Here is a 144,179-nt window from a genome sequence, read left to right as displayed (position 1 = left end):
TGCATGTACCATACTTTTATACGATTGGCAACATAGCAGGTCTGTTCACACCCACATCACCGCGAACATGTGAATAATGTTACAACAGCTCCCTTGTCACTAGGCAATAGGAATTTTTCAGCTTCATTGTAATCTTATGGGACCACTGTCAAATACGCGGTCTGCTGTTGACCGAAATGGGGTTCCTCAGCGCCTGAGTCTAAGCCTGTCCCCTGGCTCCTGTCAGGGGGGCACTCCTAACCACCTAACCACTCCCAGTTGGCTGCTGCCGATAGGAATTGATTTCTGCTCAAATAAACGCTTAAAATCGCCTCAGTTTATCTTTTGAAAAGGTTCGGGCCAGTGTTTGGCCATCAGTAAACGTTTGCTGCTTTGAGGCCTTGTGACGGCCCCGAGGTCCTGCCCCTGGTATACACTCCTCGCATGACTCCTTCTCCTTGAGTGCAGGCAGAACCTCTGCACATGGGGCACACGACTCCCCTGAGGAGGTTACTCCTTGGTTGGCTCTGAGTTCATCGAAAGGGAAATAATTCAGTGGGCCTGACTGAATCACATGGGTCCTTTACATCGAGGTGTAGAAATTAGAAGCAGAGAAAGTCGAGTAATATGAAGCAAGACGGCCTGTGGAGGGGGCCCACGTGGCAAGGAACTGCAGGCCGCCTCTAGGAGCTCAGAGCTGACCTTGCGGACACCCAGCAAGGACACAGGGGCCTCAGTCCCACAACCACAAGGAATTCTGCCGACAAACACACAAACGCAGGCAAGGACCCTGAGCTCCAAAAAGAAATGCAGCCTGGACAACATCTTTTTTCAATTTTGTGAAACCCTCAGCAAAAGACCTGGGCCTGGACCCTCAGCAAGCTCACCTGGGCCTGGACTTCTAATCCACAGAAACTAGAGAGAGAATAAATGATTGTTGTTTTGAGCTACACATTTTGTGGTCATTTGTTATGAACAATAGGAAATTCATACAGTCTTCAAAAAAAAAAAGGGTTAACGTTTTATTCTTATATCACCAACCAAGTGTTAGTGGAAACAACTGACCCACAGGGTCAACCGTACCACAGCCCATGTGTAAGCAACACCTAAAGCCTCTGTTGCAGCAGCAAAACTTATCAACAAATACACTGAACAAACCAACAGGGTGTGAGACTCCGGGCGAGTCCCTTCAGCTTGGTTTCCCTTCTACAGAGTTAGGGGGTTGACCCCACTGGTAACCAGGCCGCCCTGTTTACTGAGACTCCGAGTTCTCTCAGCGTCCCAAACAGTGAGTGTGGGAGGAGTACAGCTGGCTTTGCCATGGAGACCACCTCACAGCTGAGCAAACTGGACTGAATACTTCAGTTCCCCTTTAACAGACACGCTTTGGGTGTTCCTGGGAGGGTAGACAGGGATTCATCTAAGGCAAGCCTCCAAACATTTAGTGGGTTTGGCTCAAAAATATCTTATTTATAGATACCTTTATCTTTAGAAGTTTAAGTTACTGGAAATACATGTAATTAATCTTTGATTCATCCTTAAAGAATAAAGAGGGGCTTCACCGGAGGGTTCTGGAAAGCTACCGACATGCCCCAGGACACTCTGGGGAGCTAGCCGACCCCCAGCAGAGGCGGGCCTCGTCCTACGTTCTTGGGTCTCAGTGAGGCCACGAGCCTTCTCGGGAGGAGGTTGAAATGAAGGTGCCCTATCTCCGCTGGTCTCTCCCAGGTTCTGACTGGGATGGTGCTGGGATAGGCCCCCGGAACTGGCATTTTTAGCAAACACTTGTAATGGTTCTGAAAGCAGAAGTTCCGTGGGCTGAACCATGTCGAGTTCGAGGCTTGAAGGGAGTAGCTCAAGGAGTAAGTTGGAGATAACTTGGAGTATCAGGAAGCAGAATCCAACAGCTGTGGCTGAGTAAAGAAATTCCAATGAAGAGATTTTCATGGGCACTAACAACAGTGGGAAGCCAGCACTACCGCCACCGGCAGGAACAAGGAGCTGGGCTAGGATACTTCTGTCACTAAATCTCACTGGGTGACGGGCTGGGGAGGATGCCCCAGCAGAGGCTGCCCTCAAGGAGGGGTGCGGCAAATGCGTGAGACTCTGCAAGGAAGTAGGGAGGGTATCTTCCAAAGTGGAACTGAACTGGAAACCAGCCAGCAAGGATCCTCAGTACATTCCCGCAAGGGCTTCAGAGGCACTGAACTGGGCAGAGAAGGGCAGTAAGTGCGTGGGGGTGGCAGGACTAGCGATGACAAATAATCAGCACATTTTAAATCTCAAAGTCAAAATCATCAACACGAAGAACTGCTGGGCAATTCAAAGAGTGAGCAGACCAAATGGGAAGCAGTGCTTGCTACCAAGAGAATCAGTTATACTGGACGTCTCACACCAGGAGTCTGGGACTCAGGATGGGGATTCGGTGGAAGAAAGAGCGTGTGAGGAGGAGAACAGACGGTAAGGCAAAGCCTCCAGGGCTTGTGCACCTGACAGACCAGTCTGTTGAAATCAGCAGTGAAAACAATGAGAATTATACCTGAATGTACCGTGACAGTCTTCCAAAGACACGCAGACATAGTCGTGTCTCAGCTCTCGGGAACACCCATCCAATGTCATTCTTTGCTGACAGTACTGCCAAAGCTCACTGCTGCCCTCTGGGTAAAGCACACCGATGGCGTAGCACTCAGAGCACACAGCACAAGCTGCCTTGTCATCATGATTGATGACGGATCATCTACTTTCCTCACTAGACTATGACCACAACTCAAAGAATAACCAATCCAAAATACTTTTTTGTGTAATTGGGCTAATTTCAGCTCACAGTACATCTACTTTTCTCACTAGATTATGACCACAACTCAAAGAATAACCAATCCAAAATACTTTTTTATGTAACTGGGCGATTTCAGCTCATAGTACAGCTTAGCTAAACAGAGAAAAGGGAATATTTCTTTTTAACCAAACTGGCTCCTTTCCCAAGTCCCGACCCATTTGGTAAGTGGGAGAAAAGCTAAATGTCCATCTGAATTAAAACTCCAGTGATTTAAACAGTCCCTTAGGCTACCTTAAGTCATCATTGAATAAAGCTGCTCAGTGGCTCGCTTAGCCCGGCCTTCAACCTAGTTTCAATGGTGAAGTCGAGGGGCGGTTTTCCCTGAGCCTGCAGGTAAAGGTGCCCTTAGCTCAAAACAATCTGCATACCACAGATGCACATCTTGGGGTGGCTGGCTGTGATCTTACACTCCACCTAGACCTTTCCTGTCTACTTCTGTCCTTCCACCCTCTTAAGTGCCCAGCTGACCACATGTTAGCATGGCCCTCTGTAGGGTAACCTGCTCCCCACGATTCAAATGAGCACGCTGGGCAGCCCCTTTCCCTGAATGACCCCTTCACTTTATCAACCATATGTACAGTCAATCCTCATTGTTTACAGGTTTCAAATTTGTGAATTGACCTACCAGCTAAGATGTATTTTAACCCCCAAATCAATACTCCCACACACTCATGGTCATTCATACACATGTGCAGAGAGACAAAAAAAAAATCTAGTTTCCTGTTGTCCATGTTCCCAGCTGAGGTCAAATAAGGTGACAGACACTCTGCCTTGTTGTTGCCAATGCAAACTGCAAACAAATGTTCATGTCATGGTCTATTTAGTGCCAATTTCTCACGTTTTTGTGTTTTGTGTTGGTGATTTTTCTATTTAAAATGGTCCCCAAATATAGTACTGAGCTGCTGTGTGGTGTTACTTAGAGCAAGAAAGCTGTGAAGGACTTAATGGAAAAAACAGATATGATGGTGTGGACTGAATGCTTGTGTTCTCCAAAATCCATGTGTTGAAGCCCTAACCTCCTGTGCAGCCATGTTTGGAGCTGGGGCATCTAGGAAGGTAGTCAAGGTCAAATGAGGTCTTAAGGGTGGCGTCCTGATTAATTGCTCTTGTAGTAGCAATGGTCCTGTGTGTGCTAATTCAGTGTTGGTGACAATTTTACAGAACAGAACTACAGTGACTAAAGAGAATTGGCTGGATATAGTCTCATTCTAGGTCAAAAGCCAGCAAGGGGCAAAGGGGACTCTCATCTGGCTATCGGCTTTCCACACCTCCTTCCTCCTTTTCTTCTTCTTCCCGCCTCTCAGGGATCAGAAAGAGACAATCTCTCTTCCCCACCACACACACAGGCATTCACTAACCCACTTCCTGTTCTTGAAGTCCCTTATGTAAAACTGGGATCTAGTTAGACTGGCAGGCTCATCGCTAAGCTAAAAGGTAAAGACGTGGGAACAATCTTTTTTCAAGGTATTAGGCAAGCTTACGAAGCTGCAAAATCTCACATGGAATGTGATTATTATCACTGAAAAGTGATTATTATCTTCTCTTCCTTTGAATTCCTTCTCTAACAATCTCCCGAATCTCTTCCTTACCCTTGCTTTCCCCACCTCTTGATATTTCAGGCCAATCAGGAAAAACAAAAAAAAACACAACAAAATAAACCCTGATGTACTAGCAAGCCCCAAAGAGCAAAGTTCATTAATCATTTGTAACAAGTCATCCTCATTTTTCCTGACAGCCTCGTAGTGCAGAGCTCTTGACCTTGACTGTGACAGGCATCCAGAAAGGTCCTGCATTTGAGTCAGAAGATGTCAAGTAAGAACCACCCTGAGGTTGCCACACCTTCAAACTGCAGGCATTGATTTGTATATTTTCCCCTTCCTTCTTCCTTCTTCCATTGTCACAGCGTAGTGATCTTACAGCCAAATATCGCTTTTCAGGATAAAGTCCCCCAAATATACAATCACCTAGGCAACAGCTTTTCTATGTTCTTCTCAAACAATGCCCCTTCCATGAGCTACCAACTCACACAAAAAAAACAACAGACGATTTTCAGGTTTTCATCAATATCTTCACATCCTTTCACGATGTAGGTGGCACCTCAGGGAGTGCTCCAGCCAACTTGACATGAGATGGCACCGTGAGTTAAATTAAGAAACCAGCCCACCAGGCCCTGCCAGTGTGGCTCATTGGTTGGGCATCATCTTGCAAAGCGAAAGGTTGCTGGTCAGGGCACAGGCCTGGGTTGCGGGTTGAGTCCCCAGTCAGAGTGCCTGTGAGAGGCAACAAATTAATGTTTTTCACCTGCATCAATATTCTCTCCTCTCTTTCTCCCTCCCTTCCCTTCTCTCTAAAAATAAATAAATAAATAAAAATTTTTTTAAAGAAATCAGCCCACCAGACCAGCACAGCCATAGGGAGTAACCCCATTGAGTGACTATTGTTAAGGGAAAGTGGTCACAATAGTTGAACAAAAAGGAGTGTCAGCTAAAAAATCACCAATGGACACAGAAAAGAAGGAGACTCACAGCAGCATGTATCCAGCAAGGGACTGTGTCGGCGACAGTGCATTTGTCTAGCAAGTCTATGTGTAATATGGAGATGGCATAGCAGGCTATCAGAACCCAATGCCACTGTGCTCTGATTACCTTTGTTGTCACCTGTACTCACCAAGCAGTTTGGTGGTACTGTGAGTTATCTGAAAAAAAAAAAGGGGTGACTTACTCAGGCTACCATGAAGGTGAAATTTAAATGAACATTCTAGTCTTATACATTATCTTTCAGGTTTTATTTGAGTGAGTCAGCATCTCAAGGCTAGCCAACCCTGTGACACTTATATGAGATCATATCTGTACCTTCAAGATGATGAACCAGATATGGGGAAGTGAGCTCTCCAAGTAAATGTAGATTTGAGGGGTCTGTCTGGGGGCCAGACAGTCTTTATATCCCTCTCTAAAGCTTTTTCTCCCTACCTAAGCCTGTTGGGGCTAACCAGTTCTTGAATAATGCATGATATTCCCTTTGCCCGATAATTGTGCTGCTACTTGCTGCAATGCACTTGGAAATACCCTGGGGCCTTGTTATCCCACACTACCCAGCACTTCTGCTTCTGGTGAGACAAAGCTCTCAAGAGTACTTTTGTAAAACATAGAGTAATTTCATTAGAAATTACCAATACTTTTACAATTTCAGGCAAAAATTTATGGGGAGTTTGGCTGTAAGAAAAACTTCAACCCCACTCTCCCCCCCACCTAGTTTCCTAGCTAGGTTACAACGGGGAGTACAGGCTCGCTAACAGTGTGGGATTTCTCTTTCAAGTTTTGTCACATTATCTTGTATCCAACAGAGATGGCCTGGCTCAAAGGAGTGGGTTAAAGATGTTTCACTTTGCAAGTTGGCAGAAGCTACCATTTCTACCCTCAGGTTAAACCAATAAATGAATTTGAAACATATCTGTGATCTTGGTCGACCACCTCGGCCATTTTCTAACAACTTCTCGTTCTTCCTGCGCAGGTCCCAGAGCCTGCCTGAATGCTTTGTCCTGGTGTCGTGCGGACCCTCGTTTGGAAAGCAGCCCGTTCTCACTCCTCAAGAACAACAGTGCACGGTAGCGGCAAATGTTAACCACGCTTATCTTGAGTAGGATTTGGTTCAGAATATGATTCTGACCCCATGACAAGCCATCATCCTGTGAGGTTCTTCATTTGTTCTATGACTCAAGTCAGCCTTATTCTTGATAAAGTGGCTCTGGTTGAGACATTCAGCCATTATTCCCAGAGAGTTTAGCTGGCCTGTTTCTTGTCTGACACTAGATGTCAGGACCCCATTGCTTAGATTTCCTTTTATGGTCTAGATGAAAATCCAGTGTCGTGACAGTTATGAAGATCATTGGCAAAGGCTTAATTTTATCTGTTTATCACTGGCTATAAGCTCTTACATCTGTATAAACAAAAAAGTACCATTTTCAAGAATATTATATGACAGATCCTAAGTAGAAAACTTAACATGGTCTTGAACCATTGTATTCATGAATGTTTGATGTATTCAAACACATATTTATGTGGGCCAGCATTAGCTTCTGGTTTATTAAGAAGTTTTACCTTATCAATCTTTTAATTAGTTAAATGAGGAATTGGTACATGGAACGACTTCCTTTTGTTTTAGACTGTTTCTTTGTTCTTTTGTTCTTGCTGCCAGTATCCTTTTCTCAAATCATGAGAAGGTCCAAGAAATCTGCCAGTTATCAGTGCTCCCAAAGGCAAAGGTAAGAGTGGGGTCCCCTTCCTCTCTCCACCCGCGCTTCACTCCCATCATGTACCCCAGCACCGAATCAGAGCGCACTGTCAGGGCAATGACAGGGGACTGTTGTTTGCAGGTAGTGGTGATATTGATGTGTATTTTATTTTTAGGAAAAATTGTAACATCATTGGGAGAAAAAATGGCTGACAACCCCATTATGTTAAATTGTAAATTGTTGCCACCTGCAGTACCATTAATGTTTAATCGGATAGTTTCCCAGGGCAAGGAAAAATTATACTTCTGTAAAATACCTAATGTACTATGCAAAGAGGAGAAATCTTTTCTGCCTTATGAAGTATATTTACTTATTCTTATTTTACTTAGGTATGAAAGTTATTTCTGTAACCTTGGTGAGAATTTATGTTAGGAGAGATGGTGCCTATTTAATCAGATCATAAAACAATATTAATCTTTTCATTTTAAATCTAGGGTTCATTATTATTATCAGATGCTTCCTAAAGATTAAGTGAATCTATGCATGATTTATTGAAAAATAAAACTTTATAAAGGCAACACAAAAATTTTTTAGAAGCTATAAATATTTTCAAAACACACATGATTTTCATCTAATATGTGTTTCTGACACATGAAACAACTTACATGTTTTCCAACCGGAAGACTTAGCTGACACAATAAGTGACCAAAGAATATAAGATATTTTCTTTGGTCGGGACAGATTAAAAAATAAGTATTTCTGACATTCGGTTCAGTTCAGGACTTGATTAACAATGTCTCTTGGCCAGAATGTCTGCGAGCAAAATACATTCTGCTGCAACCAAAGAAAACAAACTTAGCTTTTAAACTGTTAGTGTGTAGGCCATTTGTCTTTCTCTCTGTACCCAGTCTCAAGAAGCCCGTGTAGGAGGGAGCTGGAAATGATTACAATGGACTTGGTTCAACTGGTGAAGTCAGAGACTCAGGAGTCAAGCTCAGAAACCCAGTAAAAGGCTGAAGACTGGCATCAAGCAGAAGCCTCTTTGTCCGGATCTCTGTGTCGCTGTCTGGCCGTGTGATGCTGCTCGCCCTGGACCAGCCTCAGGCGGGCAGAGCACTCACTGTCTTCCCTGTGTCACAGTGGTGCCTCATGTTTGGTTGGGAAACTATTCTTGAATGTTAGTATTAGGTATGATCGATTTGAATGATAAACTTTTTTTGGATCAAAGGATTAAATGCATTTTATCTTAGTCTAGTATTTAATCTCTATGTAAGTGGCAGCTTATGAAAACAAAACGTCCTGTGACTTCTGCCAAACTCAATGGTTTGTAACATTCAGGAAGAAGCAGCCCAGTTGAGAGTACCACGCACAACCACTTCAAAGCAGTGGCCTGTGAAGAAGGCGTTTCAGGAGGAGAGGAGGTCAGCAGCTTCAGAGCAGCAGAGAGCATGAACCGACTTCCAGTTCTGCAGAGCCCAGGCCGGGCCACTACCTCCGGGAGGGACACTGTGGGTCAGTCCGCCTGGCCCACTCCTTGGCACAGGTTTGCTGAGCAAGAGGATTAGGTCCAAGAGAAATGACCAACGAAATGCAATGAAGCCTGTTATCCTTTGCTCTGGGGCCAAGGCTCAAAGACAGCAGGGTGGTCTTTTAAAGGAGGAAACTGTCTGGACACCATCTGGGACAGCTTTCAGGTCCCACCCCTCGCTCTTGTGGCTTCTGGCTGCTCGGGCAGCCCCACATCCTCTCAGGTGGCAGGCTGCGGAGGAACTGCCAGAGACGCTAACTGGTTTAGACTGGATCTGAATTCCCCCAGGAAGTACTGTGTGGTGTGTGTGTGTGTGTGTGTGCGCACGCGTGTGTTTTAGGGGAGGGGTGGGGGGCAGGCCACTACCCCTCGTCAATATGCTTGAAGGACCTAGTTCCTGGAAAAAACCCGGAGGAAGTAAGCGGCTCATTGTTTGGGAACTAGGGGAGAAAAACACTCACGTTGCAGTAACATATTCGCTGTAAATTATGTATGGACAGCAAGTGTGTTTTCTTCAGCTTTGTGTTTGTCAAGGCACTTAACACAGAGGAGAGCATGGAAGGCACAGTTTCCCTTACCGTTGACTGAATTTCTGTGTTGTGAATGTGCATGCAGTGAAAATTCTGCCTGCTGCGGGGGAAAGCATTCAAAAAAGTAAGTGAAAGCAAAGCGAAGAGGGGGTGCCTCCTTGGTGGGAGGCAGGAAAATGAAGCATCCACCTTCTACCACTGCTGCTACCACCGTCACCACACACACAGGTGTGAGCACAAACGTACACCATGATAAAAGCGCCCAGTTTCCCTACCCTGCCATCAGTATGAACCTAAAAGTTACATGAACATATCCTACAAACTCACAGTTTAGTATTCCTCATGTTTGCTATGTATTTCATTTGCAATAAAATGCACACATGATAAACTTCAGTTTTGACAAATATAGACACCCAAGGAACTACCATAGCAAGACATGGAGCATTCTTATTGCCCTAAAAAGTTTAGTTCACATGCTCTTTTACAGTCCATCTCCCCACCTCACTCCAGGCACCCGGCAACCACTGATCTCCTTTGAGACAATGTAGATCAGACTGGCTCATCCTAGATTTTCATAGAAGTAGAATTACACAGTATGCACCTTCTTGTGTCTGGATTCTTTTGCACATCATGGTGCTTTCAAAAATATTAAGATCTGCCCTGGCTGGCGTAGCTCAGTGGATTGAGCGCAGGCTGCGAACCAGGCATCACAGGTTCGATTCCCAGCCAGGGCACATGCCTAGGTTGCAGGCCATGGCCTAATAATGATCCAGGAAACAGAAAGGTGAAGGTTGTATATAAAGGGAGATTGCCTTAATCAAGTATAAAAATTGGAATAAAAATTAGAAATACAATAAAATCGAATTACTCTGTTCATACTCCCCCCGCCAAAAAATATTAAGATCCATGTTGCTACATAAATTAGTAGCTCATTTCTTTTTATTGTAAAGTGATATTCCATTGAATGGATACACCATCATTTATTTATTCATTTATTTCTTGATGGACATTTGTGTTGCTTTCAGTTTAGGGATATTATGAACAAAGCTTATATGAGTTTTGGTGTACCAGTTTTTGTATACACTGTACACATACATTGCTGGGTCATTTGATACTGATTTTGTTGTTGTTTATGTACTTCTATTGCATTCATATCTGCTCTTTATGATTTAATTCCTTCTAATTGTTTTCGATTCAATTTGTTCTTTTTGTATCTCTTAACTTGAAAATTTAGATAATTAAACTTGTGAATATTCTCATCTCTTCATAGCTTTATTGAGATATTATTTACATATAACATTGTAAATTTATATGATGATTAGATGCATGTATATATTGCAAGAATCTCATTTTCTAATGTAAGTATATAAAATTTTCCTTAAGGACCACTTTGAGTTCACTGCACGGATTTTGTTGAATGGACATTCCTTGCTTTACATGGGAGTGAGGGACCATAAAAATGACCATGCAAACTAAAATCATGCAAAGCACTCTTCATAATCAATGGAGAAATTACAAGTCTACTGTGACCTTTAAAACTTTTTGTCATACATTAAAAATTCTGTCTGTTTTCAGTGCATAGGAAAATGAAAAACAGTAAAAATATTAATTTAGTGTATTGTAATTTAAAACACTAGAAACATTAAAGTGTTAATGAAATGCTGAGAATTAAAGTGCTTTATTTCTTTGTAAAAAAAAAGAACCTTAGGAAATTGAGACAGAGTTACAGTTTGGGAAAATGCAGAATCTGCAGGTGTGGATGGTGGCAGTGATTGCACCACAATGGGTGTGTTCTTAATGCTACTGCACTGTGCACTTACGAATGTTACCGTGGTACATTGTACATTATGTGTGTGTTACCACACTGCAAAAATCAATTAGGAGTAGCTTGAACTCTGCTTGTTGCCTCCTCATTGTATATTTATGAGACAAAGCGAGCAGTGTGCTCACTTTGAATTGTTATACTCAGAACTTTCTAAGTTTGCTGGTTCCAACATTTTATCCTTTTCACTTCCAGTGGTATAAAATACCTAAGCATTCCCTTCATGTAAAGTTTTTGCCAATGTCACTCACTTCCTCTGGGACATTTTTTTCCCTTTTTGTTACAAGCACTTTCCTTGTTTATGTCACCATCACTCCTAGGTTCCTCTGATTGCAAATTTAAAGTCTTTCAAAAAAAAATGGCAGTTTTAACATTTCCACATTATCTATTTCTTCTGTAATTCCATTTGCCTTTTGATTCAAATTGCACTTCCAACAGGATAACTTTTCATTCGTTTGACGTACTTTTATCCTTGTTGGCCAGGTGTTTCTTTGGGACGCTCTTTTTTGTAAAATGTCCTGTGGCTTATCAGTGGGAGAGAAGAAGGAAACAGCTTTATTATATGTGTGTAAACTGGATAATAGACACACCAAGACTAATCACAGATGGATTTTGTAAGTGACATTACTGTTCACTGATCATGATGCTTATCTGTTATTTACATTGTGATTCATGGACAGATGAGCTAACAATGAAGTTTGTACATAGAATTACTTATGGTTACTGTACCATGGCAACAGAAATGTGGTAACTGAAATTTAAACCGTGTTGGTGGGGCCCAGTGTTATTTATGGAAACTGAAATCTGTGCACATTAGAGCCTGTGTGAAGCAAGGATTGATCGTCTGTGCTGTGTTTTCTTTCTTTGTAATTTCTTTGACCCATGAGTTATTAAGAAATGTGACCCATGAGTTCATCAAAAGTGTGTTCAATTTCCAAATATTTGGAAATTATTCCAGATACCGTTTTATTATTGCTTTTTATTTTAATTCCATTTTGAGCAGAGGATACATTCTGTATGATTTAAGTCCTTTCAAATGTATTGAGATTTGCTTTACAGTTTATTAGCTAATGTTCCATATGCACTTGGAAAGAATGTGTATCCTGCTGTTATTGAGTGTAGCATGTTATTATAGTTAGCTGATAGCATTGATAAGGACTTGAGATCTTCACGGATTTTCTTCTGACTTTTTCTATGAAGTCCTGAGAGAGAAGTATTGAAATCTCCCGCTATAATTATGGATTTGAATACTTATTCTCTCAATCTATTGGTTTTGCTTAACATATTTCAAAGGTCTATGAATAAGAGTATGTATTTTTAGGATTGTTATGTCTTCATAATGAAACGACCCTATTATTATTACAAAATGACCTTCTTAACCCCTGTTAATATTCCTTTTCCTTAAGTCTATTTGTCTGACATTATAGTTATTCTAGCATTCTTGTGACATAGTATATTTTTTTCTTTCCTTTAATCTATCCTTGACTTTAAATGTAAAGATATTGCCTAGAGCAGCACATGGTGAGTGGGTCTTCCTTTTCATCCAGGCTGGCAATCTCTGCCTATTAACTGGAATGTACAGAAACATACATTGTGAAAGCAAAATATAAAATGGAAATCATTTATATGTAGTGTAATTATTGAAACACTCATTGTATCTTTATTTTGTTTAAATATGTAAGCATATTTAGAATCCGCAGGTGCTCATTCTGTCACCTGTGATGGCTCTCTTTCTATTGACTGATTTTCCACCTGGTTATAGGTTTTGTTGCTTTAGTTTTCATAACTAGTAATTTTTTGCTGAATGGCACATGTTATAAATGCTATACTACTGGGTATACTACTGGGTGAAAGATTTTGTTGTCTTTCAGTAAAGAATGTTGACTCTTATTTAACAGGCAATTAAGTTGCTTGCCGTCAACTTGATTTTAGAGACTTATTTTTAAGCTTTGTTAGGAAGAGTCCAAAACAGAGTTAGGAGTCCAAAACTTTGTTAGGAAGAGTCTCTACTCTAGAGCCAATTTATCCTTGCTACTAAGACAGGACCCTGCCGTGGTCTCTACTGAAAGCACGAGGTTACCACAGTGAAGCCCCTTCATTCCAGCTGGCAGGAGCTCAGATTTTTACCAGGAAAATTACTCAGGAAATTACTCAGCTTATAGTATCAGGCAGTTTTCCTAATGACGATGCAGCCACCATGCACAGGTTAGTTAGTATTCAGACAAGGGGTGTTAGTATGCAGGTCTAAGAGAACTCTTGGCACTCTGGTTTAACTTCTTTCTTTCTGGAATTCTGCCCTGCATGTGACAGATGCCTCAGTTTCCCTAATCTCCTATATCTGTCTCCTCTATTCAGGGAGGCCCCGGAGCTCTGCCTCAGCTCCCCAGACCTGTGGTTTGGGAACTGCCTCCACTCAGACACCTGGAGTGAGCAGAGGGCCGCCTTGTTTCCCTTCTCTCAGCAGCAGCTGATATGGATGGGAGAAAGCTCCAGCTTCTTCACACAGTGTGGCATCTGAAGCAGATTTATTTGTCTTTCCCCAGTATTGCAGGCTTGTCCTCAGTAGCCTTTATCCATGAGGACCTGGCCCCGGGAGGAAGGCGACATACACAGCTGGAATAAAAAGGCCGTTTGCTCAGTTCTGAGTGCAGATGTTTTCCTTCATTAGAGGATAACGTTTGCGGAAATGAGGCTTACGGGAGGCAGAATTTTCTGAGAAGTATCACGGCTTGTTTTCTACCTATCAAGAAACTAAACTTAGCTAACCACAGAGTAGGTCACAGATCTGGGAAGAATAAGGGACATAAGGAAGTTCCCTCATCACAAGGGGACAAAAGCCCCGAGGAGGCAGAGTAGGAGTTGGTAAGGAAGAGGCCAGAAAAGAAAGGAGAATCCTCTGGCTTCTACATTGTGATCAGAACCTGGGTGTAGGGGAGCGAGGGTAGGGAATTACAGACAATTATGAGGAAACATGAGAATTTTCTAGAACTCTGTTTTCTAGGGATAGCTGGAGGGATTGCAAGTCTTTCAGAGAAGCAGGTGTTGGGCCTGGTGCTCTACCTGCATGGCTGGGGGGCTGAGAGAGGGGCTGAGGCGAATGGGCCCCACACCGGCCTCACTAAGCCCTGCACACACTTACGTGAAACCAGAGCTCAGTACCCAGGTCCCAGGGTAGGGGAGTGTGAGACCAGCTGCTGGAGTCTGATGATGCCTAGGAGATCAGACCCTGAAACCTGCGTAGATCATAGCGGCAGAGTTCACTGGGAGAGAGGTCTGTACCTGGAGAAGGTGCGGGTGAGTCGGCAGCGAGTGGGTTACTGGAGTGTCCCCTTCCTTAACACAGGACAACACAGGATCCCTCTCCTGCAAATTTAGAAAAGAGCAAATAAAGGAGGAGGTTAGAAAGAATCTCTAAGTAACAGTTATTTTTTTTCCTAAAAGTATAATGTTTGAGCTGGACAATGACTGAGATAAACTATGTGAATATGGATGAAAAAAATATGGACTTGGCTAGATGCTGTAGAGAAGGAAAGACTTTTCCTTTACACTCTTAGGTTCTGGGGCTGAGCCTGAGAACCAACAACAGAAAACAGGCCAACAGAAGAAAAGCATGCACAGTTTACTTGATGTTAACATATTTTACATGGCACGGAAGACTTCATAAAATATAAATAAAGACCCAAAGAGACAATTAGGCCCAAAAGCTTGCATTCCATTTTAAGAAAGAACAATAGATTGTAGAGATGTGATGATTCAAAAGAAAAAGCAACTTGGCCTTCTGGGAGTGGTAAATGGTGGACTGGAGCTAGGACGTACATGAGGGAAACGAACGGATACAAAGGGTTATCTCCATAAGGTCTGTTTGTGCAGACTCCCCTTTGCGTTGACTCCCCATCTCCGCTCATGGAAATGTTCTCCTCCCCCTGGTACAGCAAGGTTACCTTTCCTGTGAGAAATGTATGCGTTTCTTTAATAGACAAAAAGGGGTGGGGGAAGTTCAGAGAGTCCCTTCTGCATCTGGTGTTTCTCAGTTGCCTTCAGCCCAAAGTCGTCAATATGCCACAGCGGGATGCCTTGGGGTGGCATATTCTGGTCTCGGCGGTACATTGAAGGGCACCGCACCAGGTGTCTGCTCCAGGCAGAGAGTGTGGTTTACAGCAACGCTGAGTCAGTTCTAGAAATAAAGTAACGTGTTCTCCACACATATCTGACTCATAGCTGTTTAATTTTTACCTATGAAGTTAAAACTAAAAATATTCTGTATGACGTAGTGCCTCTCACCACCTGTACCTTATTCTTCAGTGTCACAAAACGGCTTCGTATCTGTCACCGAGATCACTGCTCCCTGATTATGTCCTGTGTGTCTGTCTGCTGACCCCTGCAGAAGGGAGCTCTTCAAAGGCTGAAAACAAATCTCATTCATCCTTGCATTCCCGGAATGTAGCACAATGCCTGGCAGGTAGTAGCTGCTCAATAGATGTTCAACAAATCTAGGAATTACAAACATCCCAACACTCACAGCTAAACCACAGGTGGGAAAAGGCAAGAGATTAGTATGGGATTGAAAAGGCCTCAGTGCCTTTCCCTGGAAACCTGCTCAAGAGCCTCAGGTTTTCCCAGCTCGGACTCTGCCTTGAGTTACATTGCAGAGTCCTCTCTACTGATGATTCCATTGTTCAGTGTCAGCACCTGTCACTCATGAATCAGCTGAGTGGGGATGGAGAGCAGGGATCCAGAGGAAGGAAATAGGGGACAAGGGGAGTCCATGAGTCCCTGGAGGGAAGGCAGTTCCCCTGGAGCAGCTGGGGTGATGCTTCTTACAGAGATTTAAGTTAGTAGAAGGAAAGCGAGGCTGCTGGTGAGAGTGGGAAGCAGGGATGGCTTCGTGGATGTGTGACCAAGGCATCCACACAGGGACCCCCCAGACTTTAAAGGGGCCTGCGCTTTGTCTAATGCTCTGCTCTTACCACCTTGAAAGTCTTAACAATTTTTGAACAAAGGACCTGGCATTTTTATTTAGCACTTGGCTCCCCCAAATTATGTACTTGGTCCTAGTTGGGAGGTACCAAAAGGAGGAAGGAAATGGCACAGAGAGAGAATATGAGACACAAGAGGAGTTGTTTCCCCCTCCGTGGTTTTGCATAATAAGGCCCGAGGTCAAGGTGTAAGCCAGCAGGACTGCCAGGAGGAGGGAAGCAGCAGACGGACCTGAGTGGTCTCGAAATACTGTTTCACGTGTCTCCTCAGAGGTGGCCTCTGAGACATCAGGATGCAGAACCTTTGGGAATCTTTCAGCTGCCTCCTTTCCCACTGAGTTTGCAGCCTCCCTTTTCTGCTATGGCCCTTCAGCAACGTCATCTGGGTTGTGTCACTGATGGCTCAGGCTTCCTTCCTTTGAAGCTGATAACCAAGAGTTGGATGTCCTTTGCTGACGTCATGCCACTGCCCTTGGTAATACTCCAGGAGGTAGCCAAGCACAGGGATCACCCCAGCTGTGCTGCAGGCAGCAAAACAATGAGAGATGCTGGGGAAATCATACAATAAATTAATCATCGAGTTAGACATCTTCCTTTTTAATTTCTTTGGTAACAATCAGTGGTTAGATCCTGCTAGGAAATCGTTGCAATCATTAATATGATGTCTGAGAACCTGTAAAGTACCTTTCTGGTTGATACACGATGGTTAGGAGTGTCCCCCAACCCCTTTTGCATGATTTGAAACAAAAGATGGCAATCTGCTTTATCGAATGCATTTCCTCAGTGAATTCATCATTAACATTGTCATCTTCCTTTCCAGATAAGAGTGCTTCGCATACAACTAGTCAAACATTTATGTCTTTTCATATGTATGTTTTTTTCTTCAGTACAAACGGGAATGAGAACTGATTGAACTTTTTGTTCTTCATCTGTAACTGGAGTTAAGATTGAAAAATGACAAGCATTGCATGAAGGAAAGTCCCCTCTGTCAGTTTTATGAACATCTTTATAATCATTTAATATATTTGGCTCTGCACTAGACTTAGAGCAAATCCAAAGATAATTCTTACCCTCAGGGCAGTAATGCTATATCTAGAGCACGTGGGAGAACACACACAGATACCTCCTCCGTGCCGAAGTGGGGCTGTCCATTGCAGACGGAGCACACCCGCGAGGGGTGTTAACACGAATCTATTCTGCCACAAACATAGTCATTAAAGATCAGACAGGCTTTTCATTTGAATTTGAAGGAGTAGGACACAGACTTCGGTTTTGCTAATCCTCAAATTAAATAGCAGGACTTTCCCAGAGTAATGTAAGTAGGACAACACAGCGCTGGAGAAGGCCCAAGGGAGCTCCTAGTCATTGTGTACGTGCTGTTTTGTGCTGTGCTCTTTGCAAACACCTCTCATTTAGTCTCTACTAGACACTTCGCATCATTAGCACTGGATAAATATTTGTTTAACGATAGAGGATATGAATATTTTTTATTGTTGTTCTATTACAGTTGTCCCCATTATCTCCTGTTGCTCTTCCCGGCCCCACCCATCCCCATCCCCATCCCCCATCCCTCGCTTCCACAGTCAAGCCCCACCCTGTTGTGTCCCAAACAAAAATTTTGCTTGAGCTCTTTTAGTCCTATGGAATCATAAAGTAAATGTCACCAGAATGTAGGACACCTTCGATCACCCTTCTCCCATGGCCATCTCCCCTACTCCTCACACCTAGGGTGTCTTTCCTTAGAATTCAGGGGTGTCAAACTCATTTTCACCAGGGCCACATCAGCCTCAAGGTTTCCTTTAAAGGGCTGAACATAACTTTAGGACCGTATAAATGTAACTACTACTTAACAGTTAAGCAAGAGGTCAGTGCTGCCGCCAGGTAGAAACAAGGAGCTGGGCTGGATAAAACAAGGTAGAGGGCTGGGTTCAGTCTGCAGGCCTCGTGTTTGCCACCTGTGCCTTAGATGGACAGGGAGAAGGAGGCAGCTCCAGGCGCCGATCTCCTAACTGGTTCTTCGTTATTCCATGGGGTAAACAACCGGAAACATCATGCTTAGGGGCTATTTTATTTGTCCTCACCCACCCCAGCAGGACGGTCTTTTAGCCTTGGCCAAAAAGTAAAACAAAGCTTACCGCGTCCTGGAATAGCCTATTCAAATCTAGTAGCAATAACTTCCAGACAGTTATTCCGTGTGTTGAGTTAGATATCTGTCTCTTTTTAATTCCTATGCACTCGCTTTGAACTTCTGGAGAGCAGTCTATCTTTATATTTCCGGCCCTCTGCACCAGCCTGACAAAGAACAATGGTTGTGGAACAGTGGGAAGCTGGAAAGGGTCCAGGTTATGAACAAACTGGGAATGCGCCCCGATGAATTCGAGTTTGATAATGTAAGGGACCCCAGTTATAAATCACAAATTAGATCAGTGATTTTCAACAGCCACAAGAATTTTTAAAAGATGCAATGCCTGACACCATTTAGTCAGGGGCACTGACCTATTTTCCCTTAGACTGCCAAATTAAAAAACGATAACAGCCAACACAACAATTGCTATCTAGTGTAAATGAATCAAAATTATACCTATATTTTGTCAGATCAGCCCAAACTATATTTTTTGGTGTGCCACAGAAGTTTAATAATCAGTTTATGTGTGCTATGAGATAAAAAAAAAACAAGTTGAAAATTGCTGAATTAGAAAAATCCAGTAGGCAACAAGGAGTTGAGATGTGATAAAATCTAAGAAATAGATGAAGTCATTTGTGACAAGTGTATAGTGAAAGAAAAAAAAATGAGATACTTATAGTCCAAAGCAATCATTTAATTAGGTTACAAATAAGTTAATGGGATTATAACTTAATAATATTCACTATAGTAAAATAAAGGATACTATCCTGCTAGTAAACCTATCAAAAAAAAACTGAAATGTAAAATTTGCATGAATGCCTGATGTAGAAGTAAAATAAGAACATGAGGAGAGGAGAGTACATGTTACCAGCCTTTGGCCTGAACCTGAGACCTAACTGCATGGTGGACCTTAGAAAGTTATGAGGTGGTGAGAGTTATATCCTTATATTCTGCAGATAGTAAGAATTTGCCTGAAGACAGCACTAATAAATTGAGATTTCTTTGACTCTTACAGTTTTCTACTTCTCTGAGACATTATGCTACTACCCTGATCAGGAGACAAAACTCTTTGGAAAAGAATCATTTGCTAGGATTTAGGAAGCTTCTACTAATTTGCAATAAGCCTCGCCCAGTGCCTGGCCTGCTATGCACAACTGGAAGACTGGATGTGTGGACAGATAGATGGACAGAATAGTATCACACACAAGAGGCTTTTAAGATTGCTAGATAATGAAAGAATGGCTCTATTTATCATTTCCTATCACCCAGATGGACCTCTGGGCTGACCTGCAAGATCTTAGTAGGAATCCCAAGGACAGGGGCTCCAAAGAAAATCCAAAGGACAATCCTCTAGGGTGATGCAAGCCTGTGGAGCACGGCTTTGTGTCTCCTCATACCAGTGAGGTTGGCTCTCAAGTTGGAGACAAGTGTTTTTCTCACTTTGTCAAAGTTCAGACCCTGGCAGCACGAGCTTAAAGCATTCTTCACAGGAACACTTCAGGTTCTGAGAGTCTTTGGCTCAGTTATCACCCGTAGTTCTACAGAGCATTCACTGATGAGGGGTCAGTCAGATGGATGTCAGTGGCAGTTGGTGGTACTTTCCCTGGAAGGTGACTTCAAACAGAATTGCAAATGTACACATAACTTCTAACATGTATAAAGAATATGTAACTTTAATTGCTGGAGCTGATTTGAACTTCTGCAAAAGTCCCAGCCCTTGCTAGCAGGTAATCAGGGGAAATTGTAAAAGACAGAAGTGGGCAAAGAAAGATGACTCTCTTATCTAAAACACTCTTCTGGGTCATCTCTGCCTTCCACTGACTTTGGCTATTTTACAATTCTGTAAGTTCTAGAATATGCTGAGTGACACAAATGCGTCTTGCAAATTGTGTGTGATGGAGTTGCAGTTAACTATTGCCCTGTGCATATTGACCAATTTGGGGGATTCATTTCAGTCTTCCGATGGCCTGTGTGTGTGTGCGTGTGTTGGAATTCTCCTTTAAGCTGGCTATAAAATGTTGAGACTTCCCTCACAACTTGAGTTAATAAAATCTTTAACACTGAGAATCATGCTTTTATCTCTCTTTTTTTTAAAAGGTGTCTTTTAACATAAGGGAAAACTGACTCAAAATTTGACAGTTTCTGACCTCGCTATCTCGATATCTGGTTTAGTCTGTTTCAGAGAACTGCGCAGTCATTTTTCATTTCACCTTCCACTCACTGCTCATTTTCAGGTTGGCATCTTGATGTGAGAGGGACAAGGCTCGTGTGACTTATGGGGGTGGAGGAGAGGCAAGACCTGAGGGTCATATGTGGTCTGTGTGGTCACTGACCATCATCTTGACACCTCTCAGAAGAAGGAGATTGTGGATCCAGGCATATACGAGGTCTTTACCTTCCCCACAGGTCTTGGTGGCCTTCAACATGGCACATGGAAATCTCCAATTACAGTGTGTATCGTTCATGGGAAACTGGAGAGCTGCCTCAACGGCCTCTGTCTAGCCACTTGCCTCTACCAATGCTGCAGTGCGGCTCCTCTCTGCTGACAAGGCTGCATCCCAGAAAGCTGTTAAGCCCAGAATGATCTCAATCTTTCCTACCCCCAATACTATTCCTGCCATTAGGGTCATACCTTACAAATCTGTACTGTCTGCCACTCTCTGTCTCTCTACTCCTCCTGGCATCTACTGAGACCCAAATGGGCAGGCGCTTCACTTCCCTTTGCTGTCTGGTGGACATTGCCCTGACGCTATGCCCTTCTGAACTGCCACTCAGTCTCCCCTTTCCTCTTGGACTGTAATGACAGACTGGCCATTACATACAAGATGTCTGGGAAAAGGGAATGAAAAACTCATTGATGTAATAGTTTCAAAATATAATCCCTATTTTACAGGTAGGTATTGAGGTTTTTGAAAGTAGAGAAGTTGTTAAAGAAAGACAAAGCCAAGGGAAGAGAGAAACTGTGGAAGCCAGAAAATAGTTGGGAAGACTGCTTAAACAAGGACAGCTAAGACACCTTCTAAAACACCTCTTGGAGTTTGAATTATGCTATATCTTTATGAATACTCTTGCAGGGAAGGCAATCATTCTGAACCACCATTAAAAATGTCTGTTATTTTATTTGGGGATATTATGCTTCTAAAAACCCATACTTAGATAATTGCACTAAAAACCAACCAACCAAACAAACAAACAAACAAACAAAAAACTTGGTACCAAACCACATGCTTAAAAATAAGGTTAGGAAATTTGCCAAGAATAAGTATTACCTCACTGTTCTATAGAACTAGTTTCTATCTTCACCTCATTAGAAAGAAAAAAGACAGCAATTTAGTATTTCAGTTTTCTTGAACTTTTCCTATTGCCCCTAAAGCCGGAAAATGAGACTGATTCTGACATAATATGGACTCACAAAAAGCAAATAATACTCATAAAAAGTAGGAATTTCCATCAAGTTTCAGCTACTCGGATGAAGTATGGACTCAAATGCATTGTTTTCAGAAGGCTCTGTTTTCAGGAAGGCATATTCTTTTTTTTCTCTCAAAGGAGACAGACATTGTGCCTGTAGGTTGGAGGTTTTTGGCTTTGGTAGTAACTATGACAATACTTCCTTAGACCATTCCATCAACACCTGCAGGTTAAGAAGCTCCTTATATGGAAAATGGTGGTGAACATGGGGTTGCACAATTAAAACAGTAAATGATTCTTCAGTGCAACATAATCAGCATGAACCCAGATATAATTCCTATGAATAATTCCTTATAAAATAATAGACTTTCATACACACACATACATGCTTAGTCATCCTGGAAATAAGTGCGTGGTTTTTCCTTCGTTTAGAATATATGTGTTGGACTCCTTCTCAGAGGAAGTCAGTGACTAATGGTTCTTACCATTCAAGGTAAAGGGAGAGACACAGGAGTACTAGTTCCTCAGTAGCATGTGCTTACCTACCGGTTCAGTCTTTGTTCAGTAACATAAATGCAAATTTATATCTCTACTGACTATATACACATATGTCCACAAGCATAGGTATATGTTATATCTAGGTAAGTTCATACATACTTCTCTCCATATAAAAACATTAACTCTGAAATATTTTTTGCTTTAAGCAAGGAATATCTGTCATTATCCTCTAACGTTTATGAGGATCTATTTTGAGCCAAAGCCTGGCAATATAAAGACGGAAAGGAGGGGAGTTTCCGTGATCCAGGGAAACACTCTGGTTGGACAATGGCATACACTCTTGGAATCTGGGTCATTGCACTCTACAGTTTCTTGACCTCAGCTCCCTGCTCTCTGGCACCACATATAAAACAATCACAGCCCAGCCTCGTCCTAGATCTCCTCCGCCTCCTGGGAGCTGTGGTGCAATGCCAGTGTTTAGCAGTCATCATAAATTGCTTTCCCTTTGAGACGCATTCTAAATTTTGTTGATGTGTACTCAGTCTTTATAGCACACTGCTTTGTATGGCAGAGATGGCTGCCTCTCGTCTGTTCCTCATCCAGGGAGTTGTGTAGAACTTGACCAATTTAAGAAATACTGACTCTTTAATCACAGTCCTTATTTTAAAAAACACTAAGCTTGCTTCAAGTTCTTCTTCACCACACTGTGACTCTGTGCTGATCACAGGGATAGTAGGGTCGGTGACAGTCACAATTATTTTGGCTGTTGGTGAGTTGTGCTCTAAGCAGTACTGTGGTTAGAGGCTCCTCCTCAGAAAACCTCATGTCGAACCCACAGCAGAGGTAGAAGCGAACAGGCCAGGGGAGCCCTGGACCTGGACAGCCCTGCTGAACTTTGTGTCCCACACCAAGTCAGGTGCGGGGGCTGCCTGACTCTGGACAATAGTTCAGAACTAGAGTTGTTTCAGATGACTTGTCGGCTGTAGGGAAGGGAAATAAACCATTTTTCTCTACCCTCCTAGGTTCTCTGGTTGTCGCCCTACAAATTAGACTGACAAGAGACATTAACAAGAAAAAACCAAAGTTCATGAATGTATGCATGGCGCATAGCACATGGGAGAACTCAGTGATGAGTAACTCAAAGGGGTGATTAGATTTGGGGTTTATAAAGCATCTTAATAAAGAAAAATAACTGTAGAGAAGTGACAAAACAAAGGAAAAGGGTTTAAGCTTTTAGGGTGGGAAAGTAAATGTGGGAGGGATGCTAATAGAAGATAAGGATGGTTTTAGTAAGATTTGTTATATAGTTTTTCTCTGGTGTCATTTCTGGGATGATAGGAGTATAGAGTTGTCTCCTGTGGTTAAAAATCATCTTGTCTTTTCTGGTAGAGAGGAAGAGGCCAAAGAGTTTTTCTTGTGTCTGCTTCTTCTCGGTTGTGTTCCACTCAAAATAATTCTGATGTCCAACTGGCATATTCTGGGGATAGCATGTTCTGATCTCCTACACGACCCAGGAGAAGTTCAGCACAGTAGCAAGAGCTGTTTTTCCTGGTTCCCACGTGAGGAGCAGAACTCCAGTTTGAAAAGGAATTGAAGGTATTGCCTTGAAGAATTTCACTCTTATGATGTGGATACATGTTGGTGTTGTAGACAGCATGATATCAGCCAGCATTTCTTGAGTGTTTACCACATGCCAGGGCTAGTGGTAAGGATTTTACACACATTAGATCATTCGATCCTTATAACAACCTCTGAAGGAGATACTGTTCTAATTCTCTCAATAGATGAACCCTTGGGGTAGGTGTTAGTAAGTTTTCTTGATCCAGAGTTAGCGGTGGTGCCAGTGTGGAACCCTTCATTAAAGGAAACCCACTGGATTGACGCTCACAGCAGTACAGTGCTGCAGGCACTACTCCAGCCCCATTCACTATATTTTAGAAAATGTAGGTCAAGAGAAGAACTGTAACCAGTGCCATGGAGGGTTCATTATAGAGCCCAGGTTTGAACTCAGGTATGTCAGACTCCAAACTGCTTCCGTGTTATCAGCACAATGCTGTCCTTTTGTGAGACACCTCTACCCCTCATTCTGAGGTACTCTTCAGGAACGCAGAGATGTCAGCCAGCCTACGCATAGAACTACCCCTTTCCTACTCTCAGTTTAGGAAACTGATCGTGTGTTTGATCAGATGTTTTCCTTTGCCACCCATCCCTCCTCTGTTCTCTGTACACAATTCTGGACTTGTCTGTTTCTGTCTTTCCATCCTTTCACTTAGCTCATGACTTACCCAGGTGTTCCAGGTATCTAGCAAAGGGCCTGGCACAGAGCAGGCACTGAGAACACGGTTGGTGACTCAGGAAGGTCTGACAGTGGATCATGCATTGCCTTCCCAGATAGCTTTGTATCAACAGCGGTCATACGTGCAATGAACTAGAGGAGATATTGAAGGTGAGACTTCCAGACAAAATCACGGCCCCTGGGGCATCTATGATCCTCCCCTCAGAGAGTAATTCTATAGACAAACAACCAGGACGCCTCACTGTGGGGGTCTAGGGCTTGTGTACCTGTGTAAACGAAGGGGACTAATAGGTGTCTGGTGTCCCAAAGACAACTCTGCTGCAGCTCACGGGGCTGAGCGGTTGACAGCCTTCTCCTGCTCTCTTTTCTGCTATACTCAAACTCCAGTCCTTTTCAAGAAAGAGCCAAAGAAGAGAGCACAGACTATCCTGTTCATCACTTAAAGCTGTATGATTTTAGAAGTCACTTTGGCGTCTCTAAAATAGGAATTATAATAATATATGGCCTGACTACCTCCTAAGGTTATGTAGATTAAAAAAAAAAAACATTGTAAAAATGAAAGTCCTTTGTAAACCAAAGCACTCTGCTTAGCTCAGTCATTATCTTCATCGCACACTCAGTCTTCCCAGGGTGATCTGTTTATAGATCTCTTTGATATGTCTCAGGAAATTCCTGGAAGTCCTGAGACTCAGGTGCAATTTACTTGTTTCTGGGTTTTAAGACATGCTGGGAGATTCTCCTTATAAAATTTCTCATAAAATTTTGAATCTTTCTGGGGCTTCCATTTTTGGGCCTCTGTAAAATGACTGTACGATGTGCTTTTAGGCCAGTAAATAGAAACCACATCCCTCTTATCTCTGTTCTGAGAAGGAGGTCAAATTACAGGTCCTGTGAGAAGGGAACTTCTTGGTTCCTTTTCTTGTTGAGGCTAAGGCTTAACTGCTAACCCACTCCCAGAGGTACACGATGGGGCTAACCCAGGGTTCACCCCAGTAGCTTCAGTGCGAAGGCAGGTGGCTCTGTTACAGGTAGTGATTTGTGAGAAGAGGCAGTTCCTCTACAATAGTGATGGGAAAAGAGGAATGGTAAGAAGGGCCAGGGTCTATCAGAGAGGGCTGGAGAAGGGGCTGGCGCAGGACAGAGGGTGAGGAGAGCCTGGACAGAGTGAGGAGGGAGTCTTGGTAGTGGCAAGGGGCCTACCTAGGCTGGGGCCCCATGAGCAGTAGGCTCAGCTGCTTGGGTTCTGCTCTTATTGCTCCTAAATACCATTGTCAATGTAAGAAACACCCAAACAAGCACAGAATTTTTAAAAGAGTTTATTTGAGTCAAAATGATGACATATGCCAGAGACCAAGATCTCAAAAATTCTGGAGAATAACAGTTTTGTAGTTTCTTTTATGCATTTGAGATTAAGGAGGGAAGATTATATGAAGGTGGGAGACAGCAAGATGGCGACTGGATTCCTGGATACTTAAGATTATGTGCTTTCTGGTAGGCTTTAGAAGGAGGAGTCTCAAAGCAGGGCATTTCAAAGATATGCTAACTTAGATGCCCAGAAACAATGGACAGGGCTTCCTTAAGGCAAAGATAAGTCTTTTACTGAGGAAGTTATATGCCTGGGGTGTGACTACCTACCATGACCTGGCCAGTTAGGAATTTCTGATCAGATCACCCTGTGAGATTATTTTCCATACACCACCTTTTTTGTTCACACCATTAATAATGACTTTCACTACTTTTTCTTTCTTCAGATATAAAAAAAATAGTTCTTCTTCTTTCCTCTTCTTCCTTCTTCCTTCTTCCTTCTTCTTTCTTCCTTCTTCCTTCTCCATCTTCCTTCTTCTTCTTATGCAGTAGCTAGTGAGGACTAGAAGCAAGCAAAGGCATTCTCGGCTCCAGTTGAAGGCTGTTTCCTGTCTGAACTACTGGGTTCTCTACGGGGAGAGGTTGTGAGAAGGGTGCTAACCTGGCCAGAAAATGCAAGCCTCACCAGCTCTTTGAAAAATGCTCTGCTGTCTGCCCCAGTCCCCAGGAACCTGAGACGACACAGCGCTTGGTTCATTATCTCTCCTTGGCCCCATGGAGGGCCCTAGGCTAGAATGAGGTCTCTGACCCTGAAGGCAATCTGAAAATCAGAAAGGAAAAAAAAAATCACAACTCCTTTAGGCTTATGAGGGGATCTAGCATGTTCTAACCCAATAACTGTTTTGCTTTGTTTTCCAGATTGAGTTTCAGAAGGACTGCCACATGAGGATGAGTAGGCTGTCCACTGCCCACTTCTAGGGGGTACCAGTTGCAGCTGTCGTTACAGACTTTTTTTCTTATACCGAGGGTGGTAGCATCCTGAGGACTGTGTGCCTCTCTCTGCTATGTGTGCATGGCGGCACTGTAGGAACCAGCAGCTGAGTTGCTCTGGGGAGCAAACTGACCTATTCGAGGGGCATAAAGAAGGAAAATATTCCCTTATTTGCTGCCATTCTTTTTAGCTGATTGAAGTCATTCAAACTGTGGTTTAGTAATATTTACTGAGCGTTTTCTATGTAGGAGCAGTTACCTCTGTTTCACAAATGGGGAAGAAATTCTCTCAAGGTTGCACGGCCAGTGAGAGGGAGATCCAGAATCTGAACTTAAGTAGTATCTTCATTTTAGTAAGGACATTATTAACCCAGACAAGTCTCAGGTGGAATAATCACTTATGTATGAATTCTGACTTATTTTAAATTGTCCAGCAAAGACAATAAAATAAAGAGGCCCCTTATGGCTTTATCCCTTACCCCTAAGCTTTTGCATTTAGCTCTCAAATTAGTCTTAGTTTGCATGTCTTTTGTAAGTATAAATAACCACAGCATGAGAGATATAGAAGTTTTCCCATTATACAATTGGCTTGTAATGATGGACATAATAATAGTAAGTTATATTTGAACAATTATTTCATTTACAGAGTGCTTTCACATCTATTTCCTCATTTCAGCTTCATAACAATTTAGGTAAGCAAAGGATTATTACCCCATATTACACATAGGAAACTGAAGTTCAAAGAATCACAGAATTTCCAGGGGGACAGAGGTAGAGATTATTTTCAATCCAGGCATTCTGTGTTCTAAATTTTTGTGTTCCATATATTACATTGCATATGGATAGCTATAGTGATGTGTGTATATATCCAGCTCTAAATTTAAAATATACGTATTTTAAATTTTAATTTGATTGAACCATGTGATTTTGATATGTACTCTTCTGGACACAGTGAGGATTTCTATGTGAATTTTGCCATGTTGTCTGGGGGAACATAGGTCCAGTCTGGGGGATTTATTGGTGACACGGGCTTTGAGATGACTCAGCATCCCTACCATGGGGACTCCCTGGGGAATGAATTTTCCCACTCTGTCCGTCCGTTGATTTTATGTGCTTATGTGATCAGTTCCCAAAACTTTCAGACTCATTATTTTCCACCCCTGGTGGGGCCTTTGTGAAATTTCCCCATTTTCTCTTCAAGGAATTTCAAGTTAGTCACTCTCCTTTGCTTTGACTTTTGAGATTTCATGTACACCGTTCTCAATAGCACTAAAAGAAATTTCCACAGAGGAAGCCCACAGTCAGACGGAAAACAAACACCCACAAAGCCCAGGCACAGGAGTGACTAAGCAGATCAAGGTGTGTTTAAAATTTATCTTCGACCAGGAACTTGGAATTCCCTGCAGACTTCCAAATATGTATGTGCTATTCATCCACATCCCCACCCATGTTCTACAGTCATTTTCACTAAGACACTGGAAGACTCCACTTTAGAAAGCGTACACATAATGGAGAAGCAAACTGTATCATCTTCCCAGTTAGAATCATCTCTCATTGCTGATCTTCCTTCTCATTCCCCTCAATTTTATAGAATGCTCTTGACTACCTATGTGTTGTCTCCAATTCATCAAAACATCCCTGAAGAAACAAAAAAAAAAAATGCCACATAGGCTTCTTGTAATTTCATTTCTTCTCAAAGATTTAATTGGGTTGGGGTTCATTTGCACGCCAATGGAAGGTGTCTAAGAAAAGTCCCATAGTTTTCAGGAAAATGCTATTCTACCAACTCAAAAATTATACTAATTTGGCACTGTTAAAGTGATTTATATTTCATCTAGTTATCATAAATGTGCATATTTCTTCTCTGACACAGATGCTTCTTTGTGACCCAGGGTACCTTACTTAAGCTATCTCCCTCCAATTGCAAAAAAACAGGGCCAGGCATGTTGAACTGATCACATGGTAAGGAAGATGACTGAGTTCTTATTTATAACATATTCTGAAGATCAAAAGCCATTTATGTACAGCATAATTAGTAATAGTCTCTAGTGCTTGGTGTAACCAGTAGAGTTAATGGCCTTGAATTACTGTGACTCATCCTGTGCATTGTATTCAATCAAGTCATTCTTAAAAAGGAAAGTAGCATACAATAGCGTGTTGGCACAAGGTCTGATCACACAGAAAACTGAAAGAGGACCAGAGGAAAAGTATTCTTCAGTGGTGGATGTGGTTTCAGTAGACACAAAATAGCCAAAAGGGGAACATGCAGGGAAGTAAAAAGCATTCCAAGTACCTCTGAGATGCCTTGATCAATCACCTGGCACTCTCCAGGAGAGTCCCACATCGTGAAACTTACGCAAATCCTGTGAGGTGGGACCATGTGCTCCAGCATGCAGAAATCTCTGAGGTGGCAGGGGAGGGAAATCTTTGGAGAACAGTAAGTACCAGTGCTCAGGAAAGGAACGGCTTTAGGAACTGAACTGCTTCCCACCCCCCTCAGAATTTTCTTGTCTTGATATTCGGCTGGATAAAGATGGGGAAGCCCTAAACTCAGTTGTGTACTCATGAGAGAGAGAACACTGGGAAAATGCATTTCAGCATACATTCTTCAAGAAGTTTCGAAACCTTCAACACATTTTGCATGGTAAGTGAAAATAAACAAAATAACGCATTCTATAGCAGCCCTGTGACCCATTGCCTCAAGGAGCCAAAACCACAAGAACAAGACACGAGTCATTCTAGGCAAACAAGTGTTCTTTTTTATGTGTATGTATTTGGCCCCTTTTACCCTTTCTAGTTCATCAGTGACCTCAGAATCTGGTCTTGTGCACTGGCAATTGGGCCACTGCCCACTGCTGTGAATGACCTAGTGTGCTTGGTGCCTGCTCTTGCTCCCCCTAGCTCTGGTCGTTGATGGGCCATGCAGGTGGGTCTACACAGGGAAGTTTGATTTTTGCAAAAATTCCTATTCCCTCCTCATCTTTTAGGGTAGGAATGAGCAACAGACTACCAAGAGTTACTGAAACAAACACACACAAGCAGTGAATCAAGAGAAACATCCATTAAAAAATATTATAGGCTTTTTAAAATTTAAGACACTTTTGTATAAAGATTATTCACTACCATTTGTATTTTGTTTGGAGTCTAATTATTATTCCACTGAACTTATTTAAAAATTGACTCTTAAAAACAAGCAACATCTTTTTAAACACTCACATACTTATCCAAATAATAAATCAAAAATATAATTTCTTAAACTTTTGTGTATTAATTATAAACTTAATCATATCTAAGTGGTAAATTAAAATGACAAGTCAAGTAGATCAGATTTTCTTAGAAACTCCCTGTACCAAGCTGAATTATGGCCATCCAAAGACGGCAAGTTCTAATTTCTAAAACCTGTAAATGGTACCCCATCAGGGAAAATGGTCACCCTCAGTTTGCAGACATGATTAAGGATCTTGACATGGGGAGATTATCCTGGATTATATGGTGGAGCCTTACATCCAGCCATAGGTATCCTTATGAGAGAAAGACAGAAGGAGACTAGACCGACAGATAGAAGAAGAAGAGCTCCTGTAAACAGAGAAAAAGGTTGGAATGACATGGCCGCAAGTCAAGGAGTGCCTGCAGACTCTAGAAGAGGAAGAGGCAAGGGATAGATTCTCTCCTAGAGCTCCTGGAGATGGTGTAGCCTCGGATATTGGACTTCTGCCCTCCTCCAGAACTCTGAGAGAATACACACATTTCTGTTGTTTTAAGCTACCAAGTTTGTGGTAGTTTGTTACAGCAGACACCAGAAACTAATACGATTTTTAGCACCTTAGGAAGCAAACCAACATAAAATGTCACTATGGTTATGAAACTGTTTAAATAACCTCATTATTTCAGGTTAAAAATGTACAAAGGATTTGATCTTGCTTCTTGATCTTATTTCCCATTTTCCTAGATTTTCAGTAAGTCTCTCTTCCTAGGATTTTAGCAATTGTATCATCCCAAGTATAAAAGATGTTCAGGTCAGCGGAGGTTGCACATTTCAGGTTTGTTGACTCCTTAACTGAGTTTTGCCTTAGGACGTGGTTGTACAGGCCAAGGTAATTCAAACCCGAGCCACAGTTCATGGGCTGAGGTCCTACAGTAATGCTCTCTGGTTGTGTCATTGCATTTTACCTGCCTTTCCCATAGACTTCTGTTTGGGTGTTTTTCGCTTTTTGTGTTTATTTTTTTTTTGAGATTTGGAGTCTTTACATTCTTTTTGACCTATAACTATAATAAAGTGACACAGTTTATAGAATAATTATGTATGTATTACTGGTAATTCATTATACCAATGAGGAAACTCTAGCAGACTCATTTTCTTGGCTGGGCAATTAGCTCTCTTTTTAATCTTAGAATGTGCCATGGAGATTGCACCTGTACTGGCTTATTTTTCATGCCTCCTTGCTCTCAACTGTGTCTACCCGGTCAACACATGATACCAGCGGCAGCGAAAGGCTCTTCCTGTCACTGATACAACTCCAGGACTGCTTGGAGGTTGTGCTCACCCTCCGTTTTATTCTCACGGTCCTGATTACACATCTGTGAAGTCACTGAAGATCTAAACATATTCTACTACATACATGCCCCACAAACAAGGGCAGGGCCATTGGGCCTGTTGCTCTGGGCCTTCCTCCCACTTTGCACCCTTAGTGTGTTGACTCTCTGTTGGTGTCTATTGCTTCATGCTTACAAATGACTGTTGCTCCAGGTGTCCCAGAGGAAGAGGAGCAAAAATGGGCAGCTGCTCCTATAGCTACCTTTCCACCATGAAGGGAAAATCTTTCCCAAAATGCTCTCTCCCAACAAAGCAGACTCCCATGCACCTCTCTTTGGCCTAAAGTATGCCATATGACATAGGTGGCAAACATAAAGCCCACAGGCCGAATCCAGCCTTCCACCTGTTTTATCCTGCCTGACACCTTGTTTCTACCCGGCAGCAGTGCTGAGCTCCTTGCCCCTAGTTAAGGAGTAGTTACATTTTTACAGCCCTAAAATTACATTTGGCCCTTTGGAGGCAACTGCCAGGCTGATGTGGCCCCCGGTGAAAATGAGTGTGACACCCCTGCCATATGACCTCCTGGTTTTGAAGGAGACTGGGCACAGGTGCATAGAATTTCTGGTCTCTACTACAGTGAGTGAAGTGAGCAAGGAAGAAGGATTGGGAAGCACGACTAGAGAGCCAGCCATCTGCCTACCACACAACTTCTCTCTGCATGTCCGCCTTATGTTCTTCTCTCTAGACCTCCTTCTTCTGCTTTACCATTTATTAAACCCCTTAGTTCTGTTTCTCATTTTGTGATCCATGGCCTCCCTATTTTCGGTTCATTGGGGATAATTGTTAAAAAGCATCCTATGCTCCATATCTGCTGTATCAGGCTCATCTTGAAGATCAAAATCCCGAAGCTCAAATATCCTTCAGCCCCAGGCCAGAAGATGTAGAGTCAGAACTAGGGAATCTTGCATGATTCCAACATAGACTATACTTTGAGAGCCAAAGAACTGGAGTCCTTGTGTCTCAATTCCAAATTCCTTAGGAGGAAAGGCTTGTGATTGGCCTATTTGGGTCTGGCATGTATGACCCTTGATCCGTTCAACTGAGGTCACCATTGGGAGGCAGGTAGGCTTGGGGCCCATAATGTTGACCATAGAAGTAGACTGTCTAAAGAGTATGGGCAGGGCGAGAAAGGCAAATCTACTAACTTCTCTGCTACAGGACTTATAATTTCACATTTCACAGGGGCCCTCCGAAGATCCCTGGTGTCTGTCTCACCCAGAGGTTTCCTCTTATGCAGCTCAAGCCTCTGACTTAGTCCCCCCACCATGTCCTTCCGGCTGGGCTCAGTCTGCCTTGGAGGTCACTTCATTGCACCTCCTTCCCAGTCATTACCTGCCTATTCCTGTTCTCACTCATGCTGCTCAACTTTGAAGTGCTATGGGGCCTTTTGTTGGTGCACCACAATTAGCCCATGTAGCAAGTACAAAATGTATAACCACAGATCAGATGGGAAGAAATGTAACTATTTATTCTGTAATTAAACTCAGCTCAGCTCCATTTTAAAACTTTATTTTTACTGATCCTAAAGCTTTTAACCTTTCCGTATTAAAGTAACTCCTTACTTCCAGGTTAAAATTTTGCCTCTTCTAAAGTCAGATTTAGAGTTCTCCACAGGAGTGACTTCAGGATGCAGAAGGCCTAGGAGTGATCTTGGTTTTCTTGTAATTCTCTGCTTATGTCATGCTGTGTTGTCTGGGCTTGGGGCATTGTGGCTGGTACCCATGGGGCATCAACCATCTTGCTTGGTTTTTGACATGGGGGCTGGCAGCTGCTGCTCATAACTCTGGTCTCTCATTGTTGCCTCTGACCAGCCACGAAGACCACACTTCCACCTCTTCTGCTCTGCTCCTAGACCTCTTGTGATTCATCAACTCCTGCAGCCCTTCCACACCCCTACTTGGGGTTTTAAAGCTCCCAGTTGTCTACTTCCCATCATTACTCTGCAGTACACAGGGCCGTCCAAAGGTATGCTATGACCTGTTTGTCTGCTTAGACACTTTCCTCAGTCATTGCTAATGATGGCCCAAGAGCCAGTGGTTTCAAAGCCATTCAAATCAAAGATTTTTTTATGTGACCGGTTGTCCTCTTGTGTTCTCTCTGCCTTGGAAAATGTTATTAGGAGTCCCTTAAACATAATGAGTATCTTTACCACACTCCACACAAGGTTTGACTGCAGGAGAGAAAAGATTTTACCACCAGGTATCTTATTCTTATTAAACACCATATCTTATTCTCCCTGAATTGTCTCTTCCTCACTGGTAAATCTTCATTTCCTTTTTTGGGTAGGAAAATAGATATGTCAACTGGCATTCTTCACTATTCTGTGAAGTGGGTATAAACTCAGTGCTCAGGCCACCAAACTTGGTTCATGATCAGTAAAGCCCAGCTCTTAGGATTTCAGATAACCCATTTGTTCCACTCCACAAAACCTGGCTCTTACAAATAAAAAGGTTTTAGGCTGATCTGTTCTGCCCTAATAACAGTCATGCAGAAAGTATCATTGGTACTTGAGAAGTCTGGGGAAAGTCAGGATCAAAGCAACCGAGGACTTACAGATCGATATAAACATTCTCATCACACCCACACACTGCGTTTTGTTGTCTTGCATGTGTGTCATGTGTATTCATCTTATCTCTCCTGATAGACGAGAAGCTCCCTGATGGCAGAGACCACGTGTTTTTAATCTCCCCTAAACGCCCCACCACTCAACAGGTGTCCTTTTCATAGTCTATTTAGTGCCATGGTTTTTTGTATCTTTTGTTGGTGATTTCACTGTTTACAATGGCCCCTAAACAGAATACTGAAGTGCTGTTTAATGTCCCCAGCACAAGAAGGCTGGGGTGTGCCTTATGGAGAAAGTACACAGGATAGGTAAGCTTTGTTCATGTGAAAGTTACAACATTGTTGGCCATGAGTTCAGTGTTAATGAATCAGCAATATACATTAAATAAGGTGTCTTTAAACAGAAACACACGTCAAACACGGTTATGTATTTGTTGGTTGATGGAAATGCTGTGACCAGATAGGCTTATAGGAAACTAACACTGTACAGTGTGCAGTCATTGTGACAATTCACCCTTACTGTTGGGAACTGCCCTGCCTGGTTTCAGAAGCTGTAACCCCTGCCAAGGCTAAGGCTGAGGGATTGACCTTGGACCGTAAGCCACAAAGGAGACAAAAGCTTATCTCCCTGGCAGGAGCACCGCTTCTGCTCTTTTTACTTCACCCATAACTGGCCCCCAGTGCTTGGTCAGTTAGCCAATGATGGGTAAGATTCCCCAAGGAGGGAACGATCTAAGACAGGCACGATCACATGGGAGGCCCCCAAGGAAGGACTTTGGGGGCTACAGCAAAAGGGGGTGATGGACCCTCACCCCTCAGCTTTGACATAGCTGAGTCCTCATTGTCTGTGAGAAAATCTCCTAATCTCTTGGCTGCCTTACTTCCCTTGCTCCACCTAAGCCTGAAACAATGACAGAGGGTGGTGCAGCCCTGTGCTGGAAAGGGCAGGTTCCCTGGGTGATCAGGCCTAAGAAAGAATATGTAAAATCCTGTGAAACCAGCTTTGTTTAGAATGCTCTCAATAAATGATAAGGGTCCAAACAAGAAGTAAGTTTGTTCCTCAAAGTTTTATAGCTCTTTAGCTATCTGACCCTGACTCAAAATAGGCCCTCAGAGTTCTTTGTTATCTATTGTTTGATACCTACTTCTTGGCAATGATTAATGAGCTGTACATGACTTCTTGTGCAAACCAACCCAGTAAAAGCCATTGAGGGAAAGGCTCTTGGTCCTTCTCCTGTGAGAGATCGGCCACCTTTCCTCCCCAAGCAGATCATGTCTTGGTAAACTTATCCTCATCCGTGGCAGACAGGGGGCTTGACAGGTGGAACCCCCCCCCCCACCATACATCTTCAGCTTGCTCTCTTATCGTTAATTCTCCGTGGTTCTTATCTTGCTGATATAAACAATATAATAGAATAATCAGAGAATGACATTTAGATACAGACACAGCTGTGTATATAAATCCAAGTTCTACCCCTGGGCAAGTAATTTCTTTGAGTCTCAATTTTCTTACCTATAAAATAAAAAACTTCCAAATTTATTGTGAAGATTAAAATAAGATAATATATAAGCCCGGCATAGAGCAAACATTTAATAAATGGGATGTATCACTTTAATTAGCAGCCAACAAATAATTGATCCCTCCAGGCAGCTCTAACTGGGTTTTGAGGAAGGTTGGTAACTCTAGTCACTGCCTGCTGTTCACTTCTACTGAGGGTTTGGGTACGTAGCATGGTAATTGAATTTATCATCTACTACCACAACTCTGATATCATGCAAATTCAACAAAAAATAGAACTCTGAGGGTGCTTTGGTTTTTTTCTTTTTTTCCCAGAAGAAAGGATTTTGACTACACCCATCATAAGATATGAACCAGTGAAGCAGGATTTTATCTAGAATCGATGACTGAATATTGTAAGCATTTTGTTGACATAAAAAACCATGTTTCTGTTACTGCTACTGAATCATCACTTGGTTCTATCAGGTTTTGATGACCAGATGTCACTGGACAAGGAGCCTGGCCCTGAGTGGATCTGCCTAGGGCCAGCTGTAGTGTGTGGGTACTTAACTTTGCGTAGGAAATATTCACAACATGAGTCAAAGTGACTGTAAGGGTACACCTATTAGAGCTGTGGACGATGAAACAGGGAAGGGCTTAGCATAGAAGAAGCAACAGGAGAGCCTGGGCTGGGCTGCCTTAGCTCACTGGGAATTCAGAGAAAAGGTGGTCTTGGGGACAGGTTCAGGGGATAAGCCTGGAACACCCTGTCAGCTGCCCATTACCTTGGAGTTTAAGTGATATATGTCTGTGAAGAAAGAAGTGGGGGAAGAAAGAAGGAAGGAAATGGTGTGGGTTGCTCCTCAGAAGGAGAGCATATGCCCTGCTTTTTGCAGGGGAGAATCTTAGGCAAGTAGAATATTCCTCAGTTCTCCAGGTGTGCCCTTTTAGGGTTATGATCTCCTCTGACTGGACAGTGGTAGGGTAGGCGGTCTTAAGTCATTGCTGTTGGTTCTGGCCCCACCCACCTGGTTTTGCTGTTTTTCTGAAACTGGAGGTGAAATACAGCTGAGGCCTAGGTGTTATCTCCAGGGAGGAAAGGTAACCCTGGGGGGCGAGGTCCTTGTTTTCCCAGTTTTGCTCTCTGCCAGGCACTGGGGCCTTCTGCCCTCGTGACCATCTGCCCCTGGTTGTAAATTGCGTGGCCAGTTTGTTCAGCTGTCTGTCTCAGTTTTTCTAATCTACTTGCCAAGGAATTTTCCTAGCTTCTTACTATTCTGTCTCACAAGGAGAAATTATGGCTTTTACTGAGCCAACCCTGTGTGTCAATAAAGATAGCAAATAAGAAGATCTAGTTTCATGAAAAACAGTGAATATCATCTGTTTGTGAGGTTAAACTTGGTGTCTTTCTATTTGGTAAACCTGAACTGGATGTTTTGCATAATGCAAGTTTACATTACATTTTATACAAATATTATTTCCCAGAAGTAGTCCTAATTCCAGACTGTATATCCCATCGTCTGCTTAGCATCTCCACTTACACATCTACACCAGCCTTCCCTCCCCTCCTCTTTACTATCTTAGCAATGGCATTACCATTCAGTCTGTAGCTCAAGTCTAATATCTGCACATCAGCCCTGGCCTTTCCTTTGCATTCATTCTTTGGGAAGCTCTGTCAGCTCTACCTCCTGTGGATGAGATAGGGGCTACCCACCAAACCTGACAAGCTCAGGGGAGGCCTGCATGGTGACCTTACAAACTCAGAGACTGAAAGTAACCACACAGACTGGTCTGAAATTAAAACTTTTTAACTAAAAGCAAGTCATGGCAGTTGGTCATTTCCTAAGCCAGCATCTTCCTCAATAAAGATCAATCGATACCTTAACTGAAACTGTCTATAGTCTTTTTGCTTCTAAGGTATCACACCTTTGGAATGTCTGAGTAATCCCTTTTTCTAGACCCGTCAGGGCGCAATCTCCCACCAGAACACAGAACCCCTCATTGTTATCTTGTTCCCCAAATAACATTTCAATGTGCTGTCAATGTTCATTGTTAACTATATTATAAGCACCAATGTAAAAGAATTATTTGTCTCTTCCTTTTACTCTTTATCCAATCCCACAAATCTCCCCACTTTGCTTTCTCCTGCCTCCTAAACCTATCACCTGTGAGTTTCAGGTAACTCTCCTTATGCCCCCTCCTTTGATTATATATAATGTGTAAAATAAGGTGCCAAACTGCCATTCTCTGCAGCATTTACTCAAACCATCAAGATTTTTACTTCTTGGAAATTGTCATCAGTTTGGCTTAAATAAACTCATCAAAAGACTTATAAGTTTAAACATTTCTTATATTTGATAGGGGACTCAAGAATTGGAAAATTTTAGCTTAAGGTAAAAAGTTATAAGCTTAGCAAGTAACTTATACGTTAAAGCTTTTGTTTCAGAAACTACAGATAAGGCCTGTCCTGGCTCCTGGGAAAACAGCGGACCTCCTAGGGCACTGCTAAAGATTACCACCTGGGGGCTACTAGGAGAATCCTGGCTTTGTGTTCCAGGGAGAGACAGGACCACCCTCCCCTGGGAACAGCTAACTGCCCAGGACAGGAATGTTACAGCTTCTATCACCTAATCCTCCCTGAATCTCAAAGCCCTCACCACACCTTGTTTATTCCCTGCTATAAAAACATTGGCCTGGAAAGAGAAGACAAGATGGTCTGTTAGGGTATGAACCCACCATCTTCTCAGATCACCGGCCATCTGAATAAAATGCCCCTAAAGACTCAATTGCTATCATTGCTTATTGGGTTTGGTAGTGACAGCCAGCCCGAACACCGATGTCTTTTCCAGTTTCATGTTGACACTCCAAAATATATTCCTAATCCAACTACATCTCATTCTCTATATTACAGCAAGAAACCACTGTCTCTCATCTGAACTGCTCCTGCGGCCTTTTTACTGGTCTCCCTGCTTTCATGCACCTATGGACTCCCCTTCACTTCTCATACATCAGCCTTCACTTGCTGCTGTTTTCCTTCCTGGCAGATCACTGAGCCACCTGACTACAACTGCGCCAGGAAGGGGGGATATAGGCTTTTTGGGAGGACCAAGCTGGAGGTGAGGTTCAGCATATCTCCATGACTCCTTCAGCTCTTGGTCTCCTTTTCCCGTGCCAAAACTGGCCTTCCACGTCTTCCATAGACCCGTCTTCATCAGATACTATAGTTTCAATGGCTTGGTTTCTTTTGGTTCCAGTTCTCAAATTCCTCTTCTGATTGCTGAATAGTCAACTGTGATATCATGATTTATAATAAATATATATATATATATTTGGTTTTCAAACTCATTTCTGGCACAGAGCTCTTAAAACCCTTGGAATTTCCTGTGATGAGAGTGATAATGACGTCTTTTGTAATGTTAAGGAGGTGTCTTTGGGAAAGCACCAAAGGAATGGGGCTGTTTGCCAGGAAAACCAACCTCCAACAGAGGTTAAAACTTTTAATCCCACCCTCCCACCTCCCCACCCCTACCCCCACCCAACCTGACTTCCGAGAAGGGAAGAGGGGCTGGAAGTTGAATCAGTCACCAATGGCCAATGATTTAATCAGCCATACCCGTGTAGTGAAGCCTCCATAAAAACAACAGGACAGGGCTTAGAGAGCTTCCCAGTTGGTGACCATGGGGAGACTGGGGAGAGTGGTGCACTAGGAGGGCATGGAAACTCTGACCCCTTTCCCCATCCCCTGCCCTCTTCCATGTGGCTGTTCCTAAATTACATTTTTTAAAAATAATAAACTAGTAATCTAGAAAGTAAAATATTTCCTCTGCATTTTTGAGCCACTCTAACAAATTAACTGAACCCGAAGAAAGACTTGTCAGAACTTCCAATGCATAGCTAGTTGGTCAAAAGCATGGGTGATAACCTGGGTTTGTGATTGGCACGTGAAGTGAGTGGGCAGGTGTGAAGAGTCTTGTAGGACTGAGCCGTTGACTGGAGAATCGGACACTACCCTGGGTCGATGGTGTCAGCACTGAGCTGAATTATAGGGCCCCTAGCTGGTATTGGATAACTGCTTCGTGGTGTGGGAGGAAGAAAACCCACATGTTGGAATTAGGTAGAACCAGAATTGTAATAACCCAGATGTGTTTCAGTACTAGAGTGGGTGTTGGACTTGCACATTCCATCCCCAGAAATTAGAGCCTGACCTGGCAACCAGGTGTGCTGTCTGTTAAAGAGTTCTTTGATATCCATGCGTCCTGCCTGCCTGCCAGACAGGGAGGATTGCTCCTTCGCAGTCTCTCCACCACTGTAGTGTGTGGAAATTCAATACATTATGTAACTCTCAGAAGATGGATCAGAAAACATGTGCTGACAAACGCACGAGACAGAGTGGAACAGTGGTTGCCAGGGGCTGGTGGGTAGGGGAAAGGGGGAGTTGGTGGTCGAAGGATACAAACTTCCAGTTTTAAAACGAATATGGTTAACAATATTGTAGTATATAGTTGAAAGTTGTTGCTAAGAGAGATCTCAAATGTTCTCACCACAAAAAAAAAATTGTAATAGTGTGAGGTGATAGATGTGTTAACAAACCTTATCGTGGTAATCATTTCATAATATACATGTGCATCAAGACATCCCACTATACTGTTGCTGGTGGAAGTGGGGTTCTTTCATGGGACTATGAGAAAAGGATTCACAGACCCACACGTGGAAGATTGTGGTGTGACAAGTTTGATTTGGGTGATAATAGAAGGCTGACCCTGTGTCCCATCTCCATCTGTTCTGCCATGGAAAGAGGTCAACTATGTCTTCAACAAGGTTGAAACAAAGGCCACCATTTCATGTTAAAGCTCAGTCCTTGGGAGCCCACAAGCAGCTCTAAGCAGCCTCAGTCCCCATCCAGGTAGTAGTTTAGTGCTCTTCCCGCTGGAACTTGCATTTGACGTCTGCCCGGCGGCCAGCTGTATGGCTGCTAAACTTGCCTGGTTACTATGGAGAGAACATGCAAAAGAATGGAATGGGTACGTGTTCCCCAGCAGAAAGAGTCTTTGTTAAGCTGGGTTATATTATCTCAGGCTTGGATAGACCAGGTACTTTTTCAAAATAGCCAATCAACTTCCCAAGCTTTCACAGGTTTCTGACGAGTCCACCCCCTAGGCAGTTGATCCCTTTTCCAGACTGGACTATCAGGCCTCCCACAGTCAAGCACCTCCCCCTGTGCCATTTTGACTATATTGTGCTATGCTTACTTACGCCCCCAGAAAAGCGGGTCCTGGAGGGCAGGCAGTGCTGCTGGGGAGACTTCCTGTCTGCTCTGATGATGAAGACTCTGCAGTGGCAGCCCCTTGGAGTGTGTGAATGGGTCCGTGAGTGCTATAGCTTCCTGGTAGAGCAAGCAGGCTCAATCTCCCTGGTTGATTATGCTTATTAATGTCTGATTCCATTTGCTCCTTTCCTTTATTAATAACTAGCCAACTACCTACAGTAACAGTACAATTTAAACTTACATGATGTTATATGTTGATTATAGCTCACTAAAGCTAGAAGGAAATGGTATGCTGAGAACCCTTCACAAGTAGGCCTCCAAGTTGTGATCAATGTATTTTTTTAATGTCTATTAGTGAGACATTAGCTAATAAAGTCGTTGAGTAGAGCAGGAGTGAGTTAAGAGACATAGTTAAAGATAATAGACTAAAGAGTGTTAAGGCTTTTCAACAGGGACATGTAAAAACTATGCCTTGTACTCCATAGGAAGATGGTATGAAGGCAGTAAACAGCCATCCCACAAACCAGGACTGCATGCCAAAGGCCGACAAAAAGCACATAGTAGGAATGGTTTTAATAGGCACACAGAGACACTCTTATGCAGTGCTGGTGGTAGCGTGGCAATTACTCGTGGTTTGTTTCATTTTGTTTACAGCCTGTTAATCCTTTCAAATGTGTGCCAGATAGTCTTGTGCTGAATTAGGGGAAAAAAGGCTGCTGCTGGGATATTCTAAAAATAGCCAGGAAAGGTCCTTAAAGTGTGTACTAAGCACAATTAGAAGTCGCACAATGCAGTTGACAAAAGTTGGAAATGACATATGAGCCTGTCAAGTGGAAAAATTACTGTCGACATTCTAATCTTCCCGTTGTGCCAGGTGGGAGGCACCACCAGAAATAGCGCAGGTCCTGGAAGCCATGGTCACAACCTGAATATGATATGGAAACGGAGGAAACGGGGATGAGGCGGCCGGTTATGCCTCATTCATTTCAGCCACCCTTCCACACACAGGAAGTAACCACCAAGACTGTCATCCTTCGGGACAAAGGATGATGATGTAAAAAGAATCTGAAATGCAAAGATATCAAATAATCATCCGTCCCTAAATCCCGTAAACTGCCTGTCTGACACTACATATGACTTATTTCTGAATCTCAACATCTCATTGTGTAGTTTCCTTTGCTGCATATCTTGTTCTGTTCCCTGAGGATGAGACACATTTTCTTTTCCTCCAGTCAAGACCTAAAGATCAGCTTGATGAACTTTCCCTCAGGGATACAGAGCAGTTATTTTAGGACTTCATTTCCCTTTGGCTCTTTTTTGAGAACTTAGTACAGGCAGCCCTTGCTTCGCACATGCTGCGTCAGCTGAATCAAGCAAAACTCATTTGTGTCAGAACCTTGTAAAGAAAGGGTTGCTACATGCTTTTTTTTTTTTAACCTCACCAGGATTCAAACATTACTTTTAGGAGACCAGAATACATTTGTATCCTGATAACAGTGGCATTTTTTTCTCTTAAAATTATTAAGATGTTATTGAGAAGGCCTTTAACAGACATGTATATCCTCTGTTAATACCAACCTTTGGGCTACTCTCAAAGTACAGGACTAACACAAAGGGCTCGCTGCACGGTTCAACAGCTCGCCAAGTGGTTCAGCTTGAATAATAATCCTTGGTCAAGGTCTTCCCCATATTCATGAGAAAGGGCAAGGAGAGTCCCTTAAGTGATCTTTTGTGTTCTTTGTGGTCTTGTGAGTTCCCAGCCACAAGCAGCCTGGTGAGTCTGTTCCACAGCCCCAGATGCTCCTTACCAATAACCTGCAGCTGTGCCAACACGGTCACACAGGCCGCTGGCCCCTGGCAGTCTGCGTATCTGTGCTGAGAAAAAAAGGAAGATGCTATTAGTACGTACCTCATAGGTGAGGGTTAGATTACATGCCTAGAATACTCTTTGCATTTTCCAAGCACATATTAAATATTCAATAAGTTTTGGAAATTATGATTGCTATTTTTGCATGCCCACATGAGATAATATTGTGGCTTGTAGCTGTACTCTAATAAAACATTAATTTTTATTTTTCAAGAGCAATTTGAAGCTTACATTCTAATTTGGTCTGGGCCACTCTATCAGTTTCCTATGACTTCTGTAACAAATGATCACATATTTAGTGGCTTGAAAGAACACAGATCAATTGTTTTACAATTCTGGAGGTCAGAAGTTTTAAAAATTATGTGTCAGCAGGGCTGACTTACTCCAGGGGGCTCAAGAGGGCAATTCATTTCCTTGCCTTTGCCAGTTTGCAGAGGCTGCAACCTTTCTTGGCTCATGGCTCCTTCTTGTACCTTCAAATCCCTTTTTTCTCCATCTTTTCTATCCATCATCACACATCTTTCTGTGACTGACTTTTTAGTCTCCCTCTTTCGCCCCTTGAGGAAACTCATTATACCCGGATATCCGGGAGAATCTCCTCATCTCAGACCTTTTAATTAATTACACCTGCAAAATCCCTTTAGCCTTGCAAGGTAACATATTCATTGGTTCTAGGATTAGAATGTGGTCCTGTTTGCTGAGGGAAGGGGCATTTATCTGTTTATTACAGTCCCTTTTCTGGCTGCCAAGGACTCAGGTCTGTTCTGTATGCAAAATACACTCATCCCATTCCGATGTCCTCATTGTCTCAATCTACCGTTACTCAACTCAAAGCCCCAAATCTCATCTAAATCTTATCAGCTCAAAAGCCCCAAATCTCAGCATATAAATCATCTTAAATGAGGAAATGGGTGAGATTCTGGGCATGATCCATCCTGCCACAAAATTCTTCTACACCTGTGGACCTAGAAAATTAGGAAACAAGTTAGTCGCTCCCACAGTGCAATAGTGAGACTGGCATGTAATAGCCATCATGCTCATCACTTACAAGTTCCACTTTGTGGAAAGGATACAATTACCTGTTCCTCATTTGCTTCTGAGCTTTTACTAGTTGCACTTTTTTTTTTTTAAGATTTTACTTATTTATTTTTAGAGAAAGGGGAAGGGAAGAAGAAAGAGAGGGAGAGAATCATCAATGTGTGGTTGCTTCTTGAGAACCCCCAACTAGGGAACCTGGCCCACAACCCAGGCATGTGCCCTCACTGGGAATCAAACTGGCAACCCTTTGGTTCACAGGCCAGTGCTCAATATATTGAGCCATACCAGCTAGGGAATACTAGTTGCACTTTTAACATCCATAGTTCTATCAACAGGTTGTTTATAGTGATTCTGGTATTTTCTAAGATGATATATATTTTCTCTATCCTATTTCTCACTTCCTTCTAAGCTCTCAGCTGCAGCCTCAAGACACATATTTCTCCCAACAGTCTATTTGAGGCAGTGTAGGCTTTTTTAAAATCATGCACCACTGTTGAATCCCAAGCCACTTCCACATTTTTAGGTATTTGTTACAGCAGCACCCTACTTCCAGGCACTAAAATCTGTATTAACTTCTTCATACTGGTATAAGAAATTAGCACAAATCTAGAGGCTTAAGGCAACACAAATTTGTTATCTTCTGGTTCTGGAGATCAGAAATCCTAAACTCAAGTTGTCGGCAGCGCTGCATTCCTCCTGGAGGCTCCACAAGAGAATTCATCCCTTTGTCCTTCTAGCTTCTAGAGACTGCCCGCATTCCGTGGCACATGGCCCCTCCATCTTCAAATCCAGCAGCACATCTCCGTATCTCTCCCTGTCCCCTGATTCTATAACCACATCTCACTCTGTGACTTCAACATTCCTGTTTCCCTCTTCTAAGGAACCTTGTAGTTACACATTCATGACGGCCTCACCATTTCTCCATCTATGAGTCACAGGTTTCGGGGATTAAGATGTGGATATAACTAGAGGTCCATTATTTCATCTATTCCAGTCACTTTTAAGATTTCATTTGATTTCTCATCTTTATTAAAAACAAAAGACTAAGTGATACTGGAATTTTGATGTCAGTTGACTCAAAATTATCAAAGCTGTTCATTCTCAGGATAGTTGACATATTACCATGTATCAGAAATACCCAAACGAAAAGTCAGGCAGACATGATAAGCTGGCTTATCTATTGCTGGTTTCTAACCTCTTTTCCCTTTATTGTCTCTATTCAAAAGTCCATACTGCCTTGAAATGACCAAGTGGCCCAGTTCTTGCCAATGAGATATAAGTGAAAATCTGTTGGCAATTTTGGGGATACTTCACTTGCGTAATTAAAAAGGACATATATCTTTGCTTTTTTGGATATAGACCTGATAGTTAGAGCTTCAGCAGCCATCTTGTAATCATGAGGTAAAGCAGGAATAGGGACACACAGAGGCACACATTAGCCCTGACATTACTGAGTTACTGAAGGAACTCCAGCAAGAACCTCAGAAACTTCCTGTTATGTAAGAATAAGTAAATTCATATTTGTTCTAGCTATTGTATTTAAGTTCTCTGTTCCTTACAGCTGAACAGAAACATAACAGTTAAAAAACTAGCTAACCATAAATGTACACATCCCAAAGAAGCCATTTGTAGGCCTAGTAGAAATAAACAGTGATGATATTTTAATAGATAATAAATTTATGTTATTATTTGATAATTTTAGACTTATTAGATAATTTTTAGACTTATTAATGAAAACCCCCTTTTGACTCAAACCAATAATTTCAGAGAGCAGAAATAAATTGTGGCTAACATAAGCTGGCCGAGGAAACCTGGCCGATTATTTTTTTAAATCTCCTATTTTTCATTTAATTTTGCCCCCACCTATGATTTAAAGTCTTATTTTTATAATAAAAAATGTTTTTCTGTCTCTGTTTACACTAGAATTGGTTTACTTATTTTCTCACCATTGTTTTTTCTTGGGTCATTGAGTTTTGTTCCTTTCAGTTCTGAAATGTCAAGGTTCTATAACACTGCAGAGGCAAAAACCTTTGTTTCCAAAATCTAAAATACTTCTCTCAGAGGGGCTTTCCAAAAGGATTCAGCGGTGCACTCGGGGGTGCCGACTATAGGGAAACCCCTTAGCTTCTCCTGTTCCCCCAACAGCAGCCAGTTTCCCCAAAGCCTTGACTTCAGGCCCAACAGACTAGAGGGATGTGCACGCTCTCTGACTCCCGGAGAGACTTACAATGGGCCAGAAGGCCCAGCGGTTGTCAAGATTTATGTAGGGTGATGCAGAATGTGAGACGCTTAAGTGAAAACCGGGAAAAGCAGAAAGAAGGTGAGAGAGAGAGAGAGAGAGAGGTCTAATAGTCAGCCAGTCTTGACAGAAGCTTTAATCATAAGAGAAAAATCTACAGTCCTATCTAAAACTTATTAGCTACATTTGGAGAACTGTTCCCAAAGTAATTCTTGAAATGCTAGAAAATGCATTAAAAAGTTTTGTAATTTCAATGGGAGCAAAAGGGAGAAAACTGTACTTGAACAATGATTAAAATAAAATTTTAAAAAAGCTTTGTAATTTCAGACTTGTTTGCAGCATGGACACTTCAGATACACACACACACACACACACACACACACACACGAGACATGAATATGTATGTATATGTTAGTAAAATTAATATATACAAATTTTAAGATGCTACAGATTTTACAAAGCACCATCAACTTAAATACAGCTTTTTTTTTTTTGAGGGGGTAAAAGCAAACTGCATTAAGAGGACAAATCAATTCTTACTCAGCCTAATTTCAGAAAGATTTAAAGGATGAAAAACGAGGATTTTAGTCTCGAAGGAAAACAGTCGTCCTGGGGGCTCCACGGAGGGCTCTCGGCTCCGTTTCCACGCGTTGGGTGTGAGGAATGTGAGGGCCATGCTGGCTGTGGTGGGGGTCGGAGAGGGGGCTGCTGGCAATGCCAAGAGAACTATGAAAAAAGACAGATCAGATCACAGCTTTGTCGATATTTACAACAAAAACATAGGACTTGGGTGTCTTCAGAGAAGCATAAGAATTTATGAATATATTTTAGTTAATTTTACTTGAAGATACACAGGGCCCTTGGCCATGCTGAGAAAGGATGAAGACCCATTATAACTTAAGGGAAAGCGCACAGGAAAACCAGAAATGCGAGCTTGGGTTCCACCTCTACGACTCATTTGTGATGTGACGAGGGCACGTTATTTCAGCTTTCTGGCCTGCACTGTCTCTTTTGCATAATTAGCATGAACAGACTGTTGATCCCCCACAAAATGTTTGGGCCTCTGAGAGGGCAGGGCTGTGTTTCTCTGGGGTAATCCAGGGAGTTGTGGGTGACGGTAGGGTGGAAGTTTTCCTCATTTCAGCAGGGTGGCCTCAGGTGCTTGGCTGGCTTCACCAACAATGTTCAAGCTGCTTTATGACAGCCCTCCAGGCAAACGGGTTGTGAGAGGAGTGAGGGCGAACTCACTGAAGATCTCCAAGACCATGAGAGCCACCTACACTTTACATCTGCATGACCACCAGATGGTGAAAAGCCCCGTGGCCATTTCTCTTTGCCATAGAGCCTTAGCTTCCCACCCGTTGCAGTTTTCACAGTCTGTTCTGAGGCACTCAGGAATGCTATCCGTCTATGGAGTCTGGTAAGTGATGGAGCAGAGGATGAGAAGAGGATAAGAAGGGTTATAAGATGACACAGTCACCAAAGTGTGAGATAATATAGCAAATTGAAAGTCAGTAAAATCTGCTTCAAGTGCAAAATGGCATGGATCTTACGATACTGAAGACGATTCCGGAGAACAAAAATCTGTCAGACAAGGAACCGGTTAACAGTTCTGTGCACTGCAATCGGCAAGGATCACATGCTTTCTCCTTCTGCACTTCGGAACTATCTTTCGTAACTTAATCACAAGGATGGGAGCTTTGTCCTCAATCTAGAATGGTGTTTTTCAAAATGTAGGTCACTACTTATCAGTGGGTCATGAAGTCCATTAGTGGGTGATGACTGGCTTCTTTGATGAACCAGATATCAGATTGCATCACACAAAGTAAGCTTTGTGGAATTTCTGTTTCAGTTGTGTGTGAGTGTGTGTGTATGTGTGTGTGTGTGTGTGTGTGTGTGCTGTGCTGGGCATGGCATAGAACACAATTCTCACTGTAGGTAGCTGTCAGTGGTTAAACTAAAAATCTTTAACTTCCACGACTGAAGTCTTTTTCTTGTTTTTTAGATTTATGTTTTATTTTTAGAGAAGGGAAGGGAGAGAGAAAGAGAAGGAGAGAAACATCAATGTGCAGTTGCCTCTCACATGCCTCCGCTGGGGACCAAGGCATGTGCCCTAGACTGGGAATCAAACTGCCGATCCTTTGGTTTACAGGCCGGCATTCAATCCACTGAGCCACACCAGTCAGGGCTGAAGTCTTTTTTTTTTTCTTTTTTCAAGTGAGGTTTTATTGAGCCAAAAATGCTAGCCAAGAAGACTGGTCTTGGGCATGGAATATAAACCACCGGCAGCAAGGCCAGGTAGGAAAGGCAGCATGCCACTTGTTTAACCCTCACAACCACACTGTGGGGAGGCACTCCTGCCCAGGTCATGGAAGAGAAGACGGAGGCTCCAGGAGGCTCATTACCTAGTTCCCGGCCCCCCATTCACAAGGGAGCTGGAGACAGGCTGGGACAGCCCATCTCTGAAGTCCACCCTTAGTGGTGGCGGAGCAGCAGAAAGATGCAGAGGCTTAGGTCTCCTCTCTCTGCCACATGTCGACGCCAGCAAGGAAAACAAACCAAAGCCCATGGATAAAAAAGTTTCCTTTTAGCCTGATAATTTCATCTAAAGAACCACATCTCAGCGACAAACCCAAGAGAAGCTCTTTGCATATTCTTCCTCCTGACCTTGTCTTTGAGAGGTAGAGTTTATCGTGTAACAAAATGGAGTTCAAGAAAATGCGAAGGAGGAGGGCGGGAAGGGAATGGTGAGCAAGAGGTGACTGTGCTTATGGAAAATGTTATAGCCCACAGGGGCGTCTATCTCCTGTCCCAGCTGATCCACAGGTTTATTTCCCAGTGCACTGTGTGAGGCAGCCCTGGGTCCTGCGTGGTTCCCGTTGGGATAACTAACAGGTGGCAGGCATTTTTAGAATGTCTCCACGCTAGTCTGAGCCTCTCACTTAAGCTGGTGGAGCAGTGGCAGCTGGTATCCTGCAGGGTACGGTTTGAAGAGCAGCCCAAATCACTCTCCACTAATTGACTGCTAAGGGTTCTCAAAATGCTTCCCTAAGTAGACAGGAGAGTTTAGCTGGAAGAGGTGTGTTGTGTTGCTGGGCATCGTGTTAGCTACTCATTAAAGCATTGGCAGAGAGCCTCAGTCTCCTCCCCTGCTCTTAGCTGCCGAAGGCTGAGACCTTGAAGGATAAACTCAGGACAGACAAGCTTTGATGGGTTGAGAGAAAATAAGACATGAGTCTCTGTAGACCTCTGTGACTTCAGAGGAGAGACTTAATGAAGAGGCACCGTAGCTTTTTAGGGCTGCCCTAACAAATCACCACCGACTGGGTGGCCTAGACAACAGAAAAAAAATATTCTCCTACAGTTCTGGAGGAGGCTAGAAAGCTGAGGTCAAGGTTTTGGCAGGGTTTGCTCCCTCTGGGTATTTTGAGAGAGAACCTGTTCTATAAGTTTCTCTTAGCTGTCGGTGGTTGTTGGCAATCCTTGGATTCTCTTGGCTTGTAGACACATTTCTCCAATCTCTGCCCCCACCTTCACAGGCTGTTTTTCCATGTGTCTCTGTGTCTGTCTCTTTCCATTTTCTTATAAGGGCACTAGTCATATTGAGGTAAAGACTCAACCTACTTCAGTATGACCTCATCTTAATTACTTACATCTGCAATAACCCTATTTCCAAATAACGTCACATTGTGAGGTTCTAGGCAGGACATAAATTAGGTGGGGGGCACTCTCCAAGCCAGAAGAGGAGGGGCCCAAAAACAGTTAGGTGCTTTTGGCTGCGGAGAGAAAATGCTGAGGAAAGGAGGGGACCAGTCTCTCGAGACAGGCTAGAAAGGATACAGCATACCACTGAAGCCAGCTGGGTTATAACAAGAAACAGGTGTCCCAAATGGGCTAACTGAGACTTTAAAGAAGCAACTCTTAGCCCTGGCTGGCGTAGCTCAGTGGATTGAGCGAGGGCTGTGAACCAAAGCGTCGCAGGTTCGATTCCCAGTCAGGGTACATGCCTGGGTTGCAGGCCATGAGCCCCAGCAACTGTACATTGATGTTTCTCTCTCTCTCTATCTCCCTCCCGTCCCTCTCTGAAAATAAATAAATAAAATCTTTAAAAAAAAGAAACTCTTTATAATGAATGGCAACATTAAGTACAAACAAACAAACAAAGGCTGGTAAAGAACCCCAGAGTTCGCAGTAGCAGGATGCCATTTTCATGAATCCTCTGGCCTTTCCCTCCTTGCACCACTATAGAGACCCATCCGGCTTTGGCCAGTGTCTCTGCCATTGGCCTGCATGGTGATGCCTCACTAGTCCTGCCCCAGGGGCTTCTCTGATGCAGTGACGTGGGCTGCCTACGGGACCCTGCCTGGCATCCAAGCGCACACAACCTGGATGTGGATGAGTTAATACTGTGCCTCCCTTGAAGAAGGGGAGATGGAAGCAAATTGGTGCCCCCTTCCCTAGTTCTCCCCTAGCAGACTCTTCTGTGATGTAGTTTATAAAACTCCTCAGAAGATTCAACGGCGTTCAGCACCAGCTGACAGCAGGGGCCCATGGAGCTACTTGTCCTGGTTTTGGTTTATATTTCTTTCTCCTTCCCTCTCCCTGCCTCCCTGGGATATTCGTGTTCTCTGAGATAAGGTCCTAAATAAACCATGCATTGCTCACAAGCCTTCCTTTCAGTCTCTTCTTTAAGGGAAACCCAGGCTAAGCAACCACTCCTAAGTCAGCAGGTGTAAGGGGAGTAAGAGTTTACTTAGGAGAGAGAGAAAGAAAGAGAGAGAGAGCTCAGGGGGAGAAAGAGAGGAAGAGAAAGAGGGAGGGAGAGAGAGAGGGAGAGCACGCTAAAGCTGAAGCTAATAAGCTGCGGTCTTCTGAGGAGGAAAGCAGTCCCTGCCAACCCTCAGGCCAGCAGGCAGCTGGGAGGGGAAATTCAAAGTCCAAACACAATCTCCTCCCATCCACCATCTCCTGCCAGGAACTTCTATGGCTGGACCAGTTCCCAGAGGATGAAGAAGGGTAAGCCTTGGTGCAGTTCAGAGAGGTCAGCCTCCCAGGGCACAGAACAGGTGGGAAGGATGGAAAGTGCTGGAGACACACACTTTCCAGCCAACTAGGTTTGTTCTTACAGTTGACAGCAGCACTGACAGGCTTCTCAGGGCCATCTTTTCAAAGAGGCACATGCTTCCCAGAGGAGGTTACTCTTCCCCCCACCCAGGAATAAATAGTCTGCTACACGGGTTGATGTTATTTATTACCATTGAGCATACAGGTCATAATAAACTCAGTCATCGTCTGGACTAAACAGACTAGGCCAGGGGTGTCAAACTCATTTTCACCGGGGGCCATGTCAGCCTCACGGTTGTCTTCAAAGAGCTGAATGTAATTTTAGGACTGTAGAAATGTAACTAACTACTCCTTAACAGTTAAGCAAGAACTCAGCGCTGCCGCCAGGTAGAAACAAGGTGCTGGGTGGGATAAAACAAGGTGGGGGGCCGGAGTCGGCCCTTGGGCCTTGTGTTTGCCACCTGTGTTCTAGGCTATTGGGAAGAATGTGCTTTTGGATTCAGAATGTCCCCTGATTCAGCTCCAAGCCCTGCTCCTAACAAGAACTGTGCCTTCCAGCAAGTTTCCTGATCTCAGAAAACCCCTGTTTTCTCATCTGCAAAATAGGATTAAAATATATTAACCTTAACTCACAAAATTTTTGTGAGGATCCAAGAAAATAAAACATCATAAACAGTGACCATGGTTTTTCACTACTGCTCATTTTATGACGGCCTCAATTTCCTTATATCTATAGGTATTCGTGGATGTTACTAACAAATCGTACAGGATCAGATGTTACAGTCTAGGAAATCTAAAAATTCCTCTAAATATTGAAGGATTTCTCTTAAAATTATAGTTGGATAAACCGTATTATTTTATCACTTATTCTGTCTTCTTGCTCTTAACTACATAAAATATTAGAGTTAATCATGACGAATGAGTGCAGCTGCATGCAGGCATCAGTGGGCTTTAAATTGGCTTTAAATGAGAATTGACCCGTGATAAAGCAGTTGGTTCCCAGGCTCTCGGCTACCCTTGGCCTGATTGCTGACCGTGATGAATCACTGAGGGCAAGGCCCACACTTCCGTGTGCTGGAGGCTTCCACTTGACCTCTGAGACGGCCGGGCTGCACACAGGTTCCCTGGAAGATGACCTCTGCCTGAAAGCCTGGCCCACGGGACTTGTTGATACAGAGCTCATCACTGATTGTGGGAGAAAGGTTTTGTGTGAATCTTTAACCTCTGTGTGTCCATGAAAGAGCATGCACTGTCTGAGGTGTAATTCATCGTTTCGTCTACAAGGATTTGTGACTCTGCGAAATATATTTAGTTATGTTCTCGTCCTTTGAGGAAAATCGACCAATTTCTGTTAGGGTAATGGTGGTAATGTAAACAATATGTATCTCTCCTGCCTTGTAAACATTTTTTCTTTTCCCAAATAGGATTTTTATTTTGAGTATAAGTGAACATACAAGAAAAATAGTATTTGATGAGTAGGTAGATCGGGGAGAAAGGAAACAAACTCATGAGAATCAAACCATTTTTTTAAAGAAAAATAAATTTGCAATAGTTTGTATCATGAAGTAAAGGACAGATGTATTATGAAAACCATAATGTCTATGCTTTCTCTCTGGATTATGTAGCTGTTAAACCATATATTTAACTTGTTGAAGATTTTGTGGTTATTGCTCTGTTTATAAAAATGATTGCCAGTTTCAAGTCTCACTCAGGAAAATGAGCCAGAGGGCACTGCAATTGATAGGCACTAATCCTACAGTAGTGTTTGAACATGAGAGCTGGCACTCCTCAGCAGGACTCAGGTGTTACAACCAAGGTGTAAGCCACAACGGAATTAGAAACATATCCTACATGGAAACCTTTTTTTTCTCAAGGGTGTGTGATTTGAACAGAGCAACAAGGGGTTGTGAAATGTGCTTCAATTGAAAGGGGCTCGTGGAAGGAGGTGAGTTAAGAGATGAATTAAATCTTAAAAAAAAATCAGAAAACCCCTATTTGTAATTTTGGATTGGGTGTTTGGCTCTGCCTTTGGGACTCTGTCAACAGGAAGTTTTAGTCACAGATCTTTGGGAAAATGACCAGACTACTCTTTGACCCACACTTGTGTTTTTTGTTGTTGTTGTTATTTTTTTTTTGTATTGAATTTATTGGGGTGACATGGAGTTATAATATTACATATGTTTCAGGTGTTACATCATCTGTACATTGCATGTTCATCACCCCATATCAAGTTTCCTTCCATCACCATCTATCCCCTCTTTACCCTCTTCTACCTCCCTGCTCCCCCAACACCCTGTTCTCTCTGGTCATCACCATACTATCGTCTGCGTCTATGAGGGTTGTTGTTTTTTGTTATTGTTAACCCCTTCACCTCTTTCACCAAGCCCCTCGACCCCCTCCCCTCTGAGAGCTGTCAGTCTGTTCTGCACATCTACAAGTCTGTTTCTATTTTTTGTTAATTTACTTTGTTCATTAGATTCCATATAAGTGAAATCGTATGATACTTATCATATGGCATTTGTCTTTCTCTGACTGGTTTATTTCACTTAGCATTATACTTTCTAGGTCCATCCATGCTGTCACAAAGGTATAATTTCCTTGCTTTTTTTTTTTTTAAACAGCCAAGTAGTATTCTATCATGTAAATGTGCCACAACTTTTTTGTCCACTCATCTACTGATAGGCACTTGGGCTGTGCCCCACACTTCTGTTTGACAGTAATTATTTGCCTGCCATGGAATTGTTGAAGCCCTTCTTCCTAGAATTTGGAATAATGGCAGAATAGTCAGGTTTTAAGGAAGCACTAACTTACTCTCAAGGTAGTACAAGCAGAGGGTAGGTTCCTTGCAGTGACTGTCTCCTTGTATTTTGCATCCTAGGTGCCTCACTGGCCTTACCCTAGTCTTGGCCTTGAGAGGCACCCAACATTGTCTGAGGGGCCCGAGGGTGAGGCAGTACAGCACCCTGAGCATCTCCCAGGCACATGCAGGGGTGTTAGGGTACACTGATTGGTGTGGGTGCTGCATCAGCTCCAGGAAACATGAAGGGCCAGTTGTTACACCTCAGCCCCAACTGTGTAAAGTGACAGTGTACCCCTCTGACTAAAATGGACCTAAAATGCCCAAATATGCCTGTGATTGATTAGCACTTCCAGACTCAGCCCAGGTTCATCTGCCTGTCTGCTTGGGCAGCTGAGAATGTGTGCTTCCAGAGCTGTCTAGTTTGACTCTTTCTCAAGTGCTTACAGATAGCTGGTTGGTCACTGAGGAGATTCTCTTGACCCATTTTCTCCAGTTCTGACCTTCTGTCACCACCCCAGGCGTCCTGACACCTATCCCCCTGTTCTGTTTGGTGGCCTGGCCGTGACTGTTGACACTCCTGTGACCAGAATGCCCAGATGCTGGTTCCCAGCTGAGCCTTCCTCATTGCAGGGGAACGAAATTGTTCCTGGAAGATGTCTAGCACCTTTGTGCCTTGGCTTCTTGGATTTTGTGTGTTTAAACAAAGCTTTTCCTTGTGATGACTAGATATGGCTCCTTTGTCTTTATTCCCCGAAGCACCTGCCTTATATTTCTGGTTACTGCTTCCTCTGCCCTGTATCCACAGGGCCTGGTGTACACATCTGGCCTTCACCAGACACCATGAGTCCAGGGACAGTGTCTCATCCAGCTCTGATTGTCCACAGCATTTAATCCAGTGCCTGGGACTTTGTGTCCCCAAAAAAGAATTCTTAAATGAATGAGTAAATAATTGAGTAAATAACTGAAGTTATAACGATCAAAGGAAGTTTTGCCTCTAGTTGGACAGGAACATGTTCTTCCTGGTGCTCCAGCTTCTCTCTGCTGGCCTGAGGATCGCGCTGGGAAGAGGCTGTGGTGACTGAGGGATGGCCAGCGGGGGCATGAGGACAGATCCAGGCAGGAGACACAGTCATGAGTCAAACTTAGGCACTTATTTAGATAATAAAGGGTAATGCCGGAGTTAGTAATAATGCAGACTAGACAGTTACAAAAGTACAATATGAAGAAATAATTGTTAGTTGGGATCCTGTTGCTTTGGAATATCAATGAAAATGTTGGCAAATTGTGTTTATTTATGTTGGATAAGATCCTTAGACAATTGTACATTGTAAAAAAATTTTTATGATTCAGGATAGTGTATCCAGGGAGTTGAGTCAAGAGTGTTGTGGTGAAACAGAAAGATTCCTCAACATATCCCTCGACATGACCTGGTTGGATGTTTCTGAATGAGGCATGTAAGGCATAGATCCATCTTTGTGGTAGGAAACAGAGTAGGCTGGGCAATGCCTAGGATCTTTCCAATCTCTGAAATGTTTTAATTAAACTTTAAAGTGGTTTTGAAAAACACACAATTATTCAGAGTGTCCTTTACTTAAAAAAAGAACCCAAATGTAAGTCTCCCCATGAATACAATTTAAATATTGAAATGTAATTTGTTATATGTGCAATGATTCAGTTGAAAACATGAATATTTTAATATTTATTAACGAGGGCTCAAACAGGAATTAACTACTTAATTTCTTAACATAATGCCTGCATTTTTCTCAGAAAAAAACTTTTTTCTAGACACTCCACACCATGGCGATGTTCTTATCACAGTTTCCTCAACATCGTTTTATTGGGGCTGATTAAAGATAACTTCTGCAGCCCTGCAGCTCATATAAACCTTTTTTAAAGCCCTGGCGGGAAACATGACAAGCATGTCCCAGGGAGTAAGTAGGAGAGGCAGGGGGAGGGGGAAGTCCTCACTCATAGTTGATTTTTTTTTTTTTACTGTAATTGTTCTACCACCGCAATCATGGAGTCAGAAGGAAGTGTGGAAAGCATCGATGACTTACCTACGTATCACACACAGACTGAAACCCACCAGGTGCCTGTCCTTTCTGTCACCCATCATTTCCCCAGTGCTTCCAGCCATGTGTCAGGGCAACCTTGCACCAGACCTTGAACAAGGAAGAGAGTCTGGCACTGACTTAAAGAAAAGCTTCTGATGAAAATATAACTCCTTTTGCTTTATGAAAAAAAATACATTATATACACACAAAAAATTCTTTATGGTTTGACTTGAGGATTACATTCTTTGGTCTACCAAAGCGTGCTAAAAAATAATTTTTTTTGTGGCTTTCTAACTTGGTTTAATAATGAGGAAGATGTTCAGACTTGACTTTTTCCTGTTTTAAGCTATAACAGATTCTGATTTTTTAAAAAAAAAATTTTTTCCTTTGTGTTTCTCTTCTTCCATAGTTTAGGATCCTTCCAGAATATCTATCATTTTAGATTAGTATGGGATGCCCTGGAGATAGCCTTAGGCAGGGGAAACTGACCTTTCAATGGTTTTACTTGGTCTTACTTGCCAGGCACAGTGCTAAGGGCTTTGCCTGTGTGAATCACCATTCAATATTTATACAGGGTGAGTTTTTCTTGATTGCAACCATAACCTATTGTTCCTGTCTATCTCTGCCTAACTAACCATAATCAGTATCCAGGGAATTGTGTAACTGATCCAATATTTTATTTCAGAGGGAGTCTGAGCTATGCATATACTCTTTGTAAATAAATTAGTCCTGAAATCCCAGAAAGTCCCAAGGTGAGTCATCTGGTAGATGGTTGCCCTGGTCCATGCATCTGTGATTGAACTGATGTTATCTGGTTTGTTGATCAGAGTGTAAGTGAGGGTGGCAGATGTAGGAAAAAGGCAATTTAATACACGATAGCTTTTAAAATGAAACAAGGAAGGAACAGCACTGAATTTGTGCTTCAAGCTACTCTGGTTGAGGAGGGACCCTATGTTGGCAGTATCACGCTCATCGGCTCAAGGGAATTCATTGCAAATTGTGAAGGTGTCAAGGTTGGCCAGAGTTCTCTCCAAATAATAAAAACTTTACTGCACCATCAGCATTGATTGGGGACGAAAGGCTAGGAAGTTGAATGAGTGCCCAGGGAAAAATCAGATCAATTTTGTACACAATTTCCCAGCTAACATAGACCATTCCTGAATACACAGCAAAACCCCTTCTTGAGAAAAATCACAAATGCTCTTCCTGACTCATTTGTATTTTCATTCAACTTCACCATCATTTTGATTTTTCATCCTTTATTACAATGTATTTTCCCCTTCATTTCTCTTGCAGATAAAGTACAGGGAATTAGAAAGAAAAGGAATAGCTCAACTTGTCCTTAAGACACAGTGCTAAGGCTGCTTTTTGTAATGGGAAGAGGAGTTAGTCAACTCCTTGGAAAAAGCAGTATAAAGTCTGTGCCAGGTTTTGTGGGTTTTTTTATTTGGTCTTCTTTGTGTTTTATGGTATAATGGTGAGGTACTGCATGTGAACTCACAAAGTCACTGGTTTGGGTGGAAGGACATCTGTCCTTCTCTTCCTTACACTTCCTCCTGAGTAGCTGAACAAGGGGCATGCAGTGTACAACTTGCGAAAGAACAAAGTTCATTGAAAGAACGACAGCCACACCTTCTTGTCAGTTCTGTTGCTCTCACTAGCTATTCATTCCACTCTAAGTTATCTTTAAAAACCTTGCTTAGTTATTGTCTTCTTGGGGAGCCTTCTGCAGTATGCCCCGCCCCCCGTTCTCCCAAACTCAGTCTCCCTCCAGTGTATCATTGTGCCTATATTATTTCTAGACTTGTGCCTATTTCAATATACTGAACCATAGATTTGCATTTGGCTTACCTATCTATCTCATCTCCTGGTATGTGAACCCCTACAGAAAATGATGTCGTTTTGCCTGCAGCCCTACTCCTACCAGTGAGTGGCAAATAGTGTCTTTAGTTGACCTGGCTGCAATCATTTTGGTATAGCTCAACAGCAGGCCAGGAATTTACTGTCTCTAAGTACAGGATCTATTTCACTGATATTTTATTTCTTTCCTGGCTCGATAAGGTTCCCTCCAAGCCAGTCCTGCTGTATTGTGAAATGTCCTTCTCATGAGCCACTTCCCCTTTCATCCCGCTGGCACATATATGTACACATTGTCCAGGCAGAACGTCTCTTAGTGGATTTTAGACAGTGATGAAGACACAGAAGTGCCATATTGCGTTAATTCTAAAACAGAGTTGTTGTTTTTCCTTTTGAATTGAAATTAGGGAGTGTTTGGCAATGAATGGCATCTTACAATTATGATTGGCAGTGTTTTTTCTGTTTTCTGAATAGTACCTATAATAATGTATCTGTCAATGATGGAATCTTAGATTTGTTGAAATATGGTACTTATGAGGAAATTCTACTGGTGCTCAGCCCTAGCAGGTTCCATAGTGAATTCTGGATGTGTTCCAAGTATCACATTAAAGAAAACCTTTCCAGAATAGAGTGAGAGGCCAGACTTAAAGGACCGGAGGGTAGGGCTCGTGGGATAGTCATTGGTCCATCTCTGGCATCCGAGCTACTAGATGCCTGGCGTGAATAGATGTTTAATACATAAAAATAATTGCTAACAGCATTTGAGCCTTTACTTTGAGTTAGTTACAATGTTTTAAGTACTTTTCAAATATGAGCTCGTCGAATTCTCAGGACATCTCTTGGAGAGGGTTCAAACATGACCTCCATTTTCCAGTTGCATACAGCGAGGTCGAAGGTAGACAGAGAGGTAGCGTTCATTCAATAGAAAGGACCGAGTCGTGACTGGAGCCAGGTCCATTTGGCTTCAAAGGCCATGCTTCTGTGCTCTATGCCGTGCTTTCTCCCCAGTGGATACTGATTTTTAATAAGTGGTATTACTACTGACCGTGATGGTTCGTTTGTTTGACAACAGAGCGGTCAGTTCTCAGCTTTCTTTCCAATTGTCCATTTTCCTAACGATTTTTCTGATCTCCATATTCTCCCCTGGTCACTTAATAACCATCTTAGATTTAATAGTAGATGAATATTGCTAATTTGTAATCAACGGTCAATTGGAAAATATTTTACTTTATGATCACAGGCAAAACCTGGTCAGAAGCAAAAATCTCTTAAGAGCCATTTGATTACGATGGTGTTATGTTTCACAAATGCAACTGTGGGAGTAAGATAAAAATTTTTGAAAGTAGAAAAAATGCAATCTTCATTTAGTGGGATTGTCACTCTTCCAGTCATTGCGAGAAAATTAGGTTTAATGGGCTTGACTGACCGCCTCCATTAGGGCTGAGACCTATTATCCAAACCCTAAGAATCTCAAGCATAATCTTAAGAAGTTGCTGGGAAAACTCACTTCAGGTACAAGAGGTTCTTTAAGACCAGTTACCTTTTTCTCATTCTATTCACATTCCATTCTGTTCTCACTCATTCACTCTATGGCAGAGATCACAGCCTGAGCGGCGAGAGGGGGCGGTTCAGACACCATGCTGGACAAAGGAAGAAGCACTGGCCTAGACCAAACGTTAACATGCATGGCAGACTTGGAGGGCTTGTTTTATCCCAGATTGCTGCCCCCGCCCCCACAGCTTCTGATTTATTGGGTCTGTGGTGGGCCCTGAGGATTTGCATGTAAAACAAATTACCAGATGCTGCTGATGTTGCTGGCCCAGGTGCCACGCTCTGAGAACCACCGGCCTGCACACCAGAAGACCTAGGATTGAATCCTGGAGTCCCCAGTTGTGACTAAGGAAATTTAGTTTCCTGGGTCTTAGTTCCTTATCTGTAAACCGAACTGTGAACTCCCTGTTCTATTTCATAAGACTTGTGTGAAAAGAAAAGAAATTGACATATTTGCAAATCACTTTAAAATCTATTGTTATTCTTATTACTGGTAATGTTGTGAAAGAAGCTATTATCCCAGAGAGGAGCTGAGGGAACTTTTGAGTTACACAGCGCCTGGGGAAACAGCAGAGAACATGAGTGGAAGGACCAGTGTTCTGGGGTCCTCTAAACCTGCATATGGGTGTTCAAATCCCAGCTCCACGGAACTGGAGCCTTGTTTCCCATCGGCAAAAAATCAGAATGGGGAGATCTATCTTCCAAACTTACTGTGAGAGCTATACGGGATAATGCATTTCAAAAACTAGTGCAGTGTCTGGCATAAAATGCACAGTCCAATAATAACTTTTAATATAAATTTCAGCTTTGGTAATTTAGCCCTATCTCAAGAGTCAGCCAGCTCCCTGAACCAGAAAGACCATAATCCAACAATGCTGCTTTGAATGGGCAATTGGACTCGCTGACCTCCAAGGTTACTTCCAAATGAGATTCTGATACAGGTACAAAACGAGTGCAGCTAGTCGGTTGTCAGCAACCAGGAGTGTTTTCTTCATTCTTCCCTTGTGACCAACAGCTTTGCCACTCATTAAGCAATGCTTTCTGGAATTCCCTAGCAGGCAGAACACTAACAATGGAAAAGTTGAAAACACATGAAGATCAGTGCACGGAGCTCTTCACTTGCCCCTGGATTATGTGACAGTTGAATCAAGTCTAAACCAGAGGATGCATGACAGTGCAATGAGCTCTTCACTAACAAACACCAGCTAAGCTTCAGCAGTCTGCTATGGGTGAGTGGAAGTTCCAAGCTTGCAAAACCCTGTAGTTAATAGAAGCAACAACTGGAGCACAATTGCTGACCAAGTTGTGGAACCTGATACCATGTCATGAGGCTGGAATGTGGCTCTTGGTGCCCTGTTGGACAGACTTTCCTCTTACACCTCATGCTGATTAGAAGTTATTCACCCAGGCTGCGTGTTTTCTTTTGCGTTGCCTGGACCAACACTCTGCCCATTCAGGTTGACATCTCTATTGATATAGATGGGTAGGGTATATAGATGGGTAGGGTGTCCTCAAACATGCAAGCCTGTTTGAGTGGTAACAAAAATGCTCATCTTCTATCTTTCTCTTCCTTACTGGGCTTAAGTAGACTAGGTGGGTCACAGGACAGGTGAGAAAGGTAAAAAAAAAAAGGCATTTCTACTTGATCTGACAGCATTAGTTGCTTTCCTCGACATTCCTTGCCAACAAATATGGAAAATGTAATTCTTTATGTGAATGCCTAATTTTTTCCAAATTTTAAGTTATCTTTGGTTTCTTTGAATTTTTATAGGATAGGTTGAAATACCTAGTCTATAATTCCAATTTAATGCACTATACGTTTTTTAGACAATTTTTTCCCTGACTTACGGTAATCTTCCAACATTTTTGCCTTCCACTCTGCTCCTGGATCCCAATTACCTCTGATTCTGAGTACTTTTTCTCCTTTCTGAACACTCTCAGCCTCCAGAATACTTATTTCCTCCATATGATTCATTGCCAGCTTCCACGGTGACTTTCAGATTCATAATCCTCTCATCTCCTCCACTCAGATGAGCTCTGTTTTCATTCTGTCTCAGCCACTTCCCAGCAAGGGCACATCTTGAACTTGGTCATAACTCAGATCTGATCCACTTCCTAGATGGCAAATCCTGAAATCCCCTTCTTTTTTTTTTCTCTCTCTCTTTCTCTCTGATTTCCTTTCAGCTTTATTGGAAGCCTAGCTCATGACCAGGTCACCTGCTCTATCATCTGCATTGGGTTTCATTGCTTCCACAGTAGTCTGAACTCAATGGTCAACCATTTCAATACAGTGCCACCTACAATCCTCTGTTATTTCTCAAATCCATTTTCCCTTTCCATTCCTGCTGGCTCTCTGGTTACAAGGACCTCCTACCTGGTTTCCTTATCCTCCAATCTGCTCTGCTGTAATCCACATTAGTTACCTTTTCTACAATGATCATCCTGATTTTTTAAAAAGATTTTATTTATTTTTAGAAAAAGGAAGAGAAGGAGAGAAACATCAATAGGTGGTTGACTCTCACACACCCCAACTGGGAATCACACCAGCAACCCTTTGGTTCACAGGGCAGCGCTCAGTCCACCAAGCCACACCAGCCAGGGCTGATCATCCTGATTTTTAAAGCCCCATGAGAGTTCGTGCAACTCTTACCCTCCAGATACTTTCTACTTTTTCTTGCAAGTCCTTCTCATGTTCTTTCTCATCTCCACCTGAGAAATATCATCTGTTTGTTTTTTTTAAGCCCATCTCAAATAATACCTCCAGATTCTTCCAGCTTTACTTGATCCCTTCTTGGAGTTACATTTCTATGCTGGTTATAATGGTTTGTGTTTGTGTGCATGTGTGTGCATGTGTGTGTGTGTGTGTGTATTCTTCTCTGCAATGTGATCCAGTGTAAGGTACATGAACTTTGGTTTTAGACAGAGAGCTGGGTTAAGATCCCAGATCTAGTATTTACCAGCTGTATGATTTGGGTGAATCACTCCATTTTGCTTAGACCAAGTTTCCTTCTCTATTAAAAAAAAATAGAGGTAATATTATCTACCTCAGAGATTTTTATGAAGATTCACTGAGATAAAATGGTTGCTATCTAACAGCCACTCAAGAAATACTGCCTCTCCCCTTCTTCCCTATTCCTATGCCCTTGAGGTGGAAGACTACGTCCTGCTTATTCTGTATCACTTAAAAGGTCAGCGTTGTTTGGCCCTTGGTAGGACATCCATAAATGCCTACTGAGTTCACATGTCCATACCATGTGTCTTTTTTTTTCCCTACTGAAATGTGGAGTTTCAGAGACAACACATTTTTTATTTGTAGCCTATATTCTATTTAACTTTGCTAATTTTAAAGCAGAACATTTTTCATATGTTGAGCAGACTTGTAACTGCCCACCCCCTAGTAGCAACAATTCTATCTTCTTCATTGAGAAACGCTCGTGGCTATCTGCTCTGGGCCTGGCCTAGAGTTCAGAAGACAATTATTTTTGTGTGTGTATGTGGGAAAACAAAAGTCAGTTACAACCGTGATATCCGAGAAGCTTCCCCTTCATCTTATTGACTCACTGGGATCTGATGTGGCTGTGACCAACCACGGGCTCTCCCAGATGCAGGGTTAGCATGAAGTGAGCGGGTGCTACTGGTTCACATCCTTATCGGTAGAGGGGCCCTGTTACAAAATCTAATGGTACTACAGAATTTCTGGAAAAATACATGCTTCTCAGAGGAAAAGCAAGGCTTCAAACTAGATATTTGTTAAAAGTATCATGATATAGTAGAAAGATTATTGTACTCAGAACGGGAAAGTCCTTTACTCAAATCTCAGCTTCATTACATATTAGCTGTGGAACCTCACGTAAATTATTTAGACCTTGTTCGTCTTTTAAAAGATGATGGGAATACCTATGTCACAAGTCATAGTGAGGATGGAATGACATACGTATGGAAGCACCCAGTAGAGTGCAGGACGCTTACAGAGAGAACAATGAACACCTGTTAGTTGAAATGGCAAAGAGCATAAAGAAATCCCTCATGGAGGAAGGGCCTGGCTCCCCTCACGGGCATACAGTGTAGTAGACCTCGTGCTGCAGTCAGCAAACGGGGTGCCTGAGGGGTGGTTTTTGTGTATCGACTTGAGTAGGCTTTGGTGCCAAGATGTGAAATCCAGCACCAACCTAATATTGCTGCAAAAATATCTTTTACATATAATTAACATTTAAATCAGTAGACTGTGAGTAAAGCAGATTACTCTTTAAAATATGGGTGGGCCTCTTCCAGTCAGTTGAAGGCCATCAGAGAAAAAAATCTGAGGTTCTGTGAGGAAAGGGGAATTCCACATTCAGACTAGAACTACGAGATCAGTTCCTCATTAGGACTCCAGCCTGCTTGAATATCAGGGACTATATCCAACTCACCTTTCTATCTTCAATCCTTAGCACGGTGCCAGTTCTGTAGTATTATGTGTATTGAACAGAATAAGAATAGTTTACATTCATTCATACACTATCCTGTAAAAAAAAAAGAGGGTGCTTGCTCATGCTGTTCAATTAATTTATTCCTCTACCTAGTTATTAACTCATCAAACATGGGGGGAACTCATGTTGGGGGAACCTATTTTGGGGGGAACCTATTTTGTATTTCCATTCTTGAGACTGATGATGCAAAGAGGGAAAAAACTCTCCTCTCTAGAAACTATTTACTGGTGGGCGGGAGTGGATGGGACTGATGCACAAACAAGGTAAAATCACGCACTGAGAACCAGTGTGCTCAGGCGAGAGAGCGTGAAAGCCTGATGGAAGGCAGGGGCAACCAGGAGAGAGAGAGGGAGGGATGGATTCAGAAGATTTAGAAGGTGGAAACAGTGGGAGGTGGGAAACGCGGGGGCGGGGGGGGGGGGGGGGGGGGGGGGGGGGTAGGCATCTCCTATGACTCCCTGGTTTCTGGCCTCGGTGTCTGGGACTACGGGGGAGGGGAGAATTCCTCAGCATCTTATCTGATCCTAACATTCCTCAGCATCATACAATACAACCCCTCATTTTAGGAATGCAGACATTGGGGCTGAAAGAGGGTAGATTTGTTGCCCCCAAACTTTATAGACAGATGTTGGCAGAACTAGTAGTACAACCCCAAACACATGCTGGTTTTTTTTGACTACAGTGTCCCTCCCCTCTGCAGCTCCCACTGTGCTGACTTTCAAACTCCTTGGCCAATGGGGAGTGACGGCGGGGACCCAAAGAGCCTGTTACTTCTCTGTGGTGCAGTTTCCCACTCGTGAGCAGTCAGACGGTAGCCAGCCTGCCACACACGCTCTGAGTGTACAGCTGCGCTTCGTAAGGGACCCCGGAGTCACTTCCTTTCTCACTAATGACAAAGAAACTTGCAAATCTCTGTGCTGTCAGTTGCCTGTCCTGGATGGGAAAGGGAGGGACATCTATTTGGAGTGAGGGAGGGAGAGTGTTAATTGGTAAAAATGAAAGGACATTTATGTAACCCTAACTTTTCCTCAGAAGCGCCTCCGTGTTGCATTGGAATCAGTTTCCTTCCAGTAAATGACAGTCCTTGACTTGCAGTTTACCACCAGCTGGCCCACCTCCTCTTCTTCCTGACCTCTCTGCTGGCCGCAGCTGCTAACCCAAGAGTCATGAATCAGGAAGCATTTCAGCAACCTGAGCCATCTTCCTAGCCTGGCAAGCTTTCAGCAGCTGGTGACGAAACAGTTGCGTTCTCTCTCTCTCTCTCTCTGAGACAGACCTGGAATCTGACACCTAAACCCACCTCTAACCTCCTTCCTCATTTTCCAAGTCCCTCTTTGCCTTCCCCTCAGTTCTCCTTTGCCCTGACTCTCTTAGCATAGCCCCTAATGCCTGGTGACTCCAAGACTGCCAGCCTCTGTTCAAGGGCACCCGTTCACATAGCTGGACCATTGCCTTGGTCTCAGTTTCTGATTCTTCTGGAAAGTCTCCAAGGATGCTTATTATTCTAGCGTTTCTCCCCACTCCCTGCCCTGCAGGACTTTCCCAAGTTAACTAGTTAGCGTCATGGTTACCAGGTAATCTGAGTAGAATTTATAACTCTGCACAACACAGAGCAAGTGTTCAACAAATCTTGGCTCTTTTTAATACCTCCTCCGAGCCTTGTCCATCCTGGAATTCCTGGAGATTTGCTTCACCCACCATTTGCCACATCTTCCAGTTGTGTATCTGGGCAGCCTCTGCCATCCCAGAGTGAGTTGTGTATGAGGGGCTGAGCCTGAGGTCAGCTGGGCCCTTTCCCAGAAGCTGACTTATTCCAAGGAGAAGACAGTTCTAACGGCAGGGCTCAGCACCCGCCCTATCCGAGCCATGTTCAGCTGTAATTTGATGATCATGACTTCCTGAATATCAATGGATGCCTAGGCAGATGGCTAGGCAGCTGGATACTATTTTTATATAAAATTACTGCAGAGTCTGTGACTATTAGAACTATTTTCGTGGAGACTGGCTCAGCTTTGCTAACTTAGCAAATTCAGAGCACTTCCAGTCATTCATTCAGCTGATAAAGTTGGTGATCTCCAACTGCGCACCATTATTGTGCGTCCAAATCATAGTTTAGTCACCATTGGTGGTTTCCTGAGAATTGGGGAAGGGCACAAGAAATATCAGCAATCACCCCCTCATCGTCAGATTTCTTTTTCTGAACTAACATTCCTGGCCAGAAGATGGTTCAGAGAGGGTAAAGCTGTCTCTTCACCCACATTCTTTTGCAATTTCTTTTGCAATTTCAAACTAATGACATAATCGGCCTTTAATATCCTGCTGCTTAATCCCTTGCTTCAGCTCCCAAGCTTTCAGTTGCTCGTTTAACCCCAGGTTCCCAATTTAGGCAATTAACAGTGACCACCATGCACATGAGATTCCCAGTGTGGTCCCTGGATGAAGGTCAAGATGACAGCTAACACCTAAGCTGTGTCCTACTCACTTCACCTCCAGAGCTCTGCTTGCGCTTAGGTGTTTGTTTGTCATCTACTGGGCCATCAGGGGGTCTGAGCCTGTGGCTCCCACTTGCTCCACACTGTCTCCAGCACTGACTCAGGGCCTGGCACACAGAAATTGCAGAATTTTTTGCAGAATAAATATTTATTGAGTAAAATACCTCAAGACTGGTCATTGGCTGTGTCATGGAGTTCTTTGTTGTTTTCTACAACGAATGATTCTCAAAGGTCATGCATGCGAAGATGAAAACAGGACCAAAGCAGATGACACTGAGGCACCACATCCTCACCTGTGGTCCTGTACACCTGCAGGCACGCTCCCCGTGCACCTCAGGTCCTCTGCAGAGAGAGCGTCTTTCTTCTCTGAAAACCGGAGAACCCTGCACAGGTACAAGGGAGAATTGAAAAACGAAAAGCAGGGGTGGGGGGTGTTCAGAAGGAAAAGTCTAAACATCTTCCTCCCCCCAATGGAAATAATGATCATCATAATAAGATGAAATTATATTAAGTACTTTGTACGTGTTAGGCACTATACATTTGTTACTTAATCTTCACAACAAACCTGTGAGGCAAATAGTATCATCATGCCCATTTGTGGAGGCAAAAGCAGGAACTTAGAAGAATTTCAATAACTTGCTGAAGTTGGTAGGTGGAGAAGCTGAATTCCACCCCAGGTTTTACTGAGTCCACTAATTGATGCCACCAGCTGCACAATTGTGTTCTTTGTCCTTTGCTTCTTTGATTACTTAACGGCAAGGCCCCAGTCTCTCTTACCATAGCACCTGGCCCAAGGTCACACATGCCAAGTGGAGACAATAAATTAATGTCGATGGGAAAGCAGAGATAGTCTGAAGGCAGTGGGACAGGGTTAATGTACTGGAAAGCAGAGCGTGAAAAGGAAGTTGCAAAGGCGCGGAAGCGAAAGAGTAGCCCAAAGGGTCTTCCAGCCTACAAAACACAGACTGTATCCTTAAAGACCTTTGAAATTCACGGCATCAAGTTCCTAGAGTAATGTGGCTACATTACAAGAAATGATTAATTCCTAAGGAAGGGCCAGAAGGATCCTGAAGGTCTTTTGCTCTGACTTGTTCTTTTTCTTTTTCCAATAATTAAAAAGGATAGGCTGGGATGGAACTTCGTAGTGGTGCCTGAGTCTACGGGCTCCACAGATAAAACAAACACAGACAAGATTACTGTAGGTTTGGCTGCGTAGGTTTGCATCATGTATGCACCCCAATTTCCAGGCTGTATCTGCCTTGCTTCTTAGAGAGCTAGCTCCTACTGGGCAGGGCTGCCAAATGCACTCCCAGAGAAATGGTCACGTGGCTTGGCTCCTCCACCAGCCCCCTCTTTAACTTCTGTGCAGTGTACCTAGATCCTTCTCAGCATGCTACGACAGCTTTCTTCCTTCCAGTTAAGGAGAACTGAAGAAAGTGAAGGCTTACATGAGAAAATGAGTTTTCTCAGAACAGAGCTATTAAGCTCACTTCCAGTGCAGACTAGAATCAACTCCTTTGTAGATACCTTTAAATCCCCGATGCCTGGAACTGGGCTTTGTCATTGACTTATATTTACTATAATGTATGACTCGAATGCATGCATAAATGAATATCCTCTGAATATTTCTTTAGAGGACAGTATGTATAACATTGTGTTGATAGAATCATCCCCACCGATCAGAATAAGAGAACTTGGTTTAAATCCTGACTAACATGTGTGGTTGCGTTAGATAATAAAGAACCTGATGATCATTCTTACAAATATTGGGTTGGCGAAAAAGTCCATATGACTTTTTCCATAAAATAAAAGATGTATTTTTATTTTCACCAACAACTTATTGACTTGGCTATTTTGAGTGTGTTGGCTCTCTCCCATGAAGTATAAATGTTGATTGTTTTCAATTAATGTCTCAATTTGATCGCTATCAGCTTCAACTGGTCTACCCCACTGTGGGGCATTGTCCAGTGAGAGATCTCTAGCATGAAACTTGACAAACCATTTTTGACACATTTGATCAGTGACAGCACATTTTCCATACACTGCACAGATCTTTTTTTGCATTTCAGTTGCATTTTTTCCTTTCTTCAAATAATAAAGCATAATATGTCAAAAATGTTGTATATTTTCTTTCATCTTCAGTATTAAAATGGCTATCCAAAAATTCACTAATTTTGATAAGTATTTTTAATGCATGCTGATATGACAGCTGTCACAATACAATCTCACAAAATTGTTTCAAATGAAGTTAAAGACAACTCTAACACTACTAGGGCTATCACATGGAAAAACCTAAATGAATTTTTTGGCCAACCCAGTAATTAAATGGGTTCAAGGGCCGAGTATGATGACTGACTGCATTTTTTTTTTTTTAATTCAGTATCAACAACTTCTTGATAAAAGGTACTTTAGGTAGCATTTGGTGGAGGGGAGATGAATTCATTGTCCCCCAAGCACACCTGCATAACCTCACAGCTCTTCAGACTGACTAGGTCCCCGAACCATTGCTATTGTCCAAATCAGCTCTTTCTCCCATTAGGGCTCCATTCCCTGTGAGCAGGCTTTCAGCACAGCCTCCAGAGATGGTCCATCTTTGCTTACTGTCACCAAGGCCTACTGATTTTTTCCCCACCCCCTCTCTCACCACTCCTTCCTTCCTTTCTATTCCTGGAGCTCAGTGGTTTTCAGCTGGTGTGCTGCTGTAGTGCACCACTCTGAGTCAGGCCCTTGTCTTTCGGCCTCTACTGTTTCACTGGCTGTCATGGACTGAATAACTGCTGTGGGCCCATAAATCCATATGTTGAAGCCCTAGCAGCCAATATGACTATATTTAGAGATGGGGAGTTTAGGGAGGTAATTAAGGTTAGATGAAGTCATAAGGGTGAGGCCCTAATACAACAAGGACAGGAAGAAACACCAGAGTCATCGTCTCTCTCTCCCTCTTTCTCTTTCTATCTCTCTGTCTGGTCATACACAGAGAAGCGGCCGTGGGAGGCCACTGCATGACTGTGGCTCCCTACCGGCCAGGCACAGAGTTCTCACCAGAAAATGAGTTTTCCCACACTTCTGTCTTGGACGTCTACCTTCCAGAGCTGTGAGGTAATGTTTATGTTGTTTAAGCCTCCCACTCTGCGGTATTTTGCGACGGGAGCCTCAGGAGACTGATACAACAAGTCATTCTGCACAGTGTTATCAGAGTTATACCTGCAGAACACTAACCTGATCCCATGCTTTAAAAACCTAGAAGTCCCCCACTGCCTTGTGGGCCCCCATTCTTTAGCCTGGAACCTGAGGCCATCTTCCGTTTCACTCCCATCACAGCCCGCTCAGCTGCAGGCCTTTACCACGTTTCAGGCAAACGTTCTGCTTCAGTGATCATCCTGCTGTCCTCAAAAGACACTTGGCATTTTCCGAAGCCACAGTGGAGCACGATGCCTTTGGAGAGCTGCCAATAGTGCGGCACGGCTGGAAGATGGGTTGGTCGGGGGGCGGCAGGATGTGAGGGAGAGGAGATATATTGCAGCCACAGTGTCTTTGTTGCATGTCAACAGAGTCCTCGTTGAGTTGGGGAGAGGTGATGGGCCCACGTCCAGGGTGAATAATAGTGTCTAAGCTGGGAGTCAGCAAACTCGTTTCATAAATAGGTAGATGAAGGGAAATGTTTTAGGCTTGGTGGGTCCTGTGGTCTCTGTCACAACCCAGCCGTCCTAGCATGAGAGCAGACACAAGCAACATGAATGAGTGAGCATGGCTGTGTTCCAGTAAAATGTCACTGACAATAACAGGCAGCGGGCACGATTTGGCCCAAGGGCCATGATTTGCAAATTCCTGATGGGCCAGTCCCAGAGCACAGACATCGCTGACCTGAACCCTATCTGGAATTACTTTCGTATTTCTTGGTATATGGAGGAGGCAAAATTCCACTTTCTAAAGGTCTTGCTATTTAAATTATGGGCCTTAGACTGACAGAATCAGCATCATCTGGGAACCTGATAGAAATGCAGAATCTCTGGCCCCACCCCAGACCTCCACAATAGAATGTGCATTGTCATAAGGAGCCCTGGTGATTACAAAGTACATTAGAACTTGAGAAACACCAATGTATGCCACTGTTGATTGCATGTTCTATGACTCACACCTGAGAACATCCTTCACTTATAGTGACAGGTAGGGACCAAGTCATGAACATTTGATATGCTTTGCTTTTGTCCCAAAGGACATTAAAGTTTTTTAGCTGGGAGTGAAATGGTTATATTTTGGGGCATATGTCTTTTCTTTCTTATGGAACAATCACTTCTGAAAATCACAGTGTATTCTAAAGAAATATCTCTGCAATTCATTTACTTGACAAGTTCAACCAGGCAGACCCTCCACCACTTCCATAGCATCAGGTGGAATCCAAAAGCACCTTCTTCTGTCAAACTTACTCTCCTGCCAGGAGGATTGCCAACTTCTGACACATTTTTGGGGCTTAAAAAGTGGCTGCTGGACTGTAACTTCAGCGTTACCATATGGCACCAGAGGCTGCAAAGCTCTGATTCTAGTTACATTCGATGCCGCCACCACCCAGCTTGATTCATTTATTTTCTGAATGTATATTCACCTCGCCCATAAGCTACTTCAGTGGAAGTAATTACGATTACTTTTTTGGGGATTTTTACATTCCTTCCATAAACTTTACAAAATGCTTTGCACGTGAGAAATCCCCGATAAATATTAATTTTTAAAATATGAGCTATCATTTATTGCTTTTCCAAGTTCCTGAAATAATATGTAAATGGGACAAGCATCTTGAATCTGGATAGCACCACCAGCTAAGTTAAAAACAATAGAGTCAAAGGATCAAATATCATCAACTCCTTTGCAAGATAGGTCTGTTTATATCCTTTGTGTGTAGGTTCTAATACAGCCCAGAAATGCTTTTATAAAGATTAGGTGCAGACATTTCCTCTTAGAGCCGCCCCATTTATCAAGTCACCACATACTCCTGTGGTTTGTTCACAAGGAGCTAAAACCCAGATGAACACCACTGCCGGGCCAGAGTGAGTGTGTTTGCACTTTATACTCAAGTAGAACACCGTAGGAAGCCCTTTATCCACAGCATCCCATTTAATCCATGCAAGACCCAAGGAATGGGTAAATTACAGTGTTACCCTCATATTATTGCTGAGGAACTGAGACACAGAGCACAGATACAACTTGTTAGAAATTTCATGGTGGTAGAAAGGGGATAATTACAGTAGAATTCAAACCCAGCCTATCTGGGTGCTGAGTCCATGCTCTGAGCCACTAAGCCGTGTCTCTATAAACAATTTGGGTTGCATCACAGATCCCCTCTCAGAGATCCACTGTCTTTTCACCCACAGGCATCTCCAGCCAGGATTTTCATGCGACAAACCATTTATACTAAGCCCAGCTACATTGAAAATAAAGTCTTAGAAGCCACTTATTCTGTGGTCAAGTTCAGTGAATGATCATTTCTGTATTTAAAGCCTTTTCCTAGTACGAGCTAATGATTTCATCTCTCTTTATTAGCCCTGGAAATATCTTTAAGGCTAAATTAGGAGGGGTTGCATTTTTCTTTTTCTTGGCAGTGAGATACACTAGAAAGTTTTTCTCCATCATTTCAGAGTCTACAGGAAAGACTGGCTAAGGAGTGTCTGTAATTATGATCTTATTACCTAAATTCCAGAGATGTTATTGCAAAGCCTGTGACCACATCCAAACACATAAAGCGAAGCATGGACCAGCGTTGCAGTGGCTGGGGCACAGACAGCCAGGTGGGGTCACTCAAGCCTGGAGGGGTCATTTCTCATATTATTCTGATCATCTGTCCCAATTCATATAAGAATTCAATTCTATTCTTCCTCCTGGTTTTAATTACTGGCTCAGCCCTTTTCTAAGCTAATGAGACCTCTAAAAAGTCACAGATTAACTCTAATGAAGGCTCTTTCTTCTCCAAGAAATTATGGCTATGGCTTTGTGCTGAGCAAGTTGACACCTGAGGACTGGCTTGTGTAAGCCTTGAGATTTTGTAATTGTTCCTAGAGACTTTCTCCCCTGCTTCTAAGGCCAGGAGGCATTAACTATTTTAAATGTTAAAATAGTTTGTACAGGAAAACTCATGGTTTCCTACTTCAAGTTTTTGCCAGCAGAAATTACAGTTTTTAGTAAAGAGATACTGTCTTTATGAGTCGGTCTGTTATCATGATATTTCGTGTGTGAGTTCTTGCTGTGAGGGAGTGTGGTTCTTTTAAGCATCATATACGTACACCAATCGGTTGTGTGATGCCTTTCACTCCTGATGTCTTTTTTGGCTTCCTCTCCCTACTTTTCTTGTTCCAGGTCCTTTCTTCTAGGAACACCCTCTTCCATCACCCAGTTTCTTAGGACAGGAACCCAGAATTATCCTTTTCTAAATGCAATGAATAACTCAGCCTTGCAGATTATCAAAATAGATCTCAAACATTACTCCCTTCTTCTTTGCCACTCTTCCCTGTCCAAGTCATCATAATTCCTTTCTCTATGTGAATGTCAACCCCTGAAGACAGACACCTGGTGACATGACTTGGATCCCTCCTGCAGCTTTTTAATTAAATTCCTCTTTCCACTCCTACCCAGTCATCCATGCTTCATACAAAAGTCAAAGTGGGCCCTCGTGGGTGTGGCTCAGTAAATTGAGCACAGGCCTGAGAACCAAAGCATCTCTGGTTTGATTCCCAGTCTAGGGCACATGCCTAGGTTGCCCAGTAGGTCTCCAGTAGGGGGCACACAAGAGGCAACCACACATTGATATTTCTCTTCCTCCTTCCCTCTCTTCCCCTCTGTCTAAAAACAAGTAAATAAAATCTTTTTTAAAAAGTCAAAGTGGTATATATCACTCCATTGTTTAAGTTTTCCAACGGCTTCCAGTTGACCTCTGCCTACCATCCAAACACATGCCTGATCTGGCTCTACCCCAGCTTCAGTGAGGTCTCTCCCTGGACTGTAGCCATGCTGAGCTTCTGACGGTTTCTTCAATGTGCTACGTTCTTTTTCCCATTGCAGCCTTCTCCTCTACTTCCAATTCTGCCAAGAAATCTTCAAATCAATTTACCCACCCATCATTTGACTTTTATTTACCTGTCCTTTAGGTCTCAGTTCAAATATTACTTCTTCAAAAGGCCTTTCTAAATGTATACACTAAATTAGGTACTATGCTCCTTGCCCCTGTTCTCATAAATTCTTCGTAGAATACCTTTGTTTGTATGTTTATATATTTATCTCTTGCTTCTCATAGAATGTAATAGCCATGAGGTCAAGGATAGTAACTTTTGGTTGATCACTTAACATTGCATAGTGTCCGTGGTAAACCCTCAGTTGTTGTTTGTCAAAAAGTAAATCAACGTAATCTGCCATAGATGCACCTCTCATGAAACACAAAATGAAAGAGAAACTTTCATGGGTTCTCACAGAAAAAATGACATAATTTAGCAGCAACTGCTTGTGGGCCAACCCACACATTAATACAGGACTTGTTTCTGTGAAATGAATCAACAGAAATGGAAATATTAATGTTCGTGGGGCTTTGTAGCAAATTATTACGAAAAAAAATCAACATACATAGCAATGTTTACCATAAACAATAAGCACAAAAGCTGTATGACTTGTTCCAGCAACGTTACGTGCGTGCATTCAGTGCCATAAGCCAACTTCTCCCAGGCTGCTAGTTGCGCAGCAGGAAGTCTGAGATACTTCCCCTCCCAGACCGGGGCACGAGATTCTTCTCGTCCAGAAAGCTGCTCTACCTCTCCAGGGGCTCTCGCACTTGCTGTTGTTGTATTCAGGACATTGGCCATCTCTTATTCTGGTTACTGAGTCTAGAACAAAATAGTTTGAACCTTTCCAAAGTTAACTCGTGAGGTTAAAGTTAACTGTACTTACTTGTGTATGCATATACATGTAGTGGTTAAAAGGCAGAATATTAAAATCCTAGGTATAAAAGCAACCCTTTACTACTATCCTAAATATCGCTTTCCCTAGCCTGTCTCAATAGTGTTGTTTCTCAATGCAGAACACAAGTACTCTTACATATATGATCTAATCTGATTTTTGAGGCAGGTGTTATTATCCTTATTATACTGCTTGCAGTAGATAGTAAACTATTGTCTCAGCTCCAAACCAACCTGTTTATACGCTCTTTTATCTGGGCTGTAACTCTGAAAACCCTGTTTTCCCTGTGTCATCTTCCTGCTGGGCTCTGCTAAAGGGCCCGGGAGAGGGACAGGAAGGCAGGAGAAGGAAGAAGGGACTTGACTCTCCCAGTTTGGTGGCCATAGGTGTGGGGCGCAGCGCCAGTGACTCCTCACCCAGGCGGCAGCTGTCGATTGTGGCCCCCAGCTTGCTTCCAATCCACCTGCAGACCCCAATGAGTCTCAATGAGCCCACTCGGGATCTGGGCAGTGTCCCCCTTTAGGGGTTTGAAGTGTCGTTTTATAATTCTATGAGGCTGTCTTAGTCACCTGAAGATAGAGTCATACTGCAGCAAATTTTCGATGTGTGTTAAGTGGGTCTCTAACCCAATTATTGCTAGAAGCGGAAGTAAAATGTATGCATTTTGTGATTCCCACTTTGCAAAGATGGGCTCTGCATTGCCCACCTGCCTGTAACATGGCAGTAGAACTACCTGCCCTCACACAGCTCAGCTTGGCAGCTCAGCCTGCCTCTTCCACTGAGAGTTGGGAGGGGCTTAAACTCTCCCCCTGCTTGTCCACACAGCACACAAGTGCTCTGGGGACATTGAAACAGCGTGGCAGCACTCCTGGGTGGTCATCCAGGTGATCCCGGACGAACTGACAATCACATGCAGTTAGGTGAAGATTTTAAAAACAAAAGTGAATTTTGGAAAATATGTCCATAGCCCTTTACGGGTCTGTGAGTCTCATTTTTATTAATTAACTGCTTGGGTGGTACCTGCCGTGTCAGCAGTGTTCTAAGCACTTTACAACACTTAGCTCAGTTTATCCTCATAGCAATGACATGAGGTGCACATCACAGTATCTTCCTTTTCAGAGAAGAGGAAACCAAGGCACGGTGAGGGTAAGTTACTTGTCCAAAGTTACACAGCTGTAAATGGTGGAGCTAGGATTTGAACCCTGGAAGTTTGGCTTCCGAGTGCATGCCTGTGACTGCTAGGCTGTGTCATTTGTCATTTTGATGAGATGATGGCTCCGACATTCAATTTGTGGCCCACGGTTGCAAAGCTAACAGACGGAAGGAGCTGTATAGCTGTGGGTCTTCTTCCATGCAATGAGAGCAGAAGACAACACAGAACAGCGGGGGAGGTGACAGAGATCCCCCTCATACCTCAGCTGTGTCACTGAAGCCATCAGTTACATACTCTGGCACGATGAAAGCCGAGCAGGCATGCTGTGCTGGAAGTCAGAATGTCCCAGACACCTTTTTGCATAATTAAGTCCCTTGTGTCATGATCTCACCCTTGGCCACCCGAACACTCCTCAGACACCTGTGGGAACTTTCTCAGAGCAGGCCTGGCTAGAGAACAAGTTTTTCCACCTCTAATTAAGGCTCAGTTCACTCTCATGTGGTTCTTCCTTTAGAACATTCTCGGTCTGGGAGGGGCGCCCACCGTGGGGCCATGGGGGTGATCCAGTCTCAGGTCAGTGTCAAACTGCACCCCCGCCCCAGTCCAGGAGATCAAGCTCCAGCTGTGTTTATGGCTCATCCCACCTGGGTGGTGGCAAGAAGGCAAATATTCTGCAATTTCTAACTTTTCATTTTGTTTTTTTCTCCTCAAGGTCTTTATGACCTGAACATGTCCTTCTCATTTCCCTGAGTTTACATTTTCTGGTTCTACTAACTTGATACCTTTCCCTCCTCCAAAATAATAAATGAACTGTTGATCAGTGCTGTTTGCTTAACACCCAGGACTAGACCCCAGTGTACTTTACAAAGGGTCAGGTCTTGCTGCTCAGAAAAGTGGTCCACAGAACAGCAGTGTCAGCATCACTCAGGAGTTTGACAGCAACACAGAATCTCGGGCCCTGCTTCAGCCCTAGTGAATCAGAATTTTCATTGTGTGATTTGCATGCACATTAAAAACCAAGAAGCACTGAGTAGAGGAATATCAAGTGGCCTTCGTGTTTACAAACAATTTCAGCAGCTGACTCGGGATACCTGTGTGCAACTGGCTGAGTGAGTCTCGCACACCCCGGTTACCAGTCTGGAATTGCTCTGGCATTCGTCATGAGACAAGCATTGACAGTGGGCACAGTGAGAAAAATCTGTTTACAAGACTGTTTTTCACCTGGAAAACCATGTTTTTTTCTTGACATTTGCATAATGCCATGGGTCTATATGCAAGAGTAAATTATGTCACAAGATTTCTATGCTAAAATTTGAGTTAAAGAAAACTTGAAATGGTATCACCCAACCCTCAGATTCTCTGAAATTTCCCTGCACTCTGTACCGCTCAGTCCTGTTCATGCTGCTTTCCACCGGGCCCCGCCCCACCCCCACACTCCCCATCTCCCAGCCTGGTCACACTGTAGGCCGAACTGTGAGTCTTCCTTGGTGAAATCTTTGATACTCACTGCCCCTTGCTGTCAGACTTAGCCAGTTCTTTGGCACTGCTCCCATCGCTCTCTGCAGACCCCTCTGTACTCCTCTATAGACCCCTCTATACTCCTTTCCCTGTGTACCCCTCTCTTTGCATACCCCACTTTCTGGACACCCCACTCTCTGGGCACCCTACTCCCCAGTACTCCTCTCTGTATCCTTTTCTCTATGCCCCTCTCTCTGCCTCCTCCTCTTCCTACATACTCTTCTCTATATTCCTCTCCCTATGTATCATTCTCCCTGTAGAGCCCTCCCCCTAGATACTCTACTCCCCAGAAACCCCTCTCCCTGGAGACCCCTCTTTCTATAGACTTGTCTCTCTGTGCACTCCTTTCTCTGTATTGTCTGCTCCATGGGCTGACAGACCGGAAGAGCATGAACTTGGAAATATGACCCAGCTTGAGTTGATGCTTGACTTGAACAACTCACTTCCTATGGGAGTTTGGGTAAGTTATTTAGTTTTCAGTTCCTTCTTCAGGAAAATAACACTGACTTCTCCTCCTCCGTTTTCTCTCTTGCAGTTCATGGCCTTGCGGCCTCCAGTCGCTAAGACCTGAATCCTTGGGTTCCTCATGGACTCCTCCCTTTCTCACCCGCCACGTACAACCTCCTAGCACTTCCTGCCAGCTCTACTTCCAAAATAGCTCCAGAATCTCCTCGCTTCTCAGCGCTGCACCGCCACCGCCTCGATTGGAGCCACGGGCACCTCTTGCCTGGATCTTTGCCACTGACCCCTAACTGACCTCCTGCTCTGCTTCATTCCTTCATCTCCACTTCATTCCTGAAGTGGACAGCAGCCAGACTGACTGTGTTAGAATGCAAATTCAACCACTCTCCTGTCCAAAACCTTCCTATGGAAGCCACTTGAGAGTAAAAGCCAAAGTTCTTCCAAGGACCTGCAGGGCTGACGGTGGGGGGCACTCTGCATCCTCCTTCAGGCTTGCTCACTCCTCCAGGGCCACCCGGACTCCTTGTTCTTCATGGAGTTTGCCAGAAAAGCTCGCAGCTGGGGATCTTGGCACGTGTGGTTCTCTGTATCTGGAGCGATCTTTCTCAGGATACCTGTGCATCTTGCTCCCTCAGTTCCTTTAAGTGTTTGCATAATTTGCTACCTTCTCCGTCAGACCTTTTCAGACCGCTCCATTTGAAGTACTCCCCACCTCCTTTCTGCGCTCTATTTGTGAGGCTGTCACACGGGAAGTGATTCCATTGTGTGACAGCTCTAAGTCCATAACCAGGCAAACTACCCCAGAAAGGCTCACAAATCAAATTAAGATGATTGAATCACATGGTTTATTAAATCAATTAAGACTCACACTGGGAGAATGATGGGGTAAGTTAATACACTTAACCTAGTTAGGAAATGGGTAAAAGAACCACAGTGCCTGGGTCTGCAGCCACAACAACATTCAGGTGTCTGTTTCCTCCTCTCCCACGCTGACCTTTTCTGACTGTTACCAGGACCAGAACTGAACTTAATTGTGGGGTCTCAGCAGAGAAGGCGTCTGCAGTGAGCACGTGATCATAGCTGTTGCTTGCCAACTAGCCAGCTGAGCTGCTAGGATTTTATTTGTGTTTATGGGCCAAGGTTACTTGGTGTCAGCATGCATCTCCCAAGTGGGTGGCCAAGTTAAGAACTCATGAGTCTTCATTGCCTCACATTCATGAGTATTTTGAGTATCGGGTGTGGTATTCGGGCTCTGCCATTTCTTCTGATCTGTGCACACATGCTGTACTTGATCTTTCTAGCACATCTCACATACTGTTAATTTACTTATGTGTGCTCAAATACAAGTTTCATTCATCCAAATTGGTTTTTCCATAGCAGAATTGAATATTCTCAGAAAATATTGCAGATGCATATTATAACCTTATAGCATGTTATGTTTTACTTATTTATTTATTTTTTCCATTGTTTCCTCCAATTCAAAGAGCCACAAACACAAGAATTTTTATGTTTTCTTCACCAAAGTATCTCAGCACCTAGATGTGTGCTTACGCAAAGTATATACTTAAAAAATAATTGTTGAAAAATGAGTGAAGTTCTGACAACCATGAGGATTAAATGAAATGACATGAATTGCACTAGGATAGGAGGGACAATGACTTGAACTAGGAAAAGAGGAAAGTGAAAGCTGCGCTGGCCGGTATGGCTCAGCTGGTTAGAGCATCATCAGTTATTCCAAAGTGTTGCAGGTTCGATCCCTGTTCAGGGTGCTTGTGGGAGGCAACCAATCAATGTTTCCCTCTCACATCAGTGTTTTTTTCTCTCTCTCCACCTCCCTCTCTCTCTAAACTCAATAAACGTATTACAAGAAGGAAGGAAGGAAAGAAGGCAGGGAGGGAGGGAGGGAGGGAGGGAGGGAGGGAAGGAGGCAATTCCCGCAGCCCTTGTCCGGCTGCATGCCCAGCCCTCTCAGCCCCATGGGTGTGGGAGCAACTGGGATGCCCATTCTGAAGCTGTGGGGGTCACCTCTTAAGGAGACAGCCACATTTCCTTTCAAGGCTCTCAGAATAGCTTTTCTTTTGTCCATGTTACTCAGTCAAACTCGTTTTAATGATATACTCTTGACACGTTTGTTTAATGAATAAATACCCCATCACCGTTGTGCTGAGACTTCGAAGGCATTATGATGAGAATTGACACTTAACCTAGGTCTTCACCCTGGAGGAGGGTGTGCCTCACTCAGCCTGAAGGACAGCTGAGGAAGGTTGCAGCCTCGGGAGCCACGGGTACACACAGGCCTCTGGCCTGTGTTAGAATGTTCTAGGTGCTCGAACAGCATACTGCAGACTGGGTGGATTAAACAACAGACATTTATTTCTCACAGCTCTGGAGGATGGGAAGTCCAAGATCAAGGGGCCAGCTGATAGGGTTCCTGGTGACGGCCCTCTTCTGACTTGTATGGGCAGGGAGATCTCTGTGTGTCTTCCAGGCCTATTAGATTAGGGCCCCACCTTTATGATCTCATTTAACCTTAACTGCTTCCTGAGGACACTTTGTTCAAATATAGTCACATTGGAAATTAAGGTTTCAACATACTCATTTGCAGGGAAACATACTGCAGTCCGCTAGCAGTCCTGGTTTCTGCCCGGCATAATATCTTTTCCATTTTTCCTTTTGAAATGTTATTTATCCACTTGAAAAATTATACATTTCCCCCTGGCTGGCATAGCTCAGTGGATTGAGCTCGGGCTGCGAACCAAAGCATCGCAGGTTCGATTCCCAGTCAGGGCACATGCCTGGGTTGCAGGCCATGACCCCCAGCAACCGCACATTGATGTTTCTCTCTCTCTCTCTTTCTCCCTCCTTTCCCTCTCTAAAAATAAATAAACAAACAAAATCTTTTAAAAAAATTATACATTTCCTATAAAATCCACATTCAGTCCTTTGCTACTCCTGGGCTACCACTCTCACTTATTTTACCTGCCCAGCTCCTTCAGACGTCTAAGCCCCCACCACTGGAGGGCCTGTCAGATTAACCCGTGGCTGGATTTCTCCAGGCTGACATTTAGGATGTAGACCATCACGGGGATAACTGTGTTTATGGAAGAATAGGACAAAACTGAAAATAGAATCGTTTTGGAAAATCATGGACATATGGAGAATGAACAGGACAAATGGCCTAATTCTCCATATTTGTATATTAGCAGTTGAAGAGGCATTTAATTTAGTTTTCTGTTTGATACCTTTCACACTCACCCACAGTTCCATTTGTTACATTAGATTTTTTATGCTGAGGAGCTTACTGGTATTAGACTGTAGAAAATATACAGGTTGAAAGCAGGCACAGTCCTGCAAGTTTTCTTTGACCATCACCTGCTAGAGCAAGAAGTTTTACCTTAGAACTCTGAGTATAGGGACACACTCTGATGGATTGGGTTGGATTGGATTGGGTTGGATTGGATTGGATTGGATTGGATCCCATTCCATCCATTCCATTCCTTTCCTGTCTGTTCCATGGTGCTTATTATGGCCTACACAGTTGCTTTCCAATACATAAATAAATAAACAAACACCTGTAGTTTAAAAGCAGGTTGGTCCTCAATGTGTCAGTTTCCTTTCTGTGAAATATTTTGATTAACGTAAAGGATTTTTGATTTTCTGTTTAGTTTTTTAAATACATATACAATACTTCAGCTAGTGTCTAGAGAAAATCATGTCATTCTCCTGGAAACTTACCTGCTGAAACCTTTCGTTTATTTGTTTTTTTGTTTGTGTCACCGATGAGAAATTTGGGGAACCGGGGGGAGCTGCAGCAGGTCCGGGGAAAGCTCGGTGTTCGGGTCTAGTGATCCTAAAGAGGCGAGTCCCAAACTCGCCCCCTCTGTCTCCTGACTGTTCTGCACATAACTAGCCTCTGACTTAGTTTGCTAACTGCCTGCTTTCCATGATGTTATTCTCTCTTGAAAAGCTCACCTTGTGGTCTTTGTTTTGTTTTGTTTTATCTTTCATTTCCTCGCTGTTTTTTCCAGGTCACAGTACCGCAGTTGGCTTGGTAACTGTGGTTTGAGGTCACCAAGGGGCTTAATCTAGAGCAGGAAGGAGGGAAAAAACCCAGTATTTTGCTGCACATCCCAAACTGCTGTCTGATGACAGGGGCAGCTTCAAAGGAGCAGAAGAACCAAGCGGGATTTTCAGTGTGGCCGTTCACTGGGGAAAACAGGGTCGAATCTGCTCATTGGTAAGGAAAGATGCATCTCGGGCTGCCACCTATTGGTGGCCCTGTGAAACAGCTCTGCTTTAAGAGTTGGCGATTTTTAATGCCACTTGTTTTTATAAAAATCTTGCTTGGGGAGGGGGGTTACTAAAGTTAATTTCACACATTCCCCAATGTTTTCCTTCCCAGGCAGCCTTGGCTTCAAGTTAAAGCATCCCGTGGTTGGGAATGACCCGTCTTTCACCCTCAAGAGGCTGTCTGCTAAGTAGACCAGAGGGAAAGGGGAATTCCCACCCCATCCAGGCCGACAAACTTCCCCTTCAGGATGGTTCGGGGGAGGGAGGGACTGTCTGCTTCTGTCAGAGGGATTTCAAAGAACGCAGTGTTCCCATCCGTTAGCTCTCCTCAGTTGCTTCATGGGTCTCCTAAGATGACCAAGGTTATGTGCAAAGGGCAGCTTTGGAACAAGACAAGTAGTCCTGCCCTGCCTGTTGGAACCTTGTTGCGTCCATACACTACACCATTGCAACGGGCCCTCTGGGTTTATTTATTAGCGAGGAAAACCGGACATCAAGGCCCTGATGCTTCCATTCTTAAAGGGGCCCTGTTCGTTGAAAATATTAAGACATGCCTAAGTAGAGTTAACGAACTTGTATATCTAAAATGTTTATACTAAAAAAAAACTATCATTTTTATGAACAAATGCAATGTGTGTTCACCATTATACAATAATTCTAATATTTGTTGACAATATTAAGTCCTAACTTACTATAGCAATGGAATGAATAGCCATGACACACAAGTTTAAAGTGGAGTGCTTGGCAGATAGCTGTAGATATAGATAATCTAGGTGTAGATGGATAGATATCTCTCTCTGACCCTAGAGCACACACTCTAATGGAGGCATACACCATGGATAAACTATTAATAATCAAGTCAATTCAATGTATAGTGTGGGACATAGTAGTAAGTGCTGCAGAGAAAGGATGCAGGGGATGGGAGCGTGTGCGGAGGGATGTGCTGTAATTCTGAGCTGGGTGGTCAGGAGGAGCTGGCCCCTGAGCAGAGACTTGCACTTCCTGAAGGAACCGGCCATGTAGGTACGAGGAGGAGAATTCCAGGCAGGGGGAGCAGCTTGTGCAAAGGCCCCAGGGCAGGTGTGTTCTTGGAAAAACAGAGGCAGCCCGTGTGGCTAGAGTGAGGCAGGGGAGGTGGGGACTAGGAGGAGATGAAGTTGGAGAGGAAATACAAGGACAACAGCTTGGCAGGTGGCTTATGGGCTTTTACACTTTGGCTTTGGCTTTGGCTTTTGAGAGGAATGAGGAGTCACTGAAGGCTTGGGGCAAAGGGGTACTGTGATCTCACACAGCTTTCAAAAGAATTACGAGAGGTGCTCCTTTGAGAATAGGTTATAGGGAGTGGGGGCAGAAGCCAGCAGACCGTTAGGAGAACAACGGGGTAACCCAGGCGAGGTAAGCTGAGGCTCTCCGAGGCTCCCAGCGTAGGTGATGGGAAATGGCCAGGTTCTGGATGTAACCTGAAGGTAGACCCAGCAAGGTCTCCAGATGCTGGTGTGAGATGCCGGAAAGAGGAGTCAGGGATGACCCGAGGGTTTTGGCCTCAGTATGGAAGGTTGAGTTGGCATCAACTGCGATGGGGAGGACTGAGCATAACATAAGGTTCTGGGGCAGATAGAACAGCTTCTCTCCGTCCTCTCAGTGGGTCCCTGAGACTGGATGTGTAACGTCACTGGGATGTATAATTGAGAGTCTAAACTGACAGCCCTTTTGACTTCAAAGGCTCCACAGTGCAAAGGCCTTTTGCAACCCACTCTCGCGGGAAGCTTCCCTGGTTTCTGCATGGATAACAGACGCCCCTAGTGTACTTCTTCACGGTTGGTACTTCTCCAGAGCATGTCCTTTAATTATGATTCTGTGACACTTGGGTGATTGTTTGCCTAATTACTATTTCCTCTACAAGGCTCTGAGTGCCATGCATCTGAGGACTGTATTATGTCTGTTTCTGCTTCCAATCCCAGTCCCACCTCCTAGACAGGCCTGGCATGTGAAGAAATTCTAATAACGAATCATAGTGAGATTTTAGGGGCCTGACAAGTCTTTCAGGAGTCCACAATTTTTAATATCTTGGGGCTACTTAACTAGCTTGGGTTTATTTAACTATTCAGACTGTTTTAGGTCAGGGATTTGTATGTGCCTAACCCGGGCATCAGTGAAGTATCTTTGTTCTAATAGGCACAGCTACCCGGGGCTGGGAAAGCACAGGCTGAGGTACATACATCTTGAGGGAGCAAATCTTGCCCACCCGCCTTGCCTCTGTGCCTGATGCCTCTGCCCCATCCACCTGTTCCCATTCCTTCTTCAGAGCAGTCTTGACCGTCGTTCCACCAGCACATCCACTGGTGGGGCATCGATCAGAGAGGAAGGGCAGTAGCTCTGCTCCCCACCCCCACTCCATGCGTCTGCTCCCAGGGCAATACCACGCCTCGCTGGGGGGCTCTGGATCGCTCATGCCTCGCAGCACTGATTTTGAATGGGAGGTCTACAGGTTTTAATGAGGAAGCTACCTCTTCACGCTCCTCTGTCTCAAAGTTATCACCTGCCTAGTTTCCTTACACCTGTGTCACCTGTCCTCTGGTTGTTAATGCCATTCTCACTCACAACTTTACTCTAATGCAGGACTTTTCAACTTGAACTCTATTGACATTTACGCTGGATATCTCTTTATTGTGGGGCTGCCCTGTGTGTCGCAGGACAGTTGTGTATTGCAGGCTCTCTGGCCTCTGCACTCTCAGGATCCATCTTACTCTCTGTGACAACAAAAACATCTACAGACATTGCTAAATGTCACCTGGGGGCAACACCACTCCCCGCTGAGAGCACCCGGCTAATGTGGGGCTCTGCTTCAAGAGGTGCCTTTGGACATCCCACCCTGTAAGGTCTCACTGACCTTGCTCTCTCTCCTCCGTCTCCTGAAGAGACCCTGTTTATTGTGGTGCTTTCTGGGTTGACTGGAAGGGAGGTGCTGGCCTCTCTCTACACCAACTGCCCTCCACAGGTGGCCCCCAAAGCTGCCCTTACAATCATTGTTGATTCCACACCAGCTCCTTGCTGTGCCCCTGATATGGAGATGGTGGTGTTCTTTCATATACTACATGAACTTTCCCCCATTATGCATATAATCCTGTCTTTATTCAGTATTTTTCTTGTTAACTTAAGAAATACTTTTTATTGACGATAATACTGCTGACGGAAAGCTCATAAAAGTTAGATACCAAAATAATCTTTGGCAGAAAATCCTGGGAAACTCCCAGAGTAGTGGGAAAATTACTGGGTTTTGGACGATATGGCAAGCCCTCACGAATCCTAGGAAAGGAGTTGTCAGCTGCATTGCAAATGAGAAAACTGATGAAACAGAATGTGTTATGAAAGAGTAGCTAAAATGTGTGATTAAGTAGGGATAGACACGGATCTCAGTTTTTCACGTTATAATCAGAGAAACAGGAGCCCAAGGAAAGTTAGAGCCTGAGGGGCCTCATGAAACCAACTTACATAATGCCCTCATTCAGGAAATAACAGAGGATAATCGCTCTGCCTACAGGACATAAACAGCATCGGAGTCTGGGTTTGAACCCAGCACTCACGATTCTTTGTTTTGATTTTTGATGGCATTTCCTCAACCCACGGCAAAATAAGTAAGGATAATGCAGAAAGCTCTTTCCAAATGTGAATTAGTTACATTTTTAAAACTGTCCTTTATCCTGAGATTTATGCCCTTCTACTTTCTTCTTCTTCTTCTGCTTCTTCTTCTTCTTCTTCTTCTTCTTTTTTGTGACAAAATATTATCTCTATTAAGAAATAATGGCTCTAGATGTATTTGGAATTTTGGGGGCTTTTTCTTAATGCCCTTATTTTGCAATCCCAAAGCAATTCACCACCACCACCCTCTTTATAAAAACATCTAGGAACTACTGATATAGAGTCTTTATGCCCAAAGTTCAATAGAGATTTCCTCTTCCTAGGGAGGAAGGGAGGCCTGTTGGTGAAGGAAGATGGAGACCATCAGCTGAGCAATTCCTACAAACAATGGCAGCCCAACAACCCAGACTTGGCCTTCTCTAGAATTGCCTTTCTTCCTTCCCTTCACTCCCTCTCTCTCAGTGAATCAGAAATCTCCAGAGTCCTGGGGAGCAACTGCCTCTATGGGGCCCCTCTGAATCACCAAGGTGGCAATATCTGGTCTGAACCGGGCTCCTGGGTGTATCTGGTTGGAATGGGTGGGGGTTGGAATTCGAGCCACGTGTTGCTCTCCTGGCTGTGGCCTACCGCTGAATGCTAAAGCCTTAGGATATGACTTTTCCCATTTTCTGAAGTCCTCTGCTTGAGAAAATAATTCCAAGGTCCAAGGAAAGACTTCTCAATCATTATAGGACCTGGACTGAAACAGCTTTACCTCCGCCTCTAGAAAGGAGCCCCTAGCTCATTTCTGCCCCAACAAAATGGGAGACCCAGGTTACTAGAAAAGTTTCATCAGACTTGGGTCCTCACCAGAATGTCCTGGTGTTACCAGTTTGACCAGACCATTCAGGTTTCCCATTGACATTTTAGGGGCTCCTGAAGACACCAAGACATTCATTGGAAGAAGCGAGTGACGCTGCAGCCCCAACCTTCCCCCCACCTCGGAGTTGGGGGCTAGAGCACCACGAGCCAACGAGTCCCCCTCAAATCGTGTGGCTTTGGCAGCTGCCCGCCAGCATAGAAAGAAGGATATGAAATCCTTCTTTAAAAGAGGAAGGGGACAACAGGACCTACCCGAGATCTGTGACAGTTTTCAAAGGAAAAGGAAACCAAAAAGGGAAGAAATATGCAGTCAACATTTATCTGTATATCCTCATTTTCTAGTTGTCTTTATTTTTACTGTTGATGCTATTGCAAACGTCCACGTTCTACCCCCGCCCTTTATCCCCCTCTTCTCAGCCCCTCCCCTTCCCTCTGCCGTCACCACACTGCTGTCCGCGTCCATAGTTGAATTTCTTTTCATCGAATTCCCACAGTGTCTAAGGGGCCAAGCAACCCTTCACTGGGCCATACTATTCTAGTAAGGTTACCTCTGGCCAAGGATGAAGCTGCCTTTACATTTAGGCTTTTTCTTGCCCTGTTACGAGTGGTGTCGCATGATCTCACCTGGAAACTTCAGGTAGCAGCAGCTGCAGAGAAGAGAAGGGAACTAGCAACTATTGAGCCGCTTTGTGAGGGGCCATCCTAGAAGCTGTACATGTGCTTTCTCATTTCATCTTCTCAACAATCCCCCGTGAGGCGTGTTATTATCCTCACTTTACAGCTGAGGGAGCAGCTGCTCAGAGAAGGTAGGTGAGAAGCCCCAGATGCTCACAAGGCTAAAAGAGGACAGAAGTGACACTCAAACCCAGATCTCCCTGTCCCTGAAGTGATCTTTCTCCAGGATGCACTGCGGGGCACCTGGCCATCCTGTGCACTAGGGAAGCAGGGAAGGAGGATGTAGTTTCTGAGCTGTGGTGGGACGCAGGGAGAGCCTAAAGGATAGAGGCAAAAATAACCACAAAACGCGTTACAGGCAGAGTCCCTATCGGCACACAGGGTGACGTTAACCTGCCACAACAGACCAGTGTCTGATGCGCTCTGCGAAAGAGCTGTCTGGGCAGCAGAGGCACAGAGTGGATCGGAACTTGTCCTTAAGAACAGATAAGCTTAGATTCAATTCTCCATCTGAGCCAGTGTCAAGGTGAACGTCTGACGAGCTTGTAATTCTAGAAGTTTTTCTGGGGTCAAGAAACATAAAATTGTGCCACATCTATATTACAGAACTAATATTCAGTTGACTCATCCTTTCACTTCACATCATTAATATTAAGTGATGTCAGATATATGTTTAGAGATAGAAAAATGTGTTTACCTAACGAGGCAAAATAAAAGGTAAAAAAAATATCAAATCCTTGGGATCCAGCATGTGCGACTTTGTGACAGTTCAGGAAATCCGCTGGCTTCTGCCCGGGATCTGAAGATTGTTTACATTCCAGTGGAATTCCTGGGAAAGTCCAGAGCTCTCTGTGCTTTGAAAACAATGGCTTATGGAGATCAACTTCCCAACTGCGCAACCAAGAGGAGGGAAGGCCTGAGACGTTTGGGCCTGGGCCTGAACCGCATTCTTCAAAGCTTGCTTGCTTGCTTGTTTGGTCCCTTGAGCTAAAACGAAAACCGGTGCGGGAACAGAGTGACCTCTAAACTAGTAGTTTCCGTTAGGAAAAGAGGGATGGATATGGGAGTGGGTCTATCCTTCAATTTTGTGCAGTTATCCACTCCTTAACAAAGGGACCCTGATTCTCAGCTTCATCACATTAATTACAACTATAAGAAGCCCAACATGAGAACACCATTCCTCTCACCAGGGGGTGATATAGGGATGGGCATGTGATCCAGGTCTGATCAAGCAGATGTCACAGAAAATTTACTGTAGGGCTTGGAATATTTCTGAAAATGATTTTTCTTCCCCAGTGGTTGTCATCTATGGATGTAATGGTTGGAGCCAGGAGCTAGCCCACTGAGGGGCTGAAGCTAGCAGAGAAGAGATGAAACAGCCCCGAGTCCTTGATGACATTGTGGAGCTACTGAAGACCCGCCCTGGGAGGCCCTGCCACGGCACATGCAGATGTGTGAGTTGACGCAGTTAACTCACTGGTTTTCAACCAGTTACGTTTTCTAGTGCTTGCCACTGAAAGCATTCTTCAAAAATACGAAGGATATTTCCTTCATATGTTCAAAAAATCTTTGAAGTTTTAGTGGCGATGCATCAGTAGGGTTTCCACCTACCCACTTCTATTTTATCATAGGAAAGTAGAGGAAAGGGAGATTTGAAGAGACTGGAGAATTGGAAAACAGCTTCTTGGGGAAATTCAGAAAGAATGCTGAGGGCCTGGGAAGTGAGAGCAGCACCAGTCTGTTCACTTAGGTGACTTTTCTCCAGCTGTGCTCAGCAGCCCCAGAACAGTGACAGACAAGATGAAAAATGACATTCACTGGGCTTTGAGTTATATAGGTGGGGGCTTCTTCTTTCTTCCAGTTGCTGACACCATATTTTCTTATAGGCACTAGTTCATTTTAATGTTAATAAATGTCTACCATGTAGGAGACACTCGTAAGTTCCTGTGAAAATAGAGTAATACTTTTGCATCTTCCAGGTTAGCCCAGATAAATTTTGAGGCTTTCCTTTTGGGTCCATAGTTTCATGACCTTAAATGACATTCAACTATGAGACTATTCAGGGTTTTGTTTTTGGGTTTTTTTTGGTCAAAATGGGAAAAAAAGAATGTGCACAAAAAGAAAGTTCTTATGGATTACTTTTGAACATGTTTGGGTCAAAAGCAATGGGAATATGATAATCAGGTGCTCCAGGTTTACTATGAAAACACAAAACAGTTCTGTGTTGATAAATATGAGGTCTGTCTGGAGAAGTCCAGCCACTATTAATATGAGAACAGTTTACACAATATCAATGTAACCTGGTAGCCAAGGAAAGTGGACTGGAATGTGCATGCGTGAACAATGACCACTTTACTAGTCAGTAGGGTTGTAGATGCCATTGAGTGAGCATGTGTACTATGTGGCTGTCACATTCAAAATGACTGAGCAGGTAGAACAATGAATCTACATCATATTTTGTGTTGAGCTTGAACATTCCTCTGTGGAAACTATTTGGATTCAGAAAGCCTCGGCTATGGGCAACTGGTGACTGGCAGCTTCATCACAACACCACACCCACTCATGCATCATGTCTAGTGCCGAGTTTTTGGTGAAGCAGCAAATTATTCAGCTGACTCAGTCCCCCTACAGTCTAGATTTAGCGTCCTGTGGCTTCTGGCTTGCCCCAAAACTGAAATCACCTTTTGAAGGGAAGAGATTTCAGACTGTTGATGAGATTCAGGAAAACATGAAGGGCAGCTGATGGCGATTGGGAGAATTGTGTGAGGTCCCAAGGTGCCTACTTTGAAGGGAACTGAGGCATCATTGTCCTAGGTACAATGTTTCTTATATCTTGTATCTTCTTCAATAGATGTCTCTGATTTTCATTTTATGTGGCTGGATACCTTCTGGACAGACCTTATATATTCATTCACTGACTCCGCTCCATTGCTGAGTGTCCACCATGTGATGAGTTCATGTGTGACTTGCTTTTGGAAGTCAAGTGGAGGAATCAGATAAAAGCTAATGTCTATAGCAAAATTCATAATTTGCACATAGCACAAGGAACCTAAGGGGAAGTGTTATCTCCTTGTTGGACTTGAAGTGGGACAGCCAGTAGACAGCTATGGATATTTTCACAGGAGTCCTAGTAGAAATTCTATAGATAGGAAAAGCAACGGCACATTTCAAGCAGTAGCAGAGCCTACTGGAAGGTCGGGGGCCAGAGCAGGCTGGCTGTGTGGAGCACTGCTGGCAGTATTCTGGGGCTTGAGTGGGGTGGAAAGCTATAGGAGGGTTGGTCATATAAGGTCATGGCCATTTGAGAAGCTGAGTTCTGTACTGTTGGAGAGATGGCACCATTGAGGAGCTAAGGAATGCATGTAATTGTAATCTGATTTAGTTCTTGGGAAAATGGCCTGTGATAGTGCAGAGGCTGAGCTGGAAGGGAGAGACTGAAGACAGAATGAAAACAGGGGAGGAATGTGGGCCTGCTGCACTCAAGCGAGAATGGAATCCAACTTTTAAAACAGAATAGGCCCACAGGTTTGGGGAACACAGATTCTGTAGACCGTCACATTTGGATTTACAAGTTCAGAAGCTTATCTCTGAATCCTTTGTCACATTGGAGTTGGCTGTGCTTTTGTGGAATGCTGATGTTGTTACAGAAACACAGTCCAGTGACCAAAAGAAACTGTCGAAAGATTACATTAGTCCTTGACTTGAGTGGCTTGAAAAAACAAAACAAAACTGTGACAGGGATCCAAAAACACGACCACAGCCGATCTGACAACGGTTCCTCTGAAGCACACCTCCCACCAATTCCTCTGCTTCTCCCCACCACGTGCTAAATCTGTTCTCGACCCTCAGTCCAAGCGGCCATCTCTCCTTCCCACTCCACACCCTCCCTCTGCATCCCCAGCCACCGACTGTCCCAGTCAGAGAGACCCCATCTTCGCCAGGGCAGGAAGCAACACGAGCCTCTTTGGTGGGTGGGAGAAGGTGGGGATTACCCCCTGGTTAATGATGTTGTATGCTGTTACAATGCATTTTCTATATAAACTTGTGTTGATTAGCCACTATTCAACCATCAATATGAGGTAAAAATTGAGACAATTATCTGAGTAATTTTTAAAAGAGAAGAGATTTCTGCTTTAATCATTCGTCAGTGTCATTTTTTCCCTTTTTAAATAGATGATTTTCTAGAGCGGTTTTAAGTTCACAACGTGTTTATTTTAACAGAAGACAAATGGCTACTCAATGCTTAAGAAAAGCTCTGACTTAAGCAGAGCATTGCTACTAAAGATTGTTCAGGTCATGAGATTTCTCAGAAAACAAACTGTGAGAAAGAGATCTTGATGCTACTATAGACACTTTATTGGATTCATTGACATGACAATTATCATGGGGTTTAAAGCTAAGATTCATCGAGCTTTAAATCTAGGGAGTTCCTAGGGAGCTCCAGGCCTATGCCAAGGTCTCTACTTGTACTAATCCATTTAATTCTCATAACCACCCAATTATTATCCTCATGTAGTAGCTGAAAAACTATTCAGCTAGTAAGTAATAAAGTTAATTAGGGTTCAAGTCCAATCTGTTGGACTCCAAAGCCCAATTTTAACCCCTTATCTTTGATGATCTTGTGTAGGAGTGTTGACCTGGTATTTCTCACTGGAGCACAGGGTCTGAGTGCTGAGATGATGCCTAGTGGATGGGACAAGCCGTGAGATGGGATGGGAAGAGTCCTGGAGGTCCCAGGTGGTCAGTGCATCTTATAAATCACATTGTCTAGATCCATGGTGTTTCTGTCTTTCATTGCTGCTGTTAAATGTTCTGCTAGGAGAGGTTAAGGCATTAGGCCCTGTTTTCTGCCTGGAGGAGGAAGCAGAGGAGGAAGCAGTGTTGCTCAAGGCTATTACAGTGGTAACAGGGATGATTAAAAGAAACTCCTAAGAAGAAGAAGCAGCAAGTCAGAGGTAGAAGGTCCAGCTACCTCTCTGGGCAAAAAAACTCTTACTCCATTGCCAATATTCAAAAACCTGGTTGTTTTATGTCATGATTGGAAGAGGTGGCAGTTTTCTTTCAAAGGGTACAATACAGCAACCAGAAACTAAAAGGGTTCTTATATAGTGAAGTATGAGGACTAAAGCCATGAAACCATGAAACTTTCTATTCCTCCACTACCCCTCCCAGCCCCCTCTGCTCTTCAGGGCCCCTTTGCATTGGCATTAAGATCTGTGTTAACACTATCAGTTATGTCTCAGTCTTTGCTTCCCTGCGTCACTGGTCCCATTAATCACTAAACTCCCAGTTTAGTGGCCCTTGGGTAGACATGGCTGTCATAAGCTTTCCCATGAGACTGGACCAAAGCAAATACTTAAGAAATGTTAGTGAATTCATGAGAAATATCAAAACTAAATGAGGAAGAAATAATGAACGTTGACTAATCAGCTCAAAATGACTTTCCCAAGGTTTTTCTAAGTATACTAAGAATATCAGGAGGGGAAAAATGTTTCCTGTCCTTTTCATTGCCAAAGGACTTTCTCCCCTAAACAGTTCATTAGCTGTAGCTTCGCCAACTTTCAGAGACCAAAGAGCAACAGGAGCAAACCCAAGTGCGTACACTACGGGTTAGAGTCAATTTCAGTCAGGCCTTGGGAATCTCAGTCTGAACTCAATAGAATGAAGGCACTAAAAGCGTCTCAACTTTCTTTCCAACACCTTTGCCTCCCTATTTCTTAGAGCGGACTTTCTCAGACACGTTTTCACCCACACAGAGAGGCTGACGTTTTTGTCTGACCTTTCTACTTGAGTTATTTCCAAATTAGTTTCCACATTTCCACTGATGTGCGATCCTGAGCTTATCATTCTGCTCGCATCTGTTCTGGCCACCACTTGGCATGGGATGGTGGGGAGTTCCATGCCCATTTCCTGCAAGTCTCTGGTGTGTGTCCACCTAAGGTCAACTGACGTAGCTGGGGAACAAAACATTCCATCCAGTTTTGACCTCCGATGGTCCACCCATACAACTTGCCTTCCTCTACTTTCCAAAATTTGAGCATATAAATATTTCCTTCTTTTGTAGACATTCTGCCAAAGCAAATGAAAGGCTGCCTTGGGGCTTGTGCTGCCAAATAAATCCAGATACATATTGTGTTATATGTTATTGATACTCCCGACGACCCATGAGCTTTGGCAGTCCACTGTCATGGAATAAAACTTAACATGACTCAAAGAGGAAAGACTGAAGAGTGAATGAAAGTGGGCGAGGCACTCTGACCTGTGAGATGGGCACCCTTATAGAAAAGGAATTCAAAATTTTTAAGTAAAACAGACCCTGGTATTTTAGGAATAGAGAGCATATAGACCATCACACTTAAATTTATGAGTTCAACACTTACTTATGACTCCATCAAATTGGAGTCTACCCTCTGTTTTCTCTGAATGGTGACACCATCACAGAAATGCAACCCAGTCACCAGAAGAAAGTTTCGAAAGTTTGATTAAAACAGTAAATTGAATAGAGGTAGGAGTGGGAGGCTTACCTTAAAGATGTTCAATAGAGAATCTGCAAACAATAGGAGTTCATTTAAAATTTTAGCTTTCTTCAAAGGCCATTTTTTTTTAAGATTTTATTTATTTTTTTAGAGAGGACGGAAGGGAGGAAGAAAGAAAGGAAGTGAAACACTGGTGTGAGAGAGAAACACTGATCAGTTGCCTCTCATACGTGCAACTGACCAGGGACCAAACCCGCAACCCAGGCATGTGCCCTGACTGGGAATTGAACTGGTGACACTTCACTTCGAGGGATAATGCCCAACCAACTGAGCCAAACCAGGCAGGGCCAGAGGCCATTTTAAGTTGGCACTTAAACATGTAACACCAAGCATAACTCCTGTGGGAAGTTACGTATGATGGATATTATAAGTCTAACTGCAGGTAAGGGCCTGACCTGAAAAAAACATCCAGAGAAACAAAGTCGGGTCAGTAGGTGAGGTTTGGAATGACCTGAAGACTGAAGAAATCCCCCAGTGATGGGAGCGTTCGTGCCCTCCTCAGTTTCCTGCTTCCTCCTTTGTCACCTGGGTGATGCACCCTTGAGCCAGAAACTGACAAGTACGTACATTTTGCCCAACAGGAAGGTTTATTTCCAGGCCTCTTAGGAGAGGCAGCCTGTGCTGTCTGGATCAGCTCCATCTTAAAGAAAGCACAGTGACAGGTAGAAAACGGACCAGAAGATGAGGGAAGAGAAAGTGAAATATGAAGTGATGAACGCTGTGTGAATGTGAATGGCGATCCCATTTCGAACGCAAAGGATGGGCATTTTCAACTGGAGGAAGTAAGGAAAGTCAAAGAGGCATTTGAGGAAGTGAAACACTTCAGCTTAGCTCTGAGCATCTGGAAATGACGGAAGACTAGTGACGATGAGGGGCCCGAGTCAAAACCGCCAAGCCAAATTTGTCTCCCAGCATTCCAGACATTGCTGAAGGAACCCTGCTTTGGCTTCTCCATTAAATTTTTGCGTCCAGATTCCTCAGAGTTCAGTTCTCAAGAATGAGAAAAATCGGCCCTGAGATGTAAAGTAAAACAGGACTGTTTCAGAACAGAAAGCTAAACCCAAGAACAAAGTGTAAAAGATTAAAAATGTTTTCTAAATATTTTTCAGAGTTAACACCTGACCAGATGGAGGAAATGACCCAGATTGCAATAGTAACAGGTGATGACGGGGGATTTCTATACACTGACAGCTGGATTCATCCAAGCTAAAAGCAGAAGCTGGGTAAATTCTTGGCTTACCTGGCTGGACATTGAATCTCCCTAAAAGGAAAAAAAAAACTATGAGAAGAACTGCTTCCTTAAATGAATTATGAAAAACAAGTGAGGACAGGTTGGTGAACCAAAGGGGAGAGAAGGAAAGGCGAAGAGGATGAGCACAAACATTTCCTGAAACCCACCATGTATCACTTAATGGCACTTACAATGTATCATCACGTCTGTTCATCCCAAGGACTCTGCGAGATGCCAGAGCACCTCTGTGAGGTGATGCATAATTATCTCCACTTCGCCTCCAAGAGATTAAGGAACTGATCTCAAGTTACCGGACAAGTCTGAGCAGGTGCGGGATCTGAGCAAAGTCCTGACTCAGAGCAGAGTTCAGACCTACCACATTGCTTGCCTGGGAACCTGGAGGAAAAATATTCACGGCCCCCAAAGAGTGTCAGATTTTTAAGTGAGACAGGGAAAGACATTTCAGAAAAAGTTCAGTTAATGGTTGGTGTAAGTCTGCGACTTCAACGATGGCATGGCCATGCCTTAGAATGTTTGGGAGACTAACGACCCCTGCAAACAGCCCAGGTGAAGGAAGGCCGGACAGGTCAGCACGGGTGCTGATACAGCTCTCAAGGAACTCAGCTCAGATTTTAGAAAGTCACATAAGAAAAGCAGAAAACTCTCATCGTTAGGAGAAAGGTGCAAGTAAGTTTACCTGCAACATCGGGAAGGTTAAAGCTAAATAGAAAGTAAGTCTTGTGAAAAGTGCTGAAGCGCAAAGTGGGGGGACTTGGGGTGTGCTCCAAGCAGGAAGTAGAAGACAGAAGGCAAAGACCCACTCTAAGGGCAGACAGTGCAATGTCAATAGAAAACAGGGAGAAAAAGAAACAGTTCTGTTTTGCTTCCAGTGTCTTCATCAGTGAGAATGATCTTCAGACCTGTAATGTTGGATCAGACTCAGGTAATAAGACTCTTGAAACCCAACTGCCTTAAATAAGTTTAAGTCTCTCAGCCCACATTAAGGAACTTCCTGGGAGAAGTTGCCAGAAAAGTCACATTGCTGTATTAATTTGTGACAGTGAAGAATGGCACAGGCTCCACAAACCTGGAGTTTGGCATGTGCTATCTGAGTTTTCAAAGGGGAGGAGGGCGAGGTCTATGAACCATAGCCCAGCAAGCTTGTGCAGGGCAGGTTAGGGATCAGCATAGGTTCATTGTGAATAGCCGTGCAGGACTTGTCTTATTTATCCATAGAGCTCTTATTCAGGTCAACCAATGGAGGACTGTTGGCAGAGAATGTTAACAGTCTTTAATATCCTTGGAGATGAGAGGGAAAATTTGGGACTAGAATATAATCAATTTAGTGCCATTTGTTAGTGGCATGTGTTTAGTGCCATCAATTTATGGTCCCATTTGTAAGGGACCATATCTAAGGAAATGCTGGTCATGAAATCATGTCATCCTGGAAACCCATCTCTAGGAGGTTTCATCCACAGCCCTACCCTATTTAATATTTCTGTTTTAATTAATATGGGATAAATTGGCTTTTTAATTAAAGTTTTAGATGATTTAAGATTGAGAGACATGAATGAAACACTAGACGTGAGTTAGGGCCCCCTGCTGAAAAAAAAAAAAAACAACAACTTGGTGGATTCGAACAATGACCTGAATCCAACAAGGAAACGTGATGTAGTTAATACAAAGTTTTCCACTTTGATTCCAACGTGAGCTTCACAGGTGTGAATATTCATATAGTAGCACAGGCAAAGAATACCCTTGGAAGTTTTGTTGACTCAAAATGAGTGAACCAGATGAAGAAGCTGCTAAAACCATCATCAACATCATCATTATTATTATTATTAGTTGCATTAATGAAATGCGGTTCCCGGAACTGTAGAACTCATAGCCTCTCTGTTCTTCTCCGGTTAGACTGCGCGTCACACAAGATGTGCAGCTCTGGGCACAGACTCCAAAAGGGACAGTGACAATTGGGAGCAGGGCCAGCAAAGAGGAACAAAGATGGGAAATGAGAAACAGTTAAAGGAACTGAAAAGGTCTGGCCTGGAGAAGGGAAAATGATAAGGAAAGTGGTTATTCTACATAATCTTAGAAGTCAGAACCAAGGCCAATTAGATAGATTGGGGGCTAATTGTCAGGAAAAATGTTCTAATAATTACAGATGCTCAGCCAATAAAATGGACTGCCTCCCAAAGCTGTGTGTTTCTCCTCACTCTTACTTTTCCCATACAGACTGGACACACACTTGTGGAAGATGTGGAGGAGGGGACAAGAGGTCCTTGCCTTTCGTTTACACCAGCCCCCGTGGCTGTCACCCACCTTTTTCTTGAGCACTTCTGGGAGAGATCCCCACCTAACGATATTGCCTAAACATTTGAATTTTAGAAAAGCTAATGAAATATTACTCTCGCTTTTTAGATTGCCACAGATCTTGGATAATTGTTATAATGCTCTCCAAAATTTGGAACTGTCTCTTGGATTGGATTGGATTGGATTGGATTGGATTGGATTGGATTGAGGATGTTCTCCTTCCATTCCCTGATCCAGCTGCCTGAGTCAGACCACTGCCACCTCTTGCCTGGGCTGCAGCGATGCTTTCTGAATATTCTCTCCCAGACTTTAGTTCTGCGTTCCCTTCCCTGCTGTTCTGATGCGCATTCTCCACTCACCACTCTGCATCTCTTTTTAAGCACGGATTTTATCAAGCCAGCACTATCCATAAGAACTTTAAAGATGCATTTTATTCAGTAAAGTCATGGCAACATTAAGATGGGATAGGTGGGAAGGGAGAGGATGGACTGCTCTCTAATCAAAGAGACTTAAAAGGCCTAGCCACAAAATGCAACGTTTGGACCTCTATTGGTTACAGTTTTGTACAAACCAACTACTAATGTTTTTATTCCTCATAATAGAACTGTTTTGATTCATTTCTTAGGCTTTTCTTCCCCAAGAAATCATCCCACTTTGTCTTTGCCTACAAATATTCCAAAGCAAAATGTTCTCCAACTTTATAAGCAAAGATGAAGACTTAGAAGCACTAATTTGACTCATCTGTGAGTGATCATTTGCGAGTCTAGTGGAAGGTGCATCACCTGCGTGGGCCATTGCTAATAGTGTTCTATCAGTATTTAAGACACAGCCTTTTACCGGAAAAGTAGTACAGTCAACTCCTGACTATCTGCTAATAGACGAAAGCTGATGCAAATGCAATTAATTGGTGGATGCTTTGCCCAGTGTTCCACCATCATGACAATGTCAGAAAGCCTGGCTGCAAAAGTCTTAAGAAAACAGGGAGAGAAGAAGCCGTGTTTGAGAAATGTTTGGGAGAAGATTTGGTGGTGAACTGAGAACTTCACATTTCTTTTTCTTTTAACAATTGTTTCTAAATTGCATCTATTAAATTATCCTCATCTAACAGCTTTACTCTCCCCCTCCCCAAATGTTTAAGCTGGGATTCTCTGCAGGGGTGTCAAACTCATTTTCACCAGGGGCCATATCAGCCTCACGGTTGCCTTCAAAGGGCCAAATGTAATTTTAGGACTGTATAAATGTAACTACTCCTTAACAGTTAAGTGAGAGCTTGGCGCTGCTGCTGGGTAGAAACAAGGTGCCTGGCCGGATAAAACAAGGTCTGGGGGACCTTGTGTTTGCCACCTGTGCTCTATGGGTCAGTGAAATTCTGGAGTTGTGGGATTGCCTCTCCATGGACTAAAGAAACAGAAGACAGCGTGATGTGAAGCAGGTGGCTTAAGAGAAACAGGGCGATGAGGAAAAGGACGGGTTGGGTCTTTCCAAACCCTCTTATGGCTGAGGCCTGGCTGTCATGCTCCCCTCGGGAGTGCTAAGACACTCTATTCTTAGAATAAATCCCCCTCTTGTTAATAAGAGAAAGAGAAAGTAAAAGAAAAACCAAAATGAGGCCTGATTATTATCTGCACATCCTGCAAGTTCGTTCTGTGCTGTCTTCCTGATCATATCTGCCTGAACAGTTTTCTCAGTTTCTATAAATGTTTATGATCTCCTTCACTCTCTTCACTCTTACCATGGACTGTGTGCATTGTAAGTTATATTTACATATATCCTCAAGTAAATTATATATTATTAATGTGTAATTAACAATGAGCAGAAATTAATGTCTTTTACTTTTTTGTAATCCCCAGTGTGCCAAGCAAAGCACATGGTAGACCCTCAATAAATATTGGGTTGACTAAAAAGTCTGTATGTTTTTTTTTCTGTAAAATAAAAGACACATTTTTCACTTTCACCAATAACTTTATTGATTTGGATATTTTGAGTATATCAGTTATGTTCTGTGTAGTTTAACATTGATTGTTCTCCATTAATGCCTCATTTTTGATCCCCATCAACTTCAACTGGTCTCCCCAACCGTGGAGCATTGATCAGCAAGAAATCTCCAGCATGAAACTTCACAATCACTTTTGACATGTTCGATCAGTCACAGCACCTTCTTTGTACACCACACAGATCTTTTTTGTGTGTGTGTTTGATAGGGGTTTAAGACTTGGGAAAATTTAACTTAAGGTAAATAGTCATAAATCTAGCAAGTAATGTGTATGTTAAGTTTTTGTTTCAGCAACTACAGATAAGGCCCATCCTGGTGCCTAAATTTTATGCAGTTGACCTCCTGGGGCACTGACTGGGGATTACCTCATCTGGAGACATCTGTACCAGGAAGAAGCAAGTGACTACCCTTCCCTCTTGGAGGCAACTGTTGAATTTCAAAGGCTTTTGCTGACACCTTGTTTGCCCTCCCCCAACCCCCTTATAAAAGATCTGGCTGAAAAAAAAAAGATCTGGCTGGGAAAGAAAGAGGAAGATGGTTTGTTAGGGTATGAACCCACCATCTTCTCGGATCGCTGGCCATCTGAATAAAGCTCCTATAAAAGATTCAATCACTGTCATTGCTTATTGGATTTGGTAGTGACAGGCAGCCTGAATGCTGGTTTCTTTTTCGGTTACATATTCAGTTGTGGTTTTACCTTTTATGAAATAATAAAGCATAATATGACAAAAATGTGTATTTTCTTCCATCTTCAATATTAAAATGACTGCACAAATATTTACCAATTTTGATAAGTTTCTTAAATACACACTGATATGACAGCTGTCACAATAAAATCTAACAAAATTATTTTGAATGAAGCTAGACAACTAAGTGCTACTAGAGCCATGTTATGGAAAAAAACAAAGGAACTTTTCAGTTAACCCAATATTTATTGATTTGCTGAGACTGATCTGTACTCATCAGTTCCAACTCTCCTAGTTGTCGAGTAACTGAAGTCACCTTCACTTGTGATAAAATAATAGAAGCTAACCATGTAGAAAATAAAAATGGGACACGATTTAATAACTCTAGGGAGAATCCTAGATTATGTACTAGTGGGAACAGTTTGAAAAGACCTCCCTGAAGAGGATGCAAGCCTGGATTAGCTCCCTCAAGAAGTTAGAATGTTTGACCAGCTTAACAAATGTAATTAGTTGGTGACTCACTGGTGCACGCTATATAATTTGCCTATTCAGTCACCTAATTTTCATGTGTTGACAATTATCTCTGCTAAGCCTTTCCCCACTTACATCACTCAGAAAAGTAAAGAACTTGCTGTACAAGTACAGGTTTGGGGAAGTCTGCCTTGGCAGGCATTCTTGTGAAAGAGATCAGGGGCTTTAAGTGATCTCAAGCTTAATGTAAGTCAAGGGCTTATATTACCAAACCAAGCAAAGAATCACGTTAACTTGGAGTTGCGTGTTTGGGTTTCAGAAATCTAGTCTCTTACGTGGTGTTGGACTTATGCTATCTCGAATCATCCGGGGTCTCTTGAGGCGCAGTTCATTCTTTAGTATTTTAAGCCTTTATCTACTATCTACCTCCCTGGCACTTACACCTCTGTCAACCTCTGTTCCACCTCTGTTATGCCTCTGGAGTTTAATTCTACCCTTGGAGCCACATAAACCAAACCTCATTCTCCTCTTGCATCACAATGGAAAGACAGCTATCATTACCCAACCCAGTCTGGACTTTAAAACTCCCCAGTTCTCTCTCTTTTTAAGACCTTTTTAAAGAGCAGCTTTAGGTTTACAACAAAATTGAGGGGAAGGTACAGAGATTTCTCATATCTCTGCCCCCGCCCATGAATAGCTCCCCCACAAATCTACATCCCCCACCATAGTGACTCATTTGTTACAATTGATGAACACCCATCAACACATCATAATCACCAAGGTGCATACTTTATCTTAGGGTTCACTCTTGGTGCTGTGCATTCTATAGGTTTGGACAAATGTATAGCGACAAACACCTGTCAGGTAACGGACAGCATAATATCATATCATACAGAAACTTTTTACTGCTCAAAAATCCACTGTGCATAGAATTGTACACTTGTAACATATATAATTTTATTAACCAATGTCATCCCTATAAATTTAATTTTAAAAAATTAATTCATTCATTAAAAAATTTTAATTGAAAAAAAATTCTCTGTGCTCTGCCTATTTAATTAAACTCCACTCCCCTCCCCACCCAAACCTTGGCAACCATTGATTCTTTCACTGTCTCCATAATTTTGCCTTTCTCTAGAATGATGTATAGTTGAGATCGTGCTTAATGTAGCCTTTTCAGGTCATCTTCTTTTCCTTAGTAATAGGCATTCACAATTCCTCCATGTCTTTTCACGGCTTGATAGCTCATTTCTTCTTAGTGCTGAATGATATTCCATTGTCCAGATGTACCACAGTTTATTTATTCATTTACTTTCAGAAGGACATCTAGGTTGCTTCTGAGCTTAGGTAATTATGAATGCAGCTCCTACAAACATCCATGTGCAGGTTTTTGCATGGACATAAGTTTTTAACTCTTTTGGATAAATACCAAGGAGCAGGATAGCTGGATTCTATCGTAAGAGTAAGTTTAGTTCTGTGAGAGACTGCCAAACTGCCTTCCAAACTGGCTTTACCATTTTGCATTCCCGCCAGTAATATAGAATTCCTGCCACTCCACATCCTTGGTGGCATTTGGTGTTGTCAGTGTTCTGGATTCTGGCCATTCTTGTAGGTGCAGAGTGGTGCCGGGTTCTCTTAACTATTCTCTAAGTCATGTGGTTTCTGGACCCCTCACTGCCCTTCTTGGGAAGCTCTATTGTATGGGAAAAACAGGGAGATAAATTTTTTGCCCCACATCATACAATCAACAGCATTAGAGCTGAAATTTATGTCCATCATTATTTTCAATGAATAGACTCATAAGGTAGTGACTTTTTTTTTTTAACTGTGAATAACGCTGTTCAATAAAACTTGAAGGAGCCCGGGGCTATGAGAAGAATGTCAGGCAACTTCTAAGATTTCTGTGTCTTTCAAATGAATGAAAGCTGCCTGCCTTTTTGACTAAAAGGATCGAACAGGTTTGAAGGAAATCTGTATTGTTTCTATTTCTTAGTTAAAAATGATAGGTTTTGAAGAATATGCTAAGCTTATGCTAAGAATATGCTATTTTCCAAAGCTAAGAAATCCAAAGCATGTTATGAGCAGACTAGATTTCCAATATCTGATACTCATATTTAAGATAATCATACACATTCCCTTTTACTTGGTAAATTGTTTCTCTATGAGAACTTACCCTCCTTAAGAATATATAAACACCATATACCGTTCTGAGAAGCAGCTTGGTATTATACTGCATATTTGTCCAAGAGATTGAAATGTATGTAGTAACCTAGATTGTATTTATTGTAAATGATAAGATACACAAATTGCCGAGTCAAATTACCATGAATCCTGGAAATGAGCGATCCTGACTTGACTGTGATTTCTCCCTGAGGTCAGTTCTAGGTCACCCTATTCTGACTCTTTATGCCACTTAGTCATGATGGGAATTATACTTGACCTGGATTTCCCCATTGACATTTCCACTTGATTAGCTCTGAAATATAAAGTGTGTGAGTTCTGTTTCATTCTAGACTGAAGTAGCAGGAAACTTCTGCTTTTCTTCCCAAACATCCTCCCTCAACTTCACTGAAGTCAGTAGTCCCAGTAGAATCACAAACAGACATCTCGAGCTGGTAATTCACCTATAGTGACCATGTGGGCACCAGTATAGGAATTTTTTTTCACAGGCCCTGACTACCACTTAACAAATTGGAGCCACTTCTTACTAACTCAAACTAATTAGACAAAGAGCAGTTAAAATTAGTAAACTCTTTTAATCCTATATTTTTAAAATTTTTTATTTTTTAATTTTAATCATTTTGTTATTCTATTACAGTTGACTCAATTTTCCCTTTTTACTTAAAAAGTTTTAACTGTAAGAACTTTAAACTTACAGAAAAATTATACGAAATTCCCATACATCTTTTACAGAGATTCCCAAATTTTTAACATTTTACCACCTTTGTTCCATCATTCTTTCTGTTTGTGCATGTCTGTATTCTCTATTTTGTTCTGCACCATTTAAAGGGCTATACTTTCCCACTTCTCTTGACCTCTTATTACTTCTTAAGCATTTCCTAGGAATAAGGGAATATTCTTACATACTGCAGTACGGTCTTCAAATTTGGGACACTTTACATTGATTCAATAGTTTTATCTAATCTACCATTCATGTTTTTTCAATCATTCCAATAATGTCCTTTATAATATTTTTCCCCAGGATCCGGTACAGGACCATGTATTACATTTAGTTGTCTTTTTATTCTCTTTAAATATGGAATAGTTCCTTGGTTTTTTCTTTGCCCTTCATGACAAAGGCTAATTATTTTATAGCGTGTTTCTCCATATGGGTTAATATCTCCTCGTGATTAGATTCAGGTTTATATCCATAGCCAGAAAACTACATAAGTGATGATATGTCCTTCTTAGATATCCCAGGTAAAAGGTATCCATCTGTCAGTCATTTTGTGGTATTAAATTTGATCACTTGATTAAAGTGTTGTATATGTTCTCCATTATAGTTTCTATTTTTTCTCTTACAACTAGTAAGCAATCTGTGGGGAGACTGTTTAAGCCTATCCTAATACTCTGCTCCTCATCATAATTTTCTTTCTCAACTTAATGATTCTTGCCCTAACCAGTCTTTGCTATGACGACTGTAAAATGTTAATGCTTGTCCGGCTGGGTGACTCAGTTGGTTGGAACATCATCCTACGTACCAAAGGGTTGTGGGTTCAGTTCCCAATCAGGACCCATACCTGGGCTGTGGTTTCAGTCCCCAATCAAGGTGCATGTGGAAGGCAACCGATCAATGTTTCTCTCTCACACTGATGTTTCTCTCTCACACTGATGTTTCTCTCTCCCTCTTCCTCCCTCCCTCCCTCCTTGCCTGCATTCCTCCCTCCTTCTTACCTATCTATTATTAGTATGGATCTATAGATTCCAATTTTATTACACAGGCTATAATCTATTCCTGTCATTATTAATTTTAATGCTAAATTGTCCCAGATTTGGCAAGTTGGTTGCTTTTTAAGCTGGATCCCATATACTTTTAATATGCTCCCATAATTATTTTTGAAATTGTCTACCTTCTAGTTTAACAAGATGCTTCAGACTCATCGGTACTTTCCCTGCCCAGCCCTAGAACCGGCTCTTTCTCCAGGGACCTCTGTTTCCTTTTAGTGGGGAATGACATTTAGAAGCCAAGATGTACACACAAGAAAAGCTCAGTGCTACTCAGGTGTCTTTGCCTCCAGGCCCTTTCAGAGGACAGAGCTAAGAAAATAAACACACATGCGCACTGACATGTGTGCATACAAACACACCAGGTGGTTGTCTATATGCCTGTGTAATAGAAATTCGAAGTGGTGCTGGTACCTTCAACACAAGTTCTGCCCACAAGGTTCTCTGTTGCTTTCTCCTACTCCAGCTTTGTATCCTCCTCCTTCCACCATCAGCGTCCTGACTTCTCACAATTCAAGACACTGACACATCTTCCCAGCCCCACACCACACAAAGTTCCAGCATCGCTCTACCCAAATCACTACGTATATCAAATCTGCTAAAAAAGAAATGGAAGTGCATTTGCAGTTCTTTATTTTTTCCCCAGAGTAAGAGTGTGTTATCACAGCACTGCGTTCTAAAATTACTCCAACTCCTTCTTTTCCGACACCACCTTCCAATATAGTCGTGTATCGATTTCCAAAAGGTGTACTCAGAGAAGCATCACTCCCTTCTCTATCACTTCCAGCCTCTGAGAGACCCCAGAACTTCCACCAAGGGAGGTTCCATCCCTACCTCGTTAACACGGCTCAGCCCCCAACCAGCCTGAAGTTCTAAATTCCAAAATCTGGAGGAGAACCTCACTCACCCAGCCAGTATCTCCCTTGGACTCAGGCAAGGCAGGCCTCTGCCCTGGGCTCCATGTCTCAAATACCCTGCATACCACAAACCCACAGAAAAAAACAAAGTTGTAAAGAACATGTGTGTGTCTTCCTCACCGGGATCCTGCTTGTAGTTCCTGGTGTGACACAAGCTATAACCCTGAATCCTCAGAGAGACAGCTTCCTACGTGTCTTACCATGCAGGACCCGCTTCCAGACTACGCGTGTCTGCACGGATCGTGCTGCTGTTGATGTTTCAGGAGAGCATGGATTTGCGTGGCTCTTTCACATAGGAAAGAAACGGCTTGTCAAAGCCTTCTTTTCAGATACCAGAAACAAAATAGATCCCTCTAAAATGAAATATTGTTACCCAGTAGCATAGGCCATCTGTTTTCTTATTTCTCTTTCCGTTACATTCGTGGTTCTGGAGGCGCTCCGGACTTTCGCGTGGGGTTCATAATAATTGTACATGGCAACTGAGAAACACTGTGCAATGTTAAGCAGTTCAGGTCACTTTTGAATTTGTATGTGGAGCGACAACACCACTTAAGCACTGTACTGGCTCTTTCTAGTGGCAACTTGTTGGATGTTAAATCTTGAAATGGCAAATACTTTTATTTTTATAAAACGAGACTTTCTCAAAATTACAAAAAAATTAAAATTCTTAATTTTATTAATTTTGATAAAAATTATAATACCAAATTAATTATAATTTGTGTTTGGGTTTCAATAGATGATTTAAAATTATTTAGAAGATGAATTTTTGAAGGAAAACATGTTTTGTTTTATAAGAATACTTCTAAAGTATTCTACATTTAATTAAAAAATTTTACATTTTATGTTAATGTTGCCATGGTCGATAAAAGTACATTTAATTTTTTAATCATATTTAAATAAATTACATTTAATTTTTTAATTTGGGGGTCCTTAGGAATGAGTAAAAGTCAAAATGGTTTAAAAAGTAGAAAATATAGAAGTCATCTGAAAGTACAAACTAGAAATAGAAAATCTCCAAAGATGCTGTTCTCTTAAAATGTTTAAACTCTCAGTTAAATTAACCACGCACATGTTAGACATAACCCACATAAAACTTATAAATGAGATATTACAAATTCTCTATTTATTGAAATTTTAATTACTAATCAGAACAAGAAAACCATTCCAGTAAAATCCAGCATTTGAATACAACAGATGAAATTCCTGCAACAGAGGAATTTTTAAGAATTCATATCGAAGAGTATGGATATTTTTAAATAAAGATTTGCTGAGATAATTATTCATATCAGCACCAAACACGGAAACATCAAATGCAATTCTGTTTCTTTATTTAAAAAAAAATGTAAAAAATGACACTCCTGACTCTGCCCGTTGGATGAGGAAGACGAACGCCCTGGAGCGTCCCTGTTTGTGGACGGTGCTGGTGGGAAATGGTGCGGGACGCTTTCTGACAGTGAGAATGTTTCTCGCCAACCATGTTCCGATGCAAATAAGTTACTTTGAGTTTCCATTGTCTGAACATTGCAAAAAACTTAATGCTTTATTTTATATCAAAATTCTTTCAAATGGAAAAGGAAAGTATGGGAACTGGCTTTTCTATTCTAGTTTCAAAAACAAAGTTTTGTGTTCCTACTGTCAAATGCTTCACAATCAGAATCTTCAAAATTACCTTCAAAATGAAGGTATTTGTTATGAAAAATGCTCAGGGTCTCAATTTAAAAACACACAAAACACCAGTTGTGTGATCATACAGAAGCATACCACAAAATGTGCAGCTACTAGAACTTTTAAAAGGTTTAAACAGCAAAAATAAAATGGCAGTGCTCAGCAAAGAAAGTAACAAAATGTAAGATGCTAGCATCATGTGTTTAAATGAATAATGTCATGTATTCTATATTTACTCCAATCTTTACACAGCACAAACAGTCCATTTACAGAAAATAATGGAAATTTTCTAATTTTATTAGAAATTATTTAGAAATTTTATACTATGACGGATGAGGACGTAAGCTGAATTTAAAAAATAAGGAAAAACTCTGAATATATTAATCGTATATATAATAAAATGAGAAAAATCAATCTTCCAAGAAATAAAAATCTAATAATACTAATTTCAACTACCTTGTATAGAAATGGTCATGTTGAAAATAACTTATTATATAAATGTTTGAACTACCAGAGAAAATTGAATTTAAAGAGTGTTTAATTTGTGTTATAGATGTCAGGGAAAAGTGTGGGTTTTTATGTAAGTGACGATATTTAACGCAATTTTCTGCCTGTGTCCTACACTGGCTGTTGCATTGTGTAGCCCCTCCTAGCTCCTGACTTGGCTGCATTGGTTTTGCACCCCAGATGCCAATGTTACATAGAGCACATTTCTTGTTTTTTAAAAAATATACAATTTTCAGTGTTAAGCATCGACTTGAAAGATTATCTACGCAGATTTATCGTAATGGCAGTCAACAGAGCAGGTTTAAAAAACAAGTGTACGAACCAGAATTTTGGCTCCAATTCAAGGAGCATTCTTTGTACCCTGTAGTGCATGGTTCAAACATGCTACTCAAGACAAGGTCTCCACTGTGCCAATAGCTCCGTAGTGAAGACATTCCGCAGAACAATTCAATTATTAGGTTATACATGTTCTGTGTCTGCCTTACTGCTACGCTTAGACACACAGTGAGTCAGTACAATGCTGCCACAGCCATTAGATTTTGTTCAAGCACTCTACAGAGGAAAACAAAGTAACTAAACGTCCCAAATAAAGAGGATTCATCTTGACAAAAAGTGAGTTACTCTTGTATTTGGTTATTTGGTGTGAACTGTTATTTGCTACTAATTACATTAGCAAAAGCTTACAAGAAACTCAAACAGGTACCTTTCTTCCATTTTTAAAAAATCAGTAGTGTATTTTTAAGAGTTTAGAGAAAATTTATTTTTTCTGATTGAAACTGCATGCAAAATAAACAACAAAAGTAGCATTCAAATAAAAGAGAAATTAGAACATTTATCTATGAGGTTTCATGTCCTCAGTCTCTAAACCAATTCTATAGAGGTTATTTTCTGAACATGTTAGGTGTTCAGCTACAGTCTTGAATGGAGAGAGTTTTTAATGAATTGAGCAATATGTTATTGCTAATTTCATCTTTTTATAACATTACAATATTGAAATGTTTAAAAGGAGGAAAAGTTAAGAAGGACTGTTGGAATATTGCCATAAGAGATGATGAAAGTTGTGTAAGTGATAGTAACATATGAAATTTAAGTAGTTTATAATAGATTCTGTGATCCTGGTAATTTATTATGTGTTGCCCCATTAGAGTCATTAAATTTGTGTCAATCATATCTCACATTTTTAAAAAGTAAAAAATAATCATATATAAATGTTATTTTTATTCTGAATCTAAGTGTTGCCTTAAGAATTTTACTTTTCCTAAAGAACAATATGCTGTAATTTACTTATGTATGATAGAGATAATTTTTCAGAAAAAATAAATTAAAAAAAAATTTATCGACAATTCCCGTTGCTACTGCCTCAGGAGAGTAAAGTTGACCCAAACTGAAACTAGTGAAAACCGAGAACTATTATGACTCAAGAAACATCACATATTACTGTGGCTAGAATACAAATTTTGTGAAAATCTGAATCATGATACCATAATTATTAATCTGAATAAAATGGAAGAAAAGTCTATTTTATTAAAAAAATAAATAACAATTTATGAATTTATGTCATTTCATTATTCATCTGAACATTGCTGGCCCATTAACTACATGCATCAACATGTGTAATAATATTTCAATTGTCTTTAAGTTTTGCCAACATGCAATACATAACGACCAAACCTTACATCCTTGTATGTATTTAAAATGTTATCATTGCCTTGGCTAGTGTGGCTCAGTAGACTGAGTGCCGGCCTGTGAACTATAAGGTTGCTGGTTCAATTCCCAGTCAGGGCACATGCTTGGGTTGTGGGCCAGGTCCCCAGTTGGGGGCATGTGAGAGGCAACTGATCAATTCATGTCTAGGGAACAGATCCATGTATGTGTCTCGCACATTGATATTTCTCTCCCTCTCATTCTCCTCCCTTCTCCTCTCTCTCTAAAAATATATAAATAAAATATTTAAAAATAAAATAAATAAAGTGTTATTGTTATAAAAGTATATATCTGTTACCATTAGATATGGCTGATGGTAGAGTGGGGCAGTGTCATCTAATATTACCATAGGTACCAAGAGACCAGCTTAGTGCATCTGGGAGAGGAAGTGATGTCCTTGTGAACTAGTCTGACACTCTCAAGAGGTTTCTCTATCCCATTCTGTGCTAGAAACTTAGATGTCTCCATTCTTTCATCCATGCTATTTATTCTGCCTGGAGTGTCCTTACCCATGTTCTCTGCCTGAAACACTTTCTCTCCTTCAGGTTCCAGCTGGAGTAAGCTCCGAAGAGGCCTTCCTGTCCTCCACTCACACGTGCGTTCCCATCGCTTTGAAACAATACATCTCGACTACAACACTTGCCGTGAGGTAGCAACCACTGCCTGTGGGCTAGTCCATGCCAGTAGAACAAGCTCTTCAGGAATGAGGTCCACGGGCTTTTTCATGTTTGTTGGCCTGACCTCTAGCTCAGAAACTTGGGCATAGAATGTACTGAAACAATTATTAAATGAATAAATAAATTCACAAATAGATCAGACCTCACAATCTGGAGACTCCAGTATTTACATTACATATTAATATTGTCTATCATATATAATACTATATGTTATATAATATTCACATTATATATTATAATGTCCAGTACAATTCCTTTGTATCTTAACGTTATCAGAATGAATTTTATTAGCCCATTGATTTTGAAATTAAGAGCAATTTACCTTCATGTTCTTACTAAATGTTAGTGATATTCAAACCTAAAGAAGTTATGAATCAAAAGAGACATGTGATGTGTTAGAACTTGGTTAGCTTTCTTCTAATTGAGCTTTTAAATGGCACATACAATAATGCTACTCCCAACCAATGCAGACAACACAAAAATTTATAAACTAAAAAAAAATCTGTCCTCTGTCTATATTCCTGGAGGTAACTACTCTAAAAGTTTGATGAGTTTCCTTCCGAATATCCAGGTATTTTCTAAATTTTTTCACACACACACACACACACACACACACACACACTACAGGCATTTTTTTCTTTCCTTTGTTTTCAACCAAACTGGGATTGTAGTACCCAGACTGTTCTTCAACTTGTTTTCATCACTTAAAAATGTTGTAGTGTAAACATCTTGCTATCTTGCTAGGTAGCTTTTAAAAGGGTTTCCATCCAGACATTCAGACGCTGTGTAGCAAGGTATTTTAAGAGTTCATTTTGAATAGGCAGTTAGAGGTACTTAATGAGCACAATGCTCTGTTATTTCAATTGAACCTCTCAGGGAGAGCCTCTCACACTCGTTGCCTTACGCACTCTCTGGCTGAAATTCCTGATTATCAAAGCTCAAGTCTCATTGTGACGTCACTCGGGAAGTCCAGGCTTATCCAGCTTTTCCAGGGGTAGAAATTGCCCTGGGGATTTCAGCTCTACCTCATTTGGAAAATTCAGAAAATTATGCAGAAGTCACATCAAGAAACCTTTTGATTTGAAAGTTAATCAAGACACATTTATTAACTTTCCTATACATTAAGAATATGTGTACATATAAGCATTTACTTTAAAAAAAAAAGCCGCAAAGCTGAAAATAACTTTTTTTCACTTAGCTTGGCAAAGAGTTAAGCCATAATAAATAAACTACCACACTACTAAGTAAATATAAGATAGTTTTACTCAGAAGTTGTTTTCAGTATTTTATTTTGGCTCAGCTGAGGCCCAACTTTAACTTCAACAAAAATTAAAGTCTTACCAAGGACTTAATAGTCCCTTCTCTCTCACGTTAAACAAATACAGTTTTCAGCTATATTTTAGGGTGTACAGAAAGGAAAAAAATTCCCTCAACCTTTTTATGGTCCATGGCTGGGTCTGAGAATTAAACTAACAAAATAAAAACATCCTAAGCTTATTAAATTTTTACATGTATATAGGAACCTTCACAAGAGAATGAAGACCCAAGGAAGTGACCGCAGCAAGGAAGAGCAAAGAAACAATACATCTATCCTTTCTACACACAGAAACAATACATTTGTGAAGAATTGACAAGACACAAGGGTTTGGCCTGGGGGTACTAAAATAGGGAAGAAAGAGCAAGGTTTGTTTACACAGACTTCCCTGCCCTAAATTTCCTTCTCTGGTGATAAGGATATCTGCTTTCCCTCAGGGACAGGGAGGGTCTCTTTCGAAGAAAGATTTATCTTCCACTTGTAAGGGACAAGGCAGGGTGGGGGGTGGGGGGAGTGGCCGTGTGACCTTCCTCTTTCTTGGGCCATTTTCTCAAACTCCTTCAGTTTAAGATATTTAATATGCCAAGGTGCCATATTTGGGGAGTAACAGGTCCTGAACCCCCATCAAGGGCAAACTGTAAGGTATACCCCCAGTGCTTCAGAAATAAGATATGACCCCCATTCTCCTCACAGAGTTAAACTGTAAACATAACACCAAATGGACTAAATAGAAGGAAGAGAAGTTTGACTGAAAATATTAGCACATCTAAAGGAAAAATATTTCCGGTAAGAACTTTTGCCACCCCTCATGTCGTCCACCAGGGAAAATAGGGAAGGACCCAGGAGCAATGGAAAGAAAGGAAAGGAGTAAGGGTCAGAGACCAATGTGCGGGGAGCGTGCCTATCCCGGCCTGATGTTCTCAGACATCAGAATCACCCATGGCCTTGCTCTGAAAGCTTATTCGCATCCCACCCAGCTAAGCTGGACAGTCATTTGCCATCTACTGAGAACAGATTAGCTTGGACTGAGACCGTAAACATGTGGCCGGCCATCCATCCATCACATTGGAACAACAGACATGGGAAAGCCAGCTGCAAAGTTTATGGGAAACAGTATTTTTCCCATGGACATGTCACAGTTGTAAAGTGTCATACAACTCTCTTCTGTATGTGGCTATTGCTTCTTTACTTCTGAGAAACATTTTCCTCTAAAACCATCAATATCAGAAACATTTGAAATCATGTCAATATCGATGAAACGTTCCATTTTCCCCGTCGATCCTAGTCCCTTTGATACAGTGGAGCAGCCTCCATTTCCAACCCAGCTGCCCAGCTTCAGACGAGGGGTGCTTGACCACCATGTTCCACACCTGTCTGAAGCCTGTGGTTTCCGAAGAAATAGTGCTCTCAGTCCACATCGTGGTCCAGATTTGATGTCCACCCTTCACCTACAGCTCTGTCTGGCTTTGAGCCAATCAAAACACTGCATTTGATTTTCACCTTAATTTCACATGTTCCTCAAATCCTATAATGTGATGCTTTACAGTGCCTCTGGGGTGCATTACAGTGTTTCAATAATGAGAGTGAGTTGTCAGGCTTCAGATGAGCTGCTGTTGGTCTGGGCTGACCCATGAGGACATGCGGTAGGTCTGTCTCAGCAGAGAATGCTCTGCACAACTGTCATATTTCTCATTATGAGTTAGTCCTTTTAACTCTTTATCATTTTGATTCTTGCTTGTAGTGGGTTCACCCCAAGAGAGATCCATCATTGGAAAGTAAGAAAATTAATTTTTAAGCCTGCAAAGATGCTAAAAGCCTTTATTACTAAATACATAATAAATAAGCACCTCATGAATACATTACAAGATAGCCCGGGAGACCATTTGTGTGGACAAGTATATGTTCCTCTAGATTCTACACATTTCAGAAGGTCCCTGTTTCCTTTAATAACCATAATATTACATACAGACATACTATGGCTCACTCTACTGCAGAAATTTGGCTGAACATTTTTCTAAGAAAGCTAGAAAATCGATACTTTAATATTGGGGGGAAGTACTTTGTTTTGGAAATAAACACATTAAAAAGCAGCTTTAAACAGAGAAAGATATCGGCAAAGCATTTGCCCAGGATTTCTTCAGGCCCAAGGTCTGTCAGGGTGAGTTTTGTTCCAACTGGTCTCAGCCGAGTAGTGCTTTGGTTCTGCGGAGGGGCTGCAGAGGCTGCCAGGGGCTGAAACGAGCCCTAGCTGCACACTGAGCAACTTATCCAAGTGTGATATATTTAGCTACCAAAAAGAACGTTTGGAAATGATTGCCTTAGTGCTTTTTATAGCCATCCTTGTAAAGTGGGGTGCACTGGTTTTAGAATCACAACAGCTGTCAATGCTTCCAGTTGCCCTTGTGGTAAAAAAAAATGTAATTCTCAAGACTTTGGCTTAGAGTAGGTGGTTGGGAGTTGGTTGGGACTAGAGCTCAGTTCAAACATTTCTGATTTAAATTGACCAGCATGAAAAACAAGCACTGTAATCAAGTTCCATTTGTAACCAACAGAGGGCACTGGTGCAGATATTGAATATTAACTTGGACATGTGGCAGCCCAGAAGAATGGAGACCTGAGGACAGGCATGGCAAATTTAGAAGCTGGACGGAACCATAAATGTCATTTTATTTTATTTTATTTTATTTGTGCCTACAAGAAAGTAAGTAACCACATTGTTTTTCCCACTCTCCAGAACTTGGCAGCCATTTTTTCTTGCTTGTCATCCATCAGTCTTCCACCTATACTACCTCCTTCTCGTTTTGGAAATCAGAGTTCTCTCTCTAAAGTCCAGGTTAACAGCTGCCCAGAAGGCCCCAAGGCTCTGACGAGTCCTGAACCCCTGATGTGACTGCTGTGTCCTGGGCGTCAGGATGCATGGAGCTTCTCTGGGAGACCGATGGGGAACTGGGCTGGGCATCGCGCCTGGTATGAAGAGCTCAAAGCCTTTACATCTCCGAGCTCCAGTTCAACCCTAAATGCAGCATGGCATCTGTGAAGCTAGTAGTTTCTGCCTAATGAAAAAGAGCATCAGCTAAACAATTTGTGTGTTTGTGTGTGTGTGTGTGTGTGTGTGTGTGTGTTTAACCTATAAAATCTCCTGGAACTCAAAAACAAAAGTAAAAAACAATTTTTATAACATTAACATCATGCTTTAACTTGACGTATTTCTTCTAAAATCATCAAAGAGTTCCTAAATTAGGAAGCATGTTTTTTTTCTGAATATTAAAATGCATACTTGTGAAGAAACAATTCAATTGGAATTCCCAAATACCCAGAATTCTTTCAACTGGGTGTGGTTCTTATCCGTATTTGAGTCAATTTCCTTATCTATGAAACAAAGAGGTAGGGTGACTACTCTCTTTGAACTTGAAAATATTAGGAATCTATTATTACTGATTGTATATCTTAAAAGATTATAAAAGGTGTTAAAGGTGTTTACATGTTGTACACATAGCTGAGTTACAAACTCACAATAGTAAGATGTTCATATCTTACTTCCATTGTTTCTTCCCTTTTCTATGAATATGCTTTTGTTTTCCCAACCTAACCATTGTCTTTTCTGGAGTCTTGTAAAAGTTTCCCTAGCACACCCACATGACACTGGGAGGGAACAGGCAACAATAGACAGGCAGGTTGCAACAGAGACCTTGTCGCCCAAAAGCCTAAAATATTTACTATCTGACCCTTTACAAAAAAAAAAAATTTCAGTTCTGCTTTAGAGAAATTAAACATGATTCTTTAAAGAGTTACAACAACAAATTTATTTTATTCCCCTACCAAGAGATCACAGAGTAACCAGAGAGGAAATCAATAGAAATAGAAGGGTTGAGTTCACCAGAGAAAAATCTAGCTATAATTTTTACTGCTAGACCAGTATTGCCGCATACAACGTTAACTGACTTATAAAGTGACTTTAATTTTTATTATTTTGTTTTCTTGACTTTAACCACATTTATTTTAGGCTTGAACTAACATTTTAAAGTAAATAATCAGACGTTGCATGGAACTGAAGTGAGTTCAGTTTTCACTTCATCGTTAGCTACCCCTAAGTGCTGTCCTTCCCGGGGTCTGCCTGTGGTCTTCCTCCCAGCAATCTCTCCAAGCAACAGTCAAAATGCTAAGAATGCACTAGGCCTTCTTACCTCTTAGCCCTTGCATAAAGCCAAGGATCCTCCTCTTTTATCTGCCTGAATATATGATTTAAGTATCAACTTCTCGGCAATCTACTTCTAGACAAACAGTACTTCAGGTCCATCAGAAACTACACAACTACATATCACACGTACAATGTGCTGCGACTTTTTTTTTAATAGCAAAACTTCAGCGTTTGTACTAATGGCTCTACTGTTCTCATGGCCTTCTCCCTGGCATCACAAGATGGGTGCTTGAGTTGCTTAGTTCAAGACAGGAAAAATGGGGCAGATAGTACCATGTCAATTCTGTTTCAATAAGAACTTTAGAAGTTTTCTCAGAAACATCCAGCAGGTAGGGCCTGCTTCTCAGTGGCTAGGACTCTCCTACCAGTGGCCGATCAGCGGGCATTGCTAGGCACACTGCTGCCCTAAACAGAACTGGGGTTCTGTGAACAACTGACAGACGAGAGAAGGGCTAAGGAGAAAGCAGCTACAACATGGGCCACCCAGCTGTAGAATCTCCTAGCATAAAGTGAGTCATAGGAGCATATAGGGGCAAATATTTAATTTTTAAAATGTAATTTATTTAACTTAATTTTTAATTGTTTTTAATATTATGGGAATTATTTACTAATGACAAATATTTGTTAAGCACTCAAAATGTTCTAGGTCTAAGTCTACTCTGACCCACTTTGATTTTTGACTCTAGACAATGCACCTTAAATTATGAAAGTGTATTTTAATATCCTTTGATGGCGTACCAGATTGGTCAAAACTAGTCAAATTCTTTGGAAAGTTATGGTGGTTGAAATACAACACATGGATGAACAAAGATGTTAACTAGACAAATTGAAACAAAGTTTCTACATTCATTGGGTCAATTAATGATTGAGAAGTCTTTTCTTCCAATTTAAAAACAAATTGTCTAGAGACTGAGATTAAGGGTTAAACAAGGGAAAGGCCCCTCTTCTCTATCTCTGGCGGTGAAACAAAGAGATGGGACGGAATTTCACGGAATTAATGTGATAGCTCTTGTTCTCTGATCACTAATGAATAACCTGGATGAAATAAACCTCCTTTCATTGCCAAGGTGCTTTTCCACCCTTTTGATGAACTAATAATCATTTACCTACAGCAGTGCAAAAGTACCAGCACAGAAATGTTCCTCATATTCAAACAGAGCGATGCATTAAAGATGGGAACAGAAAGGGCTGGACTACGCAGATGGTATTCCAGGACTTTGAGCCCTGGCATGCAGGTTTAATCCTTTATTGTCAGAGCCTCCAAGGCACTATCCACCTCCTTTATTTTACAGGAATTCAGTTGTATTGACTACAAATAAATGAGTAATTGGCTGAAGATCAAAAGTCTTTTGTGATATGGTGAAGACTTTGCTATGCAGTACCTTTATCAGAATTCAACCTGCCTGTCAGGGATTGGAATAGTAGAAAAAGCGGTAGAAAATTACTGGGGAAGCCAGGATTCGGTGTGGCACTCTATCACTGTTGTCTGACCTCTGAGGCTTGGTTGTGGAACTACAAGGTCTCTCCCAGGTACACTACGAATGGAGGGTGATGGGCCACATCCCACAGGCTCCTGCCTAAACAGTACAGCACTCTCATCACTGGGACCCTTTAAAGGAAGTTGGAGACAAGAGACACCATTTCAGGGAGGGGGCAAGGCTCCCAAGGAGCTATTTTAAAATACCACTGTGTGATCCGTGGCTAGTTAATGAATGTGGTCACTTCCATTAAAAAAGAATAAGATATAATTTTATTTTGAATAAAATTATAAATTTGGTTCATTAACTGAAACATAAAGCCTCCTTATATGTAGAAAACCCCTTCTTTAACATCCTTGGAAAATAGTTATGCAAACATTGGATGTTGGCAATCATGGGGCTTGAATCATTTCCCAAAGTAACTTTATTTTCTAGCAACTTTAATTGTGTGGGATATTATTTATATTAAGTATTTATTTCTGTATAACTCATACAGGGGTTTAAATTCTGCCCTCTGGGGATAGGAAAACAAATCTCATTCTTCCACATCACAGCCCCTCTCTAGTTTGAAGGCACCTTTCCACTGCTCCTAAACCCTGGGTCTTCGTGTAATCACTCTTCAGGCGGCGAGTTTCAAACTCTGTCTTTAAGTAAAAAGCTCCCAGTGGTCAATATTTAATGTAAAGCAATTGTTCTAAACACCATGTCCAGAATTCCGATCCAACGAGTCCGGATGGGGACCAGACATTGGTTGTTCTCAACCCTGCCCGGTCGACTCTAACTTCTAGCTAGGGCTGAGAACCCCTGAAAGCACATGGTCCAGCCTGAAATCAGCTCCTCCAGTGTGGAGCAAGGAGCAATGGGCTAATGGAACATCTACTTTCCTTGTTCTGAATGCTGAAGTTCTACTGAGACGAGCCAATCCCATGGGATTTTAGTGATAGTTATGTACACTCTGGGCTGAAATTGAGCTTAAGTTCAGTCCATTTGTCTAAAGAATTTCTATTAATCTATACCTTCCTGGTTCTGTAGACATAAAGTTGATTTTTGGATCTAAGTCCAGAATTTTTGTTTTTGAACTATTGCCTGTAACTGCATTAATAGTAATATCAAAGAAATTAATAGTTGAGCTGTGCTAAACATGGGGCTACATACACTGTCTTTTAATTCATTATCTTAATCGACTCTTCTCCACAGCAGCCCTGTGGGAAAGAGAATATTATCATCCCCATTTTACAGGTAGGACAATTGAGGTTTAAATGGATTAAATTAGATCCACTGCCCCAGTCTGTCAAAACCATTTTAGATTTCTAAGTCTGTCAGACCTGTCTATATTCTCTCTTTACATCTTTATATTCTCCTTCCCACCACAAATGTCAGCCTTTAGCCAGCACTCACCGATGTGATCTGGCCACCTTACAGCTCCTTTCCAGAGAGCTGTGAAAATGTGGCCCGGGAGGGAGCAGCAGGGACCTCCAGAGACCTCCACTGGAGACCTCCGAGCAGGATGCCCTAGGCAGCACATTAGAGCTGCATCCGTGCAAGTGGCTCGGACTCCATCGACATGGACACATTTGCCCTTTTGACTGCAAAGATGTCACCGGACGCTTGGTCCACGCCTTGCCAACATCTGTATTCATGGTTTCTATTTCTTTAGGAAACCCATCAATTAAGGAAATGAGCACTGTCCAGATGGACTTGTTCTAAGGAACCAGATGCTGTCTCCAGAAGTCACCATGGCTCCCAGGGCTCACCACATCGTTACATCGCAGACCACCCTTTCAAGACACAGCCCTTGGATTTTACCAGCCTTACTGATCTATAGTGTGCACAGACCAAATCAAAGTATTATTATGTGCTTCTCTTCTGTGTTTTTGTTTTTGTTTTTGATACTTCCCTTGCTTTCTCTGACTGCTCAAGGATCATTTTAGGCAATTTAGAAACCTCTGTTTTCACCCTCCCTTGCGTGAGCCACAGAAACCCGACTACTTTGATTGGTTCCATGTGGTCAGCTTCATCTCTTTCATAAATTACCCACAGGTCTTGGGGCTCCATTGACCCACATTTCTCTCTCTGAACAGCCTTTACTTGCAGAGCATGCTGAGCTGGGGCTGTTCTGCTTTTTCCTCTAAAATTTATCAACATTACCTCACTTGCCTCAGGCAGTGGGCAGACTGCTTCCTTGTTCTTCTCGCTTAAATCAAGCCTGAAACGTCCCTTGTAATTTCCCTTCATATTTTCCTATTATTGAGTGTTGTATTCTTTTCAAGTCTCAGCTCATTCTGGGCGGTAGCCTTCCTGACACCTTAAGCTCATAATTGTACGCGAAATGAAAATGTAATCCAAAACTGTGCATGCAAGGCTGAAAAGTCATATATAAATTCCAGCGTCAGGAGAAATCTGTTATCAGTCCGATCTTCCTCCTTTCACGAGCAGGTCGACTACCTGTATGCTAAACTTAAAATACATTAGATACAAAATCACTCCTCTCAGAAATTTCTTGGTATACGTGTACCATCCTTCTTTGTTTAACATGCTAAGAAATGGGTCCCCGGAGTCCTTCTGGAGGCTGGACAGTGATCTGGGTCATGTGTCAGCGCCATAGACTCTGCTTTTGAGTTGGGGGCTCTTGGTCGCAGTCTCAGCTGACTCCCAGGTAGGCTGTGGGCGACAGTGGTCTCCAGGCCTGTTCGGTGAGAGGTGAGCTGGATAGAATTACATCGGCAACAGAGAGCTAGCTCCCCAAAGGCACCTGTGTTCAGGTCAGAGAGAGTTTGGGTCTGTACCTCCCGGCCCCCAATGTGTACGTATTGACTTCCAGAGAGAACAAGGGAGCGTCTGCCCTCAGAGTAACTTCAACTCATGCAGAAGCAAGTTTATAACGTGTAAATAGAAATTTTTTGCAGCTTTAAAAAATGTTAGGATGCAGTCCCAGTCCTGACACCTCATTACAAGTACATGAAAGGAGGGTGGAGGGAGATATTGCTAGAATAGCCTAGGAACTACAAAGGGATCTGATGAAAGGAATATGGGCCAAGGCCAAGTACGGGTAGAGGTCAAACTAGAGGGGCAGGATTTGGCTGGCCTGCTTTAGAATCTGGGCCACACTGCTAACTAGCTACGTGTTCTTAGACATTACCACTTCTTATCTGCAGGAGGAAAATAATCTCATCTTCCTGATCGAATTACTTTGTAGCTTAGAGTTACTGTACATAAATCACTTAGCCCTGTAAATACAAAGACCTTATAAATGGCACCTATTATTATTTGGAATCACACACACACACACACACACACACACACACACAGTATTCCCCTAACGAGAAAGGAAAACAGCTCAGTTGGTAACCATCCTGTGATGTTTCCAACAGAACACAAACAATGCTTCCGTTGGGACGAGGCTGAGACCAAGTGCACACAGGGCTTCTGTCGGAGGCCAGGCCACCGCTGCAATGACAACCACTGCTCTCCTCTGAGTGCTCGCTGCCCTCTCACCAGTGACACTTGCAGGTCACTCTGTTGCTCCTGACTCCTGAACTAAGATTACTGAGATTGTGGAAGTGCAACCTCCAGCGCAGAACATCTCCTTCTTCCCAGGCTGCTCCTCAGCATTACCGAGCTCTCTCTTCCAGAGATGCTGCATGGGTCCTTTGGAGCGTGTGCTCCTCACGGTAGCGGGCAAGCTGAACCGGACTTCTTAGTCTCCTCCTCCTGGGGTCACCTCCTTTAGATGGTGAATTTTAACACTGAAGAGTTCACATTTCTAGAAAAATAGATAGATAATAGAGAAATAGATATAAATATCTATCCATCTCTATAAATAGAAAGACGGATAGATACTAATATCTACAATGAGAGGGAGAAGAGAGAGAGAAAGAGAAACTTTTAGAAAGAGAGATACTTTTACTTTGAAGTCATTCTGGTTCTCTGCAGTTCAGCGACCCTTCTTGGGATCTCCCACCCATCCACCACTCATGCCAATATACCTTAACCGCAATAACACAATTACGTAGCACTGGATATGCGCGGGCAACATTCTAAGCCCTTTGCATGTGTTGACTCGTGTGAGTTACAACGACCCCACGAAACAAAGCGCTATTTTTCACCCCGGCCTGCAGCTGGTGAGATCCAGTCCCAGAGAGGTTAAGCACCTCGCCCAGGTGATACGGCAAGTGTCACACTCCCCGCCCCCCCACCACCTCTTGGTGCCGAGCATTCTCAGTTCCTCCCCTATGGGTCAAATTCAAACTGAAAGGGCTTCTGCTAGTGCTCATTCAGCCCTGCAGTTGATGGTTTGTACAGTTACATAGTTTCCACTGCTGTGCATATTCTGAAAAATTACTGCCACAGGAATCTTAAAGGAAATGGTAACTATATTCTTTCTTTCACTCCTCTCTTTCTCTTTTCTTACCACTTCCTGCTGTCTTTTTCTTTCCATCTCCTTCCTGGAGGTGGTAAAAGGCATTGGATAGATTTTCTCGCTCCACCCCAGGGATGATGGCCAAAGTCTTGAAGCACTTACTAGGAGCTTGACACCACACTGCGCGCTTCGCAGAGATTACCTCATTCGATCCTCACAACAGCCCCTTATGAGGTAAAAACCAACATGAGTCCCACCTGACACATGAGGAAGTGGAAACTTCGGGTGAGTTCCTTGACCTGAAGAGAGAGAATCAGGAGAAAGAGCCCCCGACCTCACTCCTTTCGCCCCGTCTGCTGCCAGCGTCCCCACTGGCGGGGCCATTGATGGGGTCCGTGCTGGTGTGCACTTTGGAGCAGAGGGCAGAGGGGACAGCAGTGGAGAGGCGATCCAGAGGGGCCAGCGACTGCCCAGCACAGAGTCTCGTGGGAAGCATTTCTGGGTGGTGACAGGGCACCCTGCTGAGTTCACGGAAGGGAGGCCAGTGTGTCACTAGGGGTTTTCACCTACTTCCTTCAGAAAAGCCTCAATGGTGAAGAGCCGCTGGGAATGGGAAAGGGAACCTAGAAACTAACGCAGGAGGGGGAAAAAAGAGGTCCTTATCATTGAATGACACACTTAGCAACAACTTGAGACACTTTGGGGAAAACAAACATGTACCAATAGCGGTCTACCCCCCTAGGGAAGTACACAGACTATTACAAAATGCAGCGTGAGAGACGGTTGATGTCTTTGAGGGTTTTGGGGTTTGGAACCACAGACACAACTGCTGGCCAGTGGAAGCAGAAAGTCAGTTGCTTGAAGGATGTTGCGAGCCCCTGGGATGGCTGACCACCGGCCCAGGAAACAACACAGCCTTTACTCATAAAGGGGACTTATTTTTCCTGTATCTATTAAAATTGTATTATATATAATGGAATGGAAAGACTTCCATGTGATGCATGTTTGAGGACTTCTGAGCTTAGTTCAAGGATCTTGGGGTGTGCTATCGAAGACAGAACTGTGTAGCTTCTGGCTACATAGGAAACTCCTCCTCGTGGGAGAAGCACCAGGCAATAGGTGTGACGGCCATTTTCACAGGAAGTCCGGGTTCCTGCAGGGCTGCAGGTGTGCAGTGAACCTGGTCATGACAGTTGAGCACATAACAAATTGCACTTTCCATGGTCATCTGTCCACAGGGCCGGAGCCGCTGGTCAGAAGGCAGGGGCTCGGGGCAGGGATCAAACTGGGAAAGAGCTTGACAGGCGCCACAGCCTCAAGCTAGAGACAAGAGTCCAGAACTCCACCCTGAAAAGGCACCCCGGGAAGGGGCTGGGCTGAAGGCCAGTTCTGGAAGGAGTGTGGGCTGGTTGTCAGGACTGGCAAGGGCCTCAGACCCTTGGCAACATTATCACCTGGGTGTGTGCAGGTTCTGCCCTGACCAGCAGAGGGCCCTTCGTCAGGCAAGGTACCTGGAGTTACCTATCTGTAAAGTGGGGATAAAACTTCCTACATTAAAGGGTTTTGGTAAAGGTGAAATGAGGTGATGCATGGGAAGGTTTTAATACATCATACATATTGTTTAATGTTTAGACTTATTTTATTGTAGCCCATCGGTTTTTATATTAAGATTAGTTTACATTCCCTTTGCGGGACATTTTGAGAGTCTAGCTCACAACTGTACTGTTAGAAAATGGCAGCCCCAGGCTTTTAAGTATAATTCTACCTTCAATGCATTCATTTCTCTGTAAAAATTCTTTCAATTGTCCTTAACATTTGAAAGCATACTTAGGAGACAGGAGATTTCATGTCACTCAAAAGAGCTGAAAGCAAAAATCTATAACAATAGCAACTAATTTTAAAAATTAAAGTGTAGCCCCGGCTGGTATGGCTCAGTGAATTGAGTGCCAGCTTGTGATCCAAAGTGTTGCCAGTTCAATTCCCAGTCAGAGCACATGCCTGGGTTGCAGGCCAGGTCCCTGGTGGGGGATGTGCGAGAGACAACCACACATTGATGTTTCTCTCCCTGTCTTCTCCCTTCCTTCTCTGTCTAAAAATAAGTAAATAAAATCTTAAAAAAATTAGAGTGTATTTTTTTCTCAGCTATATCTGTAGTATATTTCATTTTGTTAGAAAACCACCACAAATTTGGTGCTTTTCAGAATGTAAAATTTAATTCTTGGCCAAATCTATATTAGCAGAATGAGCAGAGAAAAGGAATGGGAATTCCTAACAAGTTAAATGCTTGTTTAACTCCCCTCCACATTTCACTTTTCTATTGAATTTTTTCACGGAGCATAAATTAGACAAACACTGGTTAAACACAGACTCTTAAGCCAGACCAACTGCAGTCTGAATCCTGATAATTTTACTAGTCATATGACTTCAGGTACGTTTCTTAATTTTTCTGAACCTCATTGTCCTCCCCTACTAGATAAAGTAATAAAGAAAGATTATTCTGAGGGCATAATGTGACATAAAGTATGTGAAACCCTTGTAGATGGCCGTAATAGACACACACTTAATGGTAGTTTTACTATTTTTATTTTAAAGGTATAAAACAAGATCTAACGAATATAAGCTGGACTGGCATTGGATAGAATATCATTCCTGTGCTTAAAAAAAAAAAACAGAATTAGAAGGCTAAGTGAACTCTCTAAATTTTAAATCAAACCTCTTGCTCTTTGCGAAGAGCATACAGAAAATTCCTCAGAAAAATGAGCCGTTGTCCGGATTGTTCTACCAGGTTCCTGGGAAGGCATCAAATATTTTCTCTGCCCACATTCCTCTAAATGTTTTATAAATTCTAAAAGTCAAGTCTACAAGTCTTTGTATGAAACTGCATTTCAATTGGTATTATAGCTCTGAGTATCTGTTATTAAAAGTGTCTTTTTTATCTAGAAGTAATCATCATAGTTCCTATGAGTATAGCATCTTAGAGTTTTGCAAATGAATTCGCCTACAATATTTCCTTTGATCTTTACACTGTCCCTGGTGAGGAAGGCAGGGTAGGTGTTTCAAGAAACTAAAGCTGAGAGTTGAAATGACTAGTCCTGAACCCCGATCGCCTCATTAATAACTGGCAGAGCCTCAGCGTGACTCCACCTAACTTGCTGACAAAACAAAACGAAGAACCACAACCACCAAAGATCCTTACGTGGAACTGGTAACTAAGCAAAAAACCCAACTGAAAAAACAGGACCACCTTTACTCACCGAGCTTTCCACAGAAAGAACAATAAAATGGAAAAACCATGCTAAGAGTTTGACTTTTAAGAATATTTGCAAAATGCTTGGAATTACTAACAGTATGAAAGGTAGCAATAAAAAGTTTCTCCAAGTTGAACTGATGAGGTTATTAGTAGCGGGAGGATCCTTCGTCCTTCCGGCACTCCCTGCGGAGGGAATGCTCAGTGCATTTTTGCTGTAAAACAGGCGTGTATTTTTAAGACCAGAAGAGGGCAGTACACACCAGCAAAACAGAAGCCATGCTCCGCCCGAACCGCCCAGCTCCGGTTTGCAAGTCCACGGTGTTTACTCAGAGTCCAGTGTTTGCAAGAGCAGTAACAGATAAGTCAATATAATAACTCCAAAGGAAAGAAGGAAGGAAGAAAAAAATGTAAAACCTCATTATTGAATGAAGACAACATGAAAGGATAGAAAGAAAATATTTCAAAACACCTAATGTACTTGAGGCTCCGAGATAAATACTACAAGAACCAGACAAAAATCCCTGCGCTGCAGGTGAGAAGTTAACAAACGGAGCTCTGCCTCCAGCTAGCTGCATTCTTTGGGGCCTCAGTTTACCTGCTAATAAAATAAATACTTAGGATCTGATGACCATGGAAGGACCCATCTGGGGTCCAAACCCTGTCAGTATGAAGGCAAATTTAAGTGCCCAGGACAAAAGAAAACAACAAAAAAACAGTGTATTCTATGTATACCAAACCTAGCTACATACATATAAACAATGTGTTGCTATTGTTCATTCGGATGCGGTATGTATGCATTTTCATTAATTATTCTCTCAAGGATCCGCAGGGAAAGAATAGTCATGAATATAACATAAAGAAAGGCGATATACTAAAAAAAATGGTCTTATTGTCAACTGAGTCTTTTCTACCCCTCTAACCCCAGAATTCAGTTCAGTTCACTTCCCAAGCACTTACTGAATTCCCTCTAGGGTTAGTAAGTGAAGACCGTGCTCAGAGCCTTGGGAGACAAGCGCCAGGGGAGGGAGTGAGAGGGAGGGAGGAGTGGGTGGGAGTCACACGTCCAAGTGTGGGCACAAACTTTTGTGAGCGGTGTGAGAGGAATGCCTAACGTGCCCAAAGGGGGAAGACACTGCCTGTGGCTTGGGGAGGTGAAGACCCGAAGGGTGTTTGAGAGGAACCTTGTCAGGTTTCGATGGTGACACAGGGAGAGGAATTTCAGGTAGAGGAGACACAGAAGCAAAGGTGAGGAGTATGCTTGGTGTGGCAGAGAGGACATTTCCAACGCAGGGGCACAGGGCATGCAGTGGGGCCGGGTGAGAAAGAGATGGGATGCCAGGAGAAAAGCCTGCAAGGGGCAAAAGCAGGGAGAAGGAGGAGGGGCACAGGGCCTAGAGGGTCTTGAACCCCTGGCTAAAAAGTTTGGCCTGATGGGCTTAGTTTTTGTATTCCACTTTAGTCCAAAGGCTTGAACTATATTCTATAAACCAAGGGAAGGCAGTGAGCATTACAGAGCCCACGTGTTTAGATTTTATGTGCATGCAAATGTGCATTTTTTAAGCCTTTACTTCTTTAGAGCTGTTTTAGGTTCATAGCAAAATTAAGGGGAAGATACAGAGATTCCCCAAACACTCTCTGCCCCCACACAGGCGTAGCCTTCCTCATTACCAACACCTGCCGGAGCGGGTACAGCTGTTACAATTGATGGAACTACGTCAGCACATTATAACCACTCAAAGTCCATAGTTTGGATGAGGGTTCATTCACTCTTCACGTACACTCTAAAGGTTCAGACAATTGTATAAGGCATATATCCAGCATTATGCAGCATACAGAGCATTTCATTGCCCTAAAAATCCCCTGTGCTCTGCTTATTCACCCCTTTCCTCTCAGTCCTCAGCAACCACTGATCTTTTTACTGTCTCCACAGTTGTGCCTTTTCCAGGATGTAATAGAGTTGGGGTCATGCAGTATGTAGCCTTTTTGGATTGGCTTTTTTCACTAGGAATATGCAGTTAAGGCTCCTCCCTGTTTTTTTTTTCCTTTTTTTAATGGCTTGATAGCTCATTTCCTTTTAGTGCTGAATAACATTCCGTTGTCAGCATATATTACAGTTTATTTGTTCACCTGTTGAAGGTCATCTCTGCTGCTTTCACCTTTTGACAATCACAAATAAAGCTGCTATAGACATCGCCAGGAAGGCTCTGTGGTCCACATGAATGATTTTTGAGTGTGTGCACACAGGTCTAAGGCCATGGTCAGAAGACGCTTCATGAGTGGATAGCCACTGCCTCTAACCAAGAACATGAGCATGGTGATATGCACTGTCTGCCCCAGGTAAACCCAGAGAGCCGCTCAGAGTATCTGTGTCACAGGAACTGGTCGAGCAGAGAGATGAGAGACCCTCATTAGGAAACGGTGGTGCCTGGGAGACAGTCAGCCACAAGCGGCAGCTGCAACGCACAGAAACCCTCTTTTTTTCCTACTACCTGCAGGCACTTTGTGGAAATCAGCTTCTCCCTCTGACACATGGATGTGGTGTTCTAACCTTCTGGCATTTTATTCTACATCAATATTCTTTTCAGAAATATTGGATTATTATGAATGATAAGATATTTCCCTCTAAAAAATCAGCTTCTTTGTATTTTTCACGTGATGTATAGGCAAGATTATTTGGCTTGGGACTTAGATAAATGCTGTCAGGAAAACAGGAGAGAAAAATTTTGTCTGCACCTGGGTGGCACTAATGTGTTTTAGCTGGAGGACCGGCTGGGAATTTAAGCAGAACATTCCGAGGTAACCATAGTGATACAGAACACAAAAAAGTGCATCAGAGGAAATTCTACATTTCTTCCTCTCACCCAGTTTTTGAATATGTTGCTAGTCCAGTCAATCTTAATAATTTTGGTGACAGACTCTTAAAAAATTCAACAAAGCTGAGAACCCTATTCACAGAGAAACACACGTATCTAGTAATTTGCACTCCTTTCCAGAAGGCTTTAGCAAGCCAGCAGGTCAGCACACCTGGGTCCAGGTCTGGGGCTCTTGCCTCAGACTTTTAGGAAATAGTAAACCTTCATATTATCTCCCCTAAAATGTGTAACCTTCATCTTATCTCCCCCTCCTTGTGTAACACTTCCTTTTCTCATTTCTGTGCTTAACAAAGTGGTTATTTCCTCACCAGGTGATGACGTTGAAACCCAAGATGCGGTTTATTTAGCATTCTGGGGAAATTCTGTAGTCCGTAATCCCATAGATGCACATTTAAAGGTGATTATTCGACTAATCCAAGATAAGGCTGGAGAGACCTTTGAAAGCCTTGATCCTTAATAGAAACTAACATAGGGTTGTCTTAGTCGATTTGCAGTCAAATTCTACTTTTGTCTTTTACCTTCTGATGTTTATAAGACCCTGGCAAGAATGAACCCAGACTAGTTTGGGCCCAAGTGGCTGAATGAAGTGACAGCCTTATTTAAGGTTTACAAAAGAATCCACTACCGTGTGTTCGTCAAGCGTGGTGGCAAATGTCACACATGTTTCAGATCCACTGTCAGGGGTGCTCAGGGGAGGCCTTGCCCCACCCCCAGCGCCCCAGGTTCCCTGCTAGCAGACACGGCTCACCGTTCATAGGCCAGCATGCCGGGCCTGTTCTAGGAGTGTCACAAACAGAAACTCATTTAATCTTCCCAACAACCTGAAGAGATACGGAAATATTATTCTTCCTATTTTAGAGATAAGGAAACTGAGGCACAGGATGATGAGTTGCTTGTCCAAGAGCTCACAGCAGTAGAGGCAGGACTTATATTCAAGTCGCCTCAATTCAGAGTCCATGAACTTGACCTCTATGCTATATTGCCTGTTACATGCAGCCGTTTTTTGTTTTTTTTTTTTTTAAATAATGGCCTCAGATAGTGATGCCACAACTCTTTTAATGCCTTCTTTTGGGGGGTATCCACAACCCTCGCCCAGGCATTTCCCAAGCTTCCCTGTCCCTGGAAGGATTTTTCTCTTTTTCCCCCTCTTTCCTTCCTCTCCCCTCCCCTACAAATGTACTTCAGCTATACATTTGTCCAACCAGGCCTAGTTTTCACTGAAAGCAACAAGCCCCTCCTCCCCCCAGCACACACAAACTTTCCCTGGGAGTGCAATAGCCACTCCAGTGTGTTTTCACCATGAGAAGCCAGAGATTTCATGGCCTCTTTCTTTCTACAACCAATGTAAGGTTCTACATGGACAATGTAAGAGTCCTACAGGGACTCTTTCTGGTCTAAATACTTTTTTGTTTTTGTTGTGCTTCGAATGGTTTATTTTCTAGAGATGTATATTTTGTTTCCAATTTCTCCTCTTAGGCAGTTCTTTTTCATATAAAAATTTCTGAAGCTCATCCTTCCAGACTGCCGATTCCGCTCTTCCTTGGGGGCTAAAACACTCCTCCAAACTGGGCTTTTCTTTTAATATTTGAGTCTCTTTAACTTCAAGACATTTACTTTATAGAGTTAACTAGGTCATTCTTAAAACCTAGACCCTATAGAGTGGTCTGACTCAGTTCAGATGTTTTGATGGATTCACTGCTTTGACAATTACATGCCGCACCCCTGGGAACCCAAGGCCCTTCGCACCTCAGCCCCGCAGAGGTGGCTGCATCAGGGCAGTGGCCCTCGACACTGACCGACCAATGACTGACAGGCACCTGTCCAGAGCGGCTTCTCCTATAAAGTAAAACTGATGGTTAAGGATGGGGGAAATAGCTAAGAAATAAAAATATCTTCTCCTCACTAATGATTCTATATATTTAATTTTCAGAAGGTAGGAAAGGGTAATATTTTCTAAATGCCAGCCTTCTGGGTCAATTTTTTAAAATCCTGTATTTGATGATAACTCTTCAATGTATATTTTGTTCTTTTTTTCTCCATGTAGCATGTATGTTGAGGTCACAGTACATGAACAGATGGACTATATGGCAGAGGCTAACTAATTAACATTAAAGACAGGGGACCCATTGTTATTCTATAACTCCCATCCATTTACCTTCATTTCTGTCACCATGGTACCTAGTGGTTCAATTACTGGGTGTTGTGAATAAACAATTACACAGAATCAACTTTATATAACTTTATATAATGTTTCTGCATGGTGTTCCAGGAGCTAGGCTTGAATGTTTTCCAAATCACCGAAACCTCAATGATTTCATTTGTTAAACTTCCGCTGATCAGGGAGGAGAGGCTACAGGGATTTTTGTGCAAACTGTTTAGTTTGCAGATTAGTGGAGTGAGAATTGGCGTATTTTAAATTACATTATGGACCTTCTTGCGGCTTCTAGTTTGTGAGAGCCAACTCCAGAATGCCACAGAGAGGTTTGTGCCAAAGGAGCATTCAGAAAGCGTGTCGTTTTTTACAAGCTTCTGTCGCATGTAGCATACTGGGGATTTCCAAAGAGCAGGCATTTTTCCCAGACTTGGACGAGCTCCTTCTCCTCTCGGAGAGCCTTTTCCTGACAGAATTGGATGCAACCAAACTAGGAAGTTCCGAGCAGCTTAAAAGTTCTCAAACGCAACCTGGGAGTTTTCCCTTGAGTTTCTCAGGCAGCCTGTGGTGGGAGAGCGCTGAAAACAGATCCAACCAAGTCCAGCAATCTCATTTCTGGGCGAATTTCCAAAAGAATTTAAAGCAGAATCTCGAAGAGGTATTTGCACGCCCACGTTTGTTGCAGCATTATCCACAACAGCCAAGAGGCTCAAGTAATGCAAGTGTCCACCTGGGGATGAATGGATAAGCAAAACGTGACATGTATATGCGCAAGGACGTGTCATTGAACCTTAAAAAGGAAGGAAATTCTGTCACATGCTGAAGTGTTGATGAACCTTGAGGACATTATACTAAATAAAATAAGCCAGTCAAAACAAAAAAAAAGATGACTGTATGATCCCACTCATAGGAGGCACTAAGCTCATGGAACTAGAAAGTAGAAAAGTGGTTGCCCGGAGCTCAGGGGTGGGGTGGGGGGAATTGGGAATTGTTTAATAGGTTGCAATTGCAGTTTTGCAAGATAGAAACGTTCTAGAGATCTGTCGTACAATGGTTTGAATACCCTTACCATTAACTGAACTACACACTTAAAAATGATTCAGATATTAAGTTATATGTTATGTGTTTTTTACTACATTTAAAACAAAATAAATGTTATTATCCTTTCACCTTGAACTGGTGGATGCAATGAACCCAGAGGCAGGTCTGGAGGGGATGCTAATTAGGTAATTCTCATTAGTGAAAACTATTCTCCAGCCAAAGATACTTTTGCTAGAGTTAACCATTGTGTAGAATGACTCCCAGACCTGCACCCCAGGGCCCTCCTGGGCTTCCTGGTGGCCCAGAGAGTCCACAGCTACTGTGGACACCCTGGAAGCTTCTAGTGAGTCTGGATTCAGATGTATAGAGAAGTGGGAAAGTGGTACAGGTGAAGAAATGACTCAACAAGCCAGTCAATGTGCTGGACTCAGCGGCTGTATTTCTACAGGAAGATGCTTCTTTGGGGCAGTTTCCCTGTATGTCCCAAAACTGACAGAACTTTATACCTGGATGAGACAATACATGAATTCACTCCATATTATGCAAGAAAAAAAATGAAGTCAGGCAAGCTAAGGGCTTTACCCAAGGTTCTCCAGAGAAAAGGTTAGAAGACTGGGTTTAGGATTCTCAGTCTCAGTGGTGATTTTCGATAAAATTCTTTCTTCAATGCAACGTGACAGGAAAAGCCAATATTAACACACACACATACACACACAGACCCCAGACAAAGGTGGAGCTTTCCTGGTTGAAAGGCAAGCAGGGGTGGCTGGGGGTGGTGCTGGTGTCCCCTCTTTCCCTTCTCCGCACCCCACAGCCAGCCCCGAGCTCCAGGGGCATTTCCGTGGGTCCCCAGACTCTGTGGGGAACAGTTTAAATATCTGCCCAATATTCAGGGCTCCGTCTCTAACAAAGAAAGCCAAGGAATACATGTTTCCTTCTCTATTTGAAAACAGAGCCTTCTCATGAAACCCTTTGTTGGCTGAAATGGCATAAAGTGAAGAAGCAATCGCCATTAATTAATATTGGAAATTTTTTGAGCATTTCCAGATCCCTGAAATAACCTATCAAATCATACCAAGTGACCCATAAAACCCAAAATAGCGCTAACATATAGTAAAGGCAGGAGCGACAGGACAAAGACACAGTCTACGTGAAGGGGAAGTAATAATGGGCCTGCAGTGTCGTTCCGACACCCAGTGCGCACTGCCTCTGTAACAGCTCACCGCAAACGCTGAACGCTGTTTTCACGTTTTGCCTTTTGTTTTACAAAAGTAAAAATCCTTTTTGGGTTTCTTTGGGTCCGTGAAGACAGGTACTTATGTAGGTCTTTCATGAAAACAAAGTGGCATAAAGTGCATTTCTGCGCTTCTGTAAAATGGGGGCTACCCGTACAGAGCAGGCGTCTGGCCTGGGGCGAGGAGTTCTGCCGTATACCAGGCAGGAAATCGAAGTTTCATTTCCTTTAAAGTTAAGAAGTTGGATTAAGCAGTGACTTTGTCAAGGAATATGCTTCTGAGAGTTCCAGGTGACTGCTGGATGGATGTTCCCGGCAGAGACAGAATCTGGTTATTTTTCTCTCCACTTAGCCAGACGATGTTATGACTGCCTGTCCTTTATAACCAAATTCTGGTGAATTATTTAATCTTAATCAGCAATCCTATGCTAAGATCACAAATTAAACATGAGGGGAAAACCAATGACACAAAAGTATATGATCTATACATTCATTTAAATTCACTTAAATCCTATGGGGATAAAACGCCTTTTACTGTGGGGGAAAATGTCAGCTTTCCTTGGCGTGTACGGCAGCCACTTGCAGGTTTGCCTTCAGCCCCATTCCTGCCCTTCCCTGACCCCCTGCTGGCCCATTTCAGAGAGACTACAGTTCCCAGCAGCCCCTGCCTTCCCAGGCAGCTAGGCCTAGGAGAGGAACTGGGCAAAGATTGGGAGATTAGAAGACCCAGGAGAAATCAGGTGCTTCCTGGGGCGTCTTTGCTCAAGTTGTGCTTCTCTGCGTGTGCAGTTCCTCGGCAGAGCCCCCGTCCCCGTGGTCCCAGGTCCTGCCAGGAGTGCTCACAAGTGTCCCAACTCCTCCTGCTAAACAGTTTTGGCTCATCACATCTTGCAACTCTACTGCCTCAATAAGTGGTAGCAGCTCTCTGTAATGGCTACACTCCGGCTGCTCACTCGGCCCTCTCTGGCTCTTCGGCCTTCCTGCCTTCGGTAGCCAACACCCTTTATCAAATGCTCTCAGTGTGAATGAAGGGTCTGACTTCTGGTTTGCTCTCTTTCTTTTTCTGGCAAGGAACAAGAGAAAGAACATTTGGTTGACCCTAGAATTACACAGGTTTGAACTGTAAGGTCCCTCTTACACATGGGGTTTTTTTTCAGTAAATACTGTAAATATATTTTCTATTCCTTATGATTTTCCTAATAACATGTTTCCCTACTTTATTGTAAGAGTACAGTATTCCTTATGATTTTCTTAATAACATTGTTCCCTACTTTATTGTAAGAGTGCAGTATATAATACCTATAACATATAAAATATGTGTTCATTGTTTATGTTATCAGTAAGGCTCTGGTGAACAGTAGGCTATTAGTTAAGTTTTAGGGGAGTCAGAAGTTATATGTGGATTTTCTATTGCTGTCTGTGCCCCCAACCCCATAGTGTTCAAGGGTCAGCCATACCTGCTTTAGAAGCTCCATTTCTACCCACTTATTTTCATATAGTTTAGGGCATATTATTTCATTTCTGTCTCTTAATAGTTGGCTGCAGGGATCAAGTAATAAAGCAGATTATTTCCTGAACGTTTACTTTCTGTAGTGCACTTTAGCAATAATTGTCTAAAACACAATCTGCTAGGATGGTTGCCCTTGGCTCAAGGCAACAGCAAACAAATATAGTTTGTCCTAACAAGGCAGCTGAAGGTTGGACTTTCTAGACTCTGGCTGTCTGCCTAGGGTTGTGGCATACCCTCTCACCTCATGCAGAGGTGGGAGCGGAGGCTGAGCGTTAATGTTGCCCTTTAGAACCTTCCGGGTCCTGCATAAGTGCTTCTCCGACTGCCGAGTGCCCAGGGTCGCCACGGCATGAGTGAGGCCACAAGTGTGGAACCTGCACCGACCGGGTGGGTCCGTAATGGCCACTTGCCCATCTGTTGTGTAGATTGTTTTCTTTTTAATAAAGTAGCTGGTACACATGAACCTTACAGAGTACTTTAGAATTTGTGAAGTACTTTCATAAACATTAGCTCAATGTTTCTAAGAGTTTTGAATACTGTTCTGGCCAAAAAAAAAAAGAAAAAGAAAAAAAAAAGGCTTGGAAGTGTTGTCTTCAAACAAATGATTTCAGAATTGAAGTAAAGTAATATTTTAAGTACTCCCTATGTTGGTATAGGCAAAGTCATTTTCTTTTCATGTAAATATTTACTGTTATTCAGGGAAACCCTAACATGCATTTGAAATCTAGTCTTACTCTAATATCACAGGGGAGACAACATCTCACTTTCTGGTTATGGAATCTTGGGCCACATTTTTACTGGGTTGGAAGGAAATTTTCTAAAGCATTTGCCCAGTCAAGCATTTCACTCCTTTTGCACGAGTGGGACCAGTCTTACCATATCAAATATTCTTGATATCAAGTATGTCTCTTGATACTAAGGCGTAGTTCAGTATCATAGTTCTTGATAATAAGTTGTCATAGTTCGATAGTGACACGTATATAATGATAGTGAGTCAGCTCTGACATGTATAATCTCAAAACTATGCTTCTTTATACAATGAGTCCATTTCATTCTTCCTTCTACAAGTGAAACCTTCTGCTGATTTTTTAAATTCTTTTACTCCCAGGGCTGTACTTAGTGTAAGATTTTTTAGTTACCATAAAACTCTGAAATGTTGCCCTGGCTGGCATAGCTCAGTGGAATGAGCACGGGCTGCGAACCAAAGTATCGCAGGTTCGATTCCCAGTCAGGGCACATGCCTGGGTTGAAGGCCATGACCCCCAGCAACCTCACATTGATGTTTCTCTCTCTCTCTCTTTCTCCCTCCATTCCCTCTCTAAAAATAAATAAATAAAATCTTAAAAAAAGAATAAGAAAAAGTAAAAATTAAAAAAAAGAGTACATGTCTTTGACTTAGACACTCAGAATAATGGCAGGACAATTCATTTATTCATCAAATCATTACTGAACATCAACTATTATTCAACATTATGCCAGGGTGCTAATGTGAAGGAAGACACTGTCCTTTGCAGAGCTTTGGTCTAGTGGGAAATCTTTTGGGAAATCTTCAATCTTTTGGGAAAGACCAAAAGATTGTTTAGTTCTTCACTTTTAACAGAATAAACTCTTGCCATAACTCTAGTGCTGAGGGACACATTACAGGTTTTCCATGTAATAACAAAGTAATAAAAATATTATTAGACATTATTATATGTAGATATACACATTTTCTACATATATTGCTTATTTATCTTTTCTTTGGTATTTAATAGAACACAATAATAAGCATTTTATGAGCTAATAAACTAAAGAAATGTCATTTGATTTGAAGACTAAAAGAATCCCTAGTGCAGGTGAGATCTCTTTGACGTAAACCTTGGAGGCCTCCCAGCATATGGTCCCTGGAACGAGATCTTTAGAATGAGGGTCTTACTCTAACTTCCTCCTTTTACATCTATGTAAGACATACTCTTTGAACAGCAAGTGTGTGCTAGACAACAGTAAGCACTGAGACATAAAAATAGTTTCGGTAAGGGCTCATCCTCGACAAATCATTCTTGGGAATTCAAATATAATGTGGAAATAAAAGTTCATAAACCTAAGGGCAGAGATTGCATTTTATTTGTCTTTCTCTCTCCAGTGGCATGGCTCATAGCAGATATTTTGTAGCTGGTTCTTGAGGAAATAGATGGCTGAATAGATAGATGGACTAAGGCTTAAGATGAGACCAGCCATGAAGGAGACATTCTCACTTGATGTATGTGTGAGGGAAAAAAAGGTTTAGTCCAGGAAGGCTGCAGACTAGAGGTGGTACATTTGAACTTGGTTGTGAAGATGAGGCGCTTTTAAGGTAGAGAAGGGAAGACAAACAGCACAGCTGGTCGTGCAGGCAGTGTGAACAAGGACGAGGCGCGTGAAGGAACACGTCCGTGTGCGTCCCTTTGAGGAACTGGTGACAATATCAGCTAGTCCTGGTTGGTGAGAGCAGAATTTCTCTGTAACATCATTCTTCCACCGTGGGGGACAAGAAGCCCAGCCTTGCTCCAGCTTTCCAGAAGAGGCCATTTCTCCCCATTCTACTCTCCCAGTTTATTTGGTTCTCAGTTTTGGGGATAGGCAGAGTGAGAAATGCCAGAGACAGGACAGATGAGAAAACTGATCATCACAACGGTTCAGTGGCTCGTCCAGGATCACTCAGGTCACTTGGTTCTCCCTCTCGCCTGCTTCACTCTGATGGCTGCCCACAAAATTCTTATTTGATTCTTAGGATTGTTACCAAAGTTCAAATATAATACATCTCAGCAATCACAGACTGAGCCCACAAAGTCTGTATTGGTTCAAGTTGTTAGAGTAGTTGAAAAAAAATCACTTTCCTTCCTTAAATTATTTGTAGTCAACCTCCCCCCTCCCCACAATAGCCCTAGTGGGACCAGGCTTGCTTTCAAATGCACCAGACCATTTCTGAGCACCAACAACAACATCCTGCCACTTCCCATTTCATAACAAGTGTGAAGTTAACATTTTTAGGAGAAAGAACAACTTCACTAACAATACAGCTATGAGGAAGAGATATTCAGCCTTCTAATAAAATAGTAATGCTGCAAGCTCAGCTGCTCATAAAACATTTATAAACATCAGCCAGTAAAGTGCAAAACAAGAGATTTAAATGTTGCTGCTTGATGAGATGGAGAGGTGCTAGGTACCAATATCCCACAGGCGCACGTGGGCTGCAGGAAGGCACAGGGAAAGTGCTGCCCTGTGGCCACAGGTGTCTACTTTGTGCTTGACCAAAGGCTGGTCCCTTTCTGACACTTTTCTTTGGCAACTTAGAACTGAGACAGGACATGGGGTGGGTAGGGAGAGGGAGTATTGGACTGCTGTAAACATTTGTGTACAGGGTTTTGTGTAAGCATATATTTTTTATTTATTTAGGGTAAATAAATACTCTTTAGGAGTGAGATTTCTGGGTCATATGGTAAGCGTATGTCTAACTTTTTTTTTTAGTGTAGATGATTTTTAAAAATTTTAATTGTTGTTCAAGTACAGTTTTCTGCCTTTTACCCCTATCCCAGCCCACCCCCACAGCCCCCCCCCCCCCACAGTCCTCCCCACCTCCCTCCCGAGGTTTAACTTGACAAGAAACTGCCAAACCAGTTTCTACAGCGGCTGTACCACTTTGTGTTCCCACCGAAAATGGGCAACAATTTCAGTTGTTCTGCTTCCCTGGAAGTATTAGGTATTATTGTGTTTTTTAACTTTAGCCATCAAATAGTTACATTACCATATCTTATTGTGACTTTAATTTTCATTTACCACTGGCTAGTGAGGTTGAATATTTTTTCATGTGCTTCTTTGCTTTTGTATATCCTCTTTGGTGAAGTGAATGTTCAAATCTTTTGGCTATTTTTTAAACAGAAACTGTTTTCTTACTGTTGAGTTTTGGGGATTCTTTATATATTCTGGATACAAGTCCTCTGTTAGATATATGTTGTACAAATATTTTCTCCCAGTTTGTTGCTTAATTCTTTTGTCTTTCACAAAACTAAAATTTAAATTTTGATCAAGTTCAGTTTACCTTTTTTTTTAATTTTATGGATCCTATCTTTGGTGTCAAGTCTAAGAACTTGTAGGGGAGGAAAACTTTTTCTACTACCCTCCTAGGTTCTCTGGCTGGTGCCCTGTAAAAGACAGACTGACAAAAGACAGATTAACAAGGAAAAAGCACGTACATTTATTTAGTCTAAGTTTTATGTGATGTGGGAGGCCTCATAAGGAACTAAAGAGCCAAAGAAATAGTTGAACCTGAGCATGTTTATGCTAGGTTTGAAGAAGAGTGAAAAGTTGTGGGGAAAGGGAAGGAGCTAAGGGTAGTAATCTGGGGGAAACTTAGCAAGTTTATTAGGCTGTCTCGCTGTCTCTTGCTGTCTTCAGAGACAAGGATACTCCTTTTTTCCCTGGTATCCACAGGGTACCTCCCAGTGAGGGTCTTCTGACCTGCTTCAGTGGAGAAGGGAGAGGTCAGAGAGTCCTTCCTTCACCTGTGTTTTCTCAGATTCCTTCAACTTAAAATATTCAATGTGCTTAAGGGGACATATTTGGGGGTAGTATATTCTGACCCCTGTCAAACTGCATAACCTCAGGTCATGAAGATTTTTGCCTGTGTTTTCTTCTCAAAGTTTTATAGTTTTACATTTAGGTTCATTTGTAGTGAATTTCTGTACAATGTGAAGATTAGGTCAAGTCTCATGTATTTTTTCCTAGGGATGTCTGATTGTTCCAATGCCATTGTTAAAACACTTTTCTTAACTGAATTTCTTTTTTATCTTTCTCAAAAATCAATTGGTCATATGCATGTGGTAGATCTAGTTCTAAATTCTCTGTTCTATTCCATTAATCTACATAGCTTTCCTTTGCTAAAACACAATGTGTTGATTACTGTGGTGTTATAATATGTCTTAAAATTGGGTATTATGACTCCTCCAACTTTATTCTTCTGTTTTCAAAACTGTTTGAGCTATTCTGGTTTTAGTGCCTTTCCATATACATTTTAGTGTTAACTTGTTTATGTCTTAAAAAATCCTGCAGGGAATTTGATTGGAATTCTTTCAAATTTATAGGTTGATTTGGGGTAAATTGACATCTTTACTATCACTAGTTTTTTAATAAAACAGTGACATGATTACTCTTCATTTCTGGAACTTTATTTGCATAGGCAGGATAGATGGAGGCCACTTTTTAAAGAATATATATAATCTTTATTATATTTTTTCCATTAGCATTCAGTCCTCTTGTACTCCCTCCCCTCAGCAATCACCGCCCTGTTGCCCATGTCCAACAGGGACATGAGTTCTTTTTCATTTTTGCTCAGTCCCTCTATCCCCTCACCTCCTCTGCCATTAGCTGTCATCCTGCTCTCCATCTGTGAGTCTGTCCCTATTTTCCTTGTTAGTTCAGTTTGTTCATTAGATTTCACATATGAGTGAAATTATATGGTATTTGCCTTTCTCTAACTGGCTTATTTAGCTTAGCATAATGTTCTCCAGGTCCATCCATACTGTTGCAAAGGGTGAAACTTTCTTCATTTTTATGGCCGAATAGAATTCCATTGTGTAAAGGCCCCTAGTTGTTTTATCCACTCATCTACTGATGAACACCTAGGCTGCATCATTATCCCGGAGACTGTAAATAGTGCTTCAGTGAATATAGGGGTGCTTATGTTCTTTTGATTTAGTGTTTTGGGTTCCTTTGGATATGTTCCCAGAAGTGGGATTGCTGGGTCAAAAGGCAGATCCATTTTTAATTTTTGAGGTAACTCCATACTGCTTTCCATGGTGGCTGCACCAATCTGTGTTCCCACAAACAGTACAAAAGATTCCCCTTTCTCCATATTCTCACCAGCACTTGTTTGTTGATTTATTCACGATAGCCATGCTTACAGGTGTGAGATGGTATCTCATCGTGGTTTTAATTTGCATTTCTCTGATGATTAATGACATTCAGCATATTTTCATGTCTATTGGCCATCTGTATGTCCCCTTTGGAGAGAGGTCTATTCAGGTCCTTTGCCCATTTTTTAATTGGGTTGTTTATTTTTTTAGTGTTGAGTTTTATACATACTTTATAAACTTTGGATATTAACCCCTTATGAGATGCATCAGCGAATATGTTCTCCCATTCCATGGGTTGTTTTTTTATTTGTTGATGGTTTCCTTTGCTGTGCAAAACTTTTTAGTTTGATGAAGTCCCATTTGTTTATTTTTTCTTTGGTTTCCCTTGCATGGGAATATATATCCAAAAAAAAATCTATGAGCAATGTCTGAGATTTTGCTGCCTATGTTTTTGTCTATGATTTTTGTGGTTTTGGGTCTAACACTTAATTCTCTGATCCATTTTGAATTTGTGCTTGTGTATGGTATAAGAAGGTGGTCTAATTTCATTTTTCTGCACATATCTTCCCAATTTTCCCACACCATTTATTGAATAAGCTGTCTTTAGCCCATTGTATGTGCTTGCTTCCTCTGTCAAATATTAATTGACTATAAAGATATGGATGTATTTCTGGACTCTCTATTTTGTTCCACTGATCTATATGTCTGTTTTTATGAGAGTACCAGGCTGTTTTGATTATTATGACCTTGTAATATAGTTTGATACTAGGTAGCATGATGTCTCCAACTTTGTTCTTTTTCAGGATCACTGTTGCTCTTTGGGGCCTTTTGTGAATTTTTGAAATATTTGTTCTAGTTCTGTGTAATACATCATTGGAATCTTGAGAGGAATTGCATTGAATTTATAGATTGCTTTGGGGTGTGGGCATTTTAATGATGTTAATTTGTTCTATCATGAATATGGTATGCCCTTCTAGTTACTTGTATCTTCCTCAATTTCTTTCTTCAGTAGCTTATAATTTTCTGGGTATAGGTCTTTTACATTCTTGGTTAGGTTTATTCCTAGGTATTTTATTCTTTTTGAAGCAATTGTGAATGAGATTTTTTTAAATTTCCCTTCCTATTAGTTCATTATTAGCATTTAAAAATGCAAATGATTTCTGGATGTTAACTTTGTATCCTGCTACTTTGCTGAATTCATTTATCTGTTCTAGTAGTTTCTTGGTGGAAACTTTAGGGTTGAAGGCAACTTTTTATATATTCCATACCATTCCCAGCCTAAAAGTACTTCTGAGCCTGTAAACCCATTCAGTTAGATATCTGGTCCCTTAGGACCAAGAGGCTTGTGTTACCCTTTCTAGGTCCACACTGTATGTGACGGCTCAGAATGTGGCACGTGAGTTGCCACCAGTCCAGGCCAGGCTGGGTCAGATAATGAGAGATTCCAGGTGCTCAACTAAGTCCAGAAAAAGCTTTTGCAAGAAGGTATGGCAGGTGGGCTATATTTTCCACTTGCCTAACTGGCCTGGTGATTTTAAAAAAATTCAACTTTTCACCCTGGCTAGCGTAGCTCAGTGGATTGAGTGTGGGCTGTAAACCAGTGTTGCAGGTTCAATTCCCCATCAGGGTACATGCCTGGGTTGCAGGCCATGGCCCCCAGCAACTGCACATTGATGTTTCTCTCTCTCTCTCTCTTTCTCCCTCCCTTCCCTCTCTAAAAATAAATAAATAAAATCTTTTTTAAAAATTCAACTTTTCTCTGGCTTGCTTTCCTCATCTATAAAATGAACTAAGTCCTTTCAAGCTATTAAATGTAAAAATACACAAATACAATGATATATCACTTGATATATCCTGCAGGTATGTTTTTACCAATATACAATGCATTGATTACTGTAGCAGTCTAATCTGCAAGAGATAGAAAATAATTTCTGAAGAAATCTTAACTTGAAAGACTGCAGAGCAAATGATGATCCAAAAGATCAGTCTATGACTTTACTGAAGTTCAAATAAGCCAAATTTTTCAGTGACACAGAAACAGCATAACCAGATATGCCTGTTCAAAATGAGAGTGCCTCTACTATTTTGTAGAGAACTCTGCCAAAATTTATGAATGTGTCTGCCTTTATTCATGTGAACTTCGATTTGAATGGACCACAGTTGTTCTCATTCCTTACTGTTTTCCTTGTTGGGAAAGTGCTCATCAGCATCAGGCAGCAAAGTAGGGCTCACTGCCTTGCTGTGCAGTCTGATAATGCAAAGGATAACAGTGAAGCTTGTCCAGGAAGTTGATGGGAACAGCTGGCTTCTCAAATCTTGAGATAAGATTTGATAGCGCAGCCCACAGTTTACAGCAGGTCAATAAAGAATCAGAAGGAAGGGTGCGATAAACACGAGGAATGCCTTAAATCTATAAACCTCTGTGTGTGTGGCCAGAGGTGGGAGGGGGTTGGGTTTGGTGATAATCACTACAGTGAAACGCCCATGTCCGTCACTGAAGGAGAGCATTTGGGCAGAGCCGGAGGAACATTCCATTTCTATGAGAATTACTAGAGACTTCTTACTGTTATGGAGAAGAAAGTAAGGACATTTAGTTTGTACCTATCATTGGACACCCCTTCCAAGTAGGGTGAGTCTTCAAGTTTTCCTTACATGCCATCTTTCTTTCCTGAGAGTTTTTTTTTTTTTTTTTTACTCTAGTAATTTTCACACTTCTGTGCACTTTTGTTGTGGGTGTTGTTTGCCTTTTCTCCGCCCTCCCCCCTTAAGTAGTCCTACAGTTTCCAAAATGAAACCTCATAGGAAACCAGTGGAGCGATCCTGCCCCGAGTGAAACGCAGAGCTAGCTTGGCCTGCTCCGTCTCCCCACCATCCCCGTGGGTTCCTGGGGCACACCCCTGGTTTTAAGAGTTTGCCCTGGGTGCCCAGTCACCAGGCTACCTGGAGTTCTCTGTCGCAGAGCCTGGAGACCAAGAACAGCAGCCTAGTTCCTGATCTTCACCAATATACTTCTCAGTCCTCCAAACCCTGCCCTGTAATTGATAAAGGGTGCAACTAGGTCAATGAGACAAAGCCGTCCATGGTAACATATTAACTTGCCAACGTGTTGGCTTTATTGCCCTCAGATTATATAATGCTCAATCTGCCTTAAATAGCCATCATCTAGGCCCATGGCTGTAAGTAGAGGCCAGGGAAGGATCTATTTTTGTCAAGGGTGGGGGAGGGGGTTCTAGGTTAATGCCACGTATCCTGTCTCATGATGCTTTGTGCTCTGCCCAGCAGGACAGCAGGAAGTTTCTAAAACACTGATTTCTTCCTCCTGATATGAATGTCTAAAAACATAAATGTTATGTTGATAATGTTTTCCTATAAAATATTTAAGAGATTTACAGATAAAGGCTTGTAAGACTAAAGAAATAGTTACAACATTTTTGAAAGTGTCAAACCCCACATTAAAAAAAAATGAACAAGTGGCAAAGAGAGAGAGTGAGGGAGAGGAAGAGAACTCCTTTCCTAACCCTGCTAGTAGCGCACTCTGTTATTGGGATTGTTTTTGAAAACCGAAAAGCTGCTAACTCAGACAAGTGTCACCAGCTGACCCTCAAAAGCTTTCATAATATGCAATGAAATCACATGTGAAAACACGCAAAGTGAAATCTCAGCTGCAGAGTTTACCCTGATGCTGTTCAAACACTTGTCCATTTTGGGAGGTTTCCCTTAATAGTTCTCTTGCTGAGAGTTCGACATCTTTTTGGGCCAGCCATCCAGTGGGTGCTTGCTCACTGATCTTGCCACACAGCCATGCACCAAGATACTCTGTGTTAGCCTCTAAGTCCCTGTGTAGGAAAAAATACTCACAATAATTAATACCTTTGAAACAGAATTAAACCTTATCTGATTTAAGGTAAAGCCAAAATGGGAGCTGTAGACATCTGGTCTCTTGTAGACCTGTTGTGGGGTTGTGAGGAAGCCAGCGAGAACTTGGCCTTCCTCTCTGCAACAGCTGACGACATTTATGAGAAAAGCCAGTGAAGGCAGGAGGGGTGATAGTTTTTAGGAAGAAGTAAACATTCAACCCATAACTTTGTTTAGTTTTAGCCTGCGTTAACAGGGGCACACTAAGGTATGTTCATTTGTTTGTTTTATGATTTTTTAAAATGACCAAGTTGAAAGGATAGTAAATCTATGCCAGTGTTATCATGACAAAGTATGGCTACAAAAGCAGCCTCCTGAGTTGCATGGGGACAGCTTGAGCATGAAAAGGAGTTCGCATTTACTGTTTCAATGGCAAAAACTACCTGTAATTATTTCCTCAGTGGGACTGCATAAAACTGGAATTCCATTTAATCTTCCACCAAACAAGTTCTATATTTCATGTCATGGATTAGAATGAAAATGGAGCTAGTTCATCAACACTGATCTATGGTATAAAAAAGAACAGCGAAGCCGAGGGTATGAGACTGCATAAAAATGTTTTGTGTTCTGACCAGTACATTGCTTTAAAAAAATTTTACAGTCAGGCCCAATTGTTCATTCTCTCCATGCAGAAGATACTCACATATTCATTTTTAAAAGGGCAAATCAACCATAATTCAGTTTATAAACTATGAAGCTGGTTGTGAATGTCTGGATGAATATTCATTAGAATCTCTTAATCTGCCATCGACTGTGATTCATTAGGCATATGTAAATATCACTCACTTTAATTGCCCCTAAACTGACTTAACATAATATTGTCATTAGCAAATTATTAGTTATTTGTGTAACTAATGGTACATTATGGTGTGCACGTTAAATCTCCAAATATATGATAACAATTATGATGATGTTTTATGCTGGGGGCTTCTAAACTATTTGATGAAATATAATGGAGTCAAATCAAATCTGATATGTTAATAGGACACTTGCAGAACTTTTTTCTGCACTTCGGTGCTGTTCTCACATCCCAGCTACTCACTCTTCCTGACACTTGACTTGCCGTAGCTTCTTTGTCTTGTCGTGTGTTCACCAAAGGTCTCAGGAGCTTCCTCAACTCAGTTCTCCCACATTCTACCTAATAGGCTCAATCCCAGTTTGGTTTTGGTAAAAGTGACTTTATTTCAAAAATATCCACACATCGGAAGTGGAGCAAACAATATAAAATGGGCAAAGAAAGCACAGAAGACCCTCCCAAACACTGATGTAAAGGGGTAAGGCCCTTTATATCAGTACGTCATTTCACCAGCTCACAGGAGCTGGACTCCGTGAGTTTGTATTTGGGAGGTGGCAGCTACATTTGTCCCACGTCAATCCACTGAATGATTAGCTGTGTTGCAGCTGTTTTCTCCAGAGTTATCAGCCTCTGTGAAGAATTTGGTACTTCCTATGAACCCTTCTGCATTCTCTGTGTTGCTCTTTCAAAGATTTCGTTGACCTGCCTCTCCATCTCCCCAAAGCGCTTTTTCTACAACAAAGTCACATAGAAAAGGACTTCCTTTTATCTCTATCTCCACAACAATATCATGAGGTTTTTAAAAGAGAATCACTTACTTTTATCATTTAAAATTATTACAAATTCACTAAGAGAGCTCCTGGGAATAAAGTTGACCCAGCACAGTGGCAGAGAAGTGTACCTTTAGTGTCTGTTAATTGCTTCACTGCTGACAGGAATATGTTAATACAAAATGAGCTAACAGAGGCGAGAAAGCCTTTTATCATGTTGCCCTCCTAAATATTAGTACATTAACAGGCCATCAATGTTTCTAAAGAGAGATTCAGACAAATGCATGTTCCTGTCTTTGATAATGTTCTAAATTAATTGCCATTTCATCTTAATTTAATAAGCAATCTTTTTGATTAAAAAATGCTTACA

Source organism: Phyllostomus discolor, chromosome 4 (genome assembly GCF_004126475.2).
Source record: "Phyllostomus discolor isolate MPI-MPIP mPhyDis1 chromosome 4, mPhyDis1.pri.v3, whole genome shotgun sequence".
NCBI classification, from domain to species: domain Eukaryota; kingdom Metazoa; phylum Chordata; class Mammalia; order Chiroptera; family Phyllostomidae; genus Phyllostomus; species Phyllostomus discolor.
This window is presented reverse-complemented; position numbering follows the sequence as displayed.